A 144179-nucleotide genomic window follows, 5' to 3' on the forward strand; every position below is an offset into this window, starting at 1 on the left:
GCAAGTTCTTTCGCGAATCGAATTGGTATCGCGTCAGGTCCAGTGGAGTTTCCTCTGTTGAGTGATTCCAGTTGCTTTTATATTCCTTGGACACTTATTTCGATGTCAGCCATTTTTTCCTCTGTGCGAGGATTTAGAGAAGGAACTGCAGTGCGGTCTTCCTCTATGAAACAGCTTTGGAAGAAGGTGTTTCGTATTTCAGCTTTACGCGTGTCATCCTCTGTTTCAATGCCATCATCATCCCGGAGTGTCTGGATATGCTGTTTCGAGCCACTTACTGATTTAACGTAAGACCAGAACTTCGTAGGATTTTCTGTCAAGTCGGTACATAGAATTTTACTTTCGAATTCACTGAACGCTTCACGCATAGCCCTCCTTACGCTAACTTTACTGCTGTTGTGTGCTATAGGTTGATCGTTTGTGTATATACTGAACAGAACTGGAGCCAGTATACATCCCTGATAGAAGCTGTTTTTCTCTAGTCCCCATCGACTACGCTGTTCTTGGAAGTCGACGAAGAACCTGCGATTCTGCGAAAGAGTGCCGAAGAGCCTGGTTGGGCTAAAACCCTTGATCAGTCTGTGGATGTTGCCTGGTAATCGCTGGTGACTGACGGTATCATACATTGCTGATAAGTCAACAAATACTATCCTGTCACCTTACAAGCTTCAAACCCATCTTCCATAAACTGTTTAGAAGCTGTCCGGTACAGTTATTGGTAGGTGTAAATTCAGACTGCTAAGGTATAAGTAAGGTTAAATTATTATTAATTCATTATTTCTTTAACCTTATTTGATTAGGACCATCGGGTCCTGTCTCCTATCGGACCAGGAATTCACACATACCTTACTTACATCGTAGTTACTTGAGAAAGAACAATATTAATACCAGAAATAGTATTAAAATGATCTGACTGTCGGAAGTGGTAATACGAGTAAATCATACTGACTTTGAACTAATAAAGTTAACATTTGCAATATTTATACTACTGTAGTTGTTGTCTGTAATAGTGATATTATTAGTAATAGTAATAATGATAATAACAACAATAATTACAATAAACGTTAAAAAATAATTAATAAGTGTACAAAATAGGCTTTTTCTTATATGGTGAGTTCTAGGAAAAGGATATTTAAGGAGACTGCTTCAGCTAAAGATACTGTATGATGAGGTTCAATCCTTCCAGCAATTTTTAGAACTGACATAGTACTGCGATGGTCTAAAATTCTTTGGATTATTTCGCTTCCTATTTGATTGTCAGTGATACGTCAATGGAAATAGAAAGAATATTGTTATGAGGTACCCTCCGTCATTCACTGCACACTGGCTTGCGCAGTAGCTATGTAATTGCTGATGTAGATGTTGGTGCACAGCAGAATGACTCTCTCGCTGAACTGGTCAATAGTAGTATGAATGAACACTGTTCGCAAACGATATTGATTTCTCGGGGAAACGTGGTTCGGTCAGTATTACGATGATCGTTAACGCTTTGATGACGCAGCTGTTGACCGAACACTAACACTTGAGCACTGCGACGTACCTCAGTTCCATTACTCGCATCCAGGACACATCCACTTTACTTGGCTGTCCGCCCTCTGGAATCATTAAACGTAATGTCCCCTGCACTTCTCGGATACGAAGTAGCTTGCGTGGTGTCGCTGCTACGACAGCAATTTATCGCCGCATCAGTAATTAACAGGTCGTGTCACGCTAGAGCGGACAAATTAATTAGAACCAGCGTCACTAGCTACTGTAATAGCGCCGCAGTGCCACCAACATTCCGGCAATGTGGGCGGCTGTCGTGTACTACGATATGCGAGTAGATGGTTCGGCCCTTGACTACCGAGCGAGTCATGCGCAATTCACAGCATTCTGTTTCAGCACCATTTACGTGTGCAGAGTTGCACTGATATACAAGGCAAACATTAATAAAACCGGCAAATGCAGGTACGGATTCCTGAATGTTCCTTGTGTATGGCAGATGATAGTGATGGTAGCTGTTGTAATGCAGGATACACATAATCGTACTTTAGCTTACATTATGATGGTGGCCAACTTGCGTGAGGCTTGTGGTAGGTTTAACCCTCCAAATGTGGTATACGCGCAGTCCGCCGCCTCCCTGCACATTCGTCTGTCATGATCACACAAACGCCCAAAACGAGCCTGAAATGTTGTGTCATGTGGTTGGTGTCTGTGAGGGTACATGCTTTGGCATAGCCCTGCTGCCCCTCGACCGTTTCCATCTGCTTGCTCGTACACAACCACCATCTCGGCTTCTTCCCGTCATGAATTTCGGACCATTCTGCTGCTTACAGTACACTGCGTCAATCACACAGCCTGCGGCATACACTGATAAGCCAAAAAATGCCATCTGCCTCGTGAAGGCTGGGTCTTGTGTGCTGTCCTTAGGTTAGTTAGATTTAAGTAGTTCTAAGTTCTAGGGGACTTATGACCACAGCAGTTGAGTCCCATAGTGCTCAGAGCCATTTGAACCATTTGAACCAAAAAATGCCACTGCCCACCGGGACGTTGAATACCATGTGGTGGCTTTCCTGGAACGTGACGCGGTAACAAAAGTGTGTGAGCAGACATGGACGAGTGAACACTCTAGCAGACAAATGAGCTGCGAATTGGAAACTTCGTTGAGATAAGAGATTTTGACAGATTATTACTACGGAGAGTCTGTGACCGAGTATCTCGAAAACAGCGAATCTGGTCGAATTTTCACGTGCTACTGTAGTGAGCATCTACGGAAAAAGGTAGAAGGACAGTTAATGTATCACTAGGCGCCAAATGGTTGGACGTCCACGAATGTTCAAAGAACGTGGGGTTTGGATTCTTGTCTGCTCTGAAAAAGTAGGATAGATGGTGATATATGTTATCTCTGCCGTAAGAACACAGTGCTGGTGCACGCACGATTGGTTCGGAGCACACCATTCATCGTACATCGTTGAACATGGAGCTCTGTAGCAGACCACCCTTACGTGTTCACGTTATGGCCCAGCGGCATCGTCAATTACGTAGCACCATCGGGATTTGACCGACGATCAGTGGACATTTTTGCTATACTATGTCGATGCGTGTCTCCACGAAGCCGGCTCAAACGTGCAACGCAACACGGATTGCTGGTGGGAGCAGTATTATGCTGTGAGAGAAATTCTACTGCCCTTGGATGGGAACTGTGGTAGTAATCAAAGACACGAATCAATTGCGTCACTTCATGCTTAATGTCTTCTCCGGCGGCCATGTCATCTTTCAGCAGTATAACTGCCCTTGTCTCGGAGCCGGAACAACGCTGTGGTGGTATCAGGAGCGTTATATGTTGACGTCTGGGTGATCAAATTTGCCTGATGTAAATCCTATGGAACCCATTTGGGTCGCTATCGGGCTCCATCACCGCGTACGCAGATCAAGGGCCCGTTGTTTAAGCGAGTTACACTACCTGTGCGTAGAGAGCTAATGGCACATGCCTCTACAAAACCTACCAACAAACTGTCTGATGCCTGATACGCAGAATCAGTGATGTATTTCGTTCCAAAGACGGACGAACAAGCTATTAGACACATGGTAATAAGGATTTGGCTGTTCACTGTACAAGAAACACACGGCACGTAGTCAGAGGAACTGTCATCTGTCACAGCCATCTACCATGGCAAGGACGCATTTCCAGACACATGTTAATAGGACCTTCTTTTCTCCATTTCCAGTCATAAATCCGTCCCTACAGTTTCTGCGTTTTGTTAATGTTCACGCTATATATACAGGTCATCTGAAAATGTGATTTCTACCCAGTAGATATAATTCATTTTCTGTAAAATTCATTCTCTTGTTTGAAAGGCATTCCTATTCGATGGCCGTCTCATAAAGTAAAACCGTTGTCACGTACCGCCTTGTCATTAGGAAGTTACGGTGTCAAGTACTGCGAGTGGTTGTTCCAAAATTAGAAACAGATTTGTTTACTTTTGTCAGTACTATAAGTAGCCACCTATCGTTATTCCAGTTGCTAGATTATGGAATGACTGCTGAGTAACAAAAGATTCAGCACGATGTTTTGAACATCACACAGCTTCACTACGCATGATACCACCGGAGATGGTGTGCTCTCGATTTCCCTCGACCTGCGATCTGAGGGAGCTGAGCTAGTTAGTGTGTGTCTGTAGTGTAAATGCGAAACGCATAGTAACTTTGCCTTTTCCAAATGTAGAAAGCGTTTTCAGTCGTGAAAGAAGTGAGTAATTACAAAAATGGAAATTCTAGTAGTGATTTGCGATGGAAGCCCACGAATTTGGACATATTTTGTTCAACCGAGCTACACAGTTGTTAATTATGAAGGTGATATCATGTATGAATATTTTTCTGCGTTGTAGATTAATTCCCATCTCCTGTGTGGCCAGTATTTTCGTCGACAGCAGTTACAGATATACCTGCTGCACATATAAAATGTTTAAATACAATTTAAGCAGTTTGATAATACCGCAGAGGGAACAATATTCGCATATTTTGTAAATAAAAATGAAGACGGCCCTCTTGTTCTTTCCATATGACAAAAAGCCGATTGGGTTAATATTTAATAAAGTATAAATGAATAAAGATGATATACTTATTTCACAGTTCTTGGTGATATTTGTAACCAACCTTTTCAAATCACCACGATTTGAGATGTGTGAGCAATATTTTTTTGTAGATTTTCAGTTCCAGAATCGTTGAGTCATAGTTGACATATATGAACGCGAACATCTAAGTATATATGAGAATATTACGAATAACCGAATGTGCTTTTCGTTGACGCAAAAAAAAAGAAAAAAAAACTGTTTTAATGAGAAGGCACAATGAAGTGCTCTGGAAACTGCGAGGGCTCCGTTGCTGCATCTCGATGAGTTCAGCGATATATGATCGAGAGTGAGGCATGGTGATCTCACCAACTATTGGAGGAATTTCAACCGAATTTGATACAGAGGGGCAGAAGGTAAGAAACCAATAGCACCAGTAGTGAGAGATCCGTAAGGGGAAAGTGAAGAAATGTGAAAGCAAGCGTAAGCCAGGCGTACTCTGAGCAACATCATCCATACTTCGACCACATTTAGTCTGCTACCTCGTAAAAATTTACTGTTACAGTGACGCACTCTTAAGGAGTTGGTATCGCGTCCCTTCGTATTAATTTGATAAATTATTAACACCTATCGTCGTTACTTAGGGAGCCTATCCATCTATGTTAAGAAACAAAGTGTTCGTATCATATGGAGACACACTTCAATGGATTTACAAAACCTTCCTCTCGCAGTTAAGAGTAATCCTCAGTTGCAGCGGCGATGCGAAAGAATCCTCAGTCAAAACGGTCGTTCGTTGCAGCGGTGATGTGAAATAATCACGAGCGCACTAATACGGTGGTGGTTACCTTAAGGTAACTTTTGCATGACGTGTCACTGCCAAGCAACATAGCTCGATAAAACTTGGGCCATGCATAGAAAGAACAGCTGCATTATTCTACAGAAGGTAACTGAAAGAAATATGCAATGAGATGAAGAAGATGACATTTTTATTCAAAGACATTAATTACACCGTCATCACCGCGATTTGTGATGGTTCCCTGAACATTACAAAAGGCGGAACATGGTTCTTAGTAAGGTGTGTAATCACCTCGGATGGTGATAAATGCTCTAAAAAGTGCTATCATGCTGTTCACGAGGTTGGTAAGTAGTTCCTGTCTAGGACATTAAATTCCTCCACCAGCGTGGCTGCCGACTACTGGAGGGCCGTGGCTGCATGTGGACTTGCTGCTTTATTTCTGGACAACGCAACCCACACGTGCTAGATTGGATACAAGTCGGGGGAACAAGCAGGACACTCCACTCGCCAAATGTTCTCTCCTTTCCAGAGATCCTTCACAGCGTTTCTCGATGGGATCGCTCACTGTCATCAATAAAAATGAAATGGGGGGCCGTAGGCATCCCTGAAAAGACGCGCATGAGTAATGAGTACAGTGTCACAATAACGTGGAGTGGTGAGTGTACCTTGGTGAAAGATTCGTATGTCAGAAAGGGCATGCAATATTAAGCATCCCCACACCATGACACAATGACTACCATAACGATCATGTCCGACAGTGTTCCTGGGCCATTACCTTCCTCATATGGCGAGAGGTGAAACATGTAGCAGATTAAAAGAAAAAAACCTTTAGAATGATATTTATACATAAAATCGCACTCATTCCCACGGCGTTACTAATAATTTTGCAAAGAATGAAGACAAAGTAAACAGATCACGTAACAGCTACATATGTCAGCACAAAATACGACATTGTATGGGGCTGCATATGGTAAGAAAAAGGTGAATATGAAAATATGCATAGCTCTTGAACATCTAGCTATTTTAAAAGTAATTTAGTACCCCCACGTCTTAACAAACTGAAAAAAGGCTTTGGAGGTAATATGCCCTTAGTCACGTTTGGGTATATACAAGGTGTCCCACCAAACTTTGGCACCTCATATATTTCCGAAAACAAGGAAAATGTGAAAAAAGCAATCGGACAGGGACATTCCAATGTCAAGGTGTAACGTCTCCGCTCTTGCGTACGTTAACTCTTTAAAGCCTGTACTATGATAAGTTGACGGGCTTCACCTTCTAAGCAAGGATTTTATTAAATAAGATGACCGCGTGTACCTGAATGGAAGCAAAATCGGACTTATACCCAGTCAGTAACAACAATGATACGTCAAGCTAGTACAAAGTGCAACTACACGTTAATACGGACAAGAAACCTACGCAGCAGATGCTACCAATTATTAATAATACGGTCGCCAGCCTAATTAGGCATTACGTGAGTTTTTTCCTTGTACAAGTGGATGTACGTACAAACATAACCACACGTAGTAATACTGCATTATATGGAAAACTTTAGAACCAGAAAAATCTACTAAACTAGTATTTTCCCTTTCTGTACTGATTTGGACAAGCTACAAATACACAACATTACACTACAATGATTACTACACACTGCATTTTGTCTATTGATCCAACTGAAATCGGGCATAGGTTGCCCTAGAAATAGCACTTTTGAAACACACATACAATGTCAATCTTAATAAGGAAAAAAAACACTGATAAATTTAGGTTTTATATTGGCTTTCACTTTGCAGATCAAATCAGTTCAGTGCACTTCAGCATTTAAATGAATAGAAATGAAAAGAATGAAAAAGGGGGGGGGGACCCTGAAACTGTTATGGTCACTGTGTTGAAACTATTAATTATTGGACACATGAAGCACTCAAGATTTAAAAAATATGGGTTACTATTATTTTTTGTCTTATTAATTCCTCATTTAACTACCATTATTTTTGTTTCTGTTTAATTAAGCTTCATTACTAAACCACTTTCAACATTATCTTCAAAATTTGTCAGGTCTATTATTTACCAAAATATTCATTAACAACAAAGTTCTTTAAATATCTTTCTAGCATAGATAGTTCTGCACGTAATTCTTATTAACATGAATTTTAAATCTTCATTTCGGGACACTCGGATTGCACAACATGCGGAAGGGACCCTGTCCAGGTTAGTGATTAGGATCATTAATTAATAGGGCAATTCTGGTAAAAGTCAAGTTATTATTGAACAGTTAGGAACAAATTTAACACTGGTCCATACGGATACACTTGTGAAGAATTGACCTGTGCAAGTCGATGCGGCGGTTGGCGGGCAGCGAGATGGCGAGGCGCACAGCACACATACAATCACAGCTATGGCTCTTGCTGTATCGGCACTTTGCTTCTTCTTGGCGTTGTAATCCTTTTCAATTCAGTGCCTATTGGATATAGCCATGCTGTATAATCGTCGGAAACGACACATCCGAAGCTCAAATGAAACCACTTTATCCAGGATAGCCTCCTCGATCCGGAACGTGTTCCTCAGACCGGTGCCCAACTCCGACTGACTGTTACTGAGCCCGTTATGCCGTACCGCGCTCGTGTGCATTTTCCCGCGCTCGCCTGCCATCCACCTTTTACCGCTCCCCTACAGATAGGGTATTCACCCCAGGTTTTACATTTCCCATATCCTAATACATTGCCTACGTATGGACCAGGCGTACAATTACAACTTTCACGTCTTACAATATTCCGAACATTATTTAAACTTCATTTCTATTATAATATTACTTGAAATTTAACATAAATATTAAACTTTACATCGAAATGTGTTTACAGTGTCTTTAATATAATGACATGACAAGAAAAGAAATGGATTCAGAACCTTGATTACAGTAATTTATCGAAATTCAAAAGAAAATTTTTTATATGTACAGTTGTTGTTGTTACACATGCCCCTGTTTCCAGTAATTTTCACAAAGTGTAAATTTAATGGTAACACTAAATTTTACATTTATATAGTGGTTCTGACTCTTTACGTGAATGTCCAAAAAATTTTATACCACATACTTCCTTTCACTCACATTATATAGGTCTATACTTTTTATCATACCAAGAACATTTACTTGTCATTTACTTAAGTGCCTTTTGCACAGTCAAACCTCTCATCACAACATTATCAAATTAGCAAATTACTCATTTTTACTAAATTTATTAAAGAAATAATTTCAAAATCTGGAATACAAACATTAACTACAAAAATGAATGCAAATACCTGTATACACAATAAGACAATTTGTTGCTGCTTGCATTGAATGGCAGTCCATTTTCTTACTTACTAAACAAAACACACACAATAATACTTAGAAAATTTACTACACATATTTGCTGCCTATTATTCACATTTGGGCAGTCCTTTTCACCTCATATTGTCACATCTCCTGTATCACACTTACAATTCTCCATTGTCTATTTATCTGCCCTCATTGGTGTATGGCAGTCCTTTATATTATGACTCATATACCGTCCACTTTGGTATTCGGCATTTACCCTTTTCTTTTCAGTCCTTTTCTCCATACATTCTTACATTTATAGTGCATTTGGTAATCTGAAACTCACATAACTACATTAGCACACTGTCAATGGTATACATACATTTACAAAGATTTGTTATATTTGGACGAAATTAGTTTCAGCATAAGATACAGCACATTTACTGCAAATTGCTTTCTGAGTGTACTTAGGTCACTCACTCCTAGGAACATACAGTTTCAGATCCACAACATTTCTTACACCTAAAGGTCTTTTGGATTTTGGGTAGATCAGGTAGTAAGCATTATCGTCTGGAATGTTCTGTATTATATACGGTTGATTATAAATATATTTAAATTTGGAAATTTCGTGGTTCAGTTCACTAGATTTTTCGTGGGTTTTTAAAAGAACATAATCCCCAATTTTAAATTTTGAAACTTTCAGATTTTTATCGTGTCTTTTAGATCTAGATTCAGCTTTTTGCTTTGCCCTTTTTCTTACTAATTCTTTCTTTTGACTCAACCCCAAACTTGTACAAGGAGGAAACTCTAGTTTTTCTTCAATTAAACTTTTACTTCGGCTGCCTAACAAAATTTCTTCCTGTGGGAACCCAGTAGTTTCATGATGTAATGTGTTCATGACATTCTCAAAATCCGATATAAATCTGCCCCAGGCTCTGTGGTTGTGACTGCAGTACGTTCTACACAACCTCCCGATTTCTCGCATGTACCTTTCAACCGGGTTGCTCGCAGGATGGTAGGCTGCGATATATTTAACCTCCACACTATTTTTCTCCATTCCTTCTTTCCAAATTTTGGATATGAACTGGGGTCCATTGTCAGGTAGTACTGCCTTGGGTTTTCCGATGGTTCTGAAGTATTCAACCATCCTACTAAATACAGCTTTTGCTGTTGCTTTTTTCAAGGGGTATAATTTCACAAACTTTGAGAATACTTCCAAAATTACTAAAATATATGCACAATTTCCCGAAGTCTTTGGGAGGGGACCATACAAATCTACAGATTATAATTCTAGGGTGTCTTCAGGTAATGTACTTTGCATTGGACCTCTACTAGTTTTGTTCGGTACTTTGGCCTTTTGACAGACATCGCACGACTTAATCCATTCCTTTACCTTCTTACTGACACTACCAGCAGTCACTACTACATTATTCAATTTATCCAAACATTTCTTTGGCCCACTATGCCCCAATGCTAAATGAAAATAATCTACGACATCAGTATCAAACTGATGTGGCCAACATACTCTCCATTCCTCAGTGACTAAATCCTTCCTCCTATATAAAACGCCTTTAAAGATTTTGTAATATTTCTTAATTTGAGGATACTGCACACTGTCAAAATTTACCTTCACAGATTTCCATGTCGGATCCTCATTCTGATGGTATCTCATATTTTTACATACTTGCTCAATTTTCCTTTTTCCTGAAACCTCTTTCATATACCTTATCTGAAAAGTACCCTCTTCACCATTTTCATTGGGCACTTCACTCATACCATTAGGCAATCTAGATAAAGCATCTGCCACATAATTCTCAGTACCCTTAACATAGTAAATCTCGTAATCAAATTGTTGCAGGTACAAAGCCCAACGAGTTAGCCTACCATTAAGTAAACGACAATCTTTAAGAAAAGTTAAAGCTTTGTGGTCAGTATGTATGACGAGCTTATGGCCCCACAAATAATTTCTGAATTTCTTTAACCCCCATATTATGGCTAAAGCTTCCTTTTCCGATATAGTGTAGTTTCTCTCGTATTTTGTTAGAGTCCTGCTTGCAAATGCGATAGTCCTGTGTTCGATTTCTTTGCCCTCACAGATTTCTTGGAAAACTTCTATACCAATTCCATAAGCACTGCTGTCAGTACTCATATGGAAAGGTTTTGACAGCATGGGGTGATGCAAAATATTGTCATTCAAAAGTTCACTTTTTAATTTTTCGAAATCTCTCATACACCCTTCAGTTCACACAAAAGCACTATTTTTCTTAAGTAGATTATTCAAATGAGGACTATTAAAAACTTGCCCCTTGACGAATTTTCTATAGAATCCACATAAACCTAAAAAGGCTTTCAGCTGTTTTCTATTTCTAGGAGCTGGACACTCTGCTATTGCACTTAACTTTTCCGGGTCCTTGCCAATACCGGTCGTAGTAATAATGTGCCCCAGAAATTTTATTTCCGACTTCACAAATTCACATTTCTTCCACTTAAGTGTCATGCCCCCTGCTTGTAAAGCAATAAAAACTTTCTGCAATAATTCACAATGCTCTTGCCATTATTCCGTAGCAATCAGTAAATCATCTACATAAATGGTTAGCCGGGAACTTAATTCTCACCCTAACACAAAGTCCAGTGCCCTAATAAATACTGCCACAGAAGTGCTAAGCCCAAATGGCACTACTTTATACTGATAGCATTTCCCGGCAAATAGAAAAGCGGTATATTTACGGGATTCTTTACTCAATGGGATTTGCCAGTATCCGGCGGTCATGTCCAGACTGGTTAAATACTTCACGTTATAAAATTTTTGGAGCATTTCGTCTAGATTTTCAGGTCTATCTATTTCCTTCTTTACAATTTTGTTTAAAGTCCTGGCGTCGATAACTACTCTCACTCCCCCATCCCTTTTGTTCACGATGATAAGCGGACTATTATATTCGCTGCTACTTCGTTCGATAACACCCCATTCTATCATTTTATCTATTTCCATTTGAACAGCCTGCTTCTTTGATATGGGTATCGAAAATGGTTTTACAAAGAAAGGTTTATGCTCTATTGTCTCAATCTGGTATTCAAAGTTCTTAACTAGGCCAGGTTTGTCCGAAAATACGGTGCTGTTTCTATCTAAAATATCAATCAATTCCGCTTTCTGTTCGGGAGATATTCCCTTCAAATTTTCCACCATTTCTTTAAAATCATGCCCCTGATTGTCATTCTCATTTATTAACTTCTGGACATGGTACACCTCATACTTGTTTGTCAAACCATCATTCCCTTGGTCAATCTCCAACAATAAAGAATCAATTTCTGAATCGAACACCTTCCCATTTTCCTCAAATTTTAATTCCAAATTCCTAGATTTACTACCAATTTTGATCACTCCCTGGCTACAATCAATAATAACCTTTTCTTTATCCAACCAATCTATTCCCAGAATCATTTCAGTACTCAAGTCTAGCACAACCAAAAAATCGTGTTCATAGTTTTGTCCTTTTATACTAAATTCAACCAAAATCTGGTTCTTTACTGGCTTGCTAGCTTTGCCAGTAGCACCGACAATTTTTACACCTGTCACTGACATAATTACTGGTCCTGGCTTATCACAAATGTGTTCGAAAAACGACTGGGAGATTGCACTTATCTGAGATCCAGTATCAAGAAGTACTTGCAATTTCACATCATAAATATCAACTGGTATTACAGTTTGTTTAACCGTCGAATTTTGTTCATTGTTGTGGTCTTCCCTAAGCAAATCCGGGTCGACGATAACATCGTCCCAAGATATGCTTTTAACATTCACGCCACCTATATCTGGCGGTTTCTTTGGTTCAGGGAGTTCAAAGTCATTAATTACTTGAACTCTTTGTAAAATAGACCCTGAGTCGTCCGGTGGCTCTTTCTTTCTTTGTTCGGTTTCAACATCTGGATTTTGTTTTGAAACTTCGTCATCATTAGGTACAATATCGCAATGAACTGTATTTCCCTTATTTCCACTATTACCTAAATATTCGTCGTCTGAACTATCGTCAGAATCCGACCATTCCGGATCGCTTTCAGGTTCTAACATAAAAGCTTTTCTGAGACAGGCACTAAGATCTTCCTTTGTATTTTGGTCAGGCTTAGATTTTAACTCAATATCCTCTTTTGGCAAAATGGCCTCATCATCAGCTTTACTCACATCTACTGTTAATTCATATGTCGTGTAATCCTCGTGGACTTCAATTACTTTTATGCAATCACCTGCCCCTTCCTCACGGTGCCTTTCGGTGGCAGCTTGTACTGTTGGCGGATTGTTAACAGAAGTTACTTCCTCGTCAATGCCAAGGATTTCGTCCTCCAATTCCTTCCTGTTTTTCACCTTTGTCCTATCGGCAGCACGCGTACTTTGCGCGGCGCTATTTACTCCCTCCTGTTTAAACTCGGGCCACGTCACCTTATCGACGTCCCTACTATCTCCTCTTCCACTAACTAATTTCTTTGCCTCATATTCCTTCTTAAAATCCTCCCACTCACATTGCTTTAGGCCCTTGTACAGATCGTCGATCTGCACACGCCAATCAGTTACTTCTGCTAATTCATTCTCGCCTTTTACTTTATTGCTAACACTGCTAACCGCACCTCTCCGTGTATCCAGTTTCATCTATTATTTCCTTCGCCACGGAATTATCACTCGTAATATATTCATCAGCTCTTACTGCAACGTTCATATCTAATGCTGCCGCATTGCTAGCGGCTTCTCTCTGAACAGCTATTCTGCTAGGCTGGGCCGTTGCCCTCTGATGCTCCACTCGCCTGTTAACAAGTAGCGCTCTGCGCGGCCGAGATGACTCATTCTGGCTCGTACCTGACGCTTGTTTCGCAACAACACGTTGCGGCGTTCCACGCCTGTCTCTAACCTGTCTCATTACTTTACTGTTAGTTCGGTAATTTTGCTTGAATCGGGGCCGGTATGTACTGTCCGCTTCCGTTTGGCCCGCAACGTTCGCGGAAATTAGTTTCCCGCGTCATTATCATTTTGCGCGGTGTACCCTCTACCGCGACCGGGATAACTTCCTCTTCCTCTGCCTCTACCTCTACCTCTTTGTATCATATTGACGCGAAACCCTTCGCCGTCATTTCTTTCGTCATTATTACGATTATTACGGTTACCAAAATTTTGATAATTGGCACGACTTTCGCGCCAATGGTCTTCGTCTTCGACCCTTTCGAGAAATGCTTGGAAGCTGCGATGATTGCTTCCCACGTATCTCTTTGAATCTTCCGGAAGCTTTTTGTATAGCTCCCATATTATTTCTGAATCTGATCTTCTTCCTCTTAAATGTGTCAATTTTCGGTACCAATATTCGCAGAAATCTCTCAAAGAGTTCCTGCCCCTGTTATCATGAAGCTTGGCCATGATAAACTCGCGCCATAAATTATCCTGTTTTTGTTCGGACCAATATTCTTCCGTAAACCTTTGCTTAAATTCTTCGAACGTCATTCGTTCGGTATTCAAATTAATCCCCCAGCGCTTAGCATCACCTGCTAAGGCGCTAATTACTACGTTTATCTTTTCCTGATCAGACAAGTGTTCGGGAAATATCCTCTCGCAATTCTTGATGAAATCTAACGGATACCATCCGTTATGTTTCTTGGTGGGATCGAAGCGTTCCTCACCTTCTAACAGATTCGTAATTGGTGTGCCATTACAGACAACACCCGGCCTATCTTTAATTTTACTCTCAAGGTCGAAAATTTTGCCTTGAATTTTCGAAGTATTTTGTTCACATCTTTGTACACATCCGGTAACTTTCTCGCCTAAATCTCTTTCAGTGTCTAAAACTGCCTTTTTCAACTGTGAGATTCCGTGTTGACATTCGTTTACGATTTCAGTTTTAAGACCGAAAACTTTTTCGTCTACCTTTGTTTCGACTAGAGGTTCTACTTTCTCTTGGATGTTGAGAATTTCAACATCGAACCTACTATTAATGTTGCCAATTTCCCCCTGCATAGTATCCATATTTTTGTTAATGGAGTCAATTTCAAACTTCATAGTATTTATCACAGAACTTAAATTACCCACTTTTTGTTCTACTTGTTCTATTTGTTTACTAATTTTAATTCCTTGATCTTCGACCTGTGCTTTAATTTGACCAACTTGTGTTTTAAGCTGCTCGTCAACGTGTGTTTTAAGCTGATAAACCTGATTACTGACTTGTTTTTGAAGCTGATCATTCTGTGTTTTAAGCTGATCATTCTGTGTTTTGATTTGTTTGGTTACTTGTTCAAATAAATCGTTCATGCTTAAAATTTTCACACTGTTTTGTTCTACGGAATCTGTGTGTTCCGATCCTACTTCAGAAGTTTCTTTCGGTTCTTTCTTTATCTGTGGTGAATCAAACATGTCAGTGGATTCATTCACATACCCACTATCATCTACAAAATCACCCTCTACTTCCTGTTTGATCCTTTGCTGTGTGCGAGACGATCTCGACATTTCAATCTGTTCGTTAACGTGTTCATGATATTGTATGTACGCCAATTGTCTTCCGCTAACGCCATCTGTTATCTGGCCGCGTAAACTCCTGCTACTGCCAGCCGCATTTTCCATTACGCTCGGCACATCTACTGTGTCTACGCTCCTGTCCATACTGAATGCAAATTACAACTCTCCACTGTACTTGACGTTCACTGCTCTTTACTTTACTGAATGTTATTACAATTCGAGCCACTGAACATCCACTGTTCGGTATTCACTTTAATTTTTGACCGACAACAACTGGATGTCCTGTCACCGGGAAGCCACTTGTAACGTCTCCGCTCTTGCGTACGTTAACTCTTTAAAGCCTGTACTATGATAAGTTGACGGGCTTCACATTCTAAGCAAGGATTTTATTAAATAAGATGACCGCGTGTACCTGAATGGAAGCAAAATCGGACTTATACCCAGTCAGTAACAACAATGATACGTCAAGCTAGTACAAAGTGCAACTACACGTTAATACGGACAAGAAACCTACGCAGCAGATGCTACCAATTATTAATAATACGGTCGCCAGCCTAATTAGGCATTACGTGAGTTTTTTCCTTGTACAAGTGGATGTACGTACAAACATAACCACATGTAGTAATACTGCATTATATGGAAAACTTTAGAACCAGAAAAATCTACTAAACTAGTATTTTCCCTTTCTGTACTGATTTGGACAAGCTACAAATACACAACATTACACTACAATGATTACTACACACTGCATTTTGTCTATTGATCCAACTGAAATCGGGCATAGGTTGCCCTAGAAATAGCACTTTTGAAACACACATACAATGTCAATCTTAATAAGGAAAAAAAAACACTGATAAATTTAGGTTTTATATTGGCTTTCACTTTGCAGATCAAATCAGTTCAGTGCACTTCAGTATTTAAATGAATAGAAATGAAAAGAATGAAAAAAGGGGGGGGGGGACCCTGAAACTGTTATGGTCATTGTGTTGAAACTATTAATTATTGGACACATGAAGCACTCAAGATTTAAAAAATATGGGTTACTATTATTTTTTGTCTTATTAATTCCTCATTTAACTACCATTATTTTTGTTTCTGTTTAATTAAGCTTCATCACTAAACCACTTTCAACATTATCTTCAAAATTTGTCAGGTCTATTATTTACCAAAATATTCATTAACAACAAAGTTCTTTAAATATCTTTCTAGCATAGATAGTTCTGCACGTAATTCTTATTAACATGAATTTTAAATCGTCATTTCGGGACACTCGGATTGCACAACATGCGGAAAGGACCCTGTCCAGGTTAGTGATTAGAATCATTAATTAATAGGGCAATTCTGGTAAAAGTCAAGTTATTATTGAACAGTTAGGAACAAATTTAACACTGGTCCATACGGATACACTTGTGAAGAATTGACCTGTGCAAGTCGATGCGGCGGTTGGCGGGCAGCGAGATGGCGAGGCGCACAGCACACATACAATCACAGCTATGGCTCTTGCTGTATCGGCACTTTGCTTCTTCTTGGCGTTGTAATCCTTTTCAATTCAGTGCCTATTGGATATAGCCATGCTGTATAATCGTCGGAAACGACACATCCGAGGCTCAAATGAAACCACTTTATCCAGGATAGCCTCCTCGATCCGGAACGTGTTCCTCAGACCGGTGCCCAACTCCGACTGACTGTTACTGAGCCCGTTATGCCGTACCGCGCCCGTGTGCATTTTCCCGCGCTCGCCTGCCATCCACCTTTTACCGCTCCCCTACAGATAGGGTATTCACCCCAGGTTTTACATTTCCCATATCCTAATACATTGCCTACGTATGGACCAGGCGTACAATTACAACTTTCACATCTTACAATATTCCCAACATTATTTAAACTTCATTTCTATTATAATATTACTTGAAATTTAACATAAATATTAATCTTTACATCGAAATGTGTTTACAGTGTCTTTAATATAATGACATGACAAGAAAAGAAATGGATTCAGAACCTTGATTACAGTAATTTATCGAAATTCAAAAGAAAAAATTTTATATGTACAGTTGTTGTTGTTACAAAGGGTCCAAAGAACGGGTAGAAATATACAGTTCATAATGTAAACAAGCATCACTTTCAACACAATGTTCCGTTTTTCTTTAATGGGACATATGATTTTCCACCGAAATGAAAACTAGAAATACAGTTTGTAACGGCGAACTTGCTTTCACTTCTCTAAATCTTATTCCTCCTGTAATTCCTTCGAATACAAGCAATGGAAACAGTGCCACAGCTTTTGCGGTAATGCTGTAATACCGTGACGCGAGTTAAGCGCACTGTCCTAAACCCTGCGTATTACGGCAAAAAAATGTGGCACCATTGCCATCCCTTAAAAGTCTAGGTATTTCAGAGGGTATGAGATTTAGAACAATGACAATAAATTCGAAGGCACTAACTGTACCTCTAATTTTCATTTCCATAGAAAAACATACATGTGCCATTAAAAAAAAAATGGACTGTGTACTCCTGCCTCTTGTGAAAGCCCTTTACATAGATGCACCCTGGTGAATTGCATTTTGCACATTTTGTTTCGTTTCGGAAATACAGAGGTGGCAGAGTTAGGTGGGTCATGGTGTGCATGCACAGAGGTGACAAAATTCAGCAGGCCGTGGTGGCCGTGTGGTTCTAGGCGCTTCAGTCCGGAACCGCGGGACTGCTACGTTTGGGGGTTCGAATCCTGCCTCGGGCATGGATGTGTGTGATGTCCTTAAGTTAGTTAGCTTTAAGTAGTTCTAAGTCCCATAGTGCTCAGAGCCATTTGAACCATTTGACAAAATTCACGGGATAGCTCCTGAGATCTTGTCGGACCTCCCTTTACCTGGGGTAGTGCAGCACCTCGACGTGGCGAGAACTGAACAAGTCGCTGAAAATCCGCTGCAGAAATATTTATTATTTTTATATATTTTTTCTTTTACTTTTTTAACTGTTACTGCAGGATTTTGTGCACTAACTGACCTCTCGATTATGCTCTATAAATGTCCGACAGGACTCACGTAAGTCGATCTGCGATGCCGTAACATTCGCTCGAAATATCCAGAATGTTCTTCAATCAAATCGCGAACAGTTGTGGCCCAGTGACATTCACCTGTTGTTTGGGAGCATGAAGTCCATTGAACGGCTGCAAATGCTCTCCAACTAGCGGAATATAAAAATTTCCAATCAGTGATCGGCTCAAGTGGACCAGAGGACCCAGTGCATTTTATGTAAACACAGTGTGTACATCTCAGACATGCCAGAGACGCTTTCAAGAAAATTTGGATACGCAGATGACTGAGCAATTGATATCGGAAAACAAACCATTGAACAAACGGAAGAGATCCTGACAGAAGTCCTCAAGAAGCTGAGTCAGTACTTCAAAAACTTGGGACTCAAACCAAAAACCAGTAAAACTGAAGTTTGTTGCTTTCATCTAAACAACAAATTGGCCAATATGGAGTTAAAACTGTGCATGGACAACCAGCAACTGGGACACAACAGATAGGCTAAATACCTAGGGGATAAATTGGATAGAACGCTGTTTTTCAAACATCACCTCCAAAATGTTGCTACAAAAATAAGAATTCGCAACAACATAATTCATAAGCTTTGTGGAACAACTTGGGGATCTACAGCAGCAGCTCCACGATGCTCAGCTCTAGGGTTGGTGTACTTGACTGCTGTATACTGTGCTGCTGTCTGGCTCAATAGTACCCACACAAGTATCATAGATACCCAACTAAATACCACAGTGCTTCTTATCACTAACACAATCAAATCTGCTCCCATACACTGGTTACCAGTACTAAGTCTTATCCCCCCCCCCCCCCCCCCCACCGCCAGATCTCAGACGTAAAGACGTTCTCTTAAGAGAATTCAGCAAAATAATGGACAATCCAGAACTACCGATACATTCTGGCAAGAACAACTCAAATGCTAGTCGCCTGCGTTCGAGAAAACCACCAACAAGAGATGGCCTGAACTTGAGGAACAGCAACTACCAAACTATTACTGAGTGGCAGAAGAGACTGAACGACAAATGGCGCCGAACAATGCCTCCTGCGAAGGAGACGCCGCCACCTTGTTCCAACCTCACTCGTAGACAATGGTCCACACTAAACAGATTCCGAACCAAGCATGGGAATTGTGCATGTCCCCACTGCAAGTGGAACATAACTTCTACGTCTGAGTGCGACTGTGATGCTACACAACAGACGGTCCAGCACATCACCGAGTGTAGGACAAGAAAGTATAATGGCAGTGCCAGTGATTTTGCCCTGACTACTCCACGAACTATGGGCTGCATTCGTAATCTAGACATAAAAGTGTAAATTTTGAATCATAGATGTTGTATCTCTAGCCATATGCTAAAATAAACCATTATGGAGTCACCACCAGCTGGCACGATGCCTTGTTGACAACTTGGGTCCACGACTTCGTGCGGTCTGCGCCACACTCGAACCTTACCATCGGCTATTAACAACTTAAATCGGACTCATCTTACCAGGTGACCGTTTCCCAGTAGTCTAGGGACCAACCGGTTTCCTCACTGAGACAGGAGAGGCGCTGCAGCTGATGTCGTGCTGTTGGTAAAGGCAATGGCGTCGGTCGTCTGCTGTCATAGCCCATTAAGGCCAAATTGTGCCACTCTGTCCAAACAGCTAAGTTCGTCGTACCTTTTGTGCGATTATTTCACGCAGTGCTGCTTGTCTGTTAGCACTGACAAGTCTACGCAAACGCCGCTGCAGTCGGCCGTCAAGTGAAAGCCGTTACATTTTCTTTTACCGTGGTGAGAGGTAACGCCTGAAATGTGGTATTCTAGGCACATTCTTGATACTGTGGGTCTCGGAAAACTGAATTATTTAACCATTTCCGAAATGGAATGTCCCATGCATCTAGCTCCAACTACCACACCATGTTCAAAGTCTTTTAATTCTCGTCGTTCCGCCATAATGAGGTCGGAACGCTTTTCACAAGAATCACCAGAGTACAAATGAAAGCTCCGCAAATCACTGACGTTTTGTACCTTATGTACGCGATACTACTGCCATCGGTATGGTTGCATACAGCCGTCCAATGACATTTGTCACCTCGGTGTAACTAACAGTACACAACTGGTAGTAGTGAAGTAAGGAAGGAAGAGCAGGGTTTGTAGGGTTGTTTGGGGGAAGAGACCAAACTGCGAGGTCATGGGTCTCATAAGATTAGGGAAGGACGAGGAAGGAAGTCGACCGTGCCTTTTTCAAAGGAACCATCCCGGCATCCGCCTGGAGTGATTTAGGGAAATCACGGAAAGCCTGGATCAGGATGGCAGGACGCGGTATTGAACCGTCGTCCTCCCGAATGCGAGTCCATTGTGCTAACCACTGCGTCACCTCCCTCGGTGCAGGGTTTAACACCCCATTGACAATGAGGTCTCAGGAGCCCTAGCTCAAATGGGATGAGAATGAAGAAGGATTTCTGCGGCCCTCTTTTTTTAAATAGGAACCATCCAGACATTCGCCTTAAGCTATTTATGGAAATGGCAGATAAGCAAATTGCAGATGGCTGGATGGAGGTATCAACCCCCACAGTGCGGAATATGAGACCAGTTCTTTACGTCACCTCGCTATGTGGCTGACACTCTTATTAAATAGTACACAGTTACTACTGCTGTAGGCATGCAACTAAGTTGCACCTACTCATAATTTTTGAATACGAATAAGGCTGTGTGGTACTTATTACAATGACTGAAGGGTACAAAAATCGTCCAATCTCTCTATTGTGAATAAATATTCGTTTCCCTATAAGCAGAGACTCACAAGTGGGCATCAGAAGGTCAGCTACAATTACAAGTTTAAAACAATTGAAACTGAACCTCTGTATGCCACAATGTATTGAAACAGAAATTTGCACTTAAAGCTGAAAAACTGAAACATTTTTTTTTCTTTTTCTGAATAACGCCCCAGCCCTCTCCTCCACCGTCCACCACACACCCCCTACACCAACGCAGTCATCTTTACTCGAAAAATACTGTTAGAACCTTTATCCTGGACGGGTATTGTGTACGGACTCGCTGTGTGTCCACCGCTGACGTAACAATCATTGGCATCTGCGAAATGGCGGTTCTGTGCTTCGTTGTGCGCCGGAGCGGAACGGACTGAATAACGGGACAAAGCAATACAATATTCCTACATCCGTCACATTAAATAAATGAAAAGCCCAAGCGGAATTCATACATAATTCAACTTGACAGGGAAGCAAATCTCCCACTTTGCGTTCCAGATGAGAATGGATGTTTTTGTGTGTATATTTTTCCATTTAAACTCTTATTTCTGCATATCTGTTGCTGTTTACATAAAATATCCCTCAGTGCTTGTAAAAAAATCTGTGCGACGTCAAATGCCATTTTTCATTGTGCCGAGTATTAAAGTATCTTTCCTTTATATTAACCAGTGAAAAATGTGAAAAGCGGCTGCTTGTACATTTTCAGTGCGAGCTGCTTTCTACACGATCCTATGCCTATAGATACCTAAGAGGCAAAGAATATTTGTAGATTTGTCAGGTTCGTGAAGTATTTTATGGAGGCACTCCCTACGTATGAGCGTTGTCCGGAAAGTAAGTTCCGATCGGTCGCTAAATGGAGACCACAGTGAAAATCAGAAACGTATTATTTGAAAGAGTTAGCTACACTTTCCAGATACTTCTCTACATAGTCGCGACTCCAACTTAGACATTTGTCGGAGCGTTATACCAAATTTCCAACACCATCGTCATAGAAGGCAGCCGCCTGTGGTTTCCGATAATTCTCTACGCTGGTCTATCGCACGCAGCCTGAGCCCAAGTGTTGTCTTCGTATCCAGCGTTTCATGTGAACAGAGATGATACTCAGGACGAACCAATTAGGACTCTGTTGTGGGTGATCGAACACTTCCCATAGAAAAGACTGCAGGAGCGTCTTCACTGCCCTTGCAGAGTGCGGCTGAGAATTGCCATCAAGAAGGAAGTGCGTGGCAGTTGTGTTAGGTGGGCTGCATTCATTAAGGCGAAGCCTCTCAGCGGGCCCTCCTACTTGGCGGGAGACATCGTTGTTCTACGCACCTTTACTCGCTCACAGTGCGCTCACAACTGAAAAGAGCGTCTTGATGCCATCGACGGTCATACTAGAGACACTACCCAACACATCTGTGCAAAGCTTCATCGTATTTTCGCTGCAGTGTCCATTCCTAGACCGATCGCGACTTAATTTCTGGGCAACCTCTGTATATATTGCCTTTCACAGAGTTTACGCCTTTAAACATTTTTCCAACATTTCTGTTACTTTCTACTGCCAGTCAAACAAGACTGTGAACAAACTGCTTCTTCATTCTTTTTATGCTCTTGATGTCCCTGATTAGCCCTACATAATAATTGGTCCCAAACACATTAGCAGTATTCTAGTAAGGGCTAAACAAGTGGTTTTATACAGTTTGGTTTGTAGACAAATTACAGCTTCTCAGCGTCCACCCAGTGTATCGTAGCCTGTAATTCACTTCATCTGCTGGTTGTATGACTAGGGGGGTATAGGAGTACTGGCCCAGATTTCACCCCAGCAGTGTCTGCATCATCTATGTCTAGAATCATTTATGACCACCTTGCTCTCCCTCTACACTTCCCCCTTCCTTAATTTATGACTATCTCCCCAACCCCTCCACTTACCCATCACCATCCCTGCCTCCCCCACTCTTCTATAGCAATAGCCTTACCACGAAATTCAAGGACCGTTCCTAACGGCTCCCTCAAGATCAAGACAGCGAAACTGTGATGATATAGCAATCCAAAATAGCCACCAAGATGTCACAAGGTCAAAATGTAATAAAAGTGACAATTGTTCAAAAAATGGCGACCTACATGACATCACAATCAAACATGGCCATACAAGATGTCATAACTAGTACAGCTGTAGTAGATGGATTTTCTTCCTGGGTTCAACGTTTAGAGGGAATGGATCCTGCACTTGACACCATGGTTTCATATTACGTGATGTGACAGGGATACGTGGTCTAGCAATTGAATAGGATGTTCAAGGCTCTTCTTTTGAGCAGGGATAAACAAGGCCACTTTTATTTTCGTGAGAATATTTGTAAAAAATGTACTGCCTTCATACATATCAATTACACTGTCGAGGTTTTGGGACTCATTTAATATACTCTTGCTACATAACAATTACACTGTGGAGGCGTATAAGCAGATTACTCTGATAACCCCTGATTCTAGATTTAACACTTTCAGTAGCCTCCCAGGCATGTGTCTACCCGCATTTAATTATCACTGAAGCAGGGACAATATATTTTAACAAACACGGTGAAGGTGGTTAGACTGGTCATGTAGTATATCACCAACAACGCGAAAGACGTTAGAACAGTTGCGTGTTATGCAGGCGGGCATCGCCCAATTGCAGGTGCACATGCTGTGTCTGTCCACTCAGACAAGCAGTCAAGATAATTACCTTTTATGTGGCAGAATGAACGGTAGCAGCAGTTTGGGTCCCTTTGCAACAAGAGATTGCAACGCAGCCCCGCCACCCTCGTGGTCAAAACTGATTCGGAAACCAGTTTTATCGTCAGTAGCATTCACCTCCACGCATTTACTGCTGACCGAGTGACGTGGAGCGGTGTTTAGCACAATGTAGTTTGTGGGGCGACGGGTTTAAATATGTCGATGGTTGTTATTACAGTTCGCCGTCTTCTTTCTCATGCGAGCCTGGCAACTAAATTTTGGTCAGCCAGAAAGCGATGGAGAGCATACTGACCTTATTTTCCAATCTGCACGGCCACATTCTGGTCCATCCCACTGAAAGAAACGTTTCTATTCTCTTTTTATTTAGCGGGATCAGGACTATGATTATAAATAAAGGTATAAAATTTTAGTTCAACACTTTGAAATTCACGCTGTTCAACTGACAGTAAATCTTTCTACTCTAAACAACACTATTATCAGTCAGAGGCGACTTCTATGGGACGTTCTTACCACACTGTCTTTCACCCTGACTAATAATACTCAAATAAATGTTGGAAATAAATACTCGCCACAAAAGTGGAAATAATATTCACCATTTGCCACCCACATTTGTAAATACCACAGAGGGCATACTAACAGTTAATTTAGCGAATTCTAAGCGATTCAGGACGGTGTACAGTCCTCGCAAGCTTTTACCACAAGTACGCGTTTTGTCACAGCTCGTCTCTGACATCATCCAAGACGGAGCGCGATCCGTCGTTTAACAGATGTTAATCTTACAGTGGCTGAATGCGAAGTGAACCTTCTTCCTGCCTCTCGGGCTGTATTTATATAGGTGACGCAGCGGACGGCCGAGGGAACATCTGTTGTCTACTGCCTTAATACACAGCAGCAGCCTCAGAACGACCGCTTTCTCGGACACATAATCTTTAATAACGTAGTTATGAATTAATTCAGATCCTTCTTAATTTTTAAATGTATCTAGGTAAGTTGTTTGAAAGCACAGAAAACGTTTCGGCCCGCCTGAATCAAAGCATTGCCTTCCAGAATTTTTATAGTTGAACTAATGGTAGATCGTTACCTCTTGACCATACCTGTATTAGAGCTTGTATTTAATGTTATTGTTACTACAACTGTAAGATTTGGTAGAGCTCTATTATTTATTAAGTTTTATCGTGTGCTGAATCCAAAATTTTCTATCATTAAAATTACTGGTACTTAATCCACTCCAATTGGGTATATTTTAGTTTTTACTTAATTACTCAGTAACTATAAGTGGCAGCTTAACGCGGTCTCTTAGTTATTGTTTTGAGTGTGAACTGAAGCATAAAACAAAGTTTTACGTTTCTAAGTCCAGTTTTTAGCATCTTCCACTTTTCTTAAAAACGGGGTTTCCGGTTGTAATTTTCGTTCTTTAGCTTTGAAACCTGCACCAGTTATTTATGAGCTCCATAGGCACCTTCTGACCAAATTATGGCTTTCTAGCTTTATTATTTAGCGCCATTTATTTTTTCTTAATACGGCATTTTTAAGGAAACTATCAAGTTTAGTTACATAAAGACTTGACATTTGAAACGTTATTACAATAAAATATATTTTAACAAAGCTTTAAACGGAAATTTTGACTTTTAATTTAATACTTAATTGTGGTGCAATACTTGCGCTCTATGCGCAAACGCGTAAGGTGGCGTGGCGCTACTAGCAGTGAACTAGGATAAGTCCCAGCAAATCCTCTCGTCTCTGTATCTCACACACAATACAGAGCTTGTTTTGCTTCATAAACCCCTATTTATTTCTGAGAAAAAAATCTATGTTTGAACAAAATTAAATATCTAGAAACAAGGGATGTAACTATTTAGTTTACGTCTTTTTCAATGAAATTTTTTTTAGAAAATTTCTTATTACTACACATACTAAACTATCATACTTATATACACATAGAAAGTTTGATATAAAAGACTTTCACAGTTCATTTACAAAATTTACATAGAAACATTGCATAAATTTTCCAATAGTTACAAAATTATTATTGTTATTTTCTAATTTATAAATTTTTCAGTCATTACCTGAAAAGAAATGCACAACAATTTTTCACTTTACAGTACTCACATTTTCACAACAATCGTAGGCACTAAGGTGGGTGTCCATACTACACATTTCACTAACTGCTTAGAAATGTGGGAGGAGAATTTACTTATTCATTCTATTTTATTAAAAAAAGGAAAGGGTATGATTCACTGCAGATTGGGTTGTACTGGCGTCTATTTTTACTACAGCTTGTAGTTATTCTTTCATGACGCCTCCAAGTCCCTGAAAAACAGATAACATAGCCTAAGCTTGTGTTTTCAACTTACTTCTAAGGGAGGACAAAGCACAATTTATAATCTATTTCCTGGCAATTGTTCTAATAACCGAGATGTTGTGAAAAAGGCAAGTAACAACAAATAACATTAGAGAAACGAGTCATTTTACTTCATAATCACAAACTTTGCATTCATGCTTTTCTTTTTCATAAATCATAGCTTTTATGTATTCCACTTACCTTACATAGCTTTTATGTATTCCAGTTACCTTTATGTTCTTAAACAGTGACTTTTTGGCTGGTTTCCAATTTATTTTATTACTTGACATGTTGCTTTAACTTCGAAGATTGCGTAAACTTTGCAAGTTTTTCTTTTGTTTGGCTCAATTATCATACTAAAGAAGTCATTTGCTTAAAACCACTTACTTTGCCTGGTTGTATGCATTTTTAAAATTTGTTTTCATTTTCAACATAGCGATATTTCATGATCTGCATTTCCAAACATATTTGTATGATTCTTTTGTCTATTTCCATTAATTAAACTTACCATCTGTCTTAAGCAAGATTAAGCGTTTTCCACCGTATATATATATATATATATATATATATATATATATATATATATATGATGGAGAACTGATGAATAATTTCCCTCATGTTTCAATGTTGCCTGGTTGTATGCATTTTTAAAATTATATATATATATATATATATATATATATATATATATATATATATATATATATATATATATACTTACTTCTTTCCTCCATTTTCTCCCTTGTTCCAAATACGTATACTTCGCCACTTCATTCTCCCTTTTTCTCTTTGTCAGCCTACTGACCTCATTATTTCTCTATATATTTGGTGTGATCCTCACACCACTTCCATACATCTCCCTTTAATTAACGTTAAAACGCTAGTGCTTGCCTCTAGGGCACTACATTACCCTTTCTTCTCTTCAGAGAACTTTACTCCCACTAAAATGATTGCTTTATGCAGATTCCAATTGATTAGATTTATGCATTTCTGACTTCAGTAACTTCTCATAATGCAAGGTGTCTCGATATTACTGTAGTTACTAACCCTTTTTATGTATCTTATTTTTATCTATTTATTTTGAGCCATGTTTATCCTTTTATTGGTACTCAAAATGTTCCCATTTACCTGTCACATTCATTAGTAAGTCATCATTTGGATCTAGTCAGCTCTGGAATCAATTATTCATTATGAAGACTATTCACTAGGAAGACTAATTAATAAGAAGACTTTATAACCTAATAGAATATATACAATATGAAGACATATGTGATTCTTACTTAATATGATAGAACAGAAGAAGGGAATGAAACTTGAAACGGAAATTAAGTTTCACCCAGCTCGGACTGCATGGTATGCCAAACTGCATATCCACCCAAGAGTGACAGACTCCCTACAGTAACTATTTATTGTTATTTTTAAATCGCTTTGCTATCTTCCTGAATGGTCCTTTATGCCCTTACATAAACTACTGAGTTTTAGATCTTTCGTTAGGTTTTACTGATACTAGCTTATTAATGTTAAAATTAGTAGGAAAAGATTTTATGTAGTGCCTTATTTTCCTTTTTTATCGCTTTTTATATTAACATCTGGCACTTTACTACCAAATTCAGTATCCTTCTGCATATATCCGTGATTTCTCATTACTGTAATAGGCATTTCCAATGCTTTATTATTATTGCTACTTTGCCTATATGGAATCTGTTCTATTGTTACTTTATTTATAACTTCTGGTATTAACGCCTCGTGCTGTACTGGGCTAGAAAATTTTCCAGTAGCACCTACTATTCTTAAACCACTTTCTTTTAAGTCAGCTAGTTTATTCTCATCACGAAGAACATGAAAGATTACTTGGGACACAGCACTTGCTTCATTGCCACTGACAAGAAGACAATGCACAGCTACTCCCGATATGTTAGTTTTTATAATAGGGTGAGTTATTTTACACTGAACAGATTTCTCATACACATCTACTAATAAATCACTTTCAATTTTTTTCCTACGAAAGTAGTTTTGGTCAGTGTAAGTACATTCACACTTACATTTTGGGGTTCATCAATCTCTACATTTTAGCTGCCTTCTCCAACCTGTCCACCAACTTCAAATCGAAGCACTTGACGACTCCATCTACTTCTGTTTACTGCATATCAGCCAAATTATCTAACTCTGAGCAACTGCATCCCTGCACTGCATTGCTACTTATAATAATGTCGTCAGCTTTTACCATTTGTGGCAAGTCAGTACAGTTGTTAGGTTCGTGGACCTCTTTACTATTGCTGCCACCTTCATTGATCAATTTCTCCTTTTTAAAACTTTGCAAAACCGACTCTACTTCCGCTACCGCAACTTTAGCTTTTAGATTGCCATCATTGTCATAGGTATAGGCTTTTACTTCATCTTCGCCTATAACAGACTCAAATCCGTTAATTACTTCTTCCCTACTATCTATAGTGTATTCTTGTTTTTCTTTGACCTATTTCTCCAAATTATCCAAAATACTGTCTACTACATTATGAGATTGGTTTAACACATCACTAGTACTGTCTGTTCCTATTTCTTCATCCCTGTGTTCTGTTTGCGTGTGTTGGCTGAATGCAGTCTGTGTTTTTGTTACTGGCTGTGTTGCCGTTACCCCCTGGTGAGCGCCAGTTTCTTCATAGACGGGATTTAGTTTCCCACACGCGGCCTGTTATGTTCATTTACTACAGCATTAGATATGGCAGCATTTTGTCCTTCTTCTTGTCTCAATGGCACTGTGTTAACATTTCTGATTTCTTCATAATAAGTGTTACGAAAGCGTGGTGAGTGTTTACCCCCTCTTCCTCTACCACAGCCTTGATTTTGATATTTTGTCCTTGAATTCCTAACCTCCACACGTCTAACATTCACGTTCCCTCTTTCATGATTTCTGTTTTGTACGTGATTGTTAGAAGATCTGTTATTATGCTGCATCTGCTCCTTCGTAGCAGCTATTCATTCCACTCGCTGTAGATATTCAATGAACTTATCTACATTATTTCTAGGTGCAGAAATGATTCTTTCTTTCCAGTACCAAGGTAGCTTATCTTCTAAACACATAATAATCATATCCGGTTTCACCTTTCCTGTCAAATGTGACAATCGTGAAACCCATTTTCTAGAGTTTACTGATTCATGTCCTGGGGCAAACGTTTTTACCACTACAAAATTGTGTTAAAACATCGTTTTGTTAGTTGTGTGACCAGTATTCGTTGAGAAATGCAGATTTAAATTAAGAAAGTGTTTTACTTTTTATCATAATGTCAGCTGACCACCGCAAAGCAAATGACTTCTTATGAAGGAAATTTTATCTCCTTCTTACCAAGTATTAGGTAAAACATCTTCAAAATCATTCCAGAATTCTAATGGGCGAATTTGTTTGCCTGGATCAAAACGTAAAAAATGTCGGCTCTCGATAAAAGCGGCGTCAACTGAAGCCACATGCTGTACAGTAGTATTGCTAGAACTACCAGAGATTACATTATTTTCTAGGTTAGCAATGTTAGTACTCATTTCTTCTAACTCTAATTCTACTGCTTCTACCCTGTCAGAACATCTTTTGTCTACCTATTCACAAACTTTTTCACGAGTCTGTTTTACTTCTTTAATATTTTTCTGACAGGTATCTACTGTAATCTTTACTTCTTCTGTTCTTTTAGAGGAAAGTTAGGATTCGTTGCCTATTCTTTCTGACTACCTCTCTTCCAAACGTTCATCTGCATCTTGGAGATCTTTTCGAACCTTCTCAATTTCGCATTTAAAAGTACTATGGATTTTATTTAACTGTTGCCCTACTTCAACTTGTAGATCATGGTGGATAGCATCAACTTCATAATTTAAACAATTCATTTTTGAGGTCATTTCATCACTTAACTCTTTATTACTATCCCTCATTTCCTTATTACTAGACTGAATCTTACCCTCAATCTTACTTTCCAACTCTTTACTGCTAAATTCACTTTTATTATTCAACTCTTTACTACTATCCTTGAGCTCTTTATGAAGCGACTCAAGTTTAGCAAACAATAATTGTACCCAATTTGGAGCCTCTACGTTGCCACTCGGCATTTCCACTGATTTCAAAAGAGTTTCTCGCATTTCCTGACCTGGCGGAATTTGAGACATATTGAGCTCATTTTCACTACCTGATAAAGTTATTGATTCCGTCTTCTCATTTTTGACATCAATTTCAACTACTTCGCCATCATTTTTGACCTCAATTTCAACTACTTCGCCATCAGAAACTGGTTATAACCTTTCAACACCATTGAAAATCAAATCAGATTCTTTTTTTGACAAATCACACTCCGATTTTATATTTATTGGATCGACGGAACCATCCTCATTAAATTCAGTTTCTGATTCTGAGGATTCATGGTCAGAGACCGATTCCTTCTTAAAGCGTACATAAAAAAACACTACCGGGACCATCCGACCGCCGTGTCATTCTCAGAGGAGGATGCGGATAGTAGGGGAGTGGGTCAGCACACCGCTCTCCTGGTCGGTATGATGGTATTCTTGACCGAAGCCGCTACTATTCGGTCGAGTAGCTCCTCAATTGGCATCACGAGGCTGAGTGCACCCCGAAAAATGGCAATAGGGCATGGCCGCTGGATGGTCACCCATCCAAGTGCCGGCCACGCCCAACATCGCTTCGGTGATCTCACGGGTACCGGTGTATCCACTGCAGCAAGGCCGTTGCCCCTTAAAGCTTACATAGGTATCAGTTTTAGTAACCTGTTAGCAGTAGTTAACAAATACTTTAAATATGCTTCACTTAATTTAACAGCGCGATCTCGACAAATGGTGTCGGCGCGGTGTGCCAGCAACTGTGATGCGACGCTTCGCGACGAAATGCAGGCAGCAGCAGCAGTTATGGCGGTGAAGATGGCTGTGGGTATCGCCTACTGCAGTAGCACCATGGGAGGGGGGGGGGGGGGAGGGGCACGCACCGGTGAGCGCTTGTCACAGCTTGCAGGTGTCTCGCAGACCCACGCAGCTCCGTGATGACGCACCGTCGTCCTTTGACCTCAGCGCCGGTGGCAGCCACGATCCAGTGTCGTCTTCTTCCCTCCTTCCGTCACGATCCAAGTTACTGTGGTTGACATCCACTGTTTATTCGCCACACTCGCGAGGGAATCATAGCACAGTTCTCTCTCTGATTTCTGCCTGACTCACTCCAGTGCCCTGTTAGTGCCTACCGAGTTTGTTGTTTTCTACCAATCACTTTCACTGTTCAATCTCGTTGATTTGTTTCCCAGCCGATGTAACATATGTGGAGTGGCGGGTAAAATATGTGAATGGTTGTTATTACAAGTGGCATTCTGGAGGACGGCAGTTCAAACCCGCCTGCAATCGTACTGATTTAGATTTTCCGTGACTTCCCTAAATCGCTTCAGGCAAGTGCTGGGATTGTTTCTTTGAATGGATATGGTCGACTTCCTCCTCCATCCTTCCCTAATCCGCTGAGACTCATGACCTCGCTGTTGGGTCCCTTCCCCCAAATCAACCAACCAGCATTTAGTTCTGGCGCACACCACTACCACGCACAGCAGTACCATACATGTGGCATATACCTGTGAGTTTTGAACTAAGAGTAACCATGTTATCTTACAACTTTTGGCAGGCGTTAATTATTTAAATCTGAACCTAAGAACGTTAGGATGATAGCGGTGTTAATGGATTTCCAAGGTCCTATCAGGACCACAGAATTTTAGGCAGACATTCCTTACATCTCTTTCCACTTCTATATGTGGGACCTGCACCTGAGAATGTTAGGATGACATGGGTCTTGGTGCTTACCAAGATACCTGTTGTATCAGGACCACTGAATTTTGGGCAGGTGTTCCTTACACCCCTTTCAAATTAAATATGTGGGTTTTGTACATGAAAGTGTTCGACTCTCAACTTCCCTTCCCCAAAGGTGATAGAATCAGCAAAATGGCGATATAAAATAACCTCAGCGCCACCATTCATGTAGCTTGTGGCCTAGATCCTATCAGGATATTTTGTGTAGGTGCGAACGTCACCCATCGGTGACTATAGATGTGGATTCACACGTGAGAGCATGAATGAATATACAAATAAATATGGAGATTACGGTGAAACGCGCAGTACTTATTTATCATGTTTTTTCAGGGATTTTGGAAGTGTCAAGAGGGGATCTTGTACCATTTCCCCAGCCGTGCCCATCGATGTCATTTTGGTTACCTCAGCCTGGACCTTCGTCTTCACATTATCTTGATCTGGATCTTCGTCATCATGATCGCTTCAGTCTGTGTCGTCAATATCACAATCACCAAAGGCTGGATTATTGATGTCAGATATATGTATAATAATCTATCGTTCATCAGTAGTTTCCTGGCCTGATCGATTAGTTTAGACAAGCGTCAGGTACAGCATGGTATAGTGATTACTCAGTGATTAGATGCGTATTTTGGGATAGGATATCATAAGCTTGCATCTATAATTCTGTAGTCACTACCAGTATCTGATGCATTTCCTAAATGCGTGCCTGCCCATATTGGGAAGGGAACTTCCCAAAATTGTAAATGATCTGTGATTGTCTACCATTATGTACAAAGCAGTACTGTGCTGTCAGTTTAGACAGCCACCAAAACACAATGGTGATATTGAAAAACGAAACCTTTATGCATATTTGAGTTGAAAATGGAGTAATATCGTGGGGCTCCTCAGTCTCTGGGTGCTTCCAGAATTCCATTTTGAATGTCATGTTTAGCTCTCAAATGCAAGAAAGACGATCTGGGAAAGCTCTAAGTAGAGTTATGTATTCGGATATTCAGTTGCAAGTTTTTGGTACATTAATATCCCTCCTTCATAGGATATATCTGTTATAAAATCATTATTAAAACCCAAAATAATGATGACTTTTGCTTTGCATGATCGCTTCTTGCTTTCAAAACAAATTACGGGAAATATGCACATTTTAAAAGTACACAAATATCACAGTTATGATATTCGTGGCCATTACAATTTTGCTGATTTTTAGGTCTCCACGAAACTCCAGGACACACCTAAATTTGAGAAACAGAATACATGTATTAGTCACGAATACATGTATTAGTCACATATTTAAAGGCTGTAAGTCAGTGGAGTATAAAGTTGTCAGACACTTCCACTTCTCAAGTTTCGACAGTCAGCACCAGAAACATGTATATTTACTGATATTCTCTTAGTGGGATAAATAACGTTACCTAATTCCTCACTTCATCCTGCAATTGTCAAGACATAATGCTGCATATTTGTCCTATGTGCTTGATCCCATTTCACATATGCGAGCGATCAACAGAGCATCTGCTGCATTGCTCTGCGTAGTGCCCAGAACGTGTAGGTATACTTAGTGAGGCAAGTAAGTTTTACAAATGTAAGTAATTTCATCACCAGGAGGAAGTATCCTTACTTGTATATGCTCACTTAGAGTGTTTTCTCCCTCCTGTGGCACGCTGTGACAGCGAAAACACTGCATACCTGCACCCACTCAGAGTGACACCATATGCAGCAGCTTATCAGGTTGTATATGCATGCAGTTTTAATATTAATTATTTTGAATTGCCCATCAAGGAAAATTCTAAGAGATGATTACTGTCTGAGCCTGAACAACCTGCAAATAAATTAGACATTATTTTTCACACCAATAGTCTTATGACCAAAGTGCAGGAAAATGAAACGTTGTAAATGAATGCAATTAACTGCTATATTATTCTATAACTGTCATTAGTTATAGAGCTGGAACCCCATGTAGGGTTCATCATCTAAGTGGCGAGTTCTGCAATGCAGCACACAAGATATTCAATCTGAATTATAAACTGCCACTACACGCACACTTTTTTTCCATATTTCGGGAGGGTGTGAACACATAGTCTGTGCAATGACTGAGCTGTGGATGGTTTGTGTTCATGCCATATCTCATTTGACATCCAGTTTTTACTGTACTACCACCTCGTTATGTTAATTTCAATTACTGATTTCACTGAGTTGCCGCCGTGCCTGCTCGTGAGCGGCAGCAACGACACTTATCGATATAAGCCCTGGCGCATTATCTTTGCTGACTGCTATTACTTCCCCGTTGTCATGTGTTCAGAGCTAGTACGGATCTTCCAGTGAGTTGGGAGGCGCTATCAGTCCAGTTCGGACCTGGAAGTGTTTGACTTAGGGCGAGGCAGAAGTTCAGTCGGGGTGCGGCTGTAGTGAGGTCCGGACAGCCATGACCCGCCCGACGGTTGCCGATACATACCACTTGAGTGCGGACCACCTTGGTTGGTCGTCGGTCGGTCGTCTTGTCAGATGACGTGTATGTTGGCCGGCGATCGGTTACGGGTTGCCGGTGTGTGCCGGCTTGTGATTCGTTCTTGTTATTGCACAGTCGCTGCCGTTGGTATTGTCTAGTCCTTCGTGCAAGTGTTCGTGAAACTATGTGTAGCTTGTGATGTCGACTGCCTTTTATTTTAGTGCTGTCTCCGTGCTGATGTGCGGCAGTCGGTCGGTTTGTGTGGATCAGCAAGGAAATCACCGTGCGGCGCAGTGTGCCAGGGAAGCTGGGGGCCTCTACCCAGTGTCGGAGTGTGTGTGTGCTGTTCCGGTTGCTACGAGGTTCGTGGCTCACCGATCCAGGACATCAAAGTTGAGTGGTGATTTAATTACCGGAGCTAGTCTGTTCACATAGTGGCATTGGTTTTCATGGTCGGCTGCCGGGGATATTCCCGGAGCAACAACGAGTGTTCGAGTTGGTGAAAGTTTGGCTAGCAACCGGTGGAGTTCAACTGTATTTTGGTTATTTGAAGTCCAAGTGCACCAGCGGAGTTTTCTGCCTTGGGACCGTTAACGTTCCGGTTACCTGCCCTGGCCGCTGACATAAAATTCAGGCAGTGTCCTTTCCTCACCGTGTTCTCGCTATCCAACACGTGTGTGTAGTTTTGACGGCTTATGGTTGTGGGCGGCTACGCCTTTCCCCATTTTGGCTTTGGAGTCCCTTGTTCACTGGTCAGGTGGAAAGCAAGTCTTCTTGTCGTTGGGTCCGGTGACTGTCTCTTGGTTGGGTTGCCGGCGGATCGGATATAGTTGGTCCGACTACCTGTCTCCCCTAAGCGAACGTTAATATTTCAAGTGCAGACCAACCCGCAGAAACTTCTGAACACCGCTGGCTGTACTGCCTTTTCTTATTGGTGTTTGATTGTGCATTTTAATGGCTCATAGCCGATGGTTTTAATTTGTATGCTTTTGTTGGGTTTTAAATAATGGGCCTTCAGCCGTTTTAAAACTGAAAGTTCCTTTCTTGTGAAGTCTTGCATTGTTTGGGCCTTCAGTCTCGTTTAAAATATTTTTTTTTTTGGATAAAGCTTTAGATCTTCTGCCTTTTGAAAATTCATTGTGGTTGGGTTTGTCAATCACGGGCCTTCAGCCGTCTTACAATTAAAGTTCCTTACTTGTTAAATGTTAGATTGTTTGGGCATTCAGCCTCATGAAAGAAATTCTGCCTTGTAAAAATTTATCGTAATTGTGTTTTGAATCATAGGCCTTCAGCCGTTTTAAATGTAAAATTCCTTATTGTTAAGTGTTAGATTGTTTGGGCCTTTAGCCTCCTTTTTTAAAGTTATTTAAGGATAAGGGTTTGGGCCTTCTGCCTTCGAAAATTTATTGCAGTTTGTTTTAAATCATGGGCCTTCAACCATCTTAAAATTAAAATTCCTTCCTTGTTAAATATTAGATTGTTTGGGCCTTCAGCCTCATTTAAAAAATATATTTACGGATAAGGCCTTGGGCTTTGTACCTTGTAAAAATTTATTGTAGTTGTTTTGAATCATGGGTCTCCAGTCGTTTTAAAAGTAAAATTCCTTATTGTTAAGTATTAGATTGTTTGGGCCTTCAGCCTCCTTTTTTAAAGTTTTAAGGACAAAGTTTCGGGCCTTCGGCCTTTGAAAATTTATTGTAGTTGTTTTTTAAAATAGGGGCCTTCAGCCGTTTTAAAAATTAAAGAGGTTGTGCCCTTAAGACATAAGACTGTGTGACATATTCAGTCGATAGCTAAGCTCGGAAATTTGCACTGTCACGTTTGGGAAACTAAATAAAGTGATATGTGTTCGAGTGTAACTGACAGCCACTCATTTTTGGCCCCTTTCCACAATTTCAACTACCCGTTGTGTCCTGCATATTTAACCAGACGTTTCAATGACCATGTTAGTGTCCTACCTGAGGGCATGGGAAAAATGTTTCATTTTCCAAGCGAATCATCGTGGATATTACGCTGTACTTCCTCGACACTACAATTTATGGATTCATCCCTTCAGAAATCAACTATCAGATGAATATGCACCTCATAAAAGCTGTACATCCCACTTGTTCTATGTTTCATCTCATAATGGAAAAAAAGGTCTTCCACACAAAAATCTGGAAGCGATAGAGTGTCTCAATGAAACCACATTGCATTTTCCAGTAATCTTATAGGCGATACCATAATAGATGCAGAACTTGGGCATGTGTTATGTATTTGGCAGCACCTCTTATGTGGATATGGGTGCATGCTTCCTTCCAGAGATCTTCGAGAAAATGGGGACTGTATAGATGGAAACATACATGCTGGATCCTATTTTCTATTACACTATGTCATGGCTTTCAAGGAAAACAATGCTCAAAAGCTCAGAAATCGACATCAGTCTATTGAATAATGTTGACAAGTTGCTGTTTCACAAGTGTGGGATTCGCAGTGGTCTTTGCCACAGTGGCCATAGGCATCTAAGGCAAATATCGCATGATTGGGCGAAAAGTTCAAAAAATCATTTGGCGATTTGAGTTAGATCCAGTACTGGCATGTAAATAACTTATATGGGCATGCCACTTTAAATTCTCCACGAATTGGAGGGTTTTGATCGCTGTCTGGTTACGAAATAGTAGGACTAGCTGATTTCTCAGAGGGTTCTGATGTAGTATATGTCTTGGACGCGGACTTGGCATATTCTAATAGTTTGCACATTGCGCACAGCAATTTGCTGCAGTATTCAAAGCACTGATTTCCGCAAAATTGTTCTGTCCCCAAGCTGATAACTTGGGAATGAAACAAGATATATACTACATTATAGAAACCTCTAGCAATGGTGCAGTTTGGTGATGGGGCTCATTAGAGTCAAACATGCTATTCAACTCGACCAAGAATAACATTAACTCTTCTAAAAGGCTTCTGTGATGTGTGATGTTGGTTTGGGGAAAACAATAGAGTTTAGTCAGCAGCCGCCAGCTTACCAACACCAGCAACAGGGAGGTAGCCGATTTTGTGACATTTTACGAGTTGCGAAACAGGAGTGAATTATACAGTTTCATCTGAGTGCTTTGGTAATTTAGTTTTTGAAGTTCTGTATTTTAGTCTAATTTATTAGACACAGTTCTTATATTTTCCTTTGTGTTACAAACAAAAAATGTAAATGTGTGACTAGGGCCTCCCATCAGGTAGACCGTTCGCCATGTGCAAGTCTGCCAATTTGAAGCCACTTCGGCGACTTGCTCGTCGATGGGGATGAAATGATGATGATGAGGACAACACAACACCCAGTCCCTGAGCAGAGAAAATCTCCAACCCAGCCTGGAATCGAACCCAGGCCCTTAGTGTTGACATTTTGTCACATTGACCGCTCAGCTAGCGGGGGCAGACTGTGTTAGAAAGTAAACTATTTTGTGACATTTTATAAGTTGCTAATAATGTGCGAATTATTTAGTCTCACGTGAATCTCTGCATGTTAATCTAATTTACTTAATTTACTGGACACAGTTCTCGCGTTTTTATCACTGTCTAGAATAAAGCTCCACAGTACGTGTCGGTAGTTATTCTTTTGTCTGTATAGTGTAGTTTGCCAGCATCTTTAGTATGTGTAAGGACTGTGACTGCTGTGGTGGATCCGAACTGAGTCGATGACAATTCACTCTCAGCTCCAGGCTGTGTTGGCTTCAGTTACACAGCTTGAGGCTCCAGTGAATGGGCTTCAGTGCTATGGGGCAGCCATGGAAGTCCAACGGATGTCCAACAAGATCCAAGAGTCCGCCAATCGGTCTGCGCCATGGCCAGTCCAGTTACTGCTCAGATTGAGGTTGGCACCTCAACTGTGGTTGAATGGGAGGTTGCCTCACGGCGTGGTAGGCTGTGATAGGCTTCCCAGAGGTCTGAAGGTAAGACTGCCTGATTAGTCTGACAAACAGGCTCCAGACGCTATCTGTGGTTGACAATGTCCCTCAGCCAGTCGCAGTCACTTGTCCTATTTCGACTATACCTCTCAGCTTGCAAGGTTAAGGCAGTCACAGGGGTTGGGATTATTTGTAGTTGGGAGCTCCAAGGCTAGGCGCGTTATGGAGCCCCTTAGGAACAAAAGCTGCCAAGGAGGAGAGGAAAGCCATTGTGCACTCTATGTGTAAACCAGGTAGAGTAATTCCAGATATAGAACCGATCCTTCCGGATGTCATGAAGTGCACAGGGTGCAGCCAAGGTGGCTCACATCGTTACCAGTTCAGTTATGTGTTTCACTTTGGATCACAAGAGATTTTCTGTGGTTTCGAACGGTAAAGGGTGAAATTTCTAGCATAATTGACGGAGCCGATTCAGGACCTCTGGTACAGAACAGAGTAGAGGGTCTGAATCAGAGTCTCAGGCAGTTCTGCGAGCGTGTAGGCTGCAGATTTCTCGACTTGCTCTGTAGGGTGGTGAGTAAGGGGTTCCGCTAAATAGGTCAGGAGTCTACTACACGCAGGAGGCGGCTAGACGTGTACCAAGGGCTTTGTGGTGAGGATTAGGTGGTTTTCTTAGTTTAGAGGATCTCGGAAGACACAAAAAGAACTTCTGTCTCAAAGGGTGCAGATCGAAGAAAGGAAAAATGTAGATTTAAGAACCATCGGTGTTGTTGTTGTTGTTGTGGTCTTCAGTCCTGAGACTAGTTTGATGCAGCTCCCCATGCTACTCTATCCTGTGCAAGCTTCTTCATCTCCCAGTACCTACTGCAACCTACATCCTTCTGAATCTACGATTTTTACCCTCTACGCTGCCCTCCAGTACGAAATTGGTGATCCCTTGATGCCTCAAAACATGTCCTACCAACCGATCCCTTCTTCTAGTCAAGTTGTGCCACAAACTTCTCTTCTCCCCAATCCTATTCAATACTTTCTCATTAGTTATGTGATCTACCCATCTAATCTTCAGCATTCTTCTGTAGCACCACATTTCAAAAGCTTCTATTATCTTCTTGTCCAGACTATTTATCGTCCATGTTTCACTTCCGTACATGGCTACACTCCATACAAATACTTTCAGCAATGACTTCCTGACACTTAAATCTATACTCGATATTAACAAATTTCTCTTCTTCAGAAACGCTTTCCTTGCCATTGCCAGTCTATATTTTATATCCTCTCTACTTCGACCATCATCAGTTATCTTGCTCCCCAAATAGCGGAACTCCTTTACTACGAAGTATTTCATTTCCTAATCTAATACCCTCAACATCACCCGACTTAATTCGATTACATTCCATTATCCTCGTTTTGCTTTTGTTGATGTTTATCTTATATCCTCCTTTCAAGACACTATCCATTCCGTCCAACTGCTCTTCCAAGTCCATTGCTGTCTCTGACAGAATTACAATGTCATCGGTGAACCTCAAAGTTTTTATTTCTTCTCCATGGATTTTAATACTTACTCCGAATTTTTCTTTTGTTTCCTTCACTGCTTGCTCAATATACAGATTGAATAACATCGGGGAGAGACTACAACCCTGTCTCACTCCCTTCCCAACCACTGCTTCCCTTTCATGTCCCTCGACTCTTATAACTGCCATCTGGTTTCCGTACAAATTGTAAATAGCCTTTCGCTCCCTGTGTTTTAGCCCTGCCACCTTCAGAATTTGAAAGAGAGTATTCCAGTCAACATTGTCAAAAGCTTTCTCTAAGTCTACAAAAGCTAGAAAGGTACGTTTGCCCTTCTTTAATCTAACTTCTAAGATAAGTTCCTACATTTCTATGGAATCCAAACTGATCTTCCCCGAGGTCGGCTTCTACTAGTTTTTCCATTCGTCTGTAAAGAATTCGTGTTAGTATTTTGCAGCTGTGACTTATTAAACTGATAGTTCGGTAATTTTCACATCTCTCAACACCTGCTTTCTTTGGCATTGGAATTATTATATTCTTCTTGAAGTCTGAGGGTATTTAGCCTGTTTCATACATCTTGTTCACGAGATGGAAGAGTTTTCTCAGGACTGGCTCTCCCAAGGCCGTCAGTAGTTCCAATGGAATGTTGTCTACTCCGGGGGCTTTGTTTCGACTCAGGTCTTTCAGTGCTCTGTCAAACTCTTCACGCAGTATCGTATCTCCCATTTCATCTTCATCTACATTCTCTTCCATTTCCATAATATTGTCCTCAAGTACATTGCCCTTGTATAGACCCTCTATATACTCCTTCCACCTTTCTGCTTTCCCTTCTTTGCTTAGAACTGGGTTTCCATCTGCGCTCTTGGTGTTCGTGCAAGTGGTTCTCTTATCTCCAAAGGTCTCTCTAATTTTTCTGTAGGCAGTATCTATCTTACCCCTAGTGAGATAAGCCTCTACATCCTTACATTTGTCCTCTAGCCATCCCTGCTTAGCCATTTTGCACTTCCTGTCGATCACATTTTTGAGACGTTTGTATTCCTTTTTGCCTGCTTCATTTACTGCATTTTTATATTATCTCCTTTCATCAATTAAATTCAATATTTCTTCTGTTACCAAAGGATTTCTACTAGCCCTCGTTTTTTTACCTACTTGATCCTCTGCTGCCTTCACTACTTCATCCCTCAAAGCTACCCATTCTTCTTCTACTGTATTTCTTTCCCCCAATCCTGTCAATTGTTCCCTTATGCTCTCCCTGAAACTCTGTACAACCTCTGGTTTAGTCAGTTTATCCAGGTCCCATCTCCTTAAATTGCCACGTTTTTGCAGTTTCTACAATATTAATCTACAGGTCATAACCAATAGATTGTGGTCAGAGTCCACATCTGCCCCTGGAAATGTCTTACAATTTAAAACCTGGTTCCTAAATCTCTGTCTTACCATTATATAATCTATCTGAAACCTGTCAGTACCATCGGTGTAACAGTTCTAAATAAACGTATCCAGAACTCCAAGAAAACATTGTTGGTCAAATCGTTATAGGCACTGAAGGCTAGATAAAGCGAGATGAAAGTTCAGGCGAAATTTTTGCGAAGGACCTAACGGTTTTCAGAAGGCATTGGCTAAATGCTGTAAGTGGTGGAGTGTTTCTTGCTGTTAGAAATAGTTTGTCTTGTAGCAAATTTGAAGTAGAGAGTTCGTGTGACTTAGTATGGGTAGAGATCATTCTTCACAATTAGAATAATATAATAATTGAATACTTTTACCGATCTCCCCACTCAGGTGATGCAATTGCTATAAGGCTCAAAGAAAACTTGAGACTAATTTCAAATACACACCTGACTCATAAAACTATAGTTGGTGGTGTCTTCAGTTTACTCCCGATATACTGGCGAAAATACATGTATAAATCTGGAGGTACGTATAAAAAATCGTCCGAAATCATGCAAAACGCATTATCTTACAATTATTTCGAGATATTAATTCATGAACCCTCTCGAATAGTAAAATTATGTGAAAAAACAGCTGAAAATAATCCTGAGCTAATAACGAGCATTCAAACGGATATAGGAATTAGTGAAGACTGGGTTGTCATAGTGAGACAATAGTTTACACAGTGACACTTTGTCTCCAAACCAGATAGCAAATCTAACGAGATTCTGATCGTATGTAAAAGATACTAGCTGCAAGATACAATCAATTCCTTCTCTACCTGATAGCGATGGAAATACTATCGATGGCAGTACTGCTAAAGCAGCGTTACTAAACACAACATTCTGAAGTCGTTCACAAAATAAGACGAAGTAAATATTAAAGAATTTGAATCAAGAACAGCTGCCAACAAGAGTAACTTATAAGTATAGTGAAGCAATTTTAACTATTTAATAAAAGCAAATCTTTCGGTCTAGATTGTATACCAGTTATGTTCCATTCAGAGTGCGCTGATGCAATAGCTCCATACTTAACAGTCATACGCAACTACTCGCTCGACGAAACATCTGTCCCCAAAGACTGGAAAGTTAGACAACTCACACCAATATTCGAGAAAGGAAATGGGATTAATCCTCTAAATTATAGACCCGTATCATTAACGTCGATATGAGGCAGAATTCTGCAACATTTATTGTGTTCGAACATTATGAATTACCTCGTAGAGAACAATCTGTTGACATAGAGTCAACACGGATTTAGAAAACATCGTTCTCCTGAAATAAAACTAGCTCTTTACTCACACGAAGTGTTGAGTACTATCGACAAGGGATTTCAAATTGATCCATATTTCCTGATTTCAACAACTCTTTTCACACAGTACCTCACTAGCCGCTTGGAATTAGATTGCGTGCTTACGGAATATTGTCTCACTTAGGCGACTTGATTCTTGATTTCGTGCCAGAGAGGTCACAATTCATTGTAGCTGACGGAAATTCATCGAGTAAAACAGAGGTGATTTCTGGCATTCCCCAAGGGAGTGTTAGAGACTCTCCACTGTTCCTTATCTTTATAGACGATCTAGGAAACAATCTCAACAGCCGTCTTAGGTTGTTTTGCAGATGATTCTGTTGCTTATTCTCTGGTATAATCATAGTAAGACCAAAACGAATTGCAAAAAGTTATATAAGACATCGGTGTGCTGTGAAATTGGCAAACTACGCTAATTAATGAAAAGTATGTCATCCAGAAGAGTGCTAAAATGGTTAAATTTTGGTTACACGATGTATCAATCAAATCTAAAGGCCATAAATTCTCCTAAATAACTAGGAAATGTTACTACGAACAACTTAAATTGGAAATAACAAGTAGAGAATATTGTGGGGAAGGCAAACCAAATACTACGATTTATGGGCAGGACGATTAGAAGATGCAGCAGGTCTACTAAAGAGACTGCATACACAATACTTGTCTGTCCTCTTTTGGAGTACTGCTGCGCTGCGTGGGATGCTTACCGGATCGGTTTAACAGAGTATATATAGAAAGTCCAAAGAAGGGCAGCACGCCTTTTGCATTATCGGAAACAGTGGAAAGAGTGTCACGGGCATGATACAGAGTTTGGGTTGGAAATGATTCAAGCAAAGGCGTTTTCCGTTGCGGCCGGATCTTCTGACGAAATTTCAAACACCTACTTTCCCCTCCGAATGGAAAATATTTCGTTGACACACGGAAAGGTATAGGTGTTCTTTTCCCGAGCACTGTTTGAGAGTGGAATAAAGGATAATTAGTGTGAAGGTGATTCTGCCAGCTTGAGCGTGATTTGCGGGAATAGCCACGTCCATGTAAATATAGAAACCACGGCGCTATGCACTTAACAACGAAATGGGATGGGTAATATGGTGCAGAACATATGTCACCAGCCCAAATGTTAAACGTGCCACAATCTTCATCAACGAATATGTTGCTCTGGATATATAATGGCCTTGTTAGATTTCATGAAAACTGTTTATGTAGGTATGTGTATACAGGACCTGTCCAAAGTATGCATGTACCACCATTTCGACTATGAGTTTAAAAAAACACTTTTTGCAGACCCGAAATTACTTGATATGGATATGGACAGTTTCATCTATTAAACTGAAAGTATTAAATTGCCACCCCAATGCATTCGACATGTCTGGATATGTGCCTGATAATCCCTATGGCATAAAGCCGCAACTAACTCAGTTATCAGTTTAACGAAAGATGGAGTGATTGAGTTGCAGACTGGCTCTCACAGGCTCGCACACGCTCTCACAGGTAACATGTACTTGTAACGCCTGTGCTGTGGTATTGGCGGTGCTCCATAATTTACATCGCATATGGTGCGCCAAGTTAATATTCACTCATGAAGCCCTAAGGTAGATACTGTATTTGAGCTGAAAATTTGTGCCATATCTTCAAAATATGTGGGACATGTGTGAGGTTGTAATTGGAACTGAGCTATACTTGCACTATTAATTTACGTGATGTTGTTGTTGTTGTGGTCTTCAGTCCTGAGACTGGTTTGATGCAGCTCTCCATGCTACTCTATCCTGTGGAAGCTTCTTCATCTCCCAGTACCTACTACAACCTACATCATTCTGAATCTGCTTAGTTTATTCATCTCTTGGTCTCCCTCTACGATTTTTACCCTCCACGCTGCCCTCCAATGCTAAATTTGTGATCCCTTGATGCCTCAAAACATGTCCTACCAACCAATCCCTTCTTCTAGTAAAGTTGTGCCACAAACTCCTCTTCTCCCCAGTCCTATTCAATACCTCCTCATTAGTTACGTGATCTACCCACCTTATCTTCAGCATTCTTCTGTAGCACCACATTTCGAAAGCTTCTATTATCTTCTTGTCCAAACTGGTTATCGTCCATGTTTCACTTCCATACATGGCTACACTCCATACAAATACTTTCAGAAACGACTTCCTGACACTTAAATCTATACTCGATGTTAACAAATTTCTCTTCTTCAGAAACCATTTCCTTGCCATTGCCAATCTACATTTTATATCCTCTCTACTTCGACCATCATCAGTTATTTTACTCCCTAAATAGCAAAACTCCTTTATTACTTTAAGTGTCTCATTTCCTAATCTAATCCCCTCAGCATCACTCGATTTAATGTGACTACATTCCATTATCCTCGTTTTGCTTTTGTTGATGTTCATCTTATATCCTCCTTTCAAGACACTGTCCATTCCGTTCAACTGCTCTTCCAAGTCCTTTGCTGTCTCTGACAGAATTACAATGTCATCGGCGAACCTCAAAGTTTTTACTTCTTCTCCATGAATTTTAATACCTACTCCGAATTTTTCTTTTGTTTCCTTTACTGCTTGCTCAATATACAGATTGAATAACATCGGGGAGAGGTTACAACCCTGTCTCACTCCTTTCCCAACCACTGCTTCCCTTTCATGCCCCTCGACTCTTATAACTGCCATCTGGTTTCTGTACAAATTGTAAATAGCCTTTCGCTCCCTGTATTTTACCCCTGTCACCTTCAGAATTTGAAAGAGAGTATTCCAGTTAACGTTGTCAAAAGCTTTAAGTCTACAAATGCTAGAAACGTAGGTTTGCCTTTTCTTAATCTTTCTTTACGTGATAAAGAGTGGAAATAATTGTAAATAACTATTTGTGTGTGTGTGTGTGTGTGTGTGTGTGTGTGTGTGTGTTTGAATGTATGCATGATAGTTGGACACACTTATCATTGTGTCAGTAGATGTATATAGATGTGCATAGATGTGCATACCAACTATGAATCAATGTTGTTTGCACACTATGTGTGTGTGTATGGATTGTATATATTGAATGAATGGGAATTGTATGTGACTGATGGTTTCACAGTTGGTAACTTTTCCTGCTGCGAGCCATCCAAGTTAGTATAATTGTTGGTGTTTTAGTATATCATACTAATATTTTTTCATTTCACATGGAACATCTTTCTATAATTGCAACAGAAGTTTCAGGTAAAGAAATTGTGAAGTCAGTCTGAAATATTTCAATAGCTCTGAAGCCTATGTGTAACCTTTTAGAGAATCATGGAGAGAGCATATTGCACAAAAATGCTAGACTTTACACATAAGTAAAATAATTTGTTAGAAATAGTTTGTATATTCTGCATGGATAAAAAATAATTTGTTAGGGACTATATATCAGTTTCTTATTTATGAGAAAAACAATGGTTACTTCTGAAACAGAATATATATATATATATATATATATATATATATATATATATATATATATATATATATATATATATAAGTAACAAATGTATCTCACTTCACAGAATAACTGAATGTAATTGAAGGGGATTTTGCTTATCATCCTACATATATTAACTCATGGCAACGTATGGTCATAAATGTGTCTCCCATACTGGATGAACGCCATAAGCAGCATTTGTGGAGAAAATTTCATGGAAATAAAGTGTCTACTGTCAATAAACTAATAATTTGTTACCAGTTCAAAACTTACCTGCATATTTAGGGGAGCTTAGTCACACCAACTGGTAAAGACAGGCGAGGAGGAGAGGTGAGCAAGTGTCAATAAGAATACTTTTAAAAAAGTCATTTGCTGGTCACGCAATTTAATAGTAGCTCTATAGTATCTGAAGGGTTTATAACTGAGTTTTCTTATTCTTCAAAATTCTGCCTAAGCCAATGGAGAGAGGGTCACTGACACAATTGCATGTTCCAAATTCCAGCGTTACTGTAAATATCATGTACGCTGAAGTCTTCTCATTGCTTTCCATGTACACAATTACTTATATGTTCAAACATTTAAATGAGGTCAACATAATTGTCTTAATATATCATGTGTATTCCATGGTTCTTACACATAAACCATATAGTATATATAGTTTTTTTTGTCTTGGAACACTTCATGTATCTGAAGGGTTTTCGTGATGCACCATCTCCCGGGAACATTCTAATAACATGTCCAACATTTGTGAATGTAATTAAAACATTATTCTTATATACAAATAATAGAAGCCTTGAGTGTCCATAATGATGTTTGATCTCTGGTGCTACATCGCAAAATGCTTTAGATGTGATGCAGCATGTATTCATGTATACAGCTCATTGCACAATTCCCATGAGCGATGAATAATTAATCACAGAGTCATGTAGTATTAATGTATTTGCTTCAATGCCATTGGGGATACTTTTTGATGATTCAAATTCTATACAAGAATGTATCAGACCTTATTTCACAGTTTCTGTGTTGAGCAGTCTATCATGACAATGGGCACTAATTATTTAAATTAGTAGGCTGAACATGTATTCAAGTTCATCATCTTCAAAATGCTCACAGTAATAAGTAAATACATTACATACATGTTAAAGGCAGGCTGTAAGCTTTATTACCCTAGACCAGCTGTAAATTATCGTATTGATAGAACCCTGAACTAAAGTAATCTTTATCATTAGTTCGTTTACTGTTATCAGATTCACTTGAATTACATTTCAGGCTCCCCTTAATGTTGACTTCCAATACTAGTACTATCAATCAATCTGCTTTCATTTCAAAACCTATTTGGATGTACTCGGTAGTATGGGATATACAGACTGCTCTCATGAACGAAAATTTAATGGCATTTGAATACCAGGATTAAATCTCTTAAAAATTTTTAAACATTTGTAATAATTACATAAACATTAATCATTTGCCATATTAATTTCGTAAGTACAATTTCATTCTATTTGGGCCTCGTCTGCCACTGAATGTATAATCATTATCTATTGCACTTCTTAGCAGAATTACTTCCTGATTTGCTTTCATAATAATACATTTCTTGTCCTTAAATTTTCTCATTTGCCTTTTAAGTGGTATACACACGCTAATGTAATTGTATTGACTTATCGATCCGTTTATGAACCATCCTGCATTCTCTAACTCATTAAAGTCTAAGGATCACGTGGAAATTTATGTTTTAAGATTTGATGTGATTCCAACATTACTCATATGTTCAATTTCAACACCATTCAGTTTGTATCTTATTTCTTGAAACAGGAACATCAAAGCAATTGGTGTAAGTATGGATGACACTGTAGGTTTTACATCACGTTTTCAATTTTTTTTTCTCCAAGTACAGGAAGCTGTTGCTTGGGATTGCTAAAACATCATGGTGTTGAATGAGAATTGTAATTTCCTTAGCATTATTAAGTATTGCCAAAGCAAAAAGAAGTGGGCGACGTATTCTGACATAATTCGTACATGACATTGAATGTGGGGTAGTTATATTCAGTGATGCCATAAAGCGGTTTCAAGCCCATCGATTAAGGAATTTGTAATTCTTCCTGTTGTGCTTCCACTGCGCAGTGGTACCGATGGGTGTGGTCCCTTTTATACCTTATACCCATGTTGATCCTGCCTCAGGTATAAACGTCTTACAGTTTCTTCACATCGAAAAACGACTAGAAGCCTGTCTTGGTCTACAGTTTTCATCGCACCCATACTGCTCCTGCTTCAGATGTAAACGTCTTACAATTTCTTCACATTGAAAGATGACTAGATGCTTGCCCTGCTCAATAATAATCAGTTCGACATGATCTAATGTCTGGAAAATAACTGGGAGGTATATGTTATTGCTGGACATCTCAAAGATTTTGTATCATGGATCCACAATAGCTAGGAACTCATAGGCTGTGTCAATCAATTCACCATTGAGATATACATTTGCATGAAATATTACACTCAGTACCTATGGTGCTAAACGGTACAACATCCATTGGCATATCCTGGAGGCTGGCCAGGGTGGCCAAGCGGTTCTAGGCGCTACAGTCTGGAACCGCGCGACCGCTACGGTCCTGCCTCGGGCATGGATGTGTGTGATGTCCTTAGGTTAGTAAGGTTTAAGTAGTTCTCAGTTCTAGGGGACTGATGACCTTAGAAGTTAAGTCCCATAGTGCTCAGAGCCATTTGAACCATATCCTGGAGCCTGCAGGTATCTCCATGCCATTGGGAGGGATAGACGAAGTGGCAACAGGGAGTAGCCACGCTGGAAAATCCTCCTTGCAGCATCAGGCGATGTGTGTTGTCATCAGGGATGAATAGGTACTTACGCAGAATTGCAAAGCAGCCGGACTAGTGGTAGTGGCACAACAATGATTTGTGATATTGGGCCTATACAAGTATATCAAAAGATTGTGAAATATTTTATTCATAATAAAGCAATAAGTCTCCCATTTCTAATTTCTAAGTGAACGTGGCCAGCTACGATCGGCTGTTTCCAAATACAGTCAGTTAGTCCGAGTATTATGGAGAAGTGATTGCAAAAATACTGCCTGAAAACAAAAAAAAATGCACTTATAGGAAGTCGAATTTTAAATAGAGCTTCTTTTTCCTCAGACTTAATCCAAATTGCCAAACATGACCAAAAAATTCGCAGACTCGCTAGAAACTGTTTTTCTTTAATAAATAAAAAACTATTTACTCCATCTAAAGACGTTAAATTAAAAGGTTGTAGGGCTTAGAAATATCTATCGATTGCTTTATCATAAGCATCGATTTCTCTCCTACATTTCGAGGTAATCAGAAAAACCTTAATAATCTTGACATTCGCACACTCCATATTTACTGTAAGTATAGCTCACAGGAAGCCAAAAAGTAATTAGCTTGAAAAATTGAAAACAATAGTTACTTTTGTAGATATACTGCTATTTTAAAAAAATAGGCACTTTCGATAATTTGCTAGGTCTTCTCAGCTGACAGCCTGACAGTAATGGTTTTAGACTTATGTTTTTGGCGAAGAGTTTTGATGCCATGCTAGTAAATAACTTTGGCGATGCTGTTAATTGTATCAAAATAACGACTTTGAAGGTCATAGTGTCAACTTGACACTACGTTCCGGCTGGATACGCAATATGAATATCATGAATTACTACGCTGTGTACCCTAGTTTTCATTTTATGAAAAAAAAACTTTTAACCAGAGAAATTTCTGACATTTTTTAAGCGGCTCCGGAACGCCCTACACTTGCAATGTTAAAATAACGCTTATAAATTACATCTTTCCTCACAAAGTATTTGAGGTAGGAAGTTGAACTTTTTACAGATTATTTATTGGAATATGGGCTACAACTTAACACAGGGATTTTACAAAATTTTAGTTCAGTTATTAAAGATGATTTTTTTTCAATTGTAATGAAAATTCACAACATTTTTTTGCAATTTTTTATTTATATATTCAAAAATATACAGTTTTTTGGAAAAAGGCTGTGTTAAATTATGCAGAAGGTACTGTGTAACATCTACTGAAAGTTTGAAACAAATATGGTTGGAAGATCCTTAGAAAACATGTAATTAGTATGAGAAAATAAAAGTTTTGGGAATCGAGCGACAAAGGTTGGATTAACTTTTTAGTGCATTCCAGATCCATAGGATGGATTATCTTCATCCTCTGCAAACTCCTTCTCCAGCTTCCTCTTGTTCCTCCTCCTGTTTACTCTTGCTTGTATTTCTAGACTCTTTACAGCCCTGTCTGCAGCCCGAAGGCGTTCCTTGTCTAAAGCAAGCATCGCTCGTACCATGTTAGAACCTATCTTCATTCCCATATTTCTAAATACCTTGCACCTTACAATGTTGCCATCATTGAAAGTCGCAACAGCATCATACACTCCAAAGTGAAGTGTTTCTATTCCAACAAATACAGTCTTGGGGATTCTCGACCATATAACACTATTTACACTTTCATTGGGGTTTTGAGTTTTTCCGTGAATACACTTTTTCAACAGTTCAGGTGCTGCAAAGTCTCTGAAAATAGGTTTTATCACCTCCATTATTGCATGAGGCAGACTATGCTTATGAGTGTACACTTCACCAGTTAGCAATCCTTTGTTATATTTACACCAACTGTCTTCTTCTTTGGGACACAAGCTATGTGGGGGATTTTCATCGTCTTTATTGTTTACAGTAATAACACATACCTTTGGCTTTCCAACATTTCTCCTTTTCTTAAAAGCCTTCAGAGGATTTCTAATAACTTTACTTTTACTCATTATTATACTTCAACAAAACAGAGACTCAAGAAACAGAATTAATTACGAATATTTTCGAGATAACGACAGAGTAAATAAACATGAAACAATCGACAATCACACCAGCGATATATATTGAACCATCACAGGGTAGCCACAACACATGCTTTATCTCACATCACTAAAATGTACCTGATGAACACGGACGTTAATAATAACACCATTTGACAGCAGTTTAACAGCGCCACTGTGGGTCACGCCCATGTAGAACACATTTCAAAAAAAATTTAAAAATAGTTGTAGTCTTCGGAATTGAATAAATTATATATCTATTAAGAGGTAATAGTCTGCAGATTCAGAAAACGCAAAAAAGTAAAAATGGAACTTTTCATGATTTTGAGCCTTTCCGGAGCCCCTTAATGAATTCTGTTTAAAATCCTACGAGCGTCAGGAACCGAGGTAACTTTCTTAACAAAAATCTATTAGATGGAATTAATATTTTGCAGAAATGCGCTTGCTGGTAGATTAGTAATGAGTATTTATATATTCATGACAAAAATACTGGGATATGTTTCACTGTTTCTTAATATCAGTAAGTGGATAATATAGTGAAGCATGCAAGCATGGAGTATGTCAGCTGCAGTGGACGGTGGAGTTGGGGGGAAACAATGTCTGTTTCAAAATAGTCCATGCTTGCATAAACTTTGATGTGTCGGCTGCTGGGTCATGTATAAAAGTTCTTTACTCAGGGCTGCCTGGACAAGACAAACACAAATGTTATAGTCATTTTCGCCTTAGAAGCGAAATAGCTGCAGAGTTGAACTATTTTTATTTAATTTACATTTTGTTTACGTGTATCTTCACATTTAATAATGTATGAATGTTTGCAAACACTGTGACTCTCTCAATGTGAAAACTCTGACACTCTTATTACACTGAAATAGACAATAGCTCTTTTGATGCTTATGACAAACTTCTCAACAAAAATATTGTGGAGTCACAATGTGAAAATATTGAAGATTATCTTGATTTCTCCAATATACATCTTCATGAAAATATGGAAATCGGAGGACAAGAAATAGCTAACCTACATCCACATGGATACTTTGCAAATCACATTTAAGTGCCTGGCAGAGGGTTCGTGGAACCACATTCACAATTCTCCATTATTCCAAACATGTGTAGCGCGTGGAAAGAACGAACACCTATATCTTTCCGTCTCCTGTCCTCTCCACCCCCACCCTCTCTCCATCTCCACACCCTCTCCCTCCTTTCCCAACGCAACTTCCGCCATCTACCCCTCCCGAATGATGACCTTTGCCCTGACATCTACCCTTCCTACCAACTCTATCTTCCTCCTGCCTCCTCCTCAGGGCTCCCTCTCCTCCCCCTCCCTTCTCCTGAGCGGCTTCCCCCTCCAACTCGCCCTCCCTCTCTTGTGCTCCCTTTCAGTGTCTCTGCACTCCCTCCTGTCTTGTCTTCATCTCCTGATCCATGTGTCTCCTGCCTCTTAGTGTACCTGCTGACGCCCCTACTCTCTTCATCCCGCCGCCTCCCCTGCTGCCCCTTGCTGTCCCCTCCTTTTCCATCCTCTCTGACCTCTCCCTCAGCAGGTCCCACCTGGCGGTTTTATTCTTCATCGTGTGTGCTCCAAGTGGTTTATAAGTGTGTTGCTCTGGAGTGTTTTTAATACTGTGGCCGACTTTTAACCTGTGCATGTGCATTCAGTGTCTTCTTTGTGTTTTAAGAATCGCCAATTGTGTTTTTTAACTTTCTGGTGACTTTTTAAATTGACCCCCACGAACGTCTCCATGTGAGTGTATTTTTACTTCCATTTTCTCCACAATAAAGGATGACAGCCAAAAACAGTTGCAGGATAGAATTTTTTATTAAAATTCTTGACCAAGGTTTCGGTACATATAAATATACCTTCATCAGAAGTAAAACTTCCTGAACAGAAAGACACATTCATTAAAAAAGCCATATCAACGAAAGTTTTTTTTTCCTTTATTGTATTTCAATTCCCCATCGGGGCGGGCTGGCAGCAGCATAGGTGCTGCTCTTCAGCCGAAAGACATAGAACAAAACAATAGAAGACATTTAAAAACAGCAAAGGAGAGAATAAGGTGAACATAGATATAAAAAAGGGGAACATAATGGAAGACAGTAGACAAAAAACGGGGTGACTGTAAAATGGAGATAAAAAAAAACTGTTTAAAAGTAGTACACACAAAAAGCCACACACTGCAACGGTCAAAAGAACACAAGGCACAGTATGACTGGAGCATAAAGGTAGCGACAGATGGCATAGCACATAACGTAACACTGACGGCGAACCTCAAGGCAGGACACAATGAAAAGCACACCTCCTGACGCACACGAGAAACAGCACTAAACAACATTGATGTGGCACACTGATGAAGAGCAATACAGAGGATCTGCCAGGCGCTAGGAGATGAGGGAGACCTGAAGAAGGGAGGGAGGGGAAGAGATGGGGGAGGTGAGCGGGGGGCACGCGGAAGAGGGCCAGGTAGGGAGGGATGTGGGAAGGAGAGAGGCAAGTATGGGGTGCAGGGTCTCAGGGGAGGGGGGGACGGAGGAAAATCCGCTCTGGGAGAAGGAGGAAAGAGGAAAAGGGGGCCCTGGGGAGAGGGGGGGGAACAAGGCCAGGTTATAGTTGGAAGGAAGGGTAGATGTCATGGCGAAGTTCGTCATCTGGGAGGGGGAGGCGTTGGAAATTGCCCTGATGAAGGAGATGGAGGGTGTGGAGGTGGAGAGAGGGAGGGATACAGCGATAGAGGCGCGGCAACGGGCGGGGGGTGGAGAGGAAGGAGGAAACCAGAGGGTGGGGGGGATCAAGCCTGCGAACAATGTAAAGGATGCGGAGATGTTGGAGGAACAGGAGGAGGTGGGGGAAGGGGAGCAGTTCATACAGGAGCCGTGTGGGGGAAGGAAGGCGGATACGGAAGGCAAGGCAGAGCGCATGGCGTTCAAGGATTTGGAGGGCCTTGTAAAAGCGGGTGGGGGCGGAGATCCAGGCAACGCTGGCATAACAGAGGATAGGACGGATGAGGGATTTGTAGGTGTGAAGGATGGTAGAAGGATGCAATCCCCATGTCCGGCCAGACAGGAGTTTCAGAAGGCGGAGGCGGGAATGGGCTTTCTGCTGGATGGTCAGGAGATGAGGGGTCCAGGTGAGGTGGCGGTCAAGGGTGAGGCCAAGGTATTTAAGGGTGGGGGTGAGTTGGATAGGACGACCATAAAGGGTGAGGTAGAAATCATGGAAGCGAAAGGAGCGGGTGGTGCGGCCTATGATGATTGCCTGGGTTTTGGAGGGGTTGAGACGGAGGAACCACTGGTTACACCAAGTAGTGAACTGGTTAAGGTGGGTTTGGAGGGTACGTTGAGACCGTTGAAGGGTAGGATAGAGAGCCAGGAAGGCGGTGTCATCAGCATACTCGTTATGTTGATGATATACTCATACTATTTCAAGGGTGTGACCAAGATCTACAACAACTGTTTCATGTTTTCAACAGTTTCCACGAGAAAATGAAATTCACAAAAGAGATACAAAATGACGAGAGAGAACTCCATTTTCTTGATTTGCAACTTAAGTTATCGGGTAACACTATTAGCTTTGACATTTTCCGTAAAGAAACTTTTTCTGGTAATATTATTCCAGCAAATTCCTGTCATCCTCAAACTCACAAGATCGCCTTTTCTCATTCTGCAGTTCATCGCGCTGTGAGCACACCTTTAGCACAGAATTGTTTTGAAAATGAAATATCTTTATTAAAATCAATAGCTACTAACAATGGATACAACCCTAAATTAATTGACCAAATTGCTAATGAAAAAACAGCTGTAAAATTTTCTACTTTAGGAGATAACAGGGCAAAAAAGTATGAGAGTAATAACTTTATTTCTATTCCGTTTTTAGGTAACGTTTCATATAAGATAAGAAGACTTACAGAAACAATACGGTTATAGAGTTGCTTTTTCCGTAAATAATAGCCTGAAAAGTAGAGTAATTCATAATATTGGAGCACGAGAAGAACTCAGCACTAAGTCCGGTGTATACAAAATTACTTGTAACGACTGCCCAAACTATTACATAGGGCAGACAGGTAGACCCATTAAAGTTAGGTATAAAGAACACATGTTAGGTAAAAATGGGGAAAACGTATATAATTCCACCTTTGCCGAACATCTATGGCTCTTACGGCACACGCCATGTGAACTGGACGACGTAGAGCTGCTTCATGAAGCTAATAAAGGTTACAAACTAGACTTGCTCGAAGAATTAGAGATTTTTAAGCATCTGTCTCTAAAAGATGGTTTTGTTCTTAATGAACAGGTGCAGCTTCGAAACAAAAATTTTTTAGACAGTTTCAAGCCCCTCATTGCCTTAATGTAATATAGTCTGGCTGACTAGTAGTTATTTTCTTGCTTGTTGATGCCGGTGAAATGCGCTTTTCCTGTCTTGTTGGGATTCTACGTATTGTGATGTTTGTTAGTTATGAATTTCAATATGTATGTGTGGTAAATGACTACTATGTTTTATTCAGAATGACAGATGGTTTCATTTTATTACAACATTTTGGTTGTTTCGCTAGTATGTATTTCACTGCCTACGTTACGTGAGACTCTCGCGCGTTACACTTGTGCCCTCTCTCGTTAGATGTTCCAAGCGCAAGCTTTATCCGTTTGACACTAGGACACAGGTAAATTTTGGTTCTATATTTTTATTTTACATTAATGTCTTTAATTGGCCTGATAAGTTTTTATTTATTAAGACAGAGTTTGAATTAACACAACCTTTAATAATTTTTGATGCGCTTATGTATGTATTTATGGATTTTAATATACGCGAGTCTTGCACATGCAAGTGCCCTCTCGCGGCGAAACAATCTGTCTTAGTGCTTTCACACTCGTGTCTCAATAGTTCATAGGCGAAGTAACGGTGTTAAACTGTTCGCTATGATCCTGTGCCCATTATACATGTTGTACAAATGGAGATGATGTTTTAATTACTGACGACGCCTTTGGCATAATTGTTTTATTATTCTCCATTGCATGATGTAATTTTAGTAAGTACTAAAGATTTTGTGCCTGTATTACTTTAGTAATTTCACCGTTACTTAAGCTTCTGTTTCTCACTTTCGTTGATATGGCTTTTTTAATGAATGTGTCTTTCTGTTCAGGAAGTTTTACTTCTGATGAAGGTATATTTATATGTACCGAAATCTTGATCAAGAATTTTAATAAAAAATTCTATCCTGCAACTGTTTTTGGCTGTCATCCTTTATTGTGAAGAATTTTAACAGTTGCTGCTGCAGCCATGTTTAAAATCTTGTTCCATTTTCTCACCTTACTCAGTTTTATGTTCCGCTTTTTTTATCGCCTTATATGTGTAACATTTTATTCTTGTTTTAGTTGTCCTGTCACTCGGCTGAAGAGCGGCGGATTGTGCCGCTGACAGCCCTCCCGTGCCCATATAGGGCAGGGGAATGAAATCACAAAAAAGAAAAAAAAAAAAAAAAAACGTGTGGAATCAATCGGCGAGAGTAGCATAGCTTTTCTCACCTGATGAAGGCGGCCAGGTGGACCTCTCAAATATTGTGCTCAGATGTCAGTTTGATCTGGCTGGAAACTCGAAAAGAATTTGATATACTACTACGCCGGGAAAGCCTACATAGTCACAAGGTCATCTTGTGCTAGAGCGTCCCATTCCTTCACCAGCTCGGTTGATAACTACTGGTTTGTCATTTGTGTGTATGGGTGTGCAGTAACGTGTCCCAGCAGTGCGTACCACATGTGTTCGATGGGGTTAAGGTCATGATCGCTCTGCACTTCCATAGTCGTTACCTGAACATGCCACCGTTTTGCAGGAAAAACGGTGTAAGATTCTCTTGAAACAGGTGGAGGACCTGTATTTGTCCATCACGAGACGACTGAAAGCGGTACTAAATGCCAACTGTTTTCCTACACCATATTAGGCGTGTTAATGTGTTGTCATTGTGGTATATCCATATTTTGACCCACTCCAGCATATTTACATTTTAATTATCATTTCATTTCTAGCAAAGCTGCATGGTCATCCACGGTAACTATTCTTTCGGGAATAGATACTACCGTCACATATAGTTAAAATATGGCTTCCCAGCCATTGACCTTCTTGTGCGAACGCACACGCTATGCCCGGACTCGTACGGGACTTGGTAGATTAATCTGCCACGAGTAATGAGTATGATGGGCAAACATCTATTAGGCGCGCTACGAATGTAGTGGTGTGGACATGTTGGCAATGTGGATCTCACGGGGAGCGTGCAAGGGATAAGTCCCTGCAGACGCACTATCCTCTGTGCCAGCGGTGGCTCAGATGGATAGAGCGTCTGCCATGTAAGCTGGAGATCCCGGGTTCGAGTCCCGGTCGGGGCACACATTTTCAACATGTCCCCCATGAAGTACATCAACGCCTGTTTGCAGCTAGGGTGTCCATTTAATTATCATTTCATTTCTAGCAAAGCTGCATGGTCATCCACGGTAACTGTTCTTTCGGGAATGGATACTACCGTCGCATATTGTTAGTTAACGGATTACCGGTTTCGGTCTTTAATGACCATCATCAGATCTGCAGAAAAAATGGGAAAGACATAAATACACTCGCAAACTGTATACGGCTTATGAACAATACATAGACCATAATGAAAAATAGTACTGACAAAATTTATATTTGTGTGCTTTAAATATGAAGAGGCATACCTGTTCCATAAAAACAAAGTCCTAATGTACTGCAGCCATAGTGGCATCGTCAAATGTTAAATGCGGAATCGGCACCAGCATCGTCAAATACATATAAAGAACATCACATGCACGAGTCATGTTGTCAGTAGTACTACTGTTTAAAACAAGGTGCCGTACAGTAGCCACAAGATGTTTGTGTTGTAAGTTCACCAGATGTCGCTAATGTCGGCATACGCTAGTTTTCAATAATTAATTGAAGCAGCGAAAATAAAGGGAGATACGATAGTTGAAGTCTGTAATAAGCTTATAGCGTATAAAAGGCATTACAGTAATAAAAAGCAATAAAAAGAAGAACACGAGAAAAGGAATATTGTTAAAAAGAGGAAGAGTTAAAAAACGGTGGTTGGCATGTGCTCTAGTGCTCTAGTGCCAGTAGTCTAGATAATAACATAAATATTAAACACCGTTGATAGTGTACCGGGTAATACTAAACACCCACAAAACAAATCGATAAAGGAACCACAAATAAAAGAAAACACAGTGCTGCACATAATCAGCGCCCTCTGTTAGCGCTAACCAGTATTCGGCACCGGCGGGAAGTGGTTGGAGGAACGTGACCGGCGGAGGGCCCCTCGTACCCTGCGGTACTCTGTTGCAAGAAAAGAATGATAAAATTCCGTAACAGTGGATGATCCACATTATCTGATTAATGTAGTCTATGAAATGAATAGAGAAAGAACAAGAACATACTAGAGTCATGCGTAAAATTTATGAAAACGAAGTAAAGTGATACACTCAATACTGGGTGAACTTATCAACACACTATATATAACAGAGGCGTACAGTGATTAATGGCTCTGAGCACTATGGGACTCAACTGCTGCGGTCATTAGTCCCCTAGAACTTAGAACTAGTTAAACCTAACTAGCCTAAGAACATCACACACACCCATGCCCGAGGCAGGATTCGAACCTGCGACCGTAGCGGTCTTGCGGTTCCAGACTGCAGCGCCTTTAACCGCACGGCCACTTCGGCCGGCTACAGTGATTACAGTACATCTAGAGGGTTGGATCCCCTCCTTCGAAAGCGTCAGATTGCAAAGCCTGGGCTACTCTCAGGGTGGAATCTCCGTCTTCGAAGATTGTGTTTGTCTGTCTGTCTGTCTGTCTGCTCGCCGCTTGCTGCTATCGCTGTTCGTTCGTTCGTTCGTTCGTTCGTTCGTCCGTCCGTCCGTCCGCCTGCCTGCTCGCTGTCCATCGCCGTCGTCGTAACCGCCGCCGCCGCCGCCCATCGCCGACGACGCCGCCGCCGCCGCCGCCGCTTGCTGCACGTCCGTCTGCAATGAGTACTCCCACCTCCACCGTCATCTACACCTCCCCCCCCCCTCTCCCAGAGTCACCTCCTGGAGTGCCGCCCCTGGCCTCCCTCCTTACACCTCCCCTTCCCTTCCCCCACTTACCCATCCCCCAATCTCCTCCCCTGCTGTATACCCACACCTCTAGACCCTTCCTCCAGCCTCTACACCCTCAACAGCTCCCACTACTACCCCCGCCCTCACGTACGCCTCTGTTGCCGCCTCTGCTGCCGCCCCTCAGGTGGTTGGCTTCCCCTCTCTCACCGACCCCGTCGCTTCGTCTTCTGCATCTCCCGCACGCATCACGTCGCACCGAGCCACCATCGCCACCACTGAACCAGCTGCTTCTCCCGGTGCCTCCACTACGCCACAGGGATCTGCCACCCGCCACCTCCCTCTCCTCCCCGCCCCTCTCCCCTCCTCCCAGCCTTCCGTCTCTAGAAAACCCCAAAAGCGCGTCCTTACCGACTCTGCTCCCGCCATTTCCCACAAAAAATCAACACCACCTCCCCCTCCCCCTGCCGTCACCATGGACACCACCCCTCCTCCTGCCACCCATACCTCGGCCCCCACCCTCCACACCTTTGTCCTGTCAACTCCGGCTCCTAAGTTCCTCGACGCTCGTACCCTCACCAAGGAAATACGAAAGTATTTACCTGGTGCTCCCATCTCCCAACTCATTCCCCGCAGGGACTCAGTCCTTATCAAGTCCCTGTCCCCATCCTTTCACACAGACCTCCTGCGAAAACTCCCACGAGTTATGTTTGGCCCCCACGCCTCTCTGACACCCTTCCTTTCCGCTTCCACTCCTCGTCAGCCCCAGCCTCCCCGTCGCCCCCCCACCTACACTGCTGTGATCACCAAGCTCAGCCCGGTGATCACAAAGGATGAAGTGTTGGTAGAACTGAACTCCCACCCGGACTTGGGTGGGACCGCCGTATCCACAATGCCTCTGGTCCCACCTACCTCTTGCGGATATTCTCTGAGTCCGCCCCATCCATAGACCATCTCCTCACCCAGGGTGCCCTGATATACCACCGTCGCCACCCTGTTGAATCCTCCAAATCCCCTCCCCAATCCTACCATTGCCAGCGGTGCCTGATGTACAATGACCACCTGACTCCCAACTGCAAAAACCCCCCACCTGTCCCCATTGCAAGGCCTCCCACTTTCTTAAGAACTGCCCCAACCTTGCTGCTCCTCCTTCCTGTAATACCTGCAATGGCCCCCATCCCACATACTCCCACAAGTGTAAAGCTAAACCCCCTCCAGCCACCCCTGAACTTACAGTCCCAGTTCGTCCTGTCAATCCCCCTGCCCATCCCAACAATTCCCTCCGTCCACCCTCCACGGCCGAGGACATCATCCGGTTCATTACCGTTGTACTCCAAAACATTCACCCTTTTCAGCGCCCCCACACCTTCCAACAAATCTCCCTTGCTGCTCGCTCTGTTTTCCACACCTTCGCCACTTACTCCCACAACCAAGCCCACTTCACCTTCACCCGCCTCGACACCCTAGTTTGTCTCTTCCCTTCCCTCTCTTCCCTCCCCCCTCCTTCCCGTCATGGTGCGGCACGAGTCTCGCATCCTCTTCCAGAACATTCGCTCCTTCCGCTCCAACAAATACCTCCTCATGCACACCCTCTCCCACCACCAGGTCGACACCTTCCTCTTGAACGAAACCTTTCTCCAGCCCCACCATTCTATCCGCACCTCCCCCTATATCCTCCACTGCACTGACGCTGCTGGTCCTCATGCGCAGGGTCGAGTCGCGATTGGCCACCTTAAGCATATCCCCTTCCGGCCACAACCTCTCCTCAATGACCCCACTAAACACCTTATCCTTAGTGTCTTCTTCCCCTCCCTCACCGTTACCTGTGCTACCATCTATGACCGCTCCACTGTTCCTCTTCCTTATGACTTCATCTCACACATTGACCACACCTTCTCCACCTATGTGATTGCTGCCGACCTCAACATCCATAGCCGCACTCCTGCTGCCCTTCGGCGGTGGCATGAGTTCCTCTCCACAATCCAAGGTGACCTTGTTCCCCTTCCCCCAGCACACCCGACCCGAAAGTGATACCACCCCCGATGTTGCATTGCCTCCGCCAACCTCCTTGGGCGTATCGCTGTCGCCGTCCTTGACCCCACAGGTGGCGATCACCTCCCTGTCCTTCTCACCATAACGCCTGCTCACCGTCCCCCTCCGGCTCCGCACCCTGCATCCCCTCCCAAGGTCGTCCATGACTATCGCCGTGCCAACTGGGATGCCTACCGGGATTCCATCTCCACCCAGGTCGAAAGCCACTCTCTTACCTATTGCCATCCTGACGACATCATCCACGCCTCGTCCTTCCTTCAGAAGGTAATTACTGACGCCGTGGAGGCCCATGTACCTACTAAAACCATCCAACCACACCGTCCCACTCTCCCTCCGTGGGCTGTCCTCCTCCTCCGTGAATCCCGCCGCCTCTATCGCTCCTTCCTGCGCACTCGTGACAGGGATACACTCCAACGCTGCCGGCAAATACAGCGACACGTACGGAATCTTATTACAGCAACGAAACGCCGCGACTGGCGCCAGACCTGCACGCGACTCAATGCCACCCTCCCTATCAACTCCTCCAAGTACTGGTCCGCCTTCCATCGTCTTACTGGTTCCCTTTCCGCTCCCCACTACCATCTTCGCCATAACGATCGCCCCCTTCCTGACAACCTCAGTAAGGCCAACCACTTCGCTTCCACCCCTTCCGAGGTCTTCTCCAGCCCCAATGATCCCCACTTTGATTATTCTGTTTTCCCCACAGTCATGGAACGTGCCGATACCTCGGTCGCTCCACTTGCTCCTAGTCTCCAGTACTTGGGGCAGTTGCCCCCCTCTGACGTAAACACTCCCATCACAGCACAAGACATTAAACTTGTCCTCCGGTCCAAACGCAACATGGCCCCTGGTCACGACTGTGTCACCTACCGTCACCTTTGTGAAAACCCCTATTCCTTCCTGACTGTCCTCGCCCATCTCTATAATGTCGTCCTCTCTACTGGCTTCTACCCTGACCTGTGGAAGACCTCCCGCGTCCTCTTATTCCTCAAACCCAACAAACCCCCTTCTGCCGCCTCTTCCTATCGTCCCATCTGCCTCACCTCCGTCTTCAGTAAGGTCTTTGAATCCATCCTCTCCCACCGTATCCATCAGCACCTTGCTCAACACCACCTCCTCCCCCTTACCCAGTGTGGCTTCTGACCCTCTTTCTCTGCTGACGACCAACTCCTCAACCTTGTTCACCTTCTGTCCCTCCAGCTCAACTCCCGTCGCTCCGCCATTTTTGTTTCCCTTGACCTCCAAAATGCCTATGACCGTGTATGGCATTCTGGTCTCCTTTTTAAACTCCAAACCTACGCCCTGCCTATCAATTTTGTCCGTCTGGTCTCTTCCTTCCTCTCGCTCCGTCCTTCCTATGTCACCCTCCACAACACCAACTCCCGTATCTTTTATCCCACGGCTGGCGTCCCCCAGGGTTCTGTCCCCTCCCCTCTCCTTTATCTCTTGTATACAGCTGATATGCCCAAGCCACCCCCACCAGTCCACCTTCTCCAATATGCTGATGACATCGCCTTCCTGGCTCTCTATCCTACCCTTCACCGGTCTCAACGTATCCTCCAAACCCACCTTAACCAGTTCACCACTTGGTGTAACCAGTGGTTCCTCCATCTCAACCCCTCCAAAACCCAGGCAATCATCATAGGCCGCACCACACGCTCCTTTCGCCTCCATGATTTCTACCTCACCCTTTATGGTCGGCCTATCCAACTCACCCCCACCCTGAAATACCTTGGCCTCACCCTTGACCAACACCTCACCTGGACCCCTCATCTCCTGACCATCCAGCAGAAAGCCCATTCCCGCCTCCGCCTGCTGAAACTCCTGTCTGGCCGGACATGTGGATTGCATCCTTCTACCATCCTTCACACCTACAAATCCCTCATCCGTCCTATCCTCTGTTATGCCAGCGTTGCCTGGATCTCCGCCCCCACCCGCTTTTACAAGGCCCTCCAAATCCTTGAACGCCATGCGCTCTGCCTTGCCTTCCGTATCCGCCTTCCTTCCCCCACACGGCTCCTGTATGAACTGATCCCCTTCCCCCACCTCCTCCTGTTCCTCCAATATCTCTGCATCCTTTACATTGTTCGCAGGCTTGATCCCCCCTCCCCTCTGGTTTCCTCCTTCCTCTCCATCGCCCGCCGGTTGCCGCACCTCTATCGCTGTATCCCTCCCTCTCTCCACCTCCACACCCTCCATCTCCGTCATCCGCCTCCCCCTCCCGGATGACGAACTTCGCCGTGACATCTACCCTTCCTTCCAACTATAACCTGGCCTTGTTCCCCCGCCCCATCTCCAGGGCCCCTTTTCCTCTTTCCTCCTTCTCCCAGAGCGGATTTTCCTCCGTCCCCCCCCCCTTCCCTGAGACCCTGCACCCCATACTTGCCTCTCTCCTTCCCACATCCCTCCCTACCTGGCCCTCTTCCACGTGCCCCCCACTCACCTCCCCCATCTCTTCCCCTCCCTCCCTTCTTCAGGTCTCCCTCATCTCCTAGCGCCTGGCAGATCCTCTGTATTGATCATCATCAGTGTGCCACATCAGTGTTGTGTTTAGTGCTGTTTCTCGTGTGCGTCTAGAGGTGTGATTTTAATTGTGTACTGCCTTGAGGTTCGCCGTCAGTGTTACGTTATGTGCTATGCCATCTGTCGCTACCTTTATGCTCCCGTCGTACTGTGCCTTGTGTTCTTTTAACTGTCGCAGTGTGTGGCTTTTTATGTGTGCTACTCTTAAACAGTTTTTTATCTCCATTTTACAGTCACCCCGTTTTTTGTCTATTGCCTTCCATGATCTTCCCCCTTTTATATATCTATGTTCACTTTATTCTCTCCTTTGCTGTTTTTTAAATGTCTTCTATTGTTTTGTTCTATGTCTTTCGGCTGAAGAGCAGCGCCTATGCTGCTGCCAGCCCACCCTGATGGGGAATTGAAATACAATAAAGAAAAAAAAATGATTGGAGTAAAACATTGTCAGATAAAGCTAAGTAGGCACTGGGCACAAAATCATTTTGCCAGCTAAGCAGGTAAGTGGGTCTCTATATTTTGCTTTATAAACTTCAAGCTCCTTACAACACAAACATCTTGTGGCTACTGTACGGCACCTTGTTTTAAACAGTAGTACTACTGATAACATGACTCGTGCATGTGATGTTCTTTATATGTATTTGACGATGCTGGTGCTGATTCCTCATTTAACATTTGACGATGCCACTATCGCTGCAGTACATTAGGACTTTTTTTATGGAACAGGTATGCCTCTTTATATTTAAAGCGCACAAACGTAAATTTTGTCAGTACTAGTTTTCATTATGGTCTATGTATTGTTCTTAAGCCGTATGCAGCTTGCGAGTGTATTTATGTTTTTCCCATTTTTGCTGCAGATCTGATGATGGTCATTAAAGACCGAAACCGGTAATCTGTCAACTAAAAGTTTGTGACCATAGACGTAAATTAACGGAAACTTAAAAGATATGTGTTCTTGCTCTTAATCTGTTCCTCAGCTGTTTGGAAGTAATGAGAGTTCTGGTGGGAATTGTATGGACATTTTGACTATTTAAGTAAAGCTTTCCCTGAGTATATTTACCTAGTCATATTCAAATTTCAAGTTTTATGGGTCTTGTTCCGATACAGAAATTTATTTGTTATTTGTCCAAGTGATCTGGCCTTGTAAGGCAGTCTCCTGTATTATTGTGATTGTGATTTTATGTTGTTGTTGTTGTGGTCTTCAGTCCTGAGATTGCTTGAGGCAGCTCTCCATGCTACTCTATCCTGTGCAAGCTTCTTCATCTCCCAGTGCTTAGTGCAACCTACATCCTTCTTAATCTGCTTAGTGTATTCATCTCTTGGTCTCCCTCTACGATTTTTACCCTCTACGCTGCCCTCCAATACTAAATTTGTGATCCCTTGATGCAACAGAATATGTCCTACCAACTGGTCCCTTCTTCTGGTAAAGTTCTGCCACAAACTCCTCTTCTCCCCAATTCTATTCAATACTTCATCATTAGTTATGTGATCTACCCATCTAATCTTCAGCATTCTTCTGTAGCACCACATTTCGAAAGCTTCTATTCTCTTCTTGTCCAAACTATTTACTGTCCATGTTTCACTTCCATACATAGCTACACTCCATACAAATACTTTCAGAAACGACTTCCTGACACTTAAATCTATACTCGATGTTAACAAATTTCTCTTCTTCAAAACCGCTTTCCTGGCCATTGCCAGTCATTATTAAATCTACTCCTGCGTTACCCCTATTTTATTTTGTATTTATAACCCTGTATTCACCTGACCAAAAGTCTTGTTCCTCCTGCCACCGAACTTCACTAATTCCCACTATATCTAACTTTAACCTATCCATTTCCCTTTTTAAATTTTCTAACCGATTAAGGAATCTGACATTCCACGCTCCGATCCGTAGAACGCCAGTTTTCTTCCTCCTGATAACAACGTCCTCTTGAGTAGTCCCCGCCCGGAGATCCGAATGGGGTTCTATTTATAATGCTTTTGATTGTAATAAAATATGTAGCAACTAAAACGGATTACTATTGTGATTTTGGTGTGTCACCACCATCACACATTTCAACACGTACATGCAGTTTAATGTATCCCACTGTCATGTGATAGACTATAGTCACGTGCTAACTGCTTATAAACAACAAGAACTGGGGAACCTGATGAACATTCGATTCATAGCTCCATGGTGGTGGAAGCGGGTTTGATATTCCAGCAGTCTACTCAGTGGGCTACAGCGGCTGGTAAAGTACTATCGTGGCGATACACGCTCCTCTGTGCATTCCGATGTGCTGCATGATGTGACAGTGTTGCCGTCTCACCGTTTTCATAAATGGGGTTTCAAAATGCAACATGTCATATTATGGTAGATAACCGTTGGTCTTGAAATGGCATGAGGAATCACATGGCGATCTCCCACTGCGGCATTTTTACCTTTTGCCCTGTATCTCACAAAACTTTACTGGAAAGGAGCTTCTGCCTGTACTAATTTAGAGTTCCCCCCCCCCCATGCACCATGGACCTTGCCGTTGGTGGTGAGGCTTGCGTGCCTCAGCGATACAGATAGCCGTACCGTAGGTACAACCACAACGGAGGGGTATCTGTTGAGAGGCCAGAAAAACGTGTGGTTCCTGAAGAGGGGCAGCAGCCTTTTCAGTAGTTGCAAGGGCAACAGTCTGGATGATTGACTGATCTGGCCGTGTAACAATAACCAAAACGGCCTTGCTGTGCTGGTACTGCGAACGGCTGAAAGCAAGGGGAAACTACGGCCGTAATTTTTCCCGAGGGCATACAGCTTTACTGTATGATTAAATGATGATGGCGTCCTCTTGGGTAAAATATTCTGGAGGTAAAATAGTCCCCCATTCGGATCTCCGGGCGGGGACCACTCAAGAGGATGTCGTTATCAGGAGAAAGAAAACTGGCGTTCTACGGATCGGAGTGTGGAATGTCAGGTCCCTTAATCAGGCTGGTAGGTTAGAAAATTTGAAAAGGGAAATGGATAGGTTAAAGTTAGATATAGTGGGAATTAGTGAAGTTCGGTGGCAGGAGGAACAAGACTTCTGGTCAGGTGACTACAGGGTTATAAACACAAAGTCAAATAGGGGTAATGCAGGAGTAGGTTTAATAATGAATAGGAAAATAGGAACGCGGGTAAGCTACTACAAACAGCTTAGTGAACGCATTATTGTGGCCAAGATAGATACGAAGCCCACACCTACTACAGTATTACAAGTTTATATGCCAACTAGCTGTGCAGATGACGAAGAAATTGAAGAAATGTATGATGAAATAAAAGAAATTATTCAGATAGTGAAGGGAGACGAAAATTTAATAGTCATGGGTGACTGGAATTCGAGTGTAGGAAAAGGGAGAGAAGGAAACGTAGTAGGTGAATATGGATTGGGGCTAAGAAATGAAAGAGGAAGCCGCCTGGTAGAATTTTGCACAGAGCACAACTTAATCATAGCTAACACTTGGTTCAAGAATCATAAAAGAAGGTTGTCTACATGGAAGAACCCTGGAGATACTAAAAGGTATCAGATAGATTATATAATGGTAAGACAGAGATTTAGGAACCAGGTTTTAAATTGTAAGACATTTCCAGGGGCAGATGTGGACTCTGACCACAATCTATTGGTTATGACCTGTAGATTAAAACTGAAGAAACTGCAAAAAGGTGGGAATTTAAAGAGATGGGACCTGGATAAACTGAAAGAACCAGAGGTTGTACAGAGTTTCAGGGAGAGCATAAGGGAACAATTGACAGGAATGGGGGAAAGAAATACAGTAGAAGAAGAATGGGGAGCTCTGAGAGATGAAGTAGTGAAACCAGCAGAGGATCAAGTAGGTAAAAAGACTAGGGCTAGTAGAAATCCTTGGGTAACAGAAGAAATATTGAATTTAATTGATGAAAGGAGAAAATATAAAAATGCAGTAAATGAAGCAGGCAAAAAGGAATACAAACGTCTCAAAAATGAGATCGACAGGAAGTGCAAATTGGCTAAGCAGGCATGGCTAGAGGACAAATGGAAGGATGTAGAGGCTTATCTCACTAGGGGTAAGATAGATACTGCCTACAGGAAAATTAAAGAGGCCTTTGGAGATAAGAGAACCACTTGTATGAACATCAAGAGCTCAGCTGGACACCCAGTTCTAAGCAAAGAAGGGAAAGCAGAAAGGTGGAAGGAGTATTTAGAGTGTCTATACAAGGGCGATGTACTTGAGGACAATATTATGGAAATGGAAGAGGATGTAGATGAAGATGAAATGGGAGATACGATACTGCGTGAAGAGTTTGACAGAGCACTGAAAGACCTGAGTCGAAACAAGGCCCCCGGAGTAGACAACATTCCATTGGAACTACTGACGGCCTTGGGAGAGCCAGTCCTGACAAAACTCTACCATCTGGTGAGCAAGATGTTTGAAACAGGCGAAATACCCTCAGACTTAAAGAAGAATATAATAATTCCAATCCCAAAGAAAGCAGGTGTTGACAGATGTGAAAATTACCGAACTATCAGTTTAATAAGTCACAGCTGCAAAATACTTAAACGAATTCTTTACAGACGAATGGAAAAACTAGTAGAAGCCGACCTCGGGGAAGATCAGTTTGGATTCCGTAGAAATACTGGAACACGTGAGGCAATACTGACCTTACGACTTATCTTAGAAGAAAGATTAAGGAAAGGCAAACCTACGTTTCTAGCATTTGTAGACTTAGAGAAAGCTTTTGACAATGTTGACTGGAATACTCTCTTTCAAATTCTAAAGGTGGCAGGGGTAAAATACAGGGAGCGAAAGGCTATTTACAATTTGTACAGAAACTAGATGGCAGTTATAAGAGTCGAGGGACATGAAAGGGAAGCAGTGGTTGGGAAGGGAGTAAGACAGGGTTGTAGCCTCTCCCCGATGTTATTCAATCTGTATATTGAGCAAGCAGTAAAGGAAACAAAAGAAAAATTCGGAGTAGGTATTAAAATCCATGGAGAAGAAATAAAAACTTTGAGGTTCGCCGATGACATTGTAATTCTGTCGGAGACAGCAAAGGACTTGGAAGAGCAGTTGAACGGAATGGATGGTGTCTTGAAGGGAGGATATAAGATAAACATCAACAAAAGCAAAAGGAGGATAATGGAATGTAGTCAGATTAAGTCGGGTGATGTTGAGGGTATTAGATTAGGAAATGAGACACTTAAAGTAGTAAAGGAGTTTTGCTATTTGGGGAGCAAAATAACTGACGATGGTCGAAGTAGAGAGGATATAAAATGTAGACTGGCAATGGCAAGGAAAGCGTTTCTGAAGAAGAGAAATTTGTTAACATCGAGTATAGATTTAAATGTCAGGAAGTCGTTTCTGAAAGTATTTGTATGGAGTGTAGCCATGTATGGAAGTGAAACATGGACGATAAATAGTTTGGACAAGAAGAGAATAGAAGCTTTCGAAATGTGGTGCTACAGAAGAATGCTGAAGATTAGATGGGTAGATCACATAACTAATGAGGAGGTACTGAATAGGATTGGGGAGAAGAGGAGTTTGTGGCACAACTTGACCAGAAGAAGGGATCGGTTGGTAGGACATGTTCTGAGGCATCAAGGGATCACCAATTTAGTATTGGAGGGCAGCGTGGAGGGTAAAAATCGTAGGGGGAGACCAAGAGATGCATACACAAAGCAGATTCAGAAGGATGTAGGTTGCAGTAGGTACTGGGAGATGAAGAAGCTTGCACAGGATAGAGTAGCATGGAGAGCTGCATCAAACCAGTCTCAGGACTGAAGACCAAAACAACAACAACAATTTAGAGTTGTTGGAATTCTGGTTTCAAGTTTTCATTTATTTCTTCGAATCCTTGGCATACTTGTGAACGGCACTTCTTAAAGTCATCGGATTTATCCTTTGGGCATCAGTTGATCTTGCATCTTAAATGCACCATAAGCTAAACGTCATCTGTGATCTAGTACAAACCCCGTGCGACCTGCTCTCTGGTGAATTTGGCCATACCTGTATCAGTCCTCGTCGGTCTACACTCTTTTCATTTTCCAACATTTGTTAACAAACTTTTTATTATTATTGCTATTGCGATTCGCTAGTGGTGCTTTTTGTTCCGCTAAATCTAAAGCTTCTCGTGTGTTATGGCCTAGAAAGTTCTGCTACCGACCTAACGCTCATTCCTACTTGAATCGCATTCTGCTACGGGATTCATTGATCCACTAGTCAAACAATGCATGACAATTACTAAAGGTCACTGTCACTTTTATTACCGATGTAAATAAAATCCCCTCTTTCGCCATATGATTCGCACTCCTTGGAGAGGAAGGAATATCTGAAGACGGAGTATGAATCTTCTGCTAATTTCACTAATCTTTGCGGTGTGGTCAGTGCTCGAGATGTCTATGGGAGAAAGTAGCTCGGCTTATGACTCGTTTTAGACAGCTTGTACTCTCTTATCTAGAGCGTCTTCGACAATACTTCGTTTTATATCTCTCGGACACTCTGATGCTGATGAAACAAATCTCTTACAAATCGTGCATCTCTTCTTTCAATCTCTTCTTTTCCGTTAATCCATTTAACGATGAACAGTACCTTGAAAACAGATCGAACGAATGTTGTGTAAGTGGCCTCTTTCGTGCATGACTTACACTTCCGTAGAATTCTTCTAATTCCTTCGAGCTCCACCGTAAATGATCCTACGTTCATGTAAGCGCTGACTAACTCACTCGTTGATCGCGTAAGTGTTGTCAAATGATATATATCGTTTTCGTCTATTTACATTTATTACTTTAAGTTTTTTTTATGTTCTGAATTAGCTGTCAATTTATCGCTAGGTACTGGTTATCTGAAAGTCTCTCAGAATTTCCCACTTTCTTACGATCTCATTTCCCGGTTAATTTCGGCACTATGTTGGAATAACGTCACTAGCCTACAAATATTGTCCGCCAGTATATATATATATATATATATATATATATATATATATATATATATTGCAGAAACCTTCGCGTTTGCTAGGCACCACGTACAGTCACTCAGTTACTAACAAGTCTTCAGTCCTATCGGATATGTCGTAGCAGATTTTTGTTGCCGACCTATGTGGATGTCGTTAACGAATAGTTCAGTATGGGTTGCACACTACATAGGCTTGCAGAAACTGTATTGATTCTTACACAGGAAGTTTTCTGTCTCCATAAAAGCTATCAGGCACGAGCAGATTATAGCTATGTTCCATAATTCTAGGAGAAATCAACGAGCGTATGCCTACCATTTTCAGTTTCAGTGATATGCACTCTAATGTTAATTAAATGGACAGAGACAGAAATAACAAGCTAGCAGGTCTTGATAAAACCACTTACGAAATTAGAGTGTTACGTTGCGTTTCCACTTTTTAAGCCTTTGATTCACTTCAAAGTTGACAAGTGTAACAGATTGCGTTTCATGGAATTACATTTTACACAAACATATTCAGAGTTCCGGCAGTTCTTGCTTTTCAGAGATAGACAACATCATTTCTGTGCTAACACTGTCAAAGCTTTATGAATTGCAAACCACAGGCTCTATCGGGATCCAAGGTTTGCAGAAGGCGAATTACATTCTATGTAAAATTGAGAATTCTAATTAGTGCGCATTGCTACATACACAGTTCGATATTACAGTCGACTTCGTTTAACTTCCTGTTAGACTAGCCTTGTTAGCCGTTCATTAGGTAAATTGCCCAGCAAGAGAACTATTTGTATCTATTCGCGGGTGAAATTGCTTTATTGTTTGCTTTGTAAATACATTAGTTCGACTGATATAGATAGTACAGCTCCATATGACGGCAAAGAGAAACTTTTTCCATGCTTGTAGGCAAACTAGTATAATTTCTTACCTATCTAAGGAGAACAGAATTATAATAGTAACTAGAATTACAGTCAAATAAATCGCGAAGGAAGATACAGTACATCTACATCTACGTTCATACTCCGCAAGCCACCTGACGGTGTGTGGCGGAGGGTACCTTCAGTACCTCTATCGGTTCTCATTTCTATTCCAGTATCGTATTGTTCGTGGAAAGAAGGACTGTCGATATGCTTCTGTGTGGGCTCTAATCTCTCTGATTTTATCCTCACGGTCTCTTCGTGAGATATACGTAGGAGGGAGCAATATACTGCTGGACTCTTCGGTGAAGGTTTGTTCTCGAAACTTTAACCAAAGCCCGTACCGAGCTACTGAGCGTCTCTCCTGCAGAGTCTTCCACTGGAGTTTATCTATCATCTCGGTAACGCTTTCGCGATTACTAAATGATCCTGTAACGAAGCGCGCTGCTCTTCGTTGGATCTTCTCTATCTCTTCTATCAACCCTATCTGGTACGGATCCCACACTGCTGAGCAGTATTCAAGCAGTGGGCGAACAAGCTTACTGTAACCTACTTCCTTTGTTTTCGGATTGCATTTCCTTACGATTCATCCAATCAATCTCAGTCTGGCATCTGATTTACCAACGATCAACTTTATATGATCATTCCTTTTTAAATCACTCCTAATGCGTACTCCCAGATAATTTATGGAATTAACTGCTTCCAGTTGCTGACCTGCTATTTTGTAGCTAAATGATAAGGGATCTATCTTTCTATGTATTCGCAGCACATTACACTTGTCTACATTGAAATTCAATTTCCATTTCCTGCACCATGCGTCAATTCGCTGCAGATCCTCCTGCATTTCAGTACAATTTTCCATTGTTACAACCTCTCGATACACCACAGCATCATCTGCAAAAAGCCTCAGAGAACTTCCGATGTCATCCACAAGGTCATTTATGTATATTGTGAATAGCAACGGTCCTATGATACTCCCCTGGGACACACCTGAAATCACTCTTACTTCGGAAGAGTTCCCTCCATTGAGAATGACATGGTGCGTTCTGTTATCTGGGAACTCTTCAATCCAATCACACAATTGGTCTGATAGGCCATATGCTCTTACTTTGTTCATTAAACGACTGTGTGGAACTGTCTCGAACACCTTGCGGAAGTCAAGAAACACGGCATCTACCTGTGAACCCGTGTCTATGGCCCTCTGAGTCTCGTGGACGAATAGCGCGAGCTGGGTTTCACACGACCGTCTTTTTCGAAACCCATGCTGATTCCTACAGAGTAGATTTCTAGTCTCCAGAAAAGTCAATATATTCGAATATAATACGTGTTCCAAAATTCTACCTTACAGAAAACACAACTACAGTATATCTGAAAGAAAACTGAAGTCTGCAAAGAATAGTTTTCCAGAAACTTATGCTCCTTTTCCCTTCCGTCATTCCTTTCAAGGCAGGAAGGAAAGTAGTACAATTCTCAACATTCTCAGTATATGTGGAACAATCTATAAGTGTCTCATGGAGCCACAGGGTGTGAGGATATGGTCGATATGGCGATATACACCGTAAATGTGACCATCTGACCAAAGCCTCAACAGTAGGGGAGTACGGAAAACCCATACTGGTGCTCTCCGAACCATGCACGTACACTGTTAGCTGTGTGCCGTACTGCATTGTCCTACTGGTAGATGCCACCATGCCGAGGGAAAACAAACTGCACGTTGGGGCGGACATGGTTCCCAAGGAGAAATGCGTACTTGTGTTGATCCATTGTTCTTTCCAAAATGATGAAACCACCCAGGAAATGCCACGAAAACATTCCCCTGACCACAACGATCTCTCCACCAACCTGGGTGCTTCCGACGATTGTTGCAGGGCGCCGAAGGTGTATAAGGCGTGATTCACCTGAAAAGTTCACTCGTCGCTACTCGATGGACGTCCACTTGTGGTACTGGCGTTCAAATTCCAGCCGTTGTAGCCAAGGAACAGCTGTTGTCGTGGGTTCATTGTAACGTCCCCTTAGAAAAATTAATGAATGACTGTGCTGATAAACATTATTTGATTTTCAAACAGCTGAGCAGAACTGAACGTACTCAGATATTTCGCTCTTTACCTATTCTGATCAACACTAAACTGACACACAATATTTTTAGCGCAACGCAGTCTGACTTTAAATAATCCCTAGAAAAGAATGGCCCTGACTAACAATAACCCATACCTTTCATGAATCTTTTATCTCACAAAAATCTTCATTATTCGAACTACTGCAATACAGCAAACGCCACTACTGCCAGCTAAATAAAAGATTCAAACTACTGAAGGCACTAACTACTGATAGGCATAGTTAGCAAATGAAAGATTTTGATAGAGAACAAACAATGTATTTACCTTAATAGTGTTCAAAAGTCATAATATATATAGCAGTTCATGACATCTGGTCTTACAAATTTACTGTCTCTCTCCAGATCATCCACTCTCAAAACTCCATCTCACTCCCCACATCCACCACTGCTGGCGGCTCACCTCCAACTGCGCAACGCTACGCGCTGTTAACAGCCAACTACCCAACACTACAATAGCGAATATTCCAACAATGCAAAACAAGCCACAGACTGCACACAGCACAGCCAGTGATTTTCATACAGAGCGCTATGTGGCGTTACCAACATAAAAACCTAAACAGCCTACTTACATATACGCCATGTAGCGCTCTGTATGAAAATCACTGGCTGTGCTGTGTGCAGTCTGTGGCTGGTTTGCATTGTTGGAATATTCGCTATTGTAGTGTTGGGCAGTTGGCTGTTAACAGCGCGTAGCGTTGCGCAGTTGGAGGTGAGCCGCCAGCGGTGGTGGATGTGGGGAGTGAGATGGAGTTTTGAGAGCGGATTATCTGGAGAGAGACAGTAAATTTGTAAGACCAGATGTCATGAACTGCTATGTATATTATGACTTTTGAACACTATTAAGGTTAATACATTGTTTGTTCTCTATCAAAATCTTTCATTTTCTAACTATGCCTATCAGTAGTTAGTGCCTTCAGTAGTTTCAATCTTTTATTTAGCTGACAGTAGTGGCGCTCGCTGTATTGCAGTAGTTCGAATAATGAAGATTTTTTTTTTTTTTTAAAAAAAAAAAAAATTCTTTATTTCATTTCATAATAATTATACAATAATAACCCACCACCTTAATGATTAGTGGGTCCTATTTTCCTACATTTACAATAGCAGCTAAACATTTGTTTTTCTTATCTACAGACAGTTCTACGATATTTACTAGGCAGACTACTTCTTAGTTTACTAGCTAGCATAATTTCTAATTACTACAACAGGTTAATTCTAACTCTAACTGCCTGCAGCGTTACAATTGTGCCAGTTGATGATATAAACCTATTTGATGCCCTGCTCATAGAGCTAATCCCTATGAGCAAGCCCCTGGCACAGGGCGGGCAAGGGTTAATTATCGCTGCAGGTTCCTAACTTACTATCCTATTCTAATTTACTAAGTCTACTTCCTACTTTATGTCAATATCGGTGCGTTGTCTTTATCAGGATTTGCCCCAGTCCCCCTGGTCCTAATCGTGGCGGATTCCAACTGTAAGTCGACCTGTCCACGAACCGGCGGTATGGGATTGGGGCGGTGGTCGCATTCAGTGTTGTCTATTACTCAAGCATGAAGATCTCTCAAAAAAGTTGTCAATACTTTTTGTGATACCTCATTTGCCAATGTATTTAGTATGTGAAATGTCTCTTCCTGTCTTAAAAGGTCATAGGTGTTTGTGCTAGGTAGTTGTCGTCTCAGTGTCCCGGCTACATCATCGAAAAGGGGGCACTCATAAACCACATGGTCGGGAGTACCCTCCGGTGCGCCACAGTCACACGCAGGCGTAGCCTTTTTCCCAAACCGACAAAGATATGTCGGATAGGGGCCATGACCGGTGAGAAAGTGGAACAATCCCCGTGTTGGTTCGAAATACTTCATTTTCAGTCTGTCCCTTACGTCTGGTAGGAACTGAAAGGTTCTTCTACCAGTATCATCCGACTCCCATATTTCCTGCCATAGGTTTACCCCTCTTTCCCTGATCTCCCCTTTGTCCCTGACTGGTGCTCCCATAATTTCTTCTACCTTGGTAATAACCCCCTTTTTTACCCAGTACCAGGCAGCCTGTTCCCTAATCTTTATATCTAGGGGACAGAGTCCCATTATGATTAACAAGGCTCCTCCTGGAGATGTTCTGTAAGCTCCCACAGACCTTAATATCATGTTCCTTTGTACTCTCCTCACCGTCATAGCAGCCACCACCCTCGTGAGCCTGTGGGCCCAGACTCCCGAACCGTAACCCACTATTGACGTCAGTATGCTGTTGTGGTAGAGTTTAATTAATGGAGGCGGGAGGTGGAATCTCTTGTGTCCTATGGTAATCAGATTATTTAGTGATTGTAGTGCTTTCTGGGTCACGGTTTCTATGTGCTTTGCAAAATTCCACCTTTCATCGATGATGATTCCTAAGTAACGTGTCTCTCGTCTTCTGAGAACAGGCATTCCGTTGATTCTCACAGTCGGGTTTCTTATTAACTGTCCTTTGAGTAGTAAGTAAGTCGATTTGGTTGGTGAAATGGTCTTTTGGTCCTATGGCACCATAGTTGCAGTATGTCTATTGCTCTCTCTATCTTTGGCTCTATGTCCTCGCGACTTCGGCCGCCAACCAGCAGGAGGAGGTCGTCAGCGTAGGCTATCACCTCTAGCACGTCTTCGCTCTGTTGTAAGCTCTCCAGGAGAGGCTCCATGTGGATGTCCCAGAAAAGAGGACCCAACACGGAGCCCTGGGGGCAGCCCTTGGTGATAGTTTTCCGGACTTTCCCGTTAGGGGATGATAGCCATACCTCCCGGTCTTCACAATAGCTCCTCAGACACCCATATAGCAGCCCTGGGCACTCCTTCTCCCGTAAGCAGGAGAAGAGCGAAGGCCACCACAGGTTGTCGAAGGCGCCACTGATATCTACCATGACGCCAACAACATACTTACACGGGGCTGAGCCACAGACCTCGGCCGCTAGGGCGATTGCATCAGATGCCGATCGCCCCGGCCTGAAACCGAATTGCCTGTCGCTCACCCCGTGCAGCATGCGGTGAGCAGTCAACCTGTTCGCTAATAGCTTTTCAAGTAGTTTGCCAAAGCCGTCCAGCAGGCAAATGGGCCTGTATGATTTGGCCTCTGCAGGGTCCTTCTCAGGGCCCTTCTTAATGATCACCACATTCGCAGTTTTCCATATTTTTGGAAATTTGCCTTGCCTGAGGCATGCATTGAAAATATGTGTGAGTGGAGCAACTAACTGTGGGGCTAAGAACTGCACTACCTCCGCCACAATGCCGTCTGGCCCGGGGGCTTTTCCCTTCTTTAGGGACTTGATAAGAGCATCTACTTCCTCTTCAGAGATGGGGAGGACCGCCACATCATTTCCATACCTATGAAGGTCTTCTGCTCGTAATTGACGCTGCTCTTCAGTGTCTTCATTTCTATCATCGTCAGGCAACAGCGACCGGAGGAGGACCTCGGCAGTTTCCTGCCAGGATTCCGTCATCCCGTCCCGGTGCCTGAGCGTTGATATCATTGTTGGGGAGCGAATCTTCTCCCTCACCAATCTGTATGGCACACCCCAAGGGTCAAGGGCCAGCTGACTGGTTACAAAATTTTCCCAGCTAGTTGTTCTGGTTTTTTGTAATTCTTTTTGGAAATTCTCTTTTGCCTCCCGGTATAACTGGAGCCATCTTTGCTTTTCCCACCAGACGACACTGCGCTGGTAGTGCTTCCTCAGTCTCCTGACTGACTGACGTAGTTCCTGCAGTTCGGCTGACCATGGTGCCGGTGTGGCTGCCACGGCTCTTCTCCTGGTTGGTACGGCCGCCTCAATCGCTCTTGTTACTGCGCGTACCAGTCCTTCTGCTCTGTCGTCCACATTCAAGTCTTGTCCTTCGTCTCCTTCTGGTAATGGAGGGATGTCGCACTCTCTGGCTAGGCGTTCCCAATCTGTTTTCCTGAAGTTCCTTTGCACCTCCCACCCCATGGCCCAGTGGCACTCTCTATCTCCCACAATGAAAGTGATTAGATTATGATCACTAGTGGTGGCATTGTCTTCCACTTTCCACTCTTTGAGTATATTTACTGTGTTTGGCGTGACCAACGTCACGTCAATGTTGGTACCCTGTCCCCCTCCAGCCACATAGGTGGGGGGATTTCCTGGTCTGTTTGCCACCACTAGTTGGAGAGCCATTATCATTTCTTCAGCTTTGACTCCATTCTCATCCCTTGTGCCACTGTACCATAGGGGGGACTTGGCGTTTATGTCGGCAGTTATAATAATTTTGCGTCCCCGCAACGCCGTGGCCACACTCACTAGATGGTCAATATGCTGTTCGATTCTCTCTCCATACTGGAAGTACATATTAATAATGATAACAGTTCCCGCCGGAGATTGTATCTCCACGACGTTGCAGTGACTATTGGAAAACTGTGACAAGGGGGTTGCACGTAGTGCCGTGTTTGTTATTATGATAGCCGCTCTGGGGTTATCCCCACTGCTGACAGTTTGCCATGTTGCGGCAGTGAACGCAACTTTTCCAGCCAGAGAGTACGGCTCCTGTAAACAGAGTACGTCCAGTCTCTTTTCCACCACTTCCTTACGGAGCTCCTGCATTACTAGTCGACTGTTATGACTGTTGAGTTGTCCGATTTTTATTCTAGTCGTCATGGAAGTAGGTATGTGTGTGGTCATGCGGCCAGTTTTTATTCCAGTCATGTGCCAGTCGACCATGTGCTATCACTGATTGATGGTCGATGTCGTCAAGGTCAAATTTCTCTTCCCGTCTTTCAAAGACTTTTTTGAGTAGGTCCCGCAGTGCTCCGAAGTCAGTGGGGAGGTTCACCGACTTTAATTGTATCCTGTCCACAGCCTCCATCACCGAGAAGGTTATTCTTCGTCCGTACTCATGTCCAACTCGGACCACATGACGTAAGGCAGTGGTCAGGGTAGTCGGCTGCTCCAGTCTTGCTGATTGCATGGTGTACTCAAGATGCTCTTGCCGTTGTAGATTTTTAATCGGCAGCGTGTCCCGGCATTGGGAGGAGGGTGCTCTAACCTCTGAAGGGAGCTTAGTTTGAATACCAATGTCCCTGGTGGGGGACTCTGTCTGTATGGATTTATCAGCTGTTTGAATGCTGATGAGCGACTTCAGGAAGTTCCTGAACCTACTTGCTCTCATAGCAGCCCTCCTCCTTTTGCTCGGGGATTTATGCTTTGGCATCCTGCATGATATGCCGTTTTCAGCCATAGTCGATACGTGAGATCAATCTTTGTTCGAGCATCCTGTAGGTAGGGCAGTTTCGTCCTGTGGCTCCACAAGACTTCTTGCCACGACTCTTACAAGGGATGCAGACACCTGTGGCCTTACAGTCTTTCCGGGTGTGTCCATTATCACCGCATTTGGAGCAGGCCGACCCCCTGGTGCAGTGCCTCAGGATGTGGTCCAAGTCGCCGCAATTATGACAGCGAGGTACCACAATGTAGTCTTTAGTATTAATAGCATGGAATCCCACGTATAGTCTGCCCAGTACTGTTATCTTTCTCCACATTGTTGCGGAGACCTCGGCAACGTGATGTACGACATCCCGGTCCCGAGGACCCGTTTTAAATCTTAGTTTAAAACTGCTTTGGAATTCGCTTTCATCTATATCCTCAAAATTTTGTTTTCTTATTGCTTCAGACAGTTCCTCATTTGTCATTACTGTTGGAACGTCATACAATATGACTAGAGGGTTCCTTTTCTTTGGGGGTTCACATTTAACAACTGCATTTAGTTTGGGATTTTCAAGCAATTTGGTTTTGTCTTCTTCAGACGCAACTTCTACTATTACCGAGTTGCGGCTTGGTTTGACACATTTAATCTTAATTTTGTCTTTGACAGGGTCAATTGTGGTAGTCAAGAGTTCCTGTATCCTTTTGACACTTGTGTCTTTCCCAGGCAAGGTCCTAAGAAAGACCGCCGTCTCCTGTTTCTTTGTTACCCTGTCTATTGCTTCTTTTGTATTATTTTGTCTGGTGGGGGCTTGTGCTGCCACCGCCGCCCAGGTCTTGCTTGGTTGTTGTTGTTGTTGTTGTCTTAACCGAGTGTTTTCTTTCTCTAACTCTTCTACTCTTCCTTCTAATTTGGCATGAGCAATTGCCCATGCAGCCAATTCATTCTTAATCTGCAATATTGCTGCCTGGCTTATTTTGCCATTTTTAATGCTTTGCTCCAGGAGCAACGTAATTTGTGAGTGTCTCCTCATTACTGTGTAATCTTCCTCAGCCTGTCCCACCTCGTCCTGTAGAGAGGGATCAGGCGCAACAGAAACTCTCGAAGGCGCACTAATATCACTCGTCTCTGGTGTGGCCATTGTATACGAGTGATAAGAAAGAAGTGGGAGCCCGTCTCTTGCCCCGGACCGGCTCCTCTGGCATGGGGGGGGGGGGGGGACTTCTGCAGCTCGCCCACCGACCTCGCCCCTAGGTCAAGGGCATACCAGAGCTGCCGGGTTCAGCGCACCGTCGCCAGCGCACTGGTCCCCATCGATGGCCCCGTCGTCGACGATTTCACACGACGCTCCTCGGCAACTGCACCCCGCACTCCGGAGAGGCGGATGCACCCCTCGCCCTTCGCCGCCTACTTGCCCAAGCTTCCACCAGAAGGCCAAGGACCCACTCCTACTCAGGTGGTGGGTCGGTCCCCCAGTCGTTCAGCGGTCTGGGCCCATCTAACCTAGCCCAGGCGATGTCACCACCTCCTGGGTTTGGCAGAACACGCCCCGGTTACCCAGGGGCGCGGCGAAGCACCCTTGCCGATTCGCGCCGTGATCCCACGCCGACAAACGAAGTCGCCGGCATGCAGAGCACCTGCTGGTCTGTGCCCTGCGAAAAGAAAAGAAAGGGACTGGTGTTCGGTCCCTCGACACAGCTCCCCCTGTGCCACGCACCCTTCGCTTTCGCATCGGGTTGGGTCGCAGCTCTCCCTTTTGTTGCAAGGCAGAATGCCGAGCTTAACATCTGGCACCACGGGAAGGCGGAAAGAGCCACTTGGGAAGGAGAGGCTGTAAGAGACGCATCACTTCCCCTGTGAGGACTGCCGCGGAACACCCGACTGGAAAGCGATACGCCCCAGTGCGAGCTTCCCTGCCCTACGGCGCGCCGGCAACGGGCGGGCCCGCGCCGTTACGCGCCGTCAAGCGACTGACCTCACGCCAGACTAATGAAGATTTTTGTGAGATAAAAGATTCATGAAAGGTATGGGTTATTGTTAGTCAGGGCCATTCTTTTCTAGGGATTATTTAAAGTCAGATTGCGTTGCGCTAAAAAATACTGTGTGTCAGTTTAGTGTTGATCAGAATAGGTAAAGAGCGAAATATCTGAGTACGTTCAGTTCTGCTCAGCTGTTTGAAAATCAAATAATGTAAGAGGTTTATCAGCACAGTAATTCATAAATTTTTCTAAGGGGAAATTACATCATGAACCAGGCGCCTGCTACAAAGGGCCACATGCAGCATGGTTCACCGAACGATTATTGAGGAGACACTGGTGGTATCCCACTGTGTCACGTGGGCGGTCAGTTGCACATTGTTCACCCCTGTCATCCATGGCCCATGGTGCACCACAGTTGCCGCGGCGCCGAGTTTTGGACAGCGCCATCTTTCCACGCAAGATATACTTTGAAACTTCCTGGCAGATTAAAACTGTGTGCCCGACCGAGACTCGAACTCGGAACCTTTGCCTTTCGCGGGCAAGTGCTCTACCAACTGTGCTACCGAAGCACGACTCACGGCCGGTACTCACAGCTTTACTTCTGCCAGTACCTCGTCTCCTACCTTCCAAACTTTACAGAAGCTCTCCTGCGAACCTTGCAGAACTAGCACTCCTGAAAGAAAGGATATTGCGGAGACATGGCGTAGCCACAGCCTGGGGGATGTTTCCAGAATGAGATTATCAGCGCACACTCCGCTGCAGAAGGAAAATCTCATGCTGGAAACATCCCCCAGGTTGTGGCTAAGCCATGTCTCCGCAATATCCTTTCTTTCAGGAGTGCTAGTTCTGCAAGGTTCGCAGGAGAGCTTCTGTAAAGTTTGGAAGGTAGGAGACGAGGTACTGGCAGAAGTAAAGCTGTGAGTACCGGCCGTGAGTCGTGCTTCGGTAGCTCAGTTGGTAGAGCACTTGCCCGCGAAAGGCAAAGGTCCCGAGTTCGAGTCTCGGTCGGGCACACAGTTTTAATCTGCCAGGAAGTTTCATATCAGCGCACACTCCGCTGCAGAGTGAAAATCTCATTCTGGAAGATATACTTTAACCGCCGCGGCATCTGTTTACAAACTTGGCCGTTTCCGAAATGCTTCCATCCTTGGCCTGAAAGCTGATGATCATGTCCTTTTGGACGTACGAAACGCTTTATATACCCTCCAAAGCTAGGGCTTCAATCTCCCATCGCTGAATGGATATTGTACGTTAATGTGCGTAGGACATGGCCACATTAATATGGTCTGACCGTATATAAAATTATGTTCTGACGTTTCGTCTCCGATCGCGGAAGATATCTTCGGAGCCAAGTACTACAGTGGCTCCCTGACTTACAGAGCATCACAGATAGCGCCACCATTCGTCAGGTGATGACTGCTTGAATATCTTTGGCTGGTATCTTTGCTCCCGATTAAAAGTACCTGATCATCAACCTGATGACGCAAATTCAACATCCATATTTTATCTAATTTAATATTTTCTTTTCTATTATAAACATCATGGTTTTTATCTCTGTCCGGAACCACGCTGCTGCTACGGTCGCAGGTTCGAATCCTGCCTCGGGCATGGATGTGTGTGAGGTCCTTAGGTTGGTTAGGTTAAGGAGTTCTAAGTCTAGAGGACTGATGACCTCAGATGTTAAGTCCCATAGTGCTTAGAGTCATTTGAACCATTTTTATAAATCTCTATGAACTTTCTATACATGCGCCCACGATAATGTCTTAGCTTAAATGCTCATCTCAATGAATTTTCTTTGTTTTCATCTCGGAAATCATGTTCTGCTATGGCCGATTGGTCGGTACATCTTAGGCGTCATTTCCTCTTGTGTTCGGCTAGCATGTGACATCAATATATACCTGCCCAGAGCTACATGGAATTTTGCGTAACGCGTGTGGCGCTAGTATAAACCGTACATCTTTTGCCTTCTTCAGCATTCGTTTATCTTCCTGGTGCGTCTAAAAATCGTTTCAACCTCTTACGCGGCCAACATTTTCCCGGCATAATACGTTATTTTTATAAAGAAAGGGAGGATAACTTTCCCCGTTGCCGACTGTTGTTTGCCGTTCTCTCTTCCTGGAGGAGTGTTCGATCCCCCTTCTTACTGGAATGACCATTCTTCTTGAAAGCCGACCGAAAGACATGCAAATTAAGTTTCATATTGCTCTGTTTCTCCACAGTAAATCTAATTTTTGGGTTGATACTATTGAGGTGTAGCAGGAAGACGTCTGAATCATGTTCACCGTGTATCCATTGCACAAAGGTATCGTCCACATGGCGGCACCACTTCCATGGTCTTTTATTACCTGTCTGCAGCACCCGTTGATCGCAAGTTTCCATAAAGGAATTAGCAGTATCTGTGCTAAGAGGGGTGCCCATGACTACCCCCATTAATGTACTCTTAAAATTCATTGTTTTACTGGAAGTAGCGATGTGAAAGGATGTAGTAGGTCAGACAGAAATGAGAATGATAATATTAGGAATGAATTAAACGTTTCTAATTTAGTAAATAAAGTTCACATAAACGAAACATTTTGGAATGAATATTTTAACAGGGTGAGTAGTCAGACTACCTCTTGGAATCAAAAGATAACAAATGGGGAAAAGAAAAGGAAACTGAGGAAAAGTATGTATCATTACAGCCAGATAACTGTCACTTCAAGTGTAGAGGAAAGAGGAGACCCTTTTGTACAAACAGTTGTATAAGATCCAGTTCATTTTCTTTCTTTTAATACTTTGCAAGCAAGTTCTTCTTGTCTTTACTCTTTCGAATAATTTATATTACTTTCTTTTCCTGCCCATTTCATTTTCTCCACCTTCATTCCTCAATTTCCAAGGTTTGCATGTAATTTATCTTCTTTCTTCTTTGATGTTGAAGTATCGGAGCCTTCAGATAAAGTATTTTGCAAACTTGTTTCGTATATTAGTCGTTAGTGCCCTTTCCAGTGATCACTGTCATTTTTAAATCACCCCTTTCGATATACTACGTTTATTTCCCTATATATATATAGCGTGCTTCGTAAATATATGAACGAGTTTACTTGTTCACTTTCCTTTGCCTCAGAGTTTTTATTTACTGGGCTGTTTATCTTTGATATAGTTAATACTAAGTCTTACATTTAGTGATACCCATTGCACATGTTCCCCTTGAAAATCGCCCATAATCTAAAAACAGCTTGTTGCGGGACTAGTTGTACTTACGTAATTGCAACATGAAAAACACACCGTAACTCATACGGCTCCTTTACTAGATAATTAAACAACAGAAAGCATAAAAACAAATGAGGAAAAATGTAAGTCGGAGACTGAGCCAGGGATAATAATTATAAATGGCAATCACTCGCACGCAGCATTGCACTGCACGAAACACTGCACTTAACCACTCCCCCCTTAGGGTCAACGGTACTTTCTGTTGAAAAGGACATGTCGTCCGGACCCGGTTACAACAGCTCATCCACAGGCTGCTGATGGTGCATTATAGATAGCCTCAGACGTCCGTTGAGGCTGACCAGTGAAGTGCAATGGAGTGGGTGGAACTTCGATCATGTCCGTAGCGTATGTAGATGCGTCCGTAACAGTGTAGAGAGCGCGGAAAGCTGGTTTGAGCCTGCCTGACGGAGGTGGTGGTCGGTGTAAAAATCACATCGACATTGACTGTCTTGTCCTCCCTACTGATGGCATGATAAGGTCCGTCGTAGGGTGGCTGCAGCGGCCTGCGTTCTGCGTCATGTCGTAAGCAGACATATTGGCATTCCCGTAGCTCGTTAAACACAAATGGGCGACGGGTCTGCTGATCCCTTGGAGCAACGGGGCGTAGTTGCCGTATTTCTGTACGCAGCTTTTGTACAAAATCTGAAGTGTCGATGCCGTTGTCTGGCACAACAGCAAAGAACTCGCCAGGAAGTCGTATCGGCTATTCTGCAGTCGTGGCGTTCAGGTCTTCTTTCAGCGATGCACGGAGACCCAGTAGGACAATGGGCAACGTCTCTGTCCACCGCTGTGAGTCGTGACATCGAAGCGACACTTTAGTTGGCGGTGCATGCGTTCAACTAAACCATTTGCTAACGGGTGGTAAGAAGTCGTTCTACGCACCTTGTACCCAGTAGGATAGAGAGTGCTTTGAACAAATACGACTGAAACTGTCTTCCTTGGTCTGTTGTGATTCGTAACGGCACTCCGAAATGGGCCATTCATCCCCTGAAGAATGTAAAAAAATGGCTCTGAGCACTATGGGACTTAACATCTGAGGTCATCAGTCCCCTGGACTTAGAACAACTTAAACCTAACTAACCTAAGAACGTCACACACATCCATGACCGAGACAGAATTTGAACCTGCGACCGTAGCGGTCTCGTGGTTCTAGACTGAAGCGCCTAGAACCGTTCGGTCACTCCGGCCGACTGAAGAATGCAGTCACGACGGTTTTGGCTGTGTTGTCGGCGATCGGGAACACCTCGGGCCAGCGTGTAAAACGATCGATGGCTGTAATGCAGTAGGTGCATACTTCCGATGGTGGAGATGTCCTACTAGGTCTAGGTGGACATGATCAAATCTCTGATTCAGAGGAAGAAATGTGCCAAGAGGTGACCTAAGTTTCCGGCTAACTTTATTCCGTTGACAGGCCACACATTGTCGCAGATATTGCTTGCAATCTTTGTCCATGTGTGGCCAGACAAAAGCTCGCATCACCTTCTTAGTAGTGGGACGTATTCCAGGGTGCGACAAGTTACGTAAAGAGGCGATTGCCTGTTGGCGAAAGTCAATGGTCACAAAAGGTCTCGGTTTGTTGGTGGCGACATCACAATACAGCATCACAGTTGGCAGTGGCATTGTAATACGGCGGAGTTATAGGCCCGATGGTTGCGTCAACAAATCTCGGAGCTCAGTATCAGATTGTTGCGCTACGGCAAGATCTTCAAAATCAACTGCTTCATTGATTGCTTTATGCTGGAGAGTGCCTCAGCTGGCATGTTTAGCTCACCTTCAACGTGGACAATATTGGTAGTGAACTGTCCGATATAGTCAAGGTGTCGCAGCTGACGTGGCGATGCCTTCTCAGGACGCTGGCGTAAACCATATGTTAGTGGCTTATGGTCTGTGATGAGAGTGAACTGCTGTTCCTCCAACAAGTGACGAAATTTCTTAATAGCACCGTATGCAGCATACAGTTCGCGATCATATGTGGACCAATTCTGTTGAGATGTCGATAGCTTTTTACTGAAAAAGGCTAAGGATTGCCAGTGACTGTCTATTTGCTGTTCCAGTGCAGCACCGATTCTAGTTGAAGGTGAGTCGACCATCAGGGCGAGAGGCGCCTGGGGTACCGGGTGCGCTAACAGTGTAGCTTCTGCGATGGCAGTCTTCAGCTTGTTAAATGCCAACTCGGCCTCACTGCCTCACTGGAGTTTGTCTTTCGGCTTCGGTGAATCTTGCAAGAACTTCTTCAGTGGTGCAGTTTGGAAGGCATGATTGCGAACGAATCGACAGTAAAAATTGGTTACTGCAAGAAATCTACATAATTCGTTAACTGTCGTAGGCTGGGGAAAATTCAATATAGCGTCTACTTTCTCCTGTGGTGGCCGTATGCCTTGAGCGTTGATAGTGTAGCCTAGGAACTGTGCTTCAGCTGATCCACAAATGCACTTCTATGGGTTGATGAGCAGGCCATGTGCACGTAAACAAGTGAAGATCTGTCGTAAGTGCGATAGGTGCTCTGCCTCTGAATCTGACATAACCAAAATATCGTCAATATACACATAACAGAAGTCTAAGTCACGTGTCACTTCATCCATGAAGGTTTAGGCAGCATTACAAAGTCCTAAAGGCATTCGGGTAAATTCAAAGAGTCCGAACGGCGTGCAGACGGCAGTCTTAGCAAGGTCGTTAGATGCCACAGGTATCTGGTAAAACGCACAAACTAAGTCCAACGTAGAAAATATTCTTCACGGTATATGATGACAGCCAAAACAGTTGCAGGATAAAGATTTATTAAAATTCTTGACCAAGGTTTCGGTGTACGTAAGTATACCTTCATCAGACGTAAAATATGTAAAATTACATCGTGCAATGGAGATTAATAAAACAATTGTGCCAAAGGCGTCGTCAGTAGTTAAGACATCATCTCCATTTATACAACATGTATATACACTCCTGGAAATTGAAATAAGAACACCGTGAATTCATTGTCCCGGGAAGGGGAAACTTTATTGACACATTCCTGGGGTCAGATACACACATGATCACACTGACAGAACCACAGGCACATAGACACAGGCAACAGAGCATGCACAATGTCGGCACTAGTACAGTGTATATCCACCTTTCGCAGCAATGCAGGCTGCTATTCTCCCATGGAGACGATCGTAGAGATGCTGGATGTAGTCCTGTGGAACGGCTTGCCATGCCATTTCCACCTAGCGCCTCAGTTGGACCAGCGTTCGTGCTGGACGTGCAGACCGCGTGAGACGACGCTTCATCCAGTCCCAAACATGCTCAATGGGGGACAGATCCGGAGATCTTGCTGGCCAGGGTAGTTGCCTTACACCTTCTAGAGCACGTTGGGTGGCACGGGATACATGCGGACGTGCATTGTCCTGTTGGAACAGCACGTTCCCTTGCCGGTCTAGGAATGGTAGAACGATGGGTTCGATGACGGTTTGGATGTACCGTGCACTATTCAGTGTCCCCTCGACGATCACCAGTGGTGTACGGCCAGTGTAGGAGATCGCTCCCCACACCATGATGCTGGGTGTTGGCCCTGTGTGCCTCGGTCGTATGCAGTCCTGATTGTGGCGCTCACCTGCACGGCGCCAAACACGCATACGACCATCATTGGCACCAAGGCAGAAGCGACTCTCATCGCTGAAGACGACACGTCTCCATTCGTCCCTCCATTCACGCCTGTCGCGACACCACTGGAGGCGGGCTGCACGTTGTTGGGGCGTGAGCGGAAGACGGCCTAACGGTGTGCGGGACCGTAGCCCAGCTTCATGGAGACGGTTGCGAATGGTCCTCGCCGATACCCCAGGAGCAACAGTGTCCCTAATTTGCTGGGAAGTGGCGGTGCGGTCCCCTACGGCACTGCGTAGGATCCTACGGTCTTGGCGTGCATCCGTGCGTCGCTGCGGTCCGGTCCCAGGTCGACGGGCACGTGCACCTTCCGCCGACCACTGGCGACAACATCGATGTACTGTGGAGACCTCACGCCCCACGTGTTGAGCAATTCGGCGGTACGTCCACCCGGCCTCCCGCATGCCCACTATACGCCCTCGCTCAAAGTCCGTCAACTGCACATACGGTTCACGTCCACGCTGTCGCGGCATGCTACCAGTGTTAAAGACTGCGATGGAGCTCCGTATACCACGGCAAACTGGCTGACACTGACGGCGGCGGTGCACAAATGCTGCGCAGCTAGCGCCATTCGACGGCCAACACCGCGGTTCCTGGTGTGTCCGCTGTGCCGTGCGTGTGATCATTGCTTGTACAGCCCTTTCGCAGTGTCCGGAGCAAGTATGGTGGGTCTGACACACCGGTGTCAATGTGTTCTTTTTTCCATTTCCAGGAGTGTAGTTCATAGGCGAAGTACTGATGCTAAACTGTGTTCGCATTGACCCTGTGTCCACAATCATGTTGTATAAATGGAGATGATGTCTTAACTACTGACGACGCCTTTGGAACAATTGTTTTATTAATCTCCATTGCAGGATGTAATTTTACATATTTTACTTCTGATGAAGGTATATTTATATATACCGAAACCTGGGTCAAGAATTTTAATAAATCTTTATCCTGCAACGGTTTTGGCTGTCATTTTTACCGTGAAGAATTTCAACAGTTGCTGTTTCAGCCATGTTTAAAATCTAGAAAAGATTCGCCTACCGTGGACATTGAAAGTAAAATCTTCGATATGGGGACTGGATAACGATCTGGAATGGTTCTGGCATTGAGCTGTCTGTAGTCGCCACATGGACGCCATCTGTTATTCAAATGGCTCTGAGCACTATGAGACTTAGCATCTGAGGTAATCAGTCCCCGAGAACTTAGAACTACTTAAACCTAACTAACCTAAGGACATCACACACATCCAACCCAAGGCAGGATTCAAACCTGCCATCGTAGCAGTCGCGCGGTTCCGGACTGAAGCGCCTAGAACCGCTCGGCCACCATCGGCCGGCCATCCGTTATTCTTCTTTGGTACCGCGTGTAGAAGAGATTATCAACTACTGCTCGATGGGCAGCAGATTCCTTGTGCTAGCATGTACGAGAATTCCTGCTTAAATATCTTCAGTTTCTGGGGTGTCAAGCGGCGCGGTCGAGCATGAAGTGTGGCACAGGTGTAGTCAAAATTTAGTGCCCTGTCGAGTGCTGCACAGGTGCTGGTGTGGGAGTCTAGCATGTGATCTCTGGGAACTGTCTGTGGAGCTCTATAAATGGAGAATCACCAGTAACCACTCGTACTGCTGTGTCTTCCACACAACAGACTCGACCTTGCTAGGTTGGTAGTAGTGTCAAGAAGGAGTCGGTGACGGAGGTCAGGCACGAGTCCATAAAATGATACAAAATCCGCTCCAAGTATGGGGTGCGTCACATCTGCTACGACAAATTGTCATTCAAATTTGCGCTCCAAGCCCAAGTTCAAAACTAATGCGACACGACGATACGTTGTTATTGTGGAACCATTGGCCGCGAAAAGGTGGCAGTCATCACATTTGCGACGTGGCAGACAGGCAGATGGATAGACTGACACGTCAGCACCCGTGTCTACCAAATACTGTAACTTTGTGCTATGTTCCGTTACAGTCGACGGCTGCCGTCTGGACAGCCAATGGCCGTCATCACTGACTTCCTGCTGAGTTTCCCTGTTCACACGACAGTTCACACTTGCGCGTCTCGGAACCATATCGTCGGTGATACCAACTGATTCTTGCTGACGAAGGTGAGCGGCTGCGCTTACCTGGTGAGCAAAATGGTTCAAATGGCTCTGAGCACTATGGGACTTAACATCTATGGTCATCAGTCCCATAGAACTTAGAACTACTTAAACCTAACTAACCTAAGGACAGCACACAACACCCAGTCATCACGAGGCAGAGAAAATTCCTGACCCCGCCGGGAATCGAACCCGGGAACCCGGGCGTGGGAAGCGAGAACGCTACCGCACGACCACGACCTGCGGACCCTGGTGAGCGGTGGCTTCGAGATCGTTGGCTGGACTCTGGGTCCGTAATGCAGTTACTTGCGCGGTGTGCTCAGCAACCTGTGCTTGTAGCGCGGCGAGAGTGTTATCTACCCGAGGTTGTGGGCAAATTGTTGCGACTCTTGCGGATGGATACATTTCCGCTATGCGAACCGCGGCTTGCGCGAGTGCATCCAGATCGCCGGCACACACTATCAGCGAGTCGGGTGGCAGGCGCGATAGCCAAATATTCCGCAAAATGTCGTCACTGACCGGGTAGCTCGCTAATGTACGCAGTCGGCGTAGTAGCTGCGATGGCATGCGACCGCCTAGCTCCTCTGTGCGGAGTAGCTTCCCCAATCTCTTCGCCTCGGACTGCGAGAGCCGAGTAATCACAACTTTTTTGATGGTTGTGTAACGATCATTATTCGGTGGCGACGTCAGAATATCTTGTACTTCTGCGGCCATATCTTCACTGAGTGCTGCAACTACATAACTGTACTTCGTTTCGACTGCGGTAATGTGCGCTAGCACAAACTGACTTTCTACTTGAAGAAAACCACAGCACGGGATTCTGTTGCCAAAACGGTGGCGGTTTTACTGTCACACGATTAATTACTGCGCCAGTAGATCCTTGTGCAGTTGGTGGTGGATCTGCCATTGTGAGTTACGGCGAAATGGAACACGTAAGATGCACGACTCGGCTGACGCGGATGTTAGTAATTAACCCGGCGTGGCACGGAGCGTTAGTGATCGTCGAATTTCACGTTAGTGATCGTCGAATTTCACGTTACTGATCGTTGAATTTCACGTTACTGATCGTTGAATTTCACGTTAGTGATCGTCGAATTTCACGTTAGTGATCGTCGGGCATCACGTCTGGGTCACCAGTATTCCGGGACTAGTTGTATTTACTTAATTGCAACATAAAAAAACACACGGTAACTCATACGAATTCTTTAGTAGAAAGTTAAACAACAGAACAGCATAAAAAGCAAATGAGGAAAAATATAAGTCAGAGACTGCGACAGAGATAATAATTACAAATGGCAATCAATCGCACACAGCATTGCACTGCACGTAACACTGCGCTTCAAGCTATTCTTTGCATATTAAAAATTAAACCCGTCATAATATCTGACGTCTTTTTATGAAAATTAATATGTGTAGTCAATATAAATGCAGTAGATTAAAACACTGATAGCACCTTGTAGCAATGCAAAAATGCCGAGGACTTTACTGTGTAGGAATCTTGTGAGGTTAACCGTTCCAGATATACGCTACTGGCCATTAAAATTGCTACACCAAGAAGAAATGTAGATGATAAACGGGTATTCATTGGACAAATATATTATACTAGAAATGACATGTGATTACATTTTCACGAAATTTGGATGCATAGATCCTGAGAAATCAGTACCCAGAACAACCACCTCTGGCCGTAATAACGGCCTTGATGCGCCTGGGCATTGAGTCAAACAGAGCTTGGATGGCGTGTACAGGTACAGCTGCCCATGCAGCTTCAACACGATACCACAGTTCATCAAGAGTAGTGACTGGCGTATTGTGACCAGCCAGTTGCTCAGCCACCATTGACCAGACGTTTTGAATTGGCGAGAGATCTGGAGAATGTGCTGGCCAGGGCAGCAGTCCAACATTTTCTGTATCCAGAAAGGCCCGTCCAGGACCTGCAACATGCGGTCGTGCATTATCCTGCTGAAATGTAGGGTTTCGCAGGGATTGAGTGAAGGGTAGAGCCACGGGTCGTTAACACATGTGAAATGTAACGTCCACTGTTCAAAGTGCCGTCAGTGCGAACAAGAGGTGACCGAGACGTGTAACCAATGGCACCCCATACCATCACGCCAGGGGATACGCCAGTATGGCGATGACAAATACACGCTTCCAATGTGCGTTCACCGCGATGTCGCCAAACACGGATGCGACCATCATGATGCTGCAAAAAGATCCTGGATTCATGCGAAAAAATCACGTTTTGCCATTCGTGCACCCAGGTTTGTCGTTGAGTACACCGTCGCAGGTGCTCCTGTCGGTGATGCAGTGTCAAGGGTAACCGCAGCCATGGTCTCCGAGCTGATAGACCATGCTGCTGCAAACGTCGTTGAACTGTTCGTGCAGATGGTTGTCCCCATCTGTTGACTCAGGGATCGAGACGTGGCTGCACGATCCGTTACAGCCATGCGGATAAGATGCCTGTCATCTCGACTGCTAGTGATACGAGGCTGTTGGGATCCAGCACGGCGTTCCGTATTACTCTCCTGAACCCACCGATCCCATATTCTGCTAACAGCCATTGGATATCGACCAACGCGAGCAGCAATGTCGCGATACGATAAACCGCAATCGCGATAAGCTACAACCCGACGTTTATCAAAGTCGGAAACGTGATGTTACGCATTTCTCCTCCTTACACGAGGTATCACAACAACGTTTCACCAGGCAACGCCGGTCAACTGCTGTTTGTGTATGAGAAATCGGTTGGAAACTTTCCTCATGTCAGCATGTTGTAGGTGTCGCCACCGGCGCCAAACTTATGGGAATATCTGAAAAGCTAATCATTTGAATATCACAGCATCTTCTTCCTGTTGGTTAAATTTCGCGTCTGTAGCACGTCATCTTCGTGGTGTAGCAATTTTAATGGCCAGTAGTGTATGTATTTGAAACTATTAGATTCAAATGGTGCACGTTTGTACCCCAGAACCAGGTTATTAATAAATTCAAGACGTCTATCTCTGTACATAACTACATAATTACTGCATTTTATCGGGAAATTATACAAAATTTTCTTACACACCTGATACATAGAAGTCAATATAAAATCTGTTAGAGCTACTGAGAATGGTTTTGGCTACCTCGATGCATGAGTTAAAGAGGGAAAGGCAATTAAAATACATCTGTGTTTATAGCTATTCCATAATAAACGCTCTGACACTTTGTTCCTTCCTCTCTCTCTCTCTCTCTTTCTCTCTCACCTTCCCCCCTCATCCTCTCGTCCCGTTGATACAAAATATGTAAAGATTACGTTCATACATATGGGCGATTGCCGACATTAGCGAGCTTTCGGATGTGCATCTGTTTCGGGAAAAATATGCAAAAGGCATCAAATTATTCTGTTTCGTTCTCACATGCCTGTTGAATAATTCAGCGACTTCCGCAGCATTTTTTACCGCCGCTGCCAAACACGGCGGTGTAATATTTTTCGTTATATGTATCTCACTTTTTACCAGTGCGAATATATTTCCAGCATGCTCATAACACGGTTTTGTTCCTCAATTGTTTGTTATTTCGCTAATAATATTTTTACCGTTGACACATTGAAAGTACTTTCAGTACGTTAACTGTTGCTGTACGCTCATTCCTTAATTAGACAAAAGCAACTAACAGACTGTTTTATATGGTCTCATTTCACAAACGCAGGTATGATAAGGACCAATTAACATTAAATTACGCACGTATTCTCAAATATCAGTTTACGGCAGGTCAATGATCTCACTTGTTAAAAGTGGTGAATATTTAAATCTAAGAAAAAAATATTTAAAAAATATGCAAGTTAATACGTATAATAGAATGCGACACTATTAACACAGCATTAGAAGTGAACAGCGTACACGAATTTAGAGATAAAACTAAGACACATAGAAACTATTTTAGTCATCAGTCTCCTGCCTGCATTCGTGTAGCCCCCCCCCCCCCAAAAAAAAAGAGGTTGTTTGCTTGTGTTAATGTGCTCATCTCAGAGTTGCATTTGCATTCAACGCCACATTTATTTCTTGGTTGTATTCCAGTCTTTGTCTTCCCCTTCACTTTTTGCCAAGCTCCCTCCAGTATCTTGGAAGTTATTGTCTGATGTTTCAAAAACTCTTGAATTGTTTTTCCTTCTTCATGTCAACGTTTCCCATATGTTTCATCGATTCTCATCAGTTCATCTAATTTTCAACGTCCTTCTACAGCGCAAAATCTCAGGCTCTCGATTCTTTTGTTTTTCGGTCCTTCCACAGTTCCTGATTCACTTTCATACTGTGCTGTCCTCGAAACTTATATTCTCAGGAATTTCTTCCTCAAATTCAGGCAGATGTTTAATGCTAGTGAGCTAGTTTTGTCCAGATATATTTCCTTTCACCATGTCATTATGCTTTTTCTGTCTTCCCTGCTTTGCTTCCAATGTAGCAGAATTTCTTTACTTTAGCTAAAAATACTTTGTGAGACCAGCGGTTCCCCTGATGGTGTGAAAGTGCCAAGCTCATATCATTCAGCTCAGGCTATGGCCTGAAATTGTTGGGGGCAAAGTCTGTTGATGGCTTGCTCGTTCATCTCAGACTGCAAACAGTCAACATAGTGAGACCACTTCTGATGAGGGTGCGTCTAATTGAATGATATTTATACAGGACATTCTGACTAGTGTTTCTCAGGTGCCAGCCTCTACGCCATAACAGGGTGGACATGCCGAGAAAGGTCATTAGGAGATCACGACATCAATTTTCCTGATTTTCCCGGTTGTCATCTCCACCAGAAGCGCTGGTGGCGCTGTAGTATGTCACAACTTCAACTGTCATCCACCCTGGGCAGTGGCATCTGCAATTCAGCATGCTGAATAGGTTTTCTTGCATACTGGATACATCTTCTTGTTCAATAGCACCTAGTTACCGAGCTGGCTTGCGATATCCTCTTAAAAACGTGGTTCTACTGATCACTTTGCCAAACAGAAGCATGGTACAGCACACATACAGTCTACCAGGCTGTGACCTGTTTACACTTCTGAAAAAAAAATGTCTTATTAGTAAAGAATAAATGTATTAAAACTTCATTCACGGCGTGGCACTTTTTACACATATTAGTGTTTATGCCGTCATATCTCATGAGTTGTTTGTGTTGTACAGAGATACATTTGTGTATGAACATTCAGCGGCATATGTTAACACTCTCTGTAAAATGTGTTGTGATCAGAGTTAGTTACAAAGAAGGAACAAACTTGAATGTCATGAACAGTGCGGCAGTTTTTTTTTTGACGCATCTCAATGTTTATAACGCCATATCTCTTCAACTATGTGTAGTACCATGATATAACTTTGTAAGTGCATTTACTGGCATATGTGGATACTGTCTGTGAAGGTATGGTGCATAAAGTTAGTAGCATAGAATCAAAAAATTTAACCATCATGAATGATGTATCAGTTTTTCATGCGTATCTTTGTTTGCGGCGTCGTATCCCCAGAAGTATGATAGGTAGGTGATTCTCACCCCCACAGTTATTGCTGATTGATAGCAAGGGATATGTGTACAATGTTTGGTTGAAATCGGTCCTGAGGTTTAGGAAGAGATCTGGTAACACAAACCTACATACATCCATTTGTATAATATGTACGGAAATCACACAGACGAGTGTCGTCATCCATAATCTAACGTCCACTTGTCATGTGCTGTAAACGATTTGACTGTAGCAGGAGTGTGGAGCTGTAGCGGTGTTAATGATCAACAACTATACCTCATAGTCTCAATGTTGTTGCATATGATTCAAACACTCACCAATAGCACTAATTAATACATATGTATAACACTTCATAAAGTTTGTATGTGGGGTTATGAATTGCATGAACTTGCTTCCAAATGAAAAGATAACACATTTATATGAAATTGTAAACCGAGAAATTAATGTGCTGCGAAGAGGAAAATACTGGCTTAATTACATCGATGAAAAGGTTAAGTTGACATAAGAACTGTGGTGAGTGTTCACAGACGATTATCTACATGTTCAGAATAATATTCCGAAGCTGTATGGCTGGACGTCAAACGGTGGATTTCAGTTAATGGTAGACATTTCGGCAACAACTCATCCTGCCACGCTGGTACAACATTTTGGGACTCCACATTATAACCAATAGTGCAGCAACATAGTCATAAAGCAGGCAGAAAAAGCAAGGTACCTGATGTCTCTCACTGTTAGGCAAAACCACCTAGGTAATTTGAAGTTAGTGATAATGTGATGAAGTTAGTACATACCTACATAGATACAATAATTCTTGTTCCATAGTTCATAAATACGACATTTCGTAATGACGTGGAACGTGTCACTTTAACATAAGTTTCCTGTACACAAAATAATTAATTTTTTTCAGTTACTACTTCCTATCTCAGAATTCATGTATTGAATAGAAGGAGTTGTCATTAAGAAATAATTTTAATTTGCTTTTAAATGTTGTAATAGATACACTGAAGTTTTTAATGCTGCGATTTAGATTCAGGCATCTAACATACATTTAAACGACGATTCGCCCATGCAGTATGTAATTTTCTTGATGAGTATGGAGGTATGTGTGCTTTGACATCCATGTACATTAATATCTTGATGAATGGCTGTTCACTGCGACAAAAACATCCCTAATTCCATAATAAGTTATGCTGACTCCGATAAATGCAACACAGAAATGCCATATTAAAACAGGTGGGGAAATGTCGCTCTCTACAATACCATCAGCAGCACAGTCTGTCACAGTTTGCCACACATAAACCGCAGATTTACCACTTAATTATACTTGTACATTGTTATTCACCGACATTTTTGTGGAATATGCTATGACGCTATTAATTCATACAAAACACATGTGTGATGCATGTATTTTTCCTCCCTCACAAAACTACAATGTATTTCAATATTAATGGAACCAGCCTGCTTCAGTACTTCTAAAAATTTTCCAAAGTGAAGCATTATGTTCGCTTGGAGGTGACATCCCGCATATATAGAGACACCCATAGTTACCCTATTTGATAAGGCAGTTGGGGTTGACTGTGTAATGTGCATGAACTACAGTTTCTGAGTAAAACTTATATATTTATACGTCAAATCGCAAGCCCAGGAATGGACAAAGTTTTTGATAAACACCTTGTAGATCTTATGAAGTATCCAGATGTACGACCTTGGGAAACTTTTATGTCTTGCTTTATTAAAGAAGATAGTATTACAAGGCTGGAGTCCACAACAAAATGGATCACATGTTTGATTCCTGTAGAAGACTGTTTAGGCATGTACACTATGATTTTATCTTTCCTTTCAACTACTCTGTTGTGAAACAATTGCTTTGCTTCGACAATTATCAGTTTCTAACCATTATTGAAGCTGTAATCACACTGTTTTGTTTGTATTTTTCGTGTATTAGAAAGTGTACCTTCGTCTATGTAAATCTACCGTGTCATGCTGCAACGGTGAGCTGCCATACCTCGTAATATTTACAGCCACTTTTTTTAAGCCTTGCTTATTGGATGCCTGGATGTAAGCAGTGTGGCTAAGGACTTGATTTTAAACGTATATTTCAGTTGAGGCGGCATCAAGCGTTGATAGACTCTCTAACGTCATTTCCGGTTACGTCCCACTGTATTTTAGAAGAAAGCTACTTCCGCATCTACATCTACATTTCTGTACATTCTATAAAATAAAATCACCTTCATAAATTTTTTAAGTTTTTATAGCAATGGAGGGTGGTCAATGTCTTGCCTTAGGCATCACACTTTTCGCATGCCGGCGTATTTTGGAGACCTTTTTGGAATATTGTAAGATTATAGTTGTGAAAAAAAATATAGCCTATAAAACTTTTAGAGAACCTTGTCGCCATAGTTCTGATTGCTACTTCTGTAGATAGCCTTCAGCATGCATGCATCATTTGTAATAATAACAATAATTGGCGAGCAGTAGTATCGATTACATTGTTTTATAGTGAATAACATGATTCGTTGGCGTTGTCCCTCCTGAAATAGTGCTTGAGAACAATTTAAATGTGGAAATATTTAATTTGATGGTGTATTGTTAGTTACACCAAGAGTAGGCCTTACTAGCTACATTAAGACTGTCAATGTGCTTGTGTCCTTGTCTGTTTAGCATAGCATTTTAGTTAACCAGTGTTTTTATGCAGTTATAAGCCTAGTCAGTTTAGTTCTATGACATAGCATGTTTCGGCTTACCTTCTAAAATTCTATCTAGTATTAGGCATGGAAATCTGCATTGGAGTACATACTTTAGAATTTTGGGCAATAATCTGGCAAGTATTAATATGTGTAAGTGTGGAAATTGACTTGCACTTTCTTCTACATTATACAAGTATTTTTCAGACTTTTTAGAATATTGTGATATCACATTGACTGATTTGATTCTTGCCCTATATTTTCGTGTTGTAATACGCCCGAGGGTACAAATGGCAGAGGAGGGAACCTTAAACTGTTTTCTGCACTTCTTGACGTGCGCCCTGTCCACACCACGTACCTGATAATCCCGCGGCGGTCGTATTTTTCTGCTCCACACTGCTGCCGGCTTGCCTCAAATTATCTATAGAAATATGCAAGCGGGTTTAGGAGAGCCACTCAACGTTAAAACACAACAATGTTCGACGTCTGCTATGAGCAACTATATTTTGAGATGATCAAAGAAAATCGCAGGTTGCACTGTCTACATTCTAATTCAGAAGTGTTATACCAATTAATGGATGATTAGCAGTCCACAATATCATTCGGACGAGCGTACGCGAAACCGACACGACGCGGGTGATTGTTGATGACGCGGAAGCAGAATGATCGCACGAAAGTACTTACGCTCGTCACGCATACACAGATTCCTTTTGGTACCAGTCCTCCATGATAATGATACTAGTAATGATATAACACGCGCCGTGTTCGGTCTCCCAGAATGAACTGATGTGAATTAGTTACCATAAAAGAGTGCAATCAAGTGCCAGTGATTTGTAGCGAGCGTGAGAACGTGCGTTCGGTCATCGCGTTTCCGCATTATCAACAATCAGCCGCGCCGCGACGGTTACACGCAAGCTCGTACAAGTGAGAACTGAGAACTCTAAAACTAACTTTACGAACAGTGTGAAAATATCATTACTAGTGTCAAGGAGGACTGGTACCAGATATCTGTGCATGCGTGACGAGCGTAAGAACTTTTGTGCGATCGTTCGGCTTCCGCATCATCAACAATCACCCGCGTCGTGTCGGTTACACGTACGCTCGTCCGAATGATATTGTGGACTGTTAATCGTCCATTAATTGAGATAACACTTCTGAATTAGAATGTAGACAATGCAACCTGCAATTTTCCTTTAATCGTCTCAGAATATAGTTGTTCACACCAGAATTCGAACAGTGTTGTGTTTTAACCTTGAGTGGCTCCCCTAAACCCGCTTGCATAATTCGATAGATAATTTCAGGCAAGCCAGCAGCAGCGTGGAAAAGAACAGTACGACCGCCGCGGGATTACCAGGTACGTGGAGTGGACAAGGCGCACGGTTCAGAAACGACAAACAGTTTAAGGGTCCCCCACCCCCAATTGTACTCCCGGGCGTGTTACAGTGTATTCAACATCAACTACTTCCTAGACAATCGGGGTATAAACATAGTAATTTTTTCACTGTCTATGTATTTCGCAGACATCTTTAAATATTTATATATCTTTGATGCGGATAATAATTAATTTAAGACTCTGTTGTGTTTTTAAAAGTGGAGCCATCTGTTGGTGACAGAAAGTACCACTCACGGTACAAAGCACAACCTAATCAGGGTGCTACAGTGCAGCCATCTGCGGCTGATACGAGCACCTGGGATGTAAAACAGCAATTTATTTTATTTCCCGATTTCAGGGCTTATGGGACAGTGTTTAAGGTAAAACTCATTTTCAAGAAATACGAATTCCTAATTACTTATTTATATTTTATTATTAATTATTTAAAGAGAAATATGCTGTCTACTCATTCCAGTAGTCCGTGGTGAATGATATACAGCATGAAATGAAACTAGTAAATGTGATTCGTGAGCCATTCCTTAATGGAATTTTCAGAATTCAGTAATGCAAACATAGCTGACAAAATTTTTGTATTTTTGGCCATTCGGGTTATCGTACCTGACTGGGGAGCGGGGATGTAGAGGAGAGGGGTCGTCAGGTATGGGCTCTCCTCTCCTCTCCTCTCCTCTCCTCTCCTCTCCTGGCCTGGCCTGGATTTGGCCAGAAGTAATGACCTGTGGAATGGTTTTGGAGATAAGGAAGTACTCGTGATGTCAGCACAATATAACAATTGTGTGAGCATGGTAGGATTCCTGGAATGGCCTTGTCGGTAAGAAAGCGCTGATATTGATCTCAGCGAAATATAACGAACGCAGCTGCATGAGAAATCCCGGAATTACTTCTAGGTCAGGGTCGAGGTTCACTAGTTCTCTCCTCGCCACACTACTTCTAATTCCGCATTTCGCTAACTGGCCGAAACCTTTCTTGTCCACTCCTCCATATACTGCAAGCGAATGACTCATGGACCAGATGGCCAATCGCCTTTTATGCCATCGCACTGTCGTTACGAAAGTTCGCATACAAACAGTTTCCATGCTCACTTAAAACTATTAATTTTACTGTACAGAAAAGTTGTTTACAATATACATAAATGACTTAGTTGACAACATCGGTAGCTCCGTGAGGCTATTTGCAGATGACACGGTTGTCTACAAGAAAGTAGCAACATCAGAAGACTCGTACGTACTCCAGGAAGACCTGCAGAGGATTAATGAATGGTGCGACAGCTGGCAGCTTTCCCTAAACGTAGATAAATGTAATATAATGCACATACATAGGGGCAGAAATCCATTCCAGTACGATTATGCCATAGGTGGTAAATCATTGGAAGCGGTAACGACCGTAAAATACTTAGGAGTTACTATCCGGAGCGATCTGAAGTGGAATGATCACATAAAACAAATAGTGGGAAAAGCAGGCGCCAGGTTGAGATTCATAGGAAGAATTCTAAGAAAATGTGACTCATCGACGAAAGAAGTAGCTTACAAAACGCTTGTTCGTCCGATTCTTGAGTATTGCTCATCAGTATGGGACCCTTACCAGGTTGGATTAATAGAAGAGATAGACATGATCCAGCGAAAAGCAGCGCGATTCGTCATGGGGACATTTAGTCAGCGCGAGAGCGTTACGGAGATGCTGAACAAGCTCCAGTGGCGGACACTTCAAGAAAGGCGTTACGCAATACGGAGAGGTTTATTATCGAAATTACGAGAGAGCACATTCCGGGAAGAGATGGGCAACATATTACTACCGCCCACATATATCTCGCGTAATGATCACAACGAAAAGATCCGAGAAATTAGAGCAAATACGGAGACTTACAAGCAGTCGTTCTTCCCACGCACAATTCGTGAATGGAACAGGGAAGGGGGGATCAGATAGTGGTACAATAAGTACCCTCCGCCACACACCGTAAGGTGGCTCGCGGAGTATAGATGTAGATGTACGTATCGAATGATGAAATTTTCTCAATTTCCATTGCTATTCTTAGTTTACTGCTGAGTTCATTAGTGTGCTCAACAACCAAAGATTTGTAAGTTTGAACGCTGTTTAAGCTATTTTGCGGTTAATATAGCTGAAACAAGTTCAACTAACACATTTTACATCTCGTTTTTCACTTTCTAAAGGTGTTATTGGTTTTCTTGCAACCGACTAGGATCAGTTTTTATTTCGTTTATGTCTGTTTAGTGATCGCTGTAGTCACTCGTCTCGGTCATGGTGGACCACTTCTACCACGACCGTCACCAACGGCTGATGTGATCCACCAATCTCTCCTGCAGCTGTGGGAGTTCTCAAACTCCCCGTGTCCACCATATATTGAGTCTGGATACTATAGTCCTCTGCGGATGCCTACTGCCACCTCCTGGGGAAACCTACACCTTGACTGAACTTATGGAATCAATTAACTTGGAGAAAGGTATCGGTGATAATAAGGCTGTGATAGCAACTGTGACTACAGGTTTTACAACGAATGTTAAGAAAAGTAGGGAGATATTTTTTATTAGGAAAAGTGACAGGATACAAACTGCAGAGTTATCTGAGTAGTCAGCATGAAATAATGATGAGGAGGAAGATGTGGAGCACAAACGCAAAAAAATTCAAAAGCGTCGTTCAATACGCGTTTAATGGTTGTAATGCATGAGAAACAGGTACCGTCGCTTAATAGCCGTGTTAGAAAGCCGCTCGATAAACAAAGAGAGCTTCATCTTAGAGTCAAGAGGAGTCAAAACGAAGCTCTAAATAAGCATAATGAGAGCAATGAGAGAAGCGTTCAATGATTTTGTAAGGCAAATTTTGTCAGCCGACGGGTAGAAACCCTAAAATGTTTTGATCTTCCGTAAAATCAGTAAGGAGTTTGAAATCGTCTATTCATTCACTCACAGAGCATAGTGGCACAGAAACGGAAGATAAGAGAGAGAAGGCCGAAGTCAATTCGCTCTTTCCAAATTATTTCACTGCGGAAGATCGAAACACATTCCATTCTTTCAATCGTCGTACGAACATCGAAATGTCTGATAGTCAGATAACCGATCGCTACTACAATCGCTGAGTGGTGGAAAGGCATCAGGATCAGATGAGATACCTATAAGATCGTACAGATATTATGCTAAAGAACTTGCTCATCTTCTAGCAGCAGTTTAGCGAAGATCACTGGGAAACTAAGGGTACCTTTCGACTGGAAAAAAGTGCAAGTCATTCCCGTTTTCAAGAAGAGCCGTATGACAGAGGAACGCAATTATAGACCGTTATCCTTGACGTCACTCTATTTCATAATTAGGGGACATATTTTATGCTCGAAAATTATAGCGTTTTTGGGCAAAGAAAATTTCCTTTACGAAAATCGACACAGATTCCGCAAACGTGGATCTTGCGAAACTCAGCTCGCTCTGTCCTTCAGTGACATCCATAGCGCTGTAGGCTATGGCACTCAGGATGATGCGAGTTCCTTGACTTCAGGAAGACATTTGACACCTTCACGCACTGGCGCTTAGTGAAACAAATACGATCTTATCGGGTATCTGAGCAGATTTATAACTGGATTCAAGACTTACCTGCTCATATAACTCAACACGTCGTTCTTAAAGGAACAAAATCGTTAGATATTAAGGTAACTTCCGGAGTTGGTTGGGGTTGTTTGGAGGAAGAGACCAAATTGCGAGGTCGTCGGTCTCATCGGATTAGGGAAGGACGGGGAAGGAAGTCGGCCATGCCCTTTCAAAGGAACCTCCCGGCATTTGCCTGGAGCGATTTTGGGAAATCACTGAAAACCTAAATCAGGATTGCCGGACGCGGGATTGAACCGATGTCCTCCCGAATGCGAGTCCAGTGTTAACTTCCAGAGTACACCTAGCATGTCTTATAGGACCGATACTGTTTATAATGCATATAAACGATCTGGCAGAAAGCATCTAAGGCTCTTTAAGACTCTCTGTAGATGACGGTTGTCTGTAACGGAGTAGCAACGCCAAAAAACATTATCGATTTGGACAAGGCCTGCAGACGGTAGATGAATGGTGCGGGATCTGGCAATTGCCTGTGACCTTAAATAAATGTAACATATTGCGCATAGATAGGAGAAGAAAGCAACTACTGCTCAACTACACTACTAGGTTGGAAACATTATCTACTGTAAAATATCTAGGAGTAAATCTCGAGAGCGATCTAAAGTGGAATGACCACACAAAACAAACAGCAGGAAAACCAGACGCCAACCTGAGATTCATGGGAAGAATCTTAAGGAAATGTAACTCATCCACGAAGGAAGTGGTTTATAAGGCGCTCTTTCCACCGATATTTGAGTTTCATCACTATGGGATCCTTACAATGTAGGTCTGGTAGAAGGGATAGAGAAGATCTAATTGGATCGTTAAGTCGACGCGAGTGCTTTACAACGATGCTCAACAATCCCCAGGGGCAGGCGTCACAAGAGAGGCGTTGTGCACCACGGAGAGATTTTGTACTGAAATTTCGGGAGAGCACTTTCCGGGAAGAGTCGGACGACCTATTACTTCCTCCCCGTAAGTCTCATGAATGACAGCGCTAGCAAATTTGAGAAATTAGAGCCAATACAGAGGCTAAAGGACAATTATTATTCCCAAGCACCTTTCGGCAGTGGAACAGTGTAGGGGGATCACTTAGTGGTTCTAGGAGCACCCTCCGCCACACACCATTAGCTGGCTTGCGTGACCACACTAATGTGTTTGGTGAGTCCCATCAGCTGTCAAATACACGCGCGCTGTCGCCTCTCCTTTTCCCGTCACAAGAGCCGCGCGCACAAAGCCACGTCTGCTTGTTAAAATTTTGGCGTCAAGCTTTGTCGAGCTGTGCCCTCACATCAGTATTCAGCGAGATCTTAACAACAGTGTCACATTTCACCTTACCGATGTCATTTCTTATATACCTAACTTTTTACTGACTCTTGCTTTGTGCTCTTCCCCCACTGAATGGACACGTCGAAATAACAACTGGTCAAGTGTGTGGCTACGTGCACTGTGACATATATAGGGTGAGTCACCTAACGTTACCGCTGGATATATTTCGTAAACCACATCAAATACTGACGAACCGATTCCACAGACCGAACGTGAGGAGAGGGGCTAGTGTAATTGGTTAATACAAACTATAAAAAAAATGCACGGAAGTATGTTTTTTAACACAAACCTACGTTTCATTAAACGGAACCACGTTAGTTTTGTTAGCACATCTGAACATATAAACAAATACGTAATTAGTGCCGTTTGTTGCATTGTAAAATGTTAATTACATCCGGAGATATTGTAACCTAAAGTTGACGCTTGAAACCTCCGACGTTCAGTTGCGTGTTGTAACAAACACGGGCCACGGTCGGCGAGCAGCATCTGCAGGGACATGTTTACGATGACGACCGTGTTTACGAGTGTGGCTGTAGTGCACTGTTGTGGTTTGGTCTAGCTGTCGCAGTGTCCGCATGTAGTGCTTGCTGCTATTGTTATTCTGCATTCGTCTCCGCACGCAGACCAACTGTAGTACACCGTGTTACCAGACGTCTGTGATAGTGTAGTGTTGTAGGAACTGTGACCATGGTGTATTCGAACTCTGAAAAGGCGGAGATGATACTCATTTATGGCGAGTGTCGACGAAATGCAGCTGAAGCCTGCAGGGTGTATGCAGAACGGTACCCGGACAGAGAGCATCCAACGTGCCGCACATTGCAAAACATCTACCGCCAACTGTATGCAACAGGTATGGTCGTAGCACACAAATGGGTCCGTAACAGGCCCGTCACAGGAGAAGCGGGTGCAGTTGGTGTGTTATCTGCTGTTGCCATGAACCCACACATGAGTACACGGGACATTGCGAGAGCCGGTGGACTGAGTCAAAGTAGTGTCATGCGCATACTGCATCGTCACCGCTTTCTCCCGTTTCATGTGTCGCTACATCAGCAATTACATGGTGATGACTTTAATCATCGAGTGCAATTCTGTCAATGGGCATTAACAGAGAATGCATTGCAGTTCTACCTGTTTACCGATGAAGCGGGTTTCACAAAGCACGGGGCAGTGAATCTACGGAACATGCATTACTAGTCCGTGGACAATCCTCGCTGGCTCAGACAGGTAGAGCGACAGCGACCGTGGACTGTAAATGTATGGTGCGGAATCATTGGCGACCACCTCATTGGTCCTCACTTCATTGCAGGGGCCCAAACAGCTGCAACATACATCGAGTTTCTACAGAATGATCTGCCAACGTTGCTCGAAAATGTCCCACTGGAAACGCGTCGACGTATGTAGTATCAGCATGATGGTGCGCCTGCACATTCCGCAATTAACACTAGGCTGACCCTTGATAGGTTGTTCGACTGGCGTTTCATAGGACGTGGAGGACGCATAAATTGGCCAGCCCGTTCTCCTGATCTTACACCTCTGGACTTCTTTCTGTGGGGTACGTTAAAGGGGAATGTGTACCGTGATGTGCCTACAACCCCAGAGGATATGAAACAACGTATCGTGTTAGCCTGTGGGGACATTACACCAGATGTACTGCGGCGTGTACGACATTCATTACGCCAGAGATTGCAATTGTGTGCAGCAAATGATGGCCACCACATTGAACGTCTATTGGCCTGACATGTCGGGACACACTCTATTCCACTCCGTAATTGAAAACGGAAACCACGTGTGTACGTGTACCTCACCTCTCATGGTAATGTACATGTGCGTCAGTGAAAAAGACCAATAAAAAGGTGTTAGCATGTGGACGTAATGTGCTGTTCCAGTCTCATCTGTACCTAAGGTCCATCACCGTTCCCTTTGGATCCCTACGTAATTCGGTGCTCTCCGATACACACGATCGAACAGCGGAGGAGTGGTACTCAAGCGTGAACTTTAGGTTACAATATCTCCGGATGTAATTAACATTTTACAATGCAACAAACGGCACTGATTACGTATTTGTTTATATGTTCAGATATGCTAACAAAACTAACGGGCTTCCATTTTAAAAAACGTAGGTTTGTGTTAAAAATCATGCTTCCGTGCATTTTTTTTATGGTTTTTATTAACCAATTACACTAGCCCCTCTCCTCACGTTCGGTCTGTGGAATCGATTCGTCAGTATTTGATGTGGTTTACGAAATATATCCAGCGGTAATGTTAGGTGACTCACCCTGTATACCTAAAATTGTGGGAGTGCCTCACATTCGCTACATTGACAAGGGCCGCGGTAAGTTCCAGAAATTGTGCTATGTATTTCTCAACTTTCAAAATGCACAGAGTAGTTTCAATCCCACGTACTTAACCACGTATAGGGTGAAGACTACAAGGATGAAGATTTAGGAACAGGTAGTTTTTGTTTATTGTGATTGCACAGAGGCAAGTAAGGCAAGTTGAAACACAAATAACACTTAAATATTTACAGTTTCAGGAAGTCATTATCTGTAGCGGGTAATGGTGTAATTGACGAGAAATGCTGAACTTCTTACTTTCGTATACTGCTGATTTCTGTTTTGTTGTTATTAGGTCATGGTCTAAGCGTGTTTCGGTGACTAACGTTTCATCTCGTAGTGTTGGAAACATCCTTAGAAGGTGCAAAGACATGATTTCGAATTCAGTTTGGTTAACCAACATGTAGCCGCTTCACGATCGTGTTGTGACGTCATCCGACCTCTGTCAGGGATCGTAGAGTACCGCCGACATGTGTTATGCAGATTGTAAAGTAGAAGAGTTGTTGCTGATTGTTTAATTTAACAATTTGGTCCAAATGTTGTTTAAATTCAACCCTTATCCTTTTCTGTTAAATTTTCAGTCTCTTTGGCCTCTCTCTACATCCTGGCATAGTAGTGAGTCAAAATTGATATAGCATCGGAGAAATGAATCCAGTGGTTCCTTGGTTCCAATAAATGATCTACTACTACCGATTTATTACTGGTGTCATCCAGATGACAATAACACTGGTATTCATTCATCCGGGCGTTACTCACTCTTTTAATATTTTCTGTGTGTACTACACTGCGTGTCCAAGGATGTTTGTCTTTCTGCGTGGTATAGGTCGATCACAGTGTTCAAATATTCACGCAACTCTGGCGGTTTCAATACAGTGGCAATATCTTGCCATCTCAGCACTTTCCCAATAGGAACTGTTAATTTTTTTGTGTGTCGGAGGAAAACTATCGCCAGAAACTGCAAATCTTTTAGGAAGCAGTACCGCATGTATTTCTTTCTCAGAGCAGCCTGTTTTCTTCTTAAGGTTATTCTCAAATCATCGCGCTTTTCCTCCAAGTTCTGAGACTAACAGGTTCTCTTAGCTCGATCAACGATTGTTTTAGTTACTTCATTTTTCTGCTTGTAATGTGGAGTGTGTGCGCTTTCTGTAGATTTTGTACCCCAAAGTTCTGTCAGTTTTTCTAAATGTAATTCCATCTCCTTTCTGACTTTCAATTCGTTGTACTAGGATTAATTTCAGTCAGAAAATTTATAAATATTGAGAATTCGTTTTATCTGCAAGACCATATACTTCTGTCATCAACTATACGAAACTAAAAAATGTGGTGTGAGAAAGACTTTAAAAGGACATTCCGACTGCATTGTTGCATCATACCAGTGCAACCATGGTAAATAGAGACACAACAGCAAACCTGGCCTTAATATCTTTTGCAGTCGATCTGATTAGAATCTTTGACAGAAGTCTAAGGTTTTCCTGGTTCTGGCATTTTCACAGGTTGGCAAATCAATACCTCTAACAATAACTCTTAATGGAACACCTAGTTCGTGAAATTTTAGTGGAAACACTTCTAATTTCATGAGACATTTCTTGCCAATAAGTCGAACCGTAAAGGCTTTTATTTGCTTGTTGGTTACCCTGAGCAAAGAAACTGAGGGATAAACCTTAAGCTTCCAGTACCTTCATAGTTCCAGGATGTCCAGGGTTCTACTGTGACAGTCTTCTTTTCTCATTCCTGCTCTACATTTCCATTGAATAGATACCTTTGAGAATGACAAAAAAGATTTTAGGAAACTGCCAACAGCGTCGATATATTTAGAGAACTGCGTGACACACACTGTGCTGTTTTACAATAGATTTATTCTCTACAGGTTTCGATCATGGACATCTTCACAGTGCTAGTGAAAAAGTGGATACAAAGTGAAAACTGTGAATATCTCCACAACTTACACTTTCATGAGAATTATTAGTTGGAAAAATTAAGTGTAATTACGTTAATAATTATGTAAAAGATATATTGCGATAATTTCACATTTCGTACATGCTATTTAAACTAAAAGTATACACTATTGATTACTTTAAAATGTGAGAAGATGATACTTAACGCCGTTACACAGTCTTAACCAAACAGGAAGCAACACTGAAAACATGTAATAGCAATAACTGCACTGCACCACTGCTCAGGCGCAATAAGACTTATTAGGCTAACATACAAGAGTTCAGCAAAGAAGCTACAAACCAAAGATCATAGGTTAAAGAAAAGTTACAAAGTATGTATACACTATAGTACACTTAGTACACTCGCAGAGAAATACATATGCATATAAATTACAATAAATTACATACAAAAAGAGAAGATAACACTGTATAAGACTTTTTCCGTCAGCACAGCATTTTTCTCCTTTTTTTATTTTGTTATTTTTTCTATGTTTTCAGTACACAGTTGTACAAAAGTCACATAATACTATTATAATGTCATTTGTCATTATAATGTCACGCGATAAAAACAAATCAACCATTTGGAGCCGGCCGAAGTGGCGGAGCGGTTCTAGGCGCTACAGTCTGGAACCGCGCGACCGCTACGGTCGCAGGTTCGAATCCTGCCTCGGGCATAGATGTGTGTGATGTTCGTAGGTTAGTTAGGTTTAAGTAGTTCTAAGTTCTAGGGGACTGATGACCACAGAAGTTAAGTTCCATAGTGCTCAGAGCCATTTGAACCATTGTTGCACCATTTGGAGAAAAACACCTGATATGAAAATATAGATAGGCATGTACAATATTACGCAATACAACGGTCACTTGATGCTACAGTGTCACATTTGGTAAGACCTATAACAGGTAAAATTATAAGTAGCCATGTAATGTTGAACAATTATATTAGCCAATCCAGCTACCACGAATCACTCAGACTAGCAGCATCAAAACATCTCCAAATCCATATCGGAGGTTTGAGAATACAAATAGTGTAACCAAATGAGGAACTCTATGGTGTATACAGTATTATGTAAAATAATAATCACATGATGCTATCCGCAAACTTCTCAAATGGAGTTGATACTGAAATTGTTTCTGCTGTTGTTTAATTTTTATGCTCTTTCTTTTTAGTGGTATTGTCTGTATAATGTTTCAACATTACATGTGTATGTATATTTTTTTATTATGTGACACTGTAATATCAATTCATTTTTTAATCGTCTCATATTATTATTATATTACATAATACGTTTCCGACTAATAATTCTAATGAAAATGTAATTTGTGTCAATATTCACAGTTTCCACATTGTTTACATTTTTGTCTGACACTGTGTAGATGGTCCATGATCAAGACCGGTAGTGAATAAATGTATTGTAAAATAGCACAACAAGTATCATGCATTTCTCCACGTTTATGAGAATGTAAATTTCGATGAGCACCTTTGATTTCTTTACTATTAGGTGATTTGGTACTAAGCAATGCTCTTTAGACAATTAGGTAATCGAACATGGGATGCAAGCTCAGATAGTTTCAATGATGGGGAAGAAAATTGGGTGTGCCCTTTCCGAGAAACTATTCTGACATTGTCAGACCTGAGTTTCTCCTGGGGTATACAGCTTTCAAATAACTTCCGGGAATTCAGCCAGGTAACACTTTCAGCGACCGCCGATATTTAGGCGGGACAACACCCCGCCATTTCCAAGGCAAACAGTTTGTCTTGAAAATGGCGGGGTGTTCTCCCACCGAAATATCCGCGGTCGCTGAAAGTGTTACCTGGCTGAATTCCCGGAAGTTATTTGAAATATTCTGACATTTGTCTGGAACAACCTAAACGTAGATTGCAGAATACAGATTCGAATCACCGCCCTCCTTAATGCGCGTACGATGTACTAATCACTGAACCTCCTCTCTCCCTTTGTTACAAGTAGGATTCGAGCTTCATTTTGTCTGTACTTTAGACGGTACAGTTGCATAGTTTCCTCCTTCGGCAAAGTTCGCCATTTCATTTTTAGATAGTACACTGTTTGAAATATTAGCAGCAACATATCCCATATCTACAGATTATGCGAAACATCGAATTTCTTCTTCCGCCCTTAGTTGTTATCTACTTTCACAGTAGGTATTGATGTTGTCCAAAACATCAGGACACAACATATTACTAAGTAGCTAAATCAGCTTCAGAGAAATCAAGTCATGATGCTTGTGATGAATGCTCTCTAGAAGCAGCACTGACTGTGCAAATGAGACGCGGGGCGTCACTGTCGAAATGAAGTTTAAGATTGGCACCACCTGCATGTCACGTGGTCCATGCATGTCACATGGGTCTGGCCAGCTGGGCGGCCAGTGTTCTTTTGTTCGTGCTGTAGGAAATGCTCTGATTCCAATAATGTTGCTTCTCATATGGAGTTTTGTATTTTTTATCCTGCGTAGTGTTCGTACATCTATAATGCGCAGTCGGGTACACGGGGACGTGGGTGATGGATGCCGAGTTTTCACTATTGGTATATAAAAAATGTGCAGCTTACGATGACTTGCTCTGTTTACCGTTGATGCTTTCGTAATGGAAGGGGATAGAAAAGTTTTAATCTGCCAGGAAGTTTCATATCAGCGCACACTCCGCTGCAGAGTGAAAATCTCATTCTGGAAACATCCCCCATGCGGTGGCTAAGCCATGTCTCCACAATATCCTTTCTTTCAGGAGTGCTAGTTCTGCAAGGTTCGCAGGAGAGCTTCTGTAAAGTTTGGAAGGTAGGAGACGAGGTACTGGCAGAAGTAAAGCTGTGAGGACGGGGCGTGAGTCGTGCTTGGGTAGTTCAGTTGGTAGAGCACTTGCCTGCGAAAGGCAAAGGTTCCGAGTTCGAGTCTCGGTCCGGCACTCGGTTTTAATCTGCCAGGAAGTTTCATATCAGCGCACACTCCGCTGGAGAGCGAAAATCTCATTCTGGAAACATCCCCCAGGCTGTGGCTAAGCCATGTCTCCACAATATCCTTTCTTTCAGGAGTGCTAGTTCTGCAAGGTTCGCAGGAGAGCTTCTGTAAAGTTTGGAAGGTAGGAAACGAGGTACTAGCAGAAGTAAAGCTGTGAGGACGGGGCGTGAGTCGTGCTTGGGTAGTTCAGTTGGTAGAGCACTTGCCTGCGAAAGACAAAGGTCCGGAGTTCGAGTCTCGGTCCGGCACACAGTTTTAATCTGCCAGGAAGTTTCATATCAGCGCACACTCCGCTGGAGAGCGAAAATCTCATTCCAGAAAAGATTTATTCTTCCGCTTCCCTTCAAAAAGTTTAACTTTTCTACATTCTCCTCATTAAACCTGTATTGTGTGATCAAATGTGTTTATAGGGAGTAGAGTATAGGACGGGATTTGGCCTTCGGAGTAACAAGGGCGGATATTCAGAAAGTGGCTACCTTCTGAATAATGTGATGAAAAGTGGCAAGTATGGAAAGTTGAAATTCGAATAAAACTTCGTGATTTACAGAAGTGAAGGAAATGATATTTATCATGAAAGAATGCTGTCCACGCGAGATGTCCAACGTCTAATTTTGTAGTTTCTATCTTGCGTAATGTTCGTACATCTATAATGCGCAGTTGGGGATACGGAGACGTGGGTGATGGATGTCCCCCACCTGTCAACGGCCTTATCAAAGTGGGTGGGTAGCGTACAGAGTTTCAGGACACTCCCATGCGCCCGGCAGCTGTGGACGAGCGGTTCTAGGCGCTTCAGTCCGGAACCGCACGACTGCTACGGTCGCAGGTTCGAATCCTGCCTCGGGCATGGATGTGTGTCATGTCCTTATGTTAGTTAGGTTTAAGTAGTTCTAAGTTCTAGGGAACTGATGACCTCAGATATTAAGTCCCATAGTGCTCCCTAAAGGGAGGAAGAATCAGTCATTATCAACTGCATAAGCACCCAGAAGGCCACGGAAACCCCTGCAATAAGGACACATAATGTGTATCCAAAGAATATCTGGCCTGCAACTGAAAAAGCGTCATTATGATCTCTGCATCGGTAAGAGATTCTGGACCAATCACCCATTCGGATCTCTGAGGGGGATCTGTCAAGCGGGAGTTGACCATTAGAAAAGGACTGGACAACCAAAGAAAGGATAACGTGCTACGAGTCTGGACGTGGAATGTAAGATATTCGAACGTGGTAGTGAAGCTAGAACATCTGAAAATGGAAATGATGGACCTCAATCCAGATAAACTGGGGTCCGTGAGGAGAAATGGAAAGAAGACAAAGATTTCTGGTGAGATAAGTATAGGGTAATATTATAATGGGAGTATGATTTATTGTGAATAGGAAGCTGAGGCGGAGAGAGAGCAGTTCTCATCAGAATCGACAGCAAACCGCCGACAGCAATAGTTCAGGTGTACATGCAGACGTAACAAGCAGAGGGTGAAGAGAGAGAGAAATTATCAGAGCGTATTGGTAGGATGATTCAGTACTAGTCATCGTTTATGAGAAAGCGGTTGTAGGGGATGAATAAAAAGAGAGTGCTACTGGAGAATATGCACTTGGTAGTGGGAACGAGTAATGAGGAAGATTAATTGAGTTCTGGAATAAATTTCAGCTAGTAACAGCGCATTCTCTGTTCAAGAATCGCAAGAGTACGTGGTATACTCGGAAAACGCAGGGAGATACGGGAAGATTTCAGTTATATCGTGGTCGGGCAGAGAGTCCGAAGTCTGATACTGGACTGTAAGGCGTACTCAGGAGCAGATATAGACTCAGATCACAATATAGTAATGATGAAGTGTAGGCTGAAGTCAGGAAGTCTAAGAGTCAGGAAGAATCAGTGCACAAAGAAACGGGATACGGAAGGACTAAGGAATGACAAGATACGCTTAAAGTTCTCTAAGGCTATAATGCAGCAACAAAGATTTTTTTTTCGGAATCCGCTTTGCTCCTTTTCTTGTCGTCCTCATTACGTGCTCTTCTTTTCTCCCTGTATTGCCTAAGATAACTTCACGTTTTTGAACCTGTTGTCACCTGCTACTTTGCCACGCGGGATTAGCCGAGCGGTCTAGCCGCTGCAGTCATGGGCTGTGCGGTTGGTCCCGCCGGAGGTTCGAGTCCTCCCTCGGGCATAGGTGTGTGTGTTTGTCCTTAGGATAATTTAGTTTACGTAGTGTGTAAGCTTAGGGACTGATGTCCTTAGCAGTTAAGCCCCATAAGATTTCAAACACATTTGAACATTTTTCACCTGTTACTTTCCTTTCTCTTCCAAAAATATATTTCACTAGCTTCAACAAAACATCCCTAGCAGCGTTACCGACACGAAGCTTCGCTTCAGGCTGTTGTCGTTGTAGAGTACAAAATTAATTGTACAGCCACACTTAGGACCAAGAAGAGCAAAAATTTTTCATCCGTACTGTGCAGGTTAACTGAGTAAGCACTGCGTAAAGGATCATTTCACCCTGAAGGATAGAAGCTAGTTCGATGATTCTATATTCACTTGGAGAGATCTCTAAACGTACTAGGTCTAACATATCTCTAATCGGAAACAGCTGATTTTCCACTTGCACACACAAACGTCGTTAGAGAAAATGAAATCTCTCCTCATTCACAGCAAGAAAACAACAGTCCAATCCATTGTCTTAAGAATTATCCTACAACTGGTACAAATTGTTTACTCCACGTTGCTTCATACCACTGACATAAGAGATGCTTATGAAAGATCTTATATCTGTTTTGTCTTCTAATCTTTCACTTACCTCTCTGGTAAATCTTGAAGGAACGTTTTCGTCGTATACCTTTCTACAGGAAACAATAGTTTGCGTTATAAAAAGTTTTTTGTGGTTCTGAGCCACACTCACACTGTGTTTTTTAAAACAATACACAGCCATTTGACTCAATATTACTGTACTTTTCTTCTGTATAGATCTCAGCTTTTACGACATCATCGAGTACAATGTTAAAAGTTCTTAGACCACTAACTCGTCATATCTGATCATATGTGAAGTGTTAGTGGTCTAAGAACTTTTAGCACTGAATTCGATAATGGCGCAAAAGCCGAAATCTAGATGGTACGGAAGGAAAATACAGTAACATACAGTAAGATGCAGCTGTATGTTTCAAACAAAAAAAAACTGGCGTTATATCTTCGTTAAGGTACAGATTTAATCTTTCTATTAGGATCTTGAGCGAACGGGGCGTACCTTTTCTTCCAGCGAAATTAATAATTATGTTACTTGTTGGAGTGTGCACTGTTTCTCCAGGAACGCTTTGGTTCACGGTGCTTTCCATCATAAAATTCTTTTGTATTGGTTACATCCATATCATTTTATTCAGAACAAGTGGATTTATATGTTTGCGATCACTTGCTGTAACATGAAACATTTCGTGGTCACTAAAGAACAACATTCGGATCTTTTGTCTTCTCTGTCTTCCATCGTTTTGGATTTCACTTGTAACGTACGTACATACAGTATATAGGCTCGCGGCTGACAAACCATACTCAAACACGTTGCTGCACAGAGAATTTATTTCTTACTAACTGTAGAAGGGCAACAAAAGTGAGCTGCTGCCGCCACAGCAAACACCGGTATTAAACGTTCAGCTAGTGAAAGTTGCGACCCGGAAAATCAACACACAGTGTTGCGAACTTGCTGCAGGTATGCTGTGGGTTACCTGTCACCCAAACATGTAACACGGGGATAAATTTTAACACAGTGTGCATTATGTGCTGGTGTGGCTAACGCTGCCTTGTAGTCGATATATGTCGATATATTCGATGTTGTGGACAACATATACTACACGCTATTTGAGCACCACAGATTCGCAACTAAGCGAACGAAGTATTACCGAAACACTCTGCTAGTGATCGAAACGACCGGTTAAAAATGTAGAAGCATGCCTCTGAATTGTTTCCATGTCTTCCTTTAACCAGACCTGCTGTTGATCCAAGCAGTATTCGTGAATGTCTCGCGCTAATGTCTTCTAGGCTACTTCCTTTAACAGGTGCGCTACGATATTACAACACTCAGCCAATAGAGCACACTCCAGCTGCACCACCGCTGGTCTCATATGCTAATTCTATTTTATATTGTTTCACAATGTAACTCTTACATATTTAACTGGCGTAAGTGAGTCACCCAGAATATCATAAACATTAAAGCAATATTTCTCCGTGCCATCCACATTAACTTTCATTTATCCCCATTTAAGACGTGCTAGTATTTTTCGCTTCAAATAGATGTTGTACATAAAGTATCGCCCCAATTTTTGATAATGATATATAGGATGATACGTTTGAGATGTCAGAAAAGTAAAACACTGCATACAAGAAACTATGCAAATTTACTGTTTGTTAATTGTACATACTGGAGAGTCTTGAGTTTATGGCACAGCACATTGTCAGTCAACATGTCCGCCATTATGAATGCAGCACACATCGTACCTCGCATCCACGTTGCACCACGTATCGCATAGCTTTTCTGTAGTGATTTCTTGTACATTCGCTGTAATCCCCCTTCGCAGGTCGGCCACTATTGATGTAGTCCCCCCCCCCCCCACACACACACACACAAAATGTGAGCATTACAAATGTACTATTAGGAGGGCACGGGATAGGTTCACCACGGCTGTACCGTGCTCGTTAAATATGTGGATTAATTGTTCCCGCACTGCCCGTATCCCATCTTGATGTATCTGACGGACCACATACGCTCAATCATCTCAAGGTAATTGATGGCACGAATAGTCTTCTCCCCAAGAAAGAATGGGCCGAAGAATTTCCTATGACCTCACACATTCACTTTGGAGCTGGCTCTTTCAAGTTCGTACGAAACATGTGAATTCTCGGTTCGGTTCACCAAATGATGCTGTTATGCATGTTGACTCGGCCACCCAATTGAAATTTGGCTTCGTTCGTGATCATACATCTATTTAACCACTGATCGTCCGCTTCCTGTCACTCACAAACTGCTCAGCAATTCAGCGGAAGTGTGTGCCCTGAATACGGTATAAATACACGGTAATGTACCGTCTAACAATCCCCTGACGTGTTGAGTATGTTTTATTCAGCTCTGCTGAGAAACAGCGAAGTGGCTTTCGTGAACCGCCGGCCGGTGTGGCCAAGCGGTTAAAGGCGCTACAGTGTGGAACCGCGTGACCGCTACGGTCGCAGGTTCGAATCCTGCCTCGGGCATGGATGTGTGTGATGTCCTTAGGTTAGTTAGGTTTAAGTAGTTCTAGGGGACTGATGACCACAGCAGTTAAGTCCCATAGAGCTCAGAGCCATTTGAACCACTTTTCGTGAGCCGATAATGAGTCGTGGCTTGCTGAATACTTTCCTCCTTGATCGAAGAGTCCTCTGCTGTACTGCTGGTTTATAGTGTCAACGGGCACAATATTTCGGCAGTCAGACATATTGATCCTGACGATGTCTGATCGCCGAAGTATTGTGCCCCTTGGACATTATGAACCGGCAGTATACCCATGGACTGTTCGATCAACAAATAAGCCGGAAGAAACTGAAAAAGTTCATCTTCCTCCTTGTTTCTATCACGTAGCGTTCCAACTGTGTCAATAATCTGTAATACTTTTTCCAAGAATATGTTGTACCATTTAACAACATCTCTAAGTGATGAGACATATCTGACGTTGTACCGACATTTGAAAGCTCAGCGGCCTCTGGTGGTCGAGCGGTTCTAGGCGCTTCAGTCTAGAACCGCGCGACCGCTACAGTCGCAGGTTCGAATCCTGCCTCTGGCATGGATGTGTGTGATGTCCTTAGGTTAGTTAGGTTTAAGTAGTTCTAAGTTCTAGGGGACTGATGACCTCAGATGTTGTCCCATACTGCTCAGAGCCATAGTGCTCAGAGCCATTTTTGAAAGCTCAGCGTTCTGTACGACACTCGAAAATTTCGCATACCATACGACACCTTGAATGTGTTGTTGCGATATAGCGACGACGTACACTTTACAATCGAATCACGCTGGTTGTGAGCATGCTAACTGGTGCCACCCCTGCACAATATGTTTCTGGTATCTGGTGTACGCGCTCTCTACAATGTGTTCCTGACACCTGGTGTTTGCGCTGTGATCTACGCGTTGTTCCCTTTCCTCTCGAAGTATAGTCGCTCGTTTTTAACCCCCCTGATTTCCGCTTACATTACAGAACCTCGTTCGGAGATATATACACTAACTTGGTAAATATAACATTATACTTTCCTGGCGTCTCAAACGGATCACCTTGCAGAACGTTATCGACGTTTATGAAGTAATATTTCGTATGAAAAGGTTTTCAAATGCTGCTACCAGTCACAAAATTTGTTGTCTACTGTATTAATCCGTATTTATTTAGCGACCTGTTTCTGTGTGATAGCTCCTCATCAGGCTATATGGAATTACAAAAACATTAAAGTTAGTGTATTAAGTGTATACAGTTTTTTACATGACCGCTGTGATCATCGTGTGGAGAGAGAGACGGCGAGTGATACTCGTATAAAAATTTTCGTGTGAACAGCAGACCGATATACAATGTGATTTCGCCTCTTACTGGGTTATCCTTCTCTCTCTCTCTCTCTCCACAGGTTGGTCACATAGTGACGTATAAAGAAACTTTAATGTCTGTATACGCTGATGTTAAATGTTTTTATAATTCCTGGTGGTTATAATTAAACTTTTCCTATTTAAAACGTTATAACACGGTTAACTAATTACCGTACGAGTACCAAACTTGTTGGCATCAATGTCAAGGATATGGGGAACAGAAATAATGCAGAATCAGTTAAACTGAAACACTTTTAATGTGCTGCTAGGGTACATCATACCGTTACACAACGGTACCGTTACTGCTACGAAAGGGCTCAACACGACGCCCATCAGTGTCCAGAGGAAGCTGAAAGCGCAGGATTGCATTCCGCACTGCAGAACGAAGCATGTCCGTACGTATGCTGGCTGCCTCTCTTGACATGCTGCGCTTCAAATCAGCACATACGAGTATATGAGTGTTTCTCTGATAAACCGTGTGCTCTAGGTAGTCCCACAACCAGAAAGCACAGGAAATGAAATCAGGTGATCGTGGCGGCCAAACATTTGGGAGCGAGTGGTTGATAACTCGATTATTTCCAAATGTGCTTCGTGGAACAATGTGAACTTCACGAGTGATGTGTGGTAGGGATCTACGAGGTGTGGCTAGAAACAAACCGGACTGGTACTGGTGAAACAATAAAACGAATGCAATAAGGCTGAAAGTCGCGTGGCCTGTCACGTGACTCTCGCTCCGCCTACTGCTCGAGTTTCATCTGCCTCCTGCACTCAGTCTGCCCGTGGCGTCTGTTTTAAGTAGTTGACGTTTTGTCTGTGCGTCGGAAAATGTTGAGTGTACAGAAAGAACAGCGTGTTAACATCAAATTTTGTTTCAAACTAGGAAAATCTGCAAGTGAAACGTTTGTAATGTTACAACATGTGTACGGCGATGATTGTTTATCGCGAACACAAGTGTTTGAGTGGTTTAAACGATTTAAAGATGGCCGCGAAGACACCAGTGATGACACTCGCACTGGCAGACCATTGTCAGCAAAAACTGATGCAAACATTAAAAAAATCGGTAAACTTGTTCGACAAGATCGCCGTTTAACAATCAGAGCAGTGTCTGAGTTAACAGGAGTTGACAAGGAAAGTGTTAGGCAGATTCTTCACGAAAGTTTCAACATGAACAAAGTGTGTTCAAAAATGGTTCCAAAGTGTCTCACAATTGAACAGAAGGAACGCCGAAGAATGATTTGTTCTGACATCCTGGAAAACATTGAAAGTGATCCCACCTTCTTACAAAATGTTATTACTTGCGATGAATCGTGGTTTTTTACTTACGATCCCGAAACTAAACGCCAATCGATGCATTGGAAAACTCCTGGTTCTCCACGACAAAAAAAAGCACGAATGTCAAAATCGAAATTCAAGGCAATGATGATTGTTTTTTTTTTTTTTACATCAAAGGGATTGTGCACATTGATTGGGTACCAGAGGGACAAACAGTGAATCAGCATTACTACATTAGCGTCTTGGCTACCCTACGTGAGCGAGTAAGTAGAAAACGGAACGATTTGTGGAGAAAAAAGTCATGGATCCTTCACCAAGACAATGCCCCAGCTCACAGTGCGTTGTCAGTGAAGACGTTTTTGGCAAAACACAACATTCCCATCTTAGATCATCCACCCTACTCAGCTGATTTGGCCACCTGTGACTTTTTTTCTTTTCCCTAAAGTCAAGTCAGCTTTGAAAGGAACTAGATTTGAGACTGTTGAAGCAGTAAAAGAAAAAGCGACGGAAGTAATGTATGGACTTATCGAAAATGATCTGCAGCATTGCTATGAACAGTGGAAAATACGTATGGAGCGGTGTAGAGACCGAGGAGGAGAGTACATTGAAGGAGATAACATGAAATTGTAAATAATTGTAAATAAATGTTTTTTCCAGCATCAGTCCGGTTTTTTTCTAGCCGCACCTCGTATGTTGCATGACAACTGTCGAGTTTAATGCGTCTCTCCTGCAGGACGAATATGACATGGTGGTGAGAAATATCGCAGTAACGCTGGCCAGTCACACTGAACGTCTTTGTTCCTTGAGCGACGACCTGATCAGAAAAGAACGGGCCGATAATGACTCTAGCCGTTAAACCAAACCATACGGTGACACGCTAACCATACAGAGCAGCTTCATGCACAGTAACTGGAGGTGAAGATTTCCACACTTGCCAATTCTGTGTGTTCACCTCACCTGTCAGAGAGAAATGGGCTTCGTCTGTCCGTTGGATGGTCCAGGCCCAGTCCTCGTCAACTTCAAACCTTGAGAGAAAGTTGAGAGCAAAATCAAGTGGTGCAAGCTGCTGTACGATATCGATCTTGTATGGTTACCATTTGAGAATGGGTCAAAGCACATTCCGTACAGTGTACCACGGGATGTTCAACTGTCGTAACACGGCATACGTACTCCCTGACGATCGTGAATTGCATGCAGCGTTGTCTGACAAGCAACAGCGATTTCATCAACCACCTGCAGTGCAACCGGTCGTGGGCCTCTTCCCGGAGCGACGCCCAAATCTCAGACGTCTTCATCAAGCTCCGCACAGCAGGCGGAGGAAGAGGATCCTTCCGTAATCCTTTCAGCCGGCGATATTCTCGAAGTGCAGCTGCAGCAATACTGTTCTTTCGATAACAGAGCTTCACCAGTAACGCCGTGCACCTTTTGTCCAGTTCATGTTGACACCTCAACAAGTGCACTGTGATGGGTCAGGCGTGTGAGACTGTGAATCACGGTGACTGATCACTGGCACCTGGCACCTGGTGGCCATAATTCGAACTAGACGATGGCGCTGTGTAGCATAGAAATCGTGCACCTCATACTCTGAACATTAATAATACCAAGTTTTGTACTCGTAAGGTAATTAACTTCCGTGTTATGGTGTGTTAAATAGGAAAAGTTTAATTGTAATCACCCAGTAGAACTTCAGCTTGATGAGTAGGTACTGCCTCGAAAAATGTGACTAAATAAATAACTTAGTAGTCCACACATTTTGTGACTGGTATTTGAAAACATTTTCATATTTTAGAAACTGTCACGGTCTATTAACACCCTTCCTTGCAACTATAACCTGTCCTTGCTCTCCCCCCTCCCCAGGGCCCCCTTTTTCCTCTCCCCTCCATCTCCCAGAGTGGATTTTCCCCCTTCCCCCCTGATAACTCTGCACCCCCTCCTTGCCTCTTTCCTTCCCACATCCCTCCCTACCTGGCCCTCTTCGGCGCGCCCCCCGCCCATTTCCCCCAACTCTTCCCCTCCCTCCCTCCCTCGCTCCCTCCCTTCTTCCGGTCTCCCTCATCTCCTTGCGCCTGGCAGATCCTCCGTTTTGATCATCGTCAGTGTGCCACGTCAGTGTTGTGTTTAGTGCTGTTTCTCCTGTGCGTCGAGAGGTGTGATTTTAATTGTGTGATGGCCTTGTACTTATTGTCACTGTCAGTGTTTGTTATGTGCTACGCCATGTGTTGCTACTTTTATGCTCCGGTCATACTGTGCCTTGTGTTCTTTTAACTGTCCCAGAGTATGGTTTTTTTGTGTGCGCTACTTTTTTACAGTTTTTATCTCCATTGTACAGTCGCCCCTTTTTTGTTTATTGTCTTCCATAATGTTCCGTCTTTTTTATATCTATGTTCACCATGTTTTCTCCTTTGTATCTTTTTAAATGTCTTCTATTGTTTGTTCTATGTCTTTCAGCTGAAGAGCAGCGCATATGCTGCTGCCAGCCCGCCCCGATGGGGAATTGAAACACAGTAACTGAAAAAAAGCCTATTAACGGTCAATATGGCTTCAAAAACATTATATTCATATCAAATGGCTCTGAGCACTATGGGACTTAACCTCTAAGGTCATCAGTCCCCTAGAACTTAGAACTACGTAAACCTAACTAACCTAAGGACATCACAAACATCCAAGCCCGAGGCAGGATTCGAACCTGCGACCGTAGGGGTCGCGTGGTTCCAGACTGTAGCGCCTAGAACCGCTCGGCCAGCTATATTCATATCGATCGTGAGTATTCAATACTGTGTCGCATGGTTTTCAACCGGTTAACGCTTCTCGGTAGCGCTTTGATCGCAGTGGCTGTATGAAGAGCTGCACTAGCGCGAGGGTACTTGGGAGATGTCCGCCGAGATGGCTGCCCCCCGCCGTAAAGCTGGATTACTCGGCACGGCGAGCCGCACCGCACCGCACCGCTCCACGGCGTCGTGCGCTGAGCCGAGTAGAGGGCGCCGTAATTGGATCGCAGTGGCCTGGAGGACGGCCCGCGGTCAGGGCGTCCAGCAGATACACTGGGCAGCGCCGCGGCTACTCTAGACACCTCATGGCGTCTCCGTACTTTGTCAAAGTAAGGAGAGCCTACCAGAAATCTGTTGGTCCTATCATTTCACCTCCCAATCCTCCAATTACATTTTTTGCACCGTTTGCGTCCTGCAGCAGACTGTCAGTCTCTGTATCGGTTCACACCCCAATCGTATCAATTTATCCACATAGTTCTATACCTTCCCCCATGAACCATGGACCTTGCCGTTGGTGGGGAGGCTTGCGTGCCTCAGGGATACAGATGGCCGTACTGTAGGTGCAACCACAACGGAGGGGTATCTGTTGAGAGGCCAGACAAACATGTGGTTCCTGAAGAGGGGCAGCAGCCTTTTCAGTAGTTGCAGGGGCAACAGTCTGGATGATTGACTGATCTGGCCTTGTAACATTAACCAAAACGGCCTTGCTGTGCTGGTACTGCGAACGGCTGAAAGCAAGGGGAAACTACAGCCGTAATTTTTCCCGAGGACATGCAGCTTTACTGTATGATTAAATGATGATGGCGTCCTCTTGGGTAAAATATTCCGGAGGTAAAATAGTCCCCCATTCGGATCTCCGGGCGGGGACTACTCAAGAGGACGTCGTTATCAGGAGAAAGAAAACTGGCATTCTACGGATCGGAGCGTGGAATGTCAGATCCCTTAATCGGGCAGGTAGGTTAGAAAATTTAAAAAGGGAAATGGACAGGTTAAAGTTAGATATACTGGGAATTAGTGAAGTTCGGTGGCAGGAGGAACAAGACTTTTGGTCTGGTGATTACAGGGTTATAAATACAAAATCAAATAGGGGTAATGCAGGAGTAGGTTTAATAATGAATAAAAAAATAGGAGTGCGGGTTAGCTACTACAAACAGCATAGTGAACGCATTATTGTGGCCAAGATAGACACAAAGCCCATGCCTACTACAGTAGTACAAGTTTATATGCCAACTAGCTCTGCAGACGATGAAGAAATTGATGAAATGTATGACGAGATAAAAGAAATTATTCAGGTAGTGAAGGCAGACGAAAATTTAATAGTCATGGGTGACTGGAATTCGTCAGTAGGAAAAGGGAGAGAAGGAAACATAGTAGGTGAATATGGATTGGGGGGAAGAAATAAAAGAGGAAGCCGCCTTGTAGAATTTTGCACAGAGCATAACTTAATCATAGCTAACACTTGGTTCAAGAATCATAAAAGAAGGTTGTATACCTGGAAGAATCCTGGAGATACTAATAGGTATCAGATAGATTATATAATGGTAAGACAGAGATTTAGGAACCAGGCTTTAAATTGTAAGACATTTCCAGGGGCAGATGTGGATTCTGACCACAATCTATTGGTTATGAACTGCAGATTGAAACTGAAGAAACTGCAAAAAGGTGGGAATTTAAGGAGATGGGACCTGGATAAACTGAAAGAACCAAAGGTTGTAGAGAGTTTCAGGGAGAGCATCAGGGAACAATTGACAGGAATGGGGGAAAGAAATACAGTAGAAGAAGAATGGGTAGCTCTGAGGGATGAAGTAGTGAAGGCAGCAGAGGATCAAGTAGGTAAAAAGACGAGGGCTAATAGAAATCCTTGGGTAACAGAAGAAATATTGAATTTAATTGATGAAAGGAGAAAATATAAAAATGCAGTAAATGAAGCAGGCAAAAGGGAATACAAACGTCTCAAAAATGAGATCGACAGAAAGTGCAAAATGGCTAAGCAGGGATGGCTAGAGGACAAATGTAAGGATGTAGAGGCTTGTCTCACTAGGGGTAAGATAGATACTGCCTACAGGAAAATTAAAGAGACCTTTGGAGAGAAGAGAACCACTTGTATGAATATCAAGAGCTCAGATGGCAACCCAGTTCTAAGCAAAGAAGGGAAGGCAGAAAGGTGGAAGGAGTATATAGAGGGTTTATACAAGGGCGATGTACTTGAGGACAGTATTATGGAAATGGAAGAGGATGTAGATGAAGATGAAATGGGAGATAAGATACTGCGTGAAGAGTTTGACAGAGCACTGAAGGACCTGAGTCGAAACAAGGCTCCGGGAGTAGACAACATTCCATTAGAACTACTGATGGCCTTGGGAGAGCCAGTCATGACAAAACTCTACCATCTGGTGAGCAAGATGTATGAGACAGGCGAAATACCCACAGACTTCAAGAAGAATATAATAATTCCAATACCAAAGAAAGCAGGTGTTGACAGATGTGAAAATTACCGAACTATCAGTTTAATAAGTCACAGCTGCAAAATACTAACGCGAATTCTTTACAGACGAATGGAAAAACTGGTAGAAGCCGACCTCGGGGAGGATCAGTTTGGATTCCGTAGAAATGTTGGAACACGTGAGGCAATACTAACCTTACGACTTACCTTAGAAGCTAGATTAAGAAAAGGCAAACCTACGTTTCTAGCATTTGTAGACTTAGAGAAAGCTTTTGACAATGTTAACTGGAATACTCTCTTTCAAATTCTGAAGGTGGCAGGGGTAAAATACAGGGAGCGAAAGGCTATTTACAATTTGTACAGAAACCAGATGGCAGTTATAAGAGTCGAGGGGCATGAAAGGGAAGCAGTGGTTGGGAAAGGAGTGAGACAGGGTTGTAGCCTCTCCCCGATGTTATTCAATCTGTATATTGAGCAAGCAGTAAAGGAAACAAAAGAAAAATTCGGAGTAGGTATTAAAATTCATGGAGAAGAAGTAAAAACTTTGAGGTTCGCCGATGACATTGTAATTCTGTCAGAGACAGCAAAGGACTTGGAAGAGCAGTTGAACGGAATGGACAGTGTCTTGAAAGGAGGATATAAGATGAACATCAACAAAAACAAAACGAGGATAATGGAAAGTAGTCAAATTAAATCGGGTGATGCTGAGGGGATTAGATTAGGAAATGAGACACTTAAAGTAGTAAAGGAGTTTTGCTATTTAGGGAGTAAAATAACTGATGATGGTCGAAGTAGAGAGGATATAAAATGTAGACTGGCAATGGCAAGGAAAGCGTTTCTGAAGAAGAGAAATTTGTTAACATCGAGTATAGATTTAAGTGTCAGGAAGTCGTTTCTGAAAGTATTTGTATGGAGTGTAGCCATGTATGGAAGTGAAACATGGACGATAACCAGTTTGGACAAGAAGAGAATAGAAGCTTTCGAAATGTGGTGCTACAGAAGAATGCTGAAGATAAGGTGGGTAGATCACGTAACTAATGAGGAGGTATTGAATAGGATTGGGGAGAAGAGAAGTTTGTGGCACAACTTGACTAGAAGAAGGGATCGGTTGGTAGGACATGTTTTGAGGCATCAAGGGATCACAAATTTAGCATTGGAGGGCAGCGTGGAGGGTAAAAATCGTAGAGGGAGACCAAGAGATCAATTCACTAAGCAGATTCAGAAGGATGTAGGTTGCAGTAGGTACTGGGAGATGAAGAAGCTTGCACAGGATAGAGTAGCATGGAGAGCTGCATCAAACCAGTCTCAGGACTGAAGACCACAACAACAACAACAGTTCTATACACCTTCTAAGAAATCTGTACCTTGTACGCGAATGGTGTCCATTGTATGGGACTTGCTGCATAATCGAGGAACACTCGCACGTCGTAAATGCAGAGGAACGCAGATACTAGTGCCAGGAATGCACTAACCTCACCACCACCTCTCAAACTGTTGGAGAGCTTTCCTGCGTCTCACCAGCAACAGCTACACCGATGAGCCACAACATTGTGACCACCGACCTGTTATCGACATAAACCTGTCCCGGGGATGGTAGCGTCACCTGGCGAGAAATTATTACTAGTGAGAACACGCATGCGGCACTTAGTATCAGAGCGTGCTGTTCTTGTGTACAATGGATAAGGTGTGCGATCTACCTGAGTATCATAGAGCGCAGATTGAGGTGGCCCGGAGGCTCGGCACGAACACTTCGTGAACGACTTGTCCGGTATTCGAGGAGTGCTGTGAAGAGTGTCTTCAAGACGTGGTAGAACCCACGTCCAGACGTCGTGGGGTTGAGCGACCCCTTTATAACAGATCGGACGTCGTAAGCTGGACTGACTGGTAAAACAGGACAAGTGGTGAACTATGGCGGAACTAATATCAGACTTTAACGCTGGGCGGGGAACAAGAGCATTTGAACACACAGTGCACCGAACACTCCCAACGATGGGCCGCCGCAGCCAACGATCCAATCATGTTCCAATGTTAACACCACAACATTGACAAATAATACTGAACTTGGCACATGATAATCGGCACCGGACGTCGCCGCTGTAGGAGAGTATTGCTTGGTCTCGTGAATCCCGATATCTCCTTGATAAAGCCCATGGGAGGGTCCGATCTGTTGTCTTCCAGGAAACAGCTCCTTGATACCTGTACTGCGGCAGGGAGACTAGCTGGCGGCGGCTCCTTTATGGTGTGGCGAACATTCGCCTAGGCATTCACGGTTTCAGTGGAGTTCGAGCAAGGCACCTTGACAGCTAAGATGTATCGTACACTGGTTGCAGTCCACGTATCCCCCCCCCCCCCCCCCCAGCCCTTCCTCATTACGATCGCGTTCCCTGACAGCAGGAGCAATTTTCAACAACAAGATAATGCGCCGCGTCACAAAGCCGCGAGTTTCACGGAACGGTTCGAGGTATACAGTGGCGAGCTCCATTTGGTGTGCTAACCCCCCCCCCCCCCCCCCCCCGCTCACCAGATCTGAACCCGATCAAAAATATCTGCGATGTGAATGAATGTGGCGTCAGAGCTGATCACTCCCCCCCCCCTTTCCCGGAATTTAAGGGGAATTAGGTCATCACACACAAGGAATTAGGATAGAACAATGGTTAACAGGAAGCTGTACGTACTGATTGAGGTGTTTTTGCCACATTTGAATAGGACTGGTTGGAATACATTGCTACCCACCAAGACGAGTCCGATCTGTTGGTAGGAGGAGGCGTCACGAATGGATTTGTTTGATTTAAGGAAAAGTAGGATTTTGGAAGTTTTCAGAGAATTGAGGACAGTAACCTGTGATGAAGGGACACGGATTGCTTCGAAGTAATGATGGCATTCCTCCAGATGTTTGTAGACAATACAGATATGAACAGGGAAAAGTAATGCTTTTCTTGACAAGTATTGGTGCCCTAATTAGTGAGTTAAGATTTGTTTTCGGTTTGCTGTTTATATAGCTGTATCTAAAATCAGTAGGTAGTACGAGGCGTCGTTGGTGTCCTTGACGGTTTGAAGTAAGTAGTAACCAAACTGGTTATAATCGGCGATTGCGGAGTTAAGATGCAAAGTACCTTCGCTTAGGTTGTCGTGCGAAGGCTGATCATTGCGTAGAACTACGGGTAGAGAACATACATGGACAGCCTGAACGTTGTGATCACCTACCTCTTAGGTGGTATGCCCACCTTTGGCAGGTATAACAGCGGCGACGCGTCGTGTCGAGGAAGCAATGGGGACTCTGTACGTTGCTGGCTGGAACTGGCATGACATCTGCGCTTCATCTCTCCAATCAATTTAATAACCACTTATCTTCTGTTTTTCCACCCCTTGCTCTCGAGTAAGACTTACCACAAATGGCATTACGTTTACCTCTCCAGACCTATGTACTTGAATTTAATTATGTCCACCTTACTGCATCCTTTCTAATCAAATACAGTACACATCGGATACCTGCTAAACGAAAACGAATAAAAAGTACAAATAGCTGAGCGTGCAATTCGACTGCAGGAGCGCCTTTAGGCTCTGTCCGTCCTCCCCTTCCACATACCAGTTACATTGCTGACATGCCCATGCCACCATCTTCCGCACACTTCCTTCTAAAGGGCAATGCGCAACACTCCTACCACCCTTCCCTTGACTCCACAAATCGCAACGGTCTCTTCCGTGTCATTTGGTGGTGCAAACTTTGGCTCCGTAACATAGGCCTAGCGCACGTACTAATTATGGAATGACCTAACTGCAGCTTCCACCTCCGCGCCTTTTTCCTAACGATTTATAATCGACAACATCCAATTGGTTCAAGAATCATAAAAGAAGGTTCTATACATGGAAGAAGCCTGGAGATACTGGAATGTATCAGATAGATTATATAATGGTAAGACACAGATTCAGGTTCAAAAATGGCTCTGAGCACTATGGGACTCAACATCTGAGGTCATCAGTCCCGTAGAACTTAGAACTACTTAAACCTAACTAACCTATGGACATCACACACATCCATGCCTGAAGCAGGATTTGAACCTATGACGGTAGCGGTCGCGTGGTTCCAGACTGAAGCGCGTAGAATCGCTCGGCTACACCGGTCGGCAGAGATTCAGGAACTAGTTTTTAAATTGTAAGACACTTCCAGGGGCAGATGTGGCCTCTGACCACAATCTATTGGTTATGAACTGTAGATTAAAACTGAAGAAATTCAAAAAAGGTGGGAAATTGAGGACATGGGACCTGGATAAACTGAAAGAACCAGCGGTTGTAGAGAGCTTCAGGGAGAACATTAGGGAACGATTGACAAGATTGGGGAAAGAAATACAGTAGAAGAAGAATTGGTAGCTCTGAGTGATGAAATAATGAAGGTAGCAGAGGATCAAGTTGGTAAAAAGACGAGGGCTAATAGAAATCCTTGGGTAACAGAAGAGATATTGAATTTAATTGATGAAAGGAGAAAATACAAAAATGCAGTAAATGAAGCAGGCAAAAAGGAATACAAACGTCTCAAAAATGAGATCGACAGGAAGTGCAAAATGGCTAATCAGGGATGGCTAGAGGACAAATGTTAGGATGTAGAGGCACATATCACTATGGGTAAGATACATACTCGATACAGGAAAATTAAAGAGACCTTTGGAGAAAAGAGGAAGACTTGTATGAATATCAACAGCACAGATGGCAACGCAGTACTAAGCAAAGGAGGGAAAGAAGAAAAGTGGAAGGAGTATATAGAGGGTCTATTTAAGGGCGATGTTCTTGCGGACAATATTATAGAAATATGAGAGAATGTAGATGAAGATGAAATGGGAGATATGATACTGCGTGAAGAGTTTGACAGAGCACTGAAAGATCTAAGTCGAAAGAAGGCCCCGGGAGTAGACAACATTCCATTAGAACTACTGACGGCCTTGGGAGAGCCAGTCATGACAAAACTCTACCATCTGGTGAGCTAGAAGTATGAGACAGGCGAAATGCCCTCAGAATTCAAGAAGAATATAATGATTCCAATCCCAAAGAAAGCAGGTGTTGACAGATGTGAAAATTAAAGAACTATCAGTTTAATAAGACACGGCTGCAAAATACTAACACGAATTCTTTGCAGACGAATGGAAAAACTGCTAGAAGCCGACCTCTGGAAAGATCAGTTTGGATTCCGCAGAAATGTTGGAACACGTGAGGCAATACTGACCCCACGACTTATCTTAGAAAATAGATTAAGGAAAGGCAAACCTACGTTTCTAGCATTTGTAGACTTAGAGAAAGCTTTTAACAATGTTGACTGGAATACTCTCTTTCAAATTCTGAAGGTGGCACGGGTAAAATTTAGGGAGAGGAAGGTTATTTACAATTTGTACAGAAACCAGAAGGCAGTTATAAGAGTCGAGGGCTATGAAAGGGAAGCAGTGGTTGGGAAGAGAGTGAGACAGAGTGGTAGCCTATCCCCGATGTTATTCAATCCGTATATTGAGCAAGCAGTAAAGGAAACGAAAGAAAAATATTGAGTTGGTATTAAAATCCATGGAGAAGAAATAAAACCCATGAGGTTCGCCGATGACGACGTAATTTTGTCAGAGACAGCAAAGGACCAGGAAAAGCAGTTGAACGGAAAGGACAGTGTCCTGAAAGGAGGATATAAGATGAAAATCAACAAAATGAAAACGAGGATAATGGAATGTAGTCGAATTAAATCGGGTGATGCTGCCGGACTTAGATTAGGAAACGAGACACTTAAAGTAGTAAAGGAATTTTGCTATTTGGGGAGCAAAGTAACTGATGATGGTTGAAGTAGAGAGGATATAAAATGTAGACTGGCAATGATGTCCATTATAATTATCCGGGCTGTTATACCGTGGTCGGTTGATGAATTTTGTCTCAGTTCCCAACGTTTCGCCTCCGACTGCGGGAGACATCTTCAAGGGGGTCCGTAGGTCGATGGAAGGTCCAACACACCCACTGGCTCGCTACTGATCTTACATTTTAGTATCAGACTGGCAATGGTAAGGAAAGCGTTTCTGAAGAAGAGAAATTTGTTAATATCGAGTTTAGATTTAAATGTCGCGAAGTTGTTTCTGAAAGTATTTGTATGGGGTGTAGCCATGTATGGAAGTGAAACGTGGACGATAAATAGTTTAGACAAGAAGAGAATAGAAGCTTTCGAAATCTGGTGCTACAGAAGAATGCTGAAGATTAGATGGGTAGATCACATAACTAATGAGGAGGTATTGAATAGAATTGGAGAGAGAAATTTGTGGCAGAACTTGATTAGAACAAGGGATCGGTTGGTAGGGCATATTCTGAGGCATCAAGGGATCACCAATTTAGTACTGGAGGGCAGCGTGGAGGGTAAAAATCGTAGAGGGAGACCAAGGGATGAGTACACTAAACAGATTCGGAAGGATGTAGGTTGCAGTAGGTACTGGGAGATGAAGAAGCTTGCACAGTATAGAGTAGCCTGGAGAGCTGCATTAAACCAGTCTCTGGACTGAAGACCACAACAACAACAACAACAACAACATCCAATTATACGTACAATTTACATATAGCTTTTCGCTCCACGTGTTTTATCTCTGCTACCATCAAAATTCCAAAGAACATACTGCAGTCGATGTCGTCAATAGCTTTCTGTAAATATAACAATAATGTAGGTTTGCTATTCTTGAGCCTATCTTCTAAACAGTAAGACCTCCTCGTGTGTTCCTACATTTCTCTGGAACCCGAATTGATTTTCTCCAAGGTTGGCTTCAACGACTTTTTCCATAAATTCTTCTGTAAATAGTGTCATTTTTGAACCATGCCGGGTACTCTGATAAGCAGATTCGAAATACATTTCAATCAGCAGGCACTAAACATCAAGAACAGCCATAATAAACGGAGATATCCACGGGGTTGGCCTGTCTATCTTACATTGGTTGGTGTCCTTTAAGATAGGCAAGCTATTCAAGAAATGTGTCTTCCATCCCCCAGCGCGAGTGCAAGCGTTAAAGACAATTAGGTCAATGGGGACCAGGAAAAAATAAAATTCCGTGACAGTGAGAAATCATAAATCCGAAAGAGGTGTCGCACTGTTAAAGATAGCTGCAATGAACATAGATGTCATATGAGATTAGGGAAGACAAAAAGATCTTCTGTTGCTGAACACTGTCTTGACAGGGGACATAGCATGAACTATGCAGGTCCTGTCGTCCATCTCCATGTATGTGGGACTCCATCATTAAAGCAGTAGTCGATATACACGTAACTCAAAGCTTAATTAAGAGAAACACGAGATTTCAGCTTAGCAAAGCACGGAAATTAGCATTGACGATACAAGGCGTCGTCGACAACAGTCGAACGAATACAACGAGTCGACACAGGCGGGCAACTAACGTCAGGACACTTAAACTGTGGGCGAACACACTGCCAGTGCGACTTGCGGCCACGCCTTTCCCGCGTTGCGCATCCGAAGATGTTGGCCTGTTTCCCCTGCAGGGGGCTCTGGATGTCGACGCCTGCTATGATTCTTCTGCGTTGACGCCATAGCCCCACTCCTCGGCGTCTACGCTTTTCTACCGAACGAGCGCATGTATCGGCCAGCCACAACCTTTGAAATATGTTAGTAATAAAAAAAAAATGATTCAAATGGCTCTGAGCACTGTGGGACTTAACTTCTGAGGTCATCAGCCCCCTAGAACTACTTAAACCTAGCTAACCTAAGGTCATCACACACATCCATGCCCGAGGTAGGATTCGAATCTGCGACCGTAGTGGTCTCGCGGTTCCAGACTGTAGCGCTTAGAACCTCTGGGCCACCCCGGCCGGCGGTTACTAATCACCCGAAGAGAATTAGCTATGTCGTTGAAACATTGTGGAGATTCCACAACATAATCCGGAACTGCTGAAGCTGTTATTACGTTCTGAATCTAACAGCACAATTTGGGTACGTGTTGTATAACCCAGTAATGCTTCTGGGCATTTTTTCCCGTTTGATCTTCTGGCCCCTTCACTATTTTAGATCTAAAAGTTAACCATTCGTGTTCTACAGCAGCAGTTGAAGGCTTTTAGTCTATATTGATGAAGTAATGTATGAACCCAAAGATCAGTAATAAAATTTTAGAACTTCTCCAATAGGTCTGAGACAGCAAAGGAATACTTATGAAAGCCCTTTTTCGCTCATTGATCAATATAATCATTAACTCGCATTAGAACAAAACGAAATGACCAGAGTTATGTATAATGAAACACGAAGTAACTAATAACGACGACAGTGCTGATATAATAGGAGAAAAGTGTACTACAAAAGTACAGAATAAGAACGACAAAAGTGATAAAAATGAAAATAAGGACCATCTACCAGGTAGAAAGTCGGATCTAGTGGTGAAGTCCATGCGGGCAGACTATAAGGTCGCAAGAACGAATTCTGGTCCGACAGCAAAATTTTTCAATCTGCCTTTACGCCAGCCATCAGCTCTCAATGAAGTGAAGAATTACAGGAACTACACTTGGTTGGGAATCCACATTAAGCTGCAGGCTCTCTTTCCACGGTAGGATTAATTAAGTTAGGGACCTGCAAGTCACTGAAGAGGCATCCAATTGAAAGAACTCACGAACAGGCGCTGAACATCGCTCTTGAGGGACTCGCAGCTAGTCATAACATACAAATTGTTTTTAACAATTTAGAAAAGTATTCACATGCACCACTCACAAAACAAAACCATTTACGCTATCAGGATAAAAAATAAATGGGGAGAATGTTAAAGTTTTTGTGTGGGATAGTATGGTACTTGTTTCTCACCAGATACAGAGAACACAAACAGCTGTGAGGATTATAATCTTCATTTAGTGCACATTTGCGCAGGTGCAATCATAAACACACAAACCACTAATTAACCTTTGAAGATATTGATGTTACAGCACAGAATAGTAAGAGATAGGAAATTAGAAATTTTTATTAAAATTCACTAACATTGCCACAGGCAAATCAAGTTATACCAGAGACTGAGGCAGAAGCAAGAAACGAGTTGGTCTCTCAGAAGTGGGTCCAGCTCTCGACACACTACGACACCGTTTGCCTAGTGAAAATAGACATTCAGCAGGAAGAACTCTTGGCAGGAAACCAAAGGAAAGAAAACAAGTATATTCGTTAGCCCATAATACACAGTGCAAAAAGAACTCTGTGTTACACAAGAGCACATAGCGAGGAACTGACACAGCAGTTAATAGTCTATTATGTGAACATAGCAGAATAAGGAGGACACATACTGTTATGAAAATCCGAGCCTTGCATCATAGCCTTATGCTAGCTCCCTTTAAACACTCCATTGTTTCAGCTCTCATCATGAGTTGGTTATTGGGACTGATGGCACCCACAGTAGTTGCATTCGATACCATTATTGCCATACTGTTGTGAGTCTCTGTCCTACATGCTCCAGCACAGTCTATTAAGTAGCCAAATACATATTCCAGACGACGATCTTCACCTGATGAACTGCCTGCTGCTCGCCGCCTGCGATCTGCTGCTGGAGAATCTGACTATATTCTGATAACACCATGTCACAAGGTGTTGCCAGCACTGGGCTTCAGTGCAGACGTCAGCAACAGGGATTCTTGGGGTCCACATTCCATTCCAACATCCAGGCACCTCTGGGTGCTGAAACCTATCAGGTTGGTAGGTAAGAGATCAACCAATAATTTGACTACTGACATCAGGTAGATCGCTGAAGTGTAATCGAGGGTCATTGTAGAATTCGGAGTGGGGCTGGGGACACTTCAGCAGGTAGCATGAGACCACTTCGCACTGGACAATGGCCATGGCTGCTTGCCTGCAAACCGCCGCGACACGAAGGTTACCAACACTTCTTCTGGACATGCAAATGCTGGGCTGACTCGACAGATGTTAGCTAGAATCCAACATGCAGCTAAGTGAAGCATAAGCTGACTACTTGCTAACGCTGTGAATAAATGGTTGAACTCTAATAATGTCTTACTAGCGTCGACGACGCTTCACAGGTTTTCTACAGCTATCCTGACTAAACAAAGAGGTGTCTCCACTTGGCTGCTCTGTATTGCATGGGGTGGAGAATGGTAGATTAATGTTCGCTCTGGAACAAACTGCAGTTTATAAGGACATAGACCAAAAAATATACTCAATGAAAAAAAAGAAGGACACAGCAGTAAGAAGACTGCTTTAGTCATCTACTGAACTTTACAGTAAGTGCACCCTATTAACTATGTAAACCTTCATTGTGATGTTTATGGTCCATTCAGTATTACGCTACAAAAATTGGAACTTCACTACAGATAATATATTGCTGAATAGTTTGTCACTGACATACATACGTCTTAAGTTATCTCTGCCCCACATTGTCTGACTACAACATGTATGTATATAACAAATACATTCATGTCATTGGTAACAACCATTGAACACCCTACCGTCAAGAAAGGCATAGCTTCACAGAAACGAATGTTAAGAAACGGCAAATTTCTTCTATACACCGTTATTTTCGTATAATTTTTTTCATAATACGTTGTATTATCCACATCTAGATGCTTGAAAACAGGAAAAATGCTAAAATGCAATAGCGCAACAAAACAGGTACAGCTCAGTCAGCATTTTGTGAGCGAAGGGATCGCATTCATTTAAATAAATAAGTCTATGAATACCAGTTACTGATTGCTGCCCCCTACTTCAATTGCAAGTGAGATTGAATTCTTCCTGCACATCGGTCAGCAGGCCTGAAGATGGCGTAATGAAAATCGGAACCGCCTCAGTAAGTAAAATACAATTTGAATTATAGAAGGCCGAAGGTAATTTTGATTTGATATTTTTTATATCGAGTAAGTGAAGTCCCTAAAACATCCTATATAAAGACTGACTTACAGAGAAGTGTGAGATTTAATATGATTGATGTTTTGGGAATCCATGTTGGCTGACATGGTATGTTGAAGGTATCCCATTATGTTTGAGTTCAGAATATGTTCTAAGATTCTACAACAAATCGATGTCGAGGATACTGGATGTGTGGATGGCTTCTACTACTCTTCCTGTAGACTGGTGTGACCTTTTCTTTCCTCCAACTACTGGGCACTGGTTTCTGTTCGAGGGATCTACGACATATTATAGTTAGAAGAGAGGAAAACTCAGCCCGAAAATTCAATATAGAATCGGAAAGGGTCCCATGGGGCCCTGGAGCTTTCTTCACTTTTAAAGATTTCAGTTTGCTAAATTTCGGGGATGCTGGTTGCTAGATTTCACCCATTATTACAAATAGTCTACGACAATTTCTTCACGATACGGATCAGGTGATTTAGCGAACCAGTCGATAGGGTAATCTGAACAAGTGGGCCAATGTCACGGAGCTAAAAAGACCCGCAAGTCACTGCAGAACGACCTCCGGCTTTAACTGTACTACCCACCCACTGATGGTTAAACACCTCATTAGGCATTGCATCATTATTGCAGCAACTACATCTTGACTCGCCGAACCGCGGTATACGTCGCCAGTCAACCACTGTCCAGTTCCTGTGTTGTTTGGCCCATTGATGACATACACCTTTATGTGGCAGTGTTGTTTTCGTAGGTATCCGTTCCCAAATGCACAATGCACACAGTTACCATTGCACGTGTGATCGGCTGAGAAGGACCCGCATTCACTGACAGTGGCATTTCTGCAAGGTTCACACAAGAGCTTCTGGGAAGTTTGGAAGGCAAGAGTCGAGGTACTGGCAGAAATGAAGCTTTGAAGACTGGTCCTGAGTCGTGTTTGGGTAGCTCAGTTGGTGGAGTACTTGCCCGCGTAAGGCAAAGTTACAGAGTTCGAGTGTAACGTCTTGTAATAAACAAAGACAATATATTATGTAATAATTAAAATATTAGAGGTGTCATATTGTGTCATTATGTAAAATTATGTATTATTTTCTTTATTTTTTATTTTTGAGAACGTCTGTGTCGGCGAGTAATAAGACCGACACAGAAGATAAATGTTGTACAAAGATCACCAAATGAATTTGTATATAAGGCATGATGTAAAGCAATGTCTTTGTCTTCTTAATCTGAAAGCTGTGAGAGAAAGATCTCCTGTTATTGTCGTAGAGAGCGCGAAGGTAGCATTCTTTTGTCGAGATTGTGAATTGGACGCCATTGCGCGTGAATGTACACAGGTCTGTAATTATTAAGATATTTAAATGTTTAAATAGAGTTGTTTAAATGAAAACTTGTATTACTTAAATGTTAAAGTGTGCCTGCCTATTATCCCATCCTGTTAAGATATTTTTCAGCCATATAAAAATATTATCTGTGGAGCTGAGCTGTGTGGAGAAAGAAGAGCCGCTGCCGCGGCGTATTTAAACGACTTACAATATAGTCGAGTATACCGCAAGGAAGCGGTAAAATAATAGTAAAAAATAATATTATTTCTTTTAGCTCCCAGGTTGGCAGTGAAGATCAGCAGATTTTATGATGTGTTGCAGGTTGACGCGGGCTGCTGATAGGATATAATTTTCAGTGCAAATAATTTTATGTACCTAAAGAATCTGATAGGAAACTTGCTGTGCTCCGTTCTGATCTGGCTAAATTTTATAGTGAATACGTAATTTTCTTTAATGAGAGTCTCATGTTCTTGGGCTAGCCGTGGTATGAAATAGCATTTTAGTAAGAAATAAAATCCACTGCAGACTTGTATTTGTGAACGATCGTACGAACTGTAACATCAGTGATCATAGGACATTAATTTCAACTTTGAATAATTACGAAGTAGGAAAGATATATTGATACTTAGCATGAGTTGCAGTTACTAAAAAATCGTTCTTTAAATTGTAGGCCAGATTCAGAACAATAATACTTCCATCATTTTATTTTGCTAAAAAAGGTAACGATGATAAAGCAATTAAAAGCACAGCATTGTTAAAAGAATTTCACGTCACTCTTTCCATATATGCGTTGTTACGTTAATAATAATTAAAAATAATTAAATAAACCAGAAGGAGCAAAAACAATTTTTATAAAAGCAACAATTAACGAAAGGGCAGTCAGCAACAGCAATAGTTTTTTTTTTTCAGAGAGACGTGAAACTGGCGCCCAAAAACGCGGGGCCCGAATTTGCAGTGGCCACAATTATAAAATTTTATGTATTTTCTTTCAGTGTCTATTGTTATGTAGGTGTATATGTATATGTATTTAGTGTTAAATGTATGTATATCATGATCTATGCTATGTATTAATGAATGTTCAAACACTCTTACATGACAAAACGTACTACTGCAAGCGAGTTTGAGAAGACGATCCTGATTGTACTGAGAAGCTCTAACGACTACGCAATCCGGGGGCAGCCGGACCCCGAGATAATAGAAACTAAAGGTAAGACTACAGTGTAGTTGTCCTGTTTGTAGAAGTTGAGCTCCAGTGAAGTAATCTCATATCGCTAGTGGTGTGCATACTGTACGTAGTTTGATGTTAGTATTTGTGACAGGACAAAGTTGATGTAGATAGTAATTTTTAGTGTGCAGTGTAGTGTATATAAAGTGATGTATTTTGTGTGCAAGGGGAAAAACTGTTAGATTTTGTGTTTTAGTAAGCAATTTAGGAATATGGTTAAGTTGCGTAGTCAACGTCCAAGCAATATGGATACTGAAGAACAACAATTAGCTAGTGAAGGAAATGTGGAACAGGGTGCCTCAAGTAGTACTAGTACTCTCTTTGAAGATATAACTGGCGAAAATGTGGGGGCAGGGCCACAGGAAGTAGTGCCACCGCCCACTAGTCATCAAGTTGATGTAGATAAAGAAATTGTACCACCACCAGAAAAGCAGGAACCAGAGAGTGGTAATCTGCCTGGTGGGTATTCAATTCAGACTATATTAGAGCGTGTGCTAGATTACCAGGCAAAATTTGCGCAACAGCAAGTTGAGCGAGATCGCCGGCAAGCTGAGCGAGATCGTAAGCTAGCAGAAAATTTACTTGCCCAGCAAGCCGAGCGAGATCGCCAGCAAGCCGAGCGGGACCAGCAACTTGTGCAATCGTTAGAAAATATGAAAAAAGAGATAGCAGATATGAAAAAGAATTACGAGTCGATACCTAAGGCCGTGCAGGAGCTGACTGAACAGGTCACCCACCTGCAAGTAGCAAACACTAACATGGTAGATGAAATAGGTGTCTTAGCCAACAGAGTAGAAAAGCTAGAAATAGATTCCACACAGCTTGTAGAGCAGAAGTGGAATGAACAGGCAAATAAAATTGAAACAGAATTTAACTCATGGCTAGAAGTGAAGGAGACTGAGATTGACACGAATATTAATTCTAAAGTAGAAGCAGCAATAGCAAATAGAGATTCAGAATCGTTCAGTACCGCCGTAAATAGTCAGGTACAGAACGATGTGCAAACCATTAAACAAATACTCAGTGAGGATATTCCGCAGTGGCAAGTGAATGTTAACAAACGGATATCCGATCTGGAGAAGGGTTTAGCACAAAGCAGGAAACAAGTGGAACAGGAACCTCTGTCGCCAACAGCCCATGGTTTTGGCAACGCACAAACTTATATGCGATACAACAATGGGGAATCTGTAGTCGATAATGCGAAGAGCTGTAGCTCCGGTTCGGAGCACACAGCATATGTCCCAGCAGCGAACCCATGTAGTTCAAAAATATTAGTGGAAGAAAGTTTAATTAAAAATAGACAATTTCAAACATTTACTACTGAAAGGAAATCAGTACACCCAGTGGTATTTATAAAAAGCTTTAAAAATATCTTACCCAGTGTATGGAACGAAACACAGAAAATACAATACGTAATGTCGTACATTCAAGGTGACGCAGCACTGTGGGCTACAGAAGTAGCAGACAGCTGCAAGACATACGAACAGTTTGAAAGGGCATTTTTATCGAAATATTGGTCGCCGTGTATACAAGAGCGACTAAGAAAAGAGGTATATAATCCCGAACCGTACTCACCCCGTCTTGGGAATTTGAGGCGGTACTTTGAAAAATATATAAACAAAACACGCTACTGGGACGAGCCTATATCACCGAGAGACATAATAAGACTACTCAAATCCCATTTACCAATTCAGATCAAGGAGAAGTTAATACATGTACCAGAAAGCGACATGGAAAACTTCCTGTCGGTCCTAGATTCCATAGATTTGATACAGGAAGATGTAAAATCGGCGTGCGACCATTTGCGGAATAATGGGTCGGGATGTAATCACGACAGAAACAGTAGTGCACAGAACCACAACCATAGAAATGGTGGGGGTGGTAGCAAGCGACAAGAACAATCGCAAAATGGTAGTAACGGTAGAGGCCAAAACGGGTATGGACAACCAAATTATAACAAAAAGCGTCGATTTGACGACAGATACGAATCCGGAATGTCAGGGACCAACCGCTGGAAAAATGCGCGAGGTCAGTGGCAGAGTAATTATAATGATAGTAATCGAAATTGGCAACAGAATCAGTGTAGAAGCCCAGAGCGACAGGCTAGTGACCGGTATGACAACAATAGACCACCACCGCAAAACGCGCCTATTGCGCAGCCGTGGCGGCCTACAAATCAGAACGTACATATAGTGGAGGTCGCGGACAATAGCCGTCCAAGTACCTCCCAAGTAACTAATCCAACAAACTAGAATCGGCCTCGATATGCTCTCCATCGACGGCCGAGGGATGGAGTGAGAGCAACTCGAGTAATAACAGTAATAGACCTGGGATACGCATGCTGCGATACAACGAAGGTGTCAGTATGGATAAAGATCTGCTGAACGAATCGCACGAATGTAAGAAGGATAATAACGAAAATGTGCAAGCTATTATTGAAGCTAGAATCAATGATGTTGCAGTAAACATAATTATCGACACAGGTGCCTCAGTAAGTGTGATGAGTATGGAGCTATTTAAAGCACTGGGAAAGGGACATAGTATTCCGACCTTCCCGGTTAATAATTGTAAGGTGTCTGGAGCCATTAGTGCACAGAGCCAATCAGTTAAGTACCAGGTGCAGGTGGAGATTTATAAGGAGGGCGAAGCCATAGTGAGCTCGTTCCTCGTGGTTAAAGGATTGAAGGTGGCCTGCATTCTGGGAGTAGATTTTCTCCGTGAGAGGGACGCATTGATCGACCTCTCCGTGGGGAAACTAAGCATAATTAATAGGGGTAGAAGGATTGAATTATCTATGATGAAATCGAAGGAGGTACTTGTGCCGTGCTGTAATCGAATCGATATCAAAGGTAGGAACCCTTGGGTACTACACATCGATGATTTTTCACATGCAACAGACCTCTATTACCCGAACTTAGAGGATCAAAATTTCGAAACAAATGTTGAGGCATTTCAGACTAAAGTGCACGAATCGGAAGGTTTAAATGATACGCAAAAGCAACAGTTGACGCAGCTGCTATCGGAATATACTATGGTATTTACCGACCGTCCAGGAATAGTCAAAGGGTACCACTATCACATAGAGGTGATACCCCATAATACATACTGTCGCGCAACCTACTCCATCCCTTGGTCGAGGAGGGAATTAGTAGCTAAGGAAATTCGAAAGATGTTAGAGTGGGATATCATAGAGCCCTCCTTCTCTCCATACAGTAGTCCTCTTGTAGCAGTGGCGAAAGCCAATGGAAAAATCAGGCTAGTGTTAGATGCTAGGGACATTAACAAAATTATTATACCTGTCCGGACTCGTCCAGAGAATTTAGACGAGCAAATACAAAAATTTCATGGAGTGCAGTACTTGACCTCGATCGATCTGAAAAGTTCATATTGGCAAATTCCCCTTACAACGGAATCCAGGAAGTACACAGCTTTCATATTCGGGGGGCGAAGTTACCAATTCAAGGTGCTTCCCTTCGGATTGAATGTGAGTGCTGGAGTGTTTATTACTGCACTAGACACTGTACTGGGTCCAGACCTATTGGAAAAAATTACGGTATATGTAGATGATTTGGTAATCGCGACTGCTACTTGGGACGAACACATGGAATTGTTGCACAGAGTACTAGAGAGATTTAGGCAAGCAGGGGTGACAGCAAACCTCGAAAAGTCAAAATTTGGCAGAAACAAAATTAAATTTTTAGGCCATCTTATTACACCACTCGGTATCAGTCCGGACAACAAAAAATTAGAGGCGATCCGACAATTTCCAAGCCCCTGCACTAAGAGACAATTGAAAGCGTTCCTTGGGCTGACGTCTTTTTTCAGGAGGTTCGTGCCCAATCAGCTGTTAAATGACGCGTCACTACTAAATCTATTACGAAAAAATGTGCAATGGGTTTGGAATGACAAATGTCAACAAGCCTTCGAAGCGATTAAAACTGCCCTACTGAATGCGAATATTTTGCAGCACCCCGATCTGTCCAAAGATTTTTGTCTCGCGACGGATTCATGTTCTTATGGCTTGGGCGCGTGCTTGTTTCAGTGGGAAGAAGGAAACGACCCAACAACAATAAAAGTTATCGGCTTCGCCAGTAGGACGTTAACTAGCTGCGAGAGAGCCTACTCGGCAACTGAACTCGAAGCACTTGCAGTAGTCTGGGCTGTCAAAAAGTTCAATTATTATCTACAAGGGAAGGAGATTAGAGTCTATAGTGACCACCAAGCGTTAAGTTTTTTAATGTCATGCAAGCTGTTCCATACCAGACTGAGGAGATGGATGCTTGTCTTACAAGAATATAGGATAAAGATCATGTACATTAAAGGCCAAGATAACGTAATAGCGGATGCTCTGTCACGACTGCCGGCAGGATTACCGGAGTTAGCAGAAATGTTAGAGCAATCCGCGGAATATAAAGTATTGTTAGTGCGTGACAACACTTACATGAAAGATTTTTTATATATATGTAAAAACATGTTCGAGTTACAAAGATCAGATCCGATGTGGAGAAAAATTATTAATGATATTGAAGAGGGGGTTAACAATAGAGGTGAGCAAGATTTTAAAATAGTGAACCATATTTTGTATCATAAAATTAGCACGAAAGAAGACTGCTGGGCAGTATGTATACCCAGCCAGTCAGTAAAAGTTATGATATGGCACACGCACTTGGCATGGGGCCATGCAGGGATTGGAAAGTGTGCAGAGATCATGGCGAGATACTGCTACTTTCCCCGTATGAAACACCATATTCAGACAACAGTTAGAACTTGCGTGATATGTCAAAAAGCGAAACATTACAATAGATCCACCAAGTTTGAACTACACCCTATAGTTCCTCTCAGGCCACTTCAAATAGTATCGGTAGATGTGGCAGGTCCCTATCCCATGGCCAGAGGAGGTATGAAATATATACTGGCCATGTACGATATTTTTTCCAAACACTTGGCAATTTATTGCATAAAATCAGTTACTGCCAAAACCATGGTCAGGCGGATCAGTCAAGAATATTTGCCTAAAGTGGGAAAACCCGAAGCCATAACAACTGATAATGCATCTTATTTCACGGGTCGAACTTGGAAAAATTACTTACGGGAACAAAATATACAGCACATTCTGGTATCCCGATTCCATCCAGAAGCAAGCCTAGTTGAAAGAATATTCAAAGAATTGAATAAGTTCCTTAGAATCTACATAGGAAACCGACATACTAAATGGCCAGAGCTAGTACCGAAATTTGTAGAAATACACAATTTAACACCCCATTCAAGTACAGGCTATCCACCGGTAGAGATATTGAATGGATTTAAGGAGACACCGAATGAATGGCTCACGCCGTTGCCGAGATTGCCAGCTAAGGCAGAAACAAGGGAAGAAAAGATGAAAAAGATATGGAACAGACTAACCAACTGTGCAGCAAAGAGGAAAAGCAAGTACGACCGAGGAGTAACAAACGAACAGAAATATAATGTAGGAGACCTAGTACTCATTCGTAACCACCCTAAATCCTCAGCCACCTTAAAACAGAATAGTAAGTGGCAATTGCTATATTCAGGACCCTTTAAAGTAATAGGCGTGCCACATGAATGTAGCTATTTGTTAGCACATCCCCATACGGGGAAGTTCAAAGGATTATATCCACGTAAAGACGTGAAGTTATTTATTCAGTGACACATAATATATAAAGAGTAATAGGTGTAAAAAGATTTTAATTGTGTTTTAGAATATAAGTGTGTTAGTATTTAGAAAGAAATTTGTGTGTAATGAAGTTGGGAGGAAGTGGAATCAGAAAGTGAGCAATAGCTTACACAGGACAGATTTTGTTTACAGACAATTAGTCATTAAGATATTATGTGCTTATTAAAAAATGAACAATTTTCTTGTTGTATAAAGGATTAATTTCTTGAACCATTTTCTATGTGTAGTGTGTAAGTGCAATCAATGATGCAATCTCATAGAGTAAGGGAATTGTTGTAATTGTATTAGGATAAGAAACCCTGAGAGAGAGAGTCTTTACTAGCCAGACATTGACTTTGCAATATGCAACAATGATGTAATGTGATGTTGGCTGCCAGTAGTGATTTGAGAACGACACTGGAGCAGAACCTAATTAAAAACGAGCCCGTTCCGTGGAAACTCCGTTCTGTATGTAGCAATGCTTCAATTGAAGCCTGTGTACTTGGTACACGACCTTGAATATTCATTACGCGATACGCGAGTTAAGTCAGACAATGCAGAACCTACACTGTAGTCATATAGGAAAAATCATTAAAAATAATGTTATTGCTGAACGAAGTATTTATTGAACAATATGCCCGAGTCAAGCTGTCATGCACATGGTAAAATCTGTTTGATAGATGGGTGATAATCAGGCAAGCTACACTAAGAAAAAAAAAAAAAATATGTATAAAAAAAAAAAAAAAAAAAAAAATTCACACACCGTTAAAAAAAAAATTTACAAAAGGGCCAAATACGCCTAGCAACAATATGAAGAGTATGTTGTGATAAAGTGAAAACAAATAAATGCTATGTAAATCAGAGTGACTATGCAAAGAACAGTTAAAAGGTGTTAAAAAATAAACTGTGGGCATAAACACTTAAGGACAGGACGGAATATTGTGTGTAGTAGGGACAGAAAATGACTGTTGTATCTGCACCAATATATACGTCGATAAATCTAGTGTTGAGTGATAGACTGTCCTAGT

This window comes from Schistocerca nitens, chromosome 4 (genome assembly GCF_023898315.1).
Source record: "Schistocerca nitens isolate TAMUIC-IGC-003100 chromosome 4, iqSchNite1.1, whole genome shotgun sequence".
Taxonomy (NCBI): domain Eukaryota; kingdom Metazoa; phylum Arthropoda; class Insecta; order Orthoptera; family Acrididae; genus Schistocerca; species Schistocerca nitens.